General features: G+C 44.5%; 1 protein-coding gene across 1 annotated transcript; it reads left to right on the plus strand.

Annotated features, from left to right (window-relative positions):
- Window positions 1–41,744: 41,744 nt before the first annotated feature.
- LOC145392667 (uncharacterized) lies at window positions 41,745–105,827 on the plus strand. Its single transcript, XM_080266981.1, has 5 exons — window positions 41,745–42,381; window positions 42,460–42,748; window positions 42,848–44,668; window positions 44,879–44,975; window positions 105,603–105,827. The coding sequence occupies exons 1-5, from the start codon at window positions 41,745–41,747 to the stop codon at window positions 105,825–105,827; spliced, it is 3,069 nt and encodes a 1,022-aa protein (XP_080123107.1).
- The last annotated feature ends 16,742 nt before the right edge of the window (window positions 105,828–122,569 follow it).

Consider the following 122,569-nt stretch of genomic DNA (forward strand, 5'->3'; position numbering starts at 1 on the left):
TGATCCGTTTAGAGCTGGCCATCGTCACTTCCTGACTTGTTATTTTTAATATTTTCTTTCTTCTCTTGATTTTCTTCAGCCAGTGGGAGGGGTACATGAAGACGATATTTAACCTTCACTGTTAAAAATCTTTCCAGTGGAAAGAAGAGTGAAATATCATACATCTCTACACACCTCTCTTTTACTACTGTAACAACATTTTGTTTATTCTTGCCACCCCTAAATTACTTTTCTTCAGCTTAATAGAGTCTTCCTCTTCTTCCACCAGGCGGTATTGAATAATTATTCAGTGCGACAGTCCTTTTCAGATGTGAATTATTCGTTTCGAAACAGCGAGAATTAAATGAGGAGTACGTTAGCATATTAAATTAAAGGTGTTAGCGCCTTCATTCCTATCGTGTGTATGTTCTTGTTATCTTCCGACGATTTTATTCACCATAAGATAAACTTTTCGAAACAAGACTTTCCCTTCAATTCCCCCGATAATATTCACTTAGTTTTAGCAAGAGTAACTGAAAAAGTACGCCATCACACTAAAGGGGTTTAACTGAATACCGGTACATGATAAAATTATCCGCCTCCTTATAGAAAGATACATGTAATCTCAAAATGTGGGCTTAATATGCTGCAGTCGGATTTGCTATCACTAGACGATTTTGTCCAGTTTCCTAAAGATTTTTTAGAACTGAAGGAGTCTTTAGTAGCCCCCAGTATCTCCTTCACTACTAGGGCTGTGATCGTTGCAAAAGTAACACAAAAAAATTGTCACCAGACTTAAGGGATTAAATTGGACTCTGTGAAATAGCCTGCCTCTATATTATATAAATCTGAGGGGAAAAAGTCACTACGTAACAGTGGCACGTGAGAGCATGACCGTGCCGTGCCTGTGATTTTAGCCTCTGCCGTACGGTAAGCAAGAATTATACGGAATGTTCATGGAAGTTTGGAATTGACTGCGCGTTATATCAAAGCAGAAACGACCAAAATTCCGAAGAACTTATAGTGTAATCTGTACACGGGTGCTGCTTGCGAAACACGAGAGTAATGTGGGAAATGGCGGGGCTGAGATACGGGTGACACTAACACTGAAGTTCGCGTGCCGGGTGTGTGGAGAGCTGGGGGTGTGATTAAGAAGGTAATGTTAGAACGGGTTGGATTAGGACGGAGTTTGGAGACCAGTACGATTATGTAAATTTAGATTTATTATTTTTCTCTCCTATTCTTTCTGTGCGTGATGCTAAAGTGGCAGCAGATGAGAGGTGGGGTAGGCGGCTGACAGAGAATTTTCAACAGAATAAGAAAATGTTTTGGAAGGAGGTGAAAAGGGTGCGAAAGGGAGAGTCTGGGAAGGAAGAACGAGTAAAAGCAGAGGATGGAAGGATGTTAATTGAGATGGATGCAGTAAGGAAGAGATGGGCAGAGTATTTTGAAAGATTGTTAAATGTAGAGGAGGAAAGGGTGGCTGAGATTGTGGCGGATGGAAGGGTGCAAGGAATAAATGTGTTGGGAGAGTTGAATAATTCTTTAATCACGATGGAGGAAGTGGAGAAGGCAGTAAAGGAGATGTAAACAGGGAAAGCTGCAGGTATGGATGGGTGTGCTGTGGAATGCCTGAAGGGTGGTGGAGTGACTATTGTTGACTGGTTAGTAAGATTGTTGAATGTGTGCTTTGAGAAAGGTATGGTGCCAATTGACTGGGCAAGTGATTGTGTGGTCCCGTTGTATAAAGGCAAGGGTGATAAGTATGAATGTACTAGCTTTAGGGGTATAAGTCTGTTGAGTGTTGTAGGTAAGGTGTATGGTAGAGTGTTAATTATGAGAGTTAGAGAGGGTGCAGAGGGAGTGATTGGTGATGAGCAGTGTGGCTTTAGGAGAGGGAGGGGATGCATTGATCAGGTGTTTGCTGTGAGACAAGTGTGTGAAAAGTACTTAGCGAAAGGCAAGGATGTGTTTTGGGCATTTATGGATTTAGAGCAAGCGTATGATAGAATTGATAGGGAGGCTTTGTGGACTGTTTTAAGATTGTATGGACTTGATGGTAGGTTACTAAAAGGGGTGAAAAGTTTTTATGTAAATAGTAGAGCGTGTGTAAGAGTGGGAAATGCTGTGAGTGATTGGTTTCCTGTGAGAGTGGGGCTGCGGCAGGGATGTGTGATGTCACCTTGGTTGTTTAATATTTACATGGATGGTGTTGTGAGGGAGGTGAATGCAAGAGTTTTAGGTGGTCTGAGTCTGGTAAATGTTGATGGTGGAGAGTGGAATCTGAAGCAGCTGCTGTTTGCAGATGATACTGCACTGGTGACTGATTCAGAGGAGAGATTGAGACAGTTGGTAGAGGAGTTTGGAAGGGTGTGCGAAAGGAGGAAATTGAAAGTAAATGAGAATAAGAGTAAAGTGATGAAGTGTACGAGGTTGATAGATGGTAGGGGGATGAATATAGTTTTGAATGGTGAGTTGCTTGAGGAGGTAGATTGTTTTAAATATCTAGGGTCACATGTTGCTGTGGATGGAAGAATAGATGCAGAAGTGAAGTTTAGAATAAATGAAGTAGGAAAGGTGCTGGGAGGAATGAAAAAAGTGTTTAAATGTCGTTCGCTTAGAATGGATGTAAAGAGAAGGCTGTATGAGGGTGTTGTGGTACCGACTGCATTATATGGGGCTGAAACATGGAATATGGGTGTAGCAGAGAGGAAAAGTTTGAATGTAATGGAGATGAGGTGTCTGAGGAGTATGTGTGGAGTGACGCGTATGGATCGGGTGCGAAATGATGAAGTGCGAAGGAGAACTGGAGTTGTTCGGGAGATGGCTGGTAGAGTTGAGCAGAGGGTGTTGCGATGGTTTGGGCATATGGAGAGAATGGATAATGAGCTATTGGTGAAAAAGATAACTAGATCTGATGTGAGAGGTGTAAGGCTGAGAGGAAGACCACGAATAGGATGGATGGACAGTGTGAAGAGAGCGCTGGATACGAGAGGGATGTCTGCTGAGCAAGGAAGAGTAGCTGTGCGTGACAGAAACAAATGGAGAGAAATTGTGAATGAATAAGTGATGACGCAGCCCTGAGGGGATATTCTCCTGCATTTGGTCTGATCAGCTAGTCAGGTCAGGTGCGGGTAAGGGGATGGGTCTGTTATGATGTGGCAGGGGTAAACCAGTTCTGCTGTCGGGCCCTGCTGTGGATGTCACTGATTGCATTGCGCAGTTGACCCTTGTGCGGTGTGGTGCGGTGAGGATCTGTCCGTTCTCCCCTTTGGGGCTAAGATGCGAATGAATGTGTTTGAATGGATGAGTAAATGGAGAGTGTGTCGTCCTGTCTCGGCTACCTCCCTTTCCTTGGGGGAAGCAGCCTAGGTATATAGATAGATAGATATTCTTTCTTCTTAGTTCAGACACAACACCTTGAGAGGATGAGACTAGTGATTGATGCATCTAACTCTTTCTATACGAAAAGTTTATCCTAATCTAAATCGAATCATAGTTATCATAAAGCAAAAGTATACAAAATATATTATTCCATTCAAGTGATAATGAAAGTCAAAGCAGGATTGTGTGTTGTAACAGAAAGAATAGATTGAAGTCGTTACACTATACGTAGAGTTAGATTAGGTTAGGTTGCAGTGTTGCAAGCCAGAGGCCCGATTAAGCTGGCAAAGGTTGAGTCGCGTGCTGTGACGGACTGAAGGAACAGTTAGAAATAATGTTTGCATTTTAAATTTTAGGTAGTCAGTGTGGTCACCCAGCATCCACACACTCGACGGAGCGTTATATGCTAATGACTGACGCACAGTGACAAGCCAAATTATTTTCTGCTGTCCAGGAAATAATTTAATTTTCATGGTGGTAACCAGATAAACTAGAATTATGGTAGAAAAGAAATAAAAATATTGCCCAGAAAACCCTGTGTACTTAGCTGGAGGAAAAGGGAGAGGGTGGTGCGGTAAGGGATCCCCATCATTAATTTTTCCCCTGGCAAACAGCCAAGAAGTTCGGATTTGGGTCCTGTGCTTACCTAGGTCTCGGGATAAATAGTCAGGTCTGTATTTCTGTGGAATGTGAGAGGAGTGAATGATAAATACACATGAACTGAAGTAGTGAATGTATTCAAAGATGCGAGGTATGATGTGATGGAGCTATGTGAGACTAGATTAAATGAAGTGATATGGACGGGTGGAAGGGTATGAAGTGCGCAAGGTCACGTAGTGCATGGATGGGAGTTGTAGAGGGGGAGTTGCTCTGCTGAGGAAACATGTCAGATCGGAATCAAACAATATGCGTTAATCAGTTGGTAGCTGGACTGGCTGTGTTGCAGGTGTATGTGAGCCCATCTGTAAAGAAGTGTATAATGCAATACACTTCCCCCTCCTCACCCCCCTCACCCTGTGTGCTGATGGGTATTCTGGAAGTCCGTTTGTGGGAATGAATGTCCAGATCGTTTCACTGGGTGTAGCCTACTACTGATACTGCAATTCTCACACTTTTGTAAAATACTTTCCCTTTTCATGGCTTTTAAAACCACCTCCCCCATCATTCGGTGGGATAAAGGTCAGGGTGACGATGATATAATATAATCTAGTTTAAGTTGAAATTAAACTGAAGTAGGTTAGGCTAGGTAACGTTACGTTAGGCTAGGTTACATTGCATTAGGCTAGGTGAGGTTAGTTAGGTTTGGCTTGTCTGCATGAAGTTATGCAAGGACAGATTAAGTTTGATCCGTGTATTGAACTGGTGGCGTTATTAAGATGATCAAGGCCTAGTCCCGTGCTGCGAAAGACGGGGGAAACAGATCGTTTAGTTGCATGAGAAGTTCTGTCTATCTATCTATAGTCCGACGCCCTAATCCCGCAAAGGGTGGCCGCAGACAAAACGCCTCCAAGTCGCTCTGTCACCCACCATTTGACTACCCTCCCCCCGACTCCCCCCTCCCCTCCCTCATATACCTCAACTTCATCCCTCCACCTCATCCTCGGTCTACCCCTCCCTTTCTCTCCCTCCACCTCACCCACATACACCCTCTTAGTCAGTCTTTCATTCTCCATTCTCTCCACATGTCCAAACCACCTCAGTGTATTTCTCCTAATCGTCTCAACCACATCCACATCCACCCCACAACGTTCCTTCACTTCTTCATTCGTCAACCTGTCCCTCCACGTCACTCCACATGCTCCTCTCAGGTAGCTCATTTCCACTGCTCTCATTCTTGACTTGTTCCCCTCTTGCAAGGTCCACGCCTCGCTTCAATACGTCAGGGTAGGGATCACAATACTATCATGCAGTGACTTCTTAACTTCCATACTCACCTCCCTATTTCTCATCACTGCTTTCAGTGAACCAACAACCTTCCTTCCCTGTTGTACCCTTTCACGCACTTCATCCCCCAAAGTTCCATCCTTACTCATCACACTACCCAAGTACTTGAATGCACTCACATTCTCAATATCCTCACCATCCAACCTCACTGTACATTCTGTGACTTCATTCCTCTCAAACATCATAACTTTACTTTTGTTTACATTAACTTTCAGCTTCCTCCTCCTACACACTGTCCCAAATTCATTCACCAAACCTTGCAACGCCCATTCATCTTCACTCAACAATACTGTATCATCAGCGAACAGCAACACCGGAATCTTCCACATCTCACCCTCATTCAATAGAGCCACCCCCACGTCCACTGCCCTACCTTGCACCTCTTTTACAACCCCATCCATGTATATATTAAACAGCCATGGAGACATCACACAACCCTGTTTCAGTCCCACATTGAGATCAAAGAACTCACTCAGCTCACCATCCACTCTCACCGTAGCCCTAGCTCCTTCGTACATACTCTTCACAGCACTCAACAATTTCCACTCCACTCCATATATCCTTAATACCTTCCACATACCTTGCCTATCTATTCTGTCATAAGCTTTCTCCAAGTCCATGAAGGCAGCATACACTTTCTTTCCCTTCTCTAGATATTTCTCCACTAAACATCTGAGAACAAATATCTGATCTACACACCTTTTTCCCTTCCTAAATCCCCCTTGTACTTCTCCAACTAGTTCCTCTGTCATATGCCTAACCCTATCAATGAGTATTTTACCATATATTTTACCAGTCACACTAAGAAGGCAAATACCCCTATTGTTACCACATACTTCTCTCTCCCCTCTTCCTCTGTATAAAGGAACAATTATACCTGATTTCCAGTCCTCTGGAACCATTCCCTCTTCCCAAGCCAATCTACACAACTTCCATATCTCGACTCCACAACAATCTTACCCCCATACCTCAGCATTTCACCACACACTCCATCAATTCCTGGGGCCTTTCCCAACTTGATCATCTTCATATATATATATATATATATATATATATATATATATATATATATATATATATATATATATATATATATATATATATATATATATATATATATATATATATATATATATATATATATATATATATATATATATATATATATATATATATATATATAGAGAGAGAGAGAGAGAGCGAGAGAGAGAGAGAGAGAGATGAATGTGTGTGTGTGTGTGTGTGTGTGTGTGTATGATAGAAAGCGTTAGGAGAAATACATTGAGGTGGTTTGGCCCAGTGGAGAGGATGGAGAGTGAAACATTGGCGAGGAGAGTGTATGTGGGAGAGGTGGAGGGGGGGAGAGGGAAGGGGAGGCCAAGGATGAGATGGAGGGATGGAGTGGAGAGGTATAAGAGAGAGGGGAGGAGGTGAGCTTGGAGAAAGGCAGTGAAATGGCGCGGAACAGGGCGACATGGAGGCGATTTGTTTGTGGCCACCCTTTACGGGATTAAGGAGTCTTGCAATATATATATATATATATATATATATATATATATATATATATATATATATATACATATATATCTATATATACACACACACATACACACACACACACACAAACACACACACACACACAAACGAGTATATGCTGTGGTTGTACTGTTTCATTCGGTCTAGGAGACACCCTCTCTTGGTGAAGTTAATGGAGGTCAGGTCATATCATTAATTCTGATTAGAAAAGTATCGATAGTTTTCAATAAATCGTCGGGTAGAAGCAAGAATAAATAAATAAAAAAAAACGATTTCACCGTGTGGAAGGGCCAGTGTTTGGTCGCAAACTGTAATGGACCCGAATAGTATACGGAAATAATTGCCTTACAATTTTCTTTTATATTCACTGATAATCGGCATATTAAGCACCCCAGCAAGGGTACGCCATATTTATTCATAAAGAGTCTCAGAGTAGCGAAGGAGTTCATGATTATTATATCTGCCCTTTCCAATTAAAAAAAAAAAAAAGAAAAAAAAAAGAAAGGCGTTTGACCATTGAATATCATTATCATCATCATCATCATCCGGACCTCCTTTCCCACCCTAGTTCAGGGTGAGAAGTAGCAACGTCCAGACAGCCTAAGTTGTCCAGTGCAGTGGGCCACGGAATCCTGGCTCCATCAGATTGGAAAAAAAAAAAAAAAAAAAAAAAAGTGCGTTCTGTAGCTTCACATATACCTATCTGATAGAGTCAATCCGAACGCTGTCACGTTAAAAAGTTGTGCCAGATGCCTCTTCATGCGCTTCTCCGCACAAAATTCATCCAGCCACCTCGGTCTCTTGTCAGTCCCTTAGTCTCACCAACTTCCATATCTCTCTTCCTCACACACTTATCCACCATATCCCTCCACCTTCTTCTTGCCCTACCTCGCCTCCTCCCTCCTTCAAATTCGCTCGGATATACCTTTTTCACCACCCCGTTGTCATCCATTCTCTCCACATGACCATACCATCTCAGTATAAAGGTGTACACAGACTTACTCCGCATCTTTCACGAATCACATTATTCCGTATCTTATCCACTCTCTGTACTCCAAATACATTCCTCAGCAGTCCCATCTCCACTGCTGTTATTCTTGACTTTTCATCTTCATGCCACACCATAGTCTCATATCAATCAAAAGGTTGGTACTAACACTCCTTCATGTAAGCCTCGCACAGCTGCAACACCGAAGCCTCTAATTATTTAGTATTTCCCTATTTTTATGTCAAAACATTTCATCATATTTCTTAAAAAGCCTAAGAATTTGATTACTGACATTGATTCAAATACAGGATGAAATCCACTACACACAAAAAAGTACGCGTAAGCATGCATGCCGGCTAAATACTGTCACATATTCCTCATAACCCGGAGAGAGTAGCATTTGCATAACCACACACACACACACACACACACACACACACACACACACACACACACAGAAGAGGGGGGGTAGGAGGGAGGGTGCTGCTAGTCTCTCTCGTTGTGAGGGCAGGGGGTTAGAAGAACGGGGAGAGGCGGAAGAGGAAATGAGGGGAGAAGAGGGGAGAACAAAGGATAAAGGAAGCGAAGGGAAGGCAAGAGAGAAGCAAGAGATGAGGGGTCGCTTTAGTGTTTATGATTTATGCATGCGGGATTTTTTTTTTTTTAAGAAGTGTAGTAGATGCGATGTAGGAGAGAGAGAGAGAGAGAGAGAGAGAGAGAGAGAGAGAGAGAGAGAGAGAGAGAGAGGCTGATGATATAAAGCCATGAAGTACTGTGATCATGGCGGCCGATGACCGCCTGTGTGCATGCTTAAGACCACTGAAGACATTTTCGTTATTTTAAGATAACACGGTATATATGACAGAACCAAGGACGTATTTATAAATGATCCTGAACAATTTTAATGTTAAATCAATCTCTGTAACAAGTAAGTATTCTTATCATTTTTCTTTCGTATTTTATAATCTTAATATTCACTCTAGTTTGATTGTGAAGTGCATGGTGGTTGAATCAGAAAAGACACATGCTTAAACTAGCTATATTACACAAAACATTATCCTAGTAGAGCTTGCTGGTATTACCAAAATCAGAAGAGGAAAGTTATTGTCATGGAACGAACAGGGGCATTGGTAATGCATTTATTTAACCCATGCAGCTGCGAAATGCCTACGATGCATTTTATTTCGGTTTAAACGGTTTTACTTTGTTCAGGTGAGTCCTCGGTCAGGAAAAACGAAAAATTTTTGCCATTAATGCTTTGTCTGAGAATCCGTCAGGGTCCACACTAAAAGCATGTGGCGCGGGAGAATGGGAGCAGGAGTTTTTCATCACTTTAGTTTAACCCATACAAGTGACTTCACTGGACTCAGGCGGCTGCAGACGAGAGTTTCTATGGGTACTACGATGCAGAACCCCCATCCACACCCTCCCTCGCCGGTAAGCATTTGTTTTGGACGCGGCTGTCTTTGCGGAGGTATGCGGTCTCTGTATACATTTATTCTCTCCGACAAGGAGAGTATGTTTCAATTCTGTTTGTTTGTTTGACTGTTAGCAGGATCACTCAAAAACTAATAGAAAGATTTGGACTAAATTGGATGGGTAGATAAGCCATGTCCCAGGGAACAATCGATTAACTTTTGGGACCGATGTTTGTTAGTTTTTTTGTCTGTTAACAAGATTATTCAAAAACTAAAAGACAGATTTGGCCCAAATTTGATGGGCAGATAGCCCATGTCCCAGGGAATAATCGATTAAGTTTCGGGACCGATCCGGATAGCATTATAGAATCTGAATCCGGAAAACACTTATTGTGAAGCCCTAATCAGTGATGAAAAAACCTAACCCATTATGAAGAGTGGTTTGGAAAGTACGTTGCCCTTGTCGTAGGGATGGGTCCACTGAGTGCCCCTCTAGTTATGAGTGAGTTTGAGGGTAAGAAGACGTGGAGAGCCAACGACAAAGTAGATGGATAACGTAAATTAATGTGTAAAATTGCAAAGTATGGAATTAAGGGAAGTAAAGAACAGACGGAGGATAAAAATGGATAAATAAAGTATGTAGCTACTGGGATGTAGATGACAAGGGTTTTATTTCTTTCTTTTTTTTGTATTTAAGTTAGTCGTCAACGGAATGATCCCATAACACAGGTATTATGAAGCCATAAGGTGGAGCCGAGAATTTTCAGGATTGGTGAGTTAATGAATCTGCAGCCCATTCTGTTGGGTGCTCAGTTTAATTGTGCTTCAACACTTTTATCGTCCTTTTTCTGCTTGTTGGACCTTTCCAACCTCTCCATTTGGAAAGAAACAGGAGGGAGAAGAAGAGAGGGGTGAAGAGAGGGGTATCAGGAGGAAGGGATGAAGACGAATAATAAGGTGGATGAAGAAATTCGGAAAGAGGATGTGCAGACAGGGAGAGAAGAGATGGAGTAGGTTGGTGGAGAGGAAAGAAGAGAGGCTCAGAATAGTGAGAGATGTTAAGGAAACGAAGGAAGGAAGAATTAGAAGTTTGGAATGAGGAGGAAGGGAAGAGAAGGTTGCAGTGAGGAAGAAATGGGAGAGAGGCCTGGAGGGAGGCTGGAAGGGAGAAGGGGACTCGAAGGAAAAAAAACAAAACAGGATAGAAGAAAGACTCAGACAAAGCGACAGCAGTCAGGGGAAAGTGAAGGGGACTGCAGGGAATAAATAAAGCTTGGAGAGAAGAAGGAAGACAGGAGGGAAGAAAGGAAGATATTGGGGAGAAAAAAGGAAAAAGAGAGAAGAGACTCAGAAGAAGGGAGGAGAGGATTAAAGTAAGTGAGACTGAGGGTCGATGGGGAGGGGGGGGATTGCAAGACGTAAGCAAAGGGTGGAGGGAGGAAGGAAGAAGTGGAGAAAGGAAGAAAAGACTAGGAAGGAGAGAAACAGGAGGGAGGAAGAGGTTTAGAGGAAGGGAGGGATAGAAGTAGGGAGAGGAGGGAGGGAGGGAGATGAGGATACAAAGGAAGGAGGAAGGGGAAAAAACAGACGGTGTGGGGGATTTCAAGGAAAGAAGGAAAGGAAAAGAAGAAGAAAGAAAAGACCCGGGTGGAAGAGAGATGGGATGCAGGGAAGTGAGGCTGAGAAAGACTGAGAGTGGATGGAGGGTGTGTGGGATTGCAAGAACTATGTAAAAGGGAGGAGGGAGGGAGATAGAGAGGAAACTGAAGAGAGAGAGAGGGAGGGAAGAAGGGACGTAGAGGGAGACAGGAAAGGCTCAGAGGGAATGAAAGCGGGTGGAGGTGGCGATAGGACTGCATGGACTAAGTAAAGGGAGAGAGGGAGGGAGGCGGGTGGTTACAAGAGGGACTTATCGCCACCTGCCAGGCCGCCAGCTGGGGTACGGCCAGGGATTACAACCTTGGGGGAACCTAATAGCACGGCAGGGTGTGGCACGGAGGAAGGCAAGAAGAGGAGAGGGAATGGAATAAGGAGTGGGTGAAGGGATGTGGAGGTAGGGAGGAAGGGGTAGGGAGAAACTGAGAATGGGAAATGGAAGACTTGGGAAGTTAGAACAAGTCTGAAGTAACCGAGACGGAGGAAGGAATGAGGTGAATGAGGGAAGGAAAGAGGAGAGATTCGGTGGAAGGAAGAGAAACCAGGAGAAGGAAGAGAAGATGGAGAAATGGAAGAGAAAGAGAAGGGAGGGGAGGAATTGAGGGAAGAGAGGGAAGAGGTTTGGAGAGAGGAGGCCCGGAGAGTTACAAAAAAAAAAGAAGGGTTTGTAGCTGGAGTGAATGAAGGAATGTGAGTGGGATAGGAGGAAAGGTTAATAGAGAGGGGGGAAAGAAGGAGAAACTTATAGAGAGAGAGTGAGAAAGAAAGGAGCAGAGCTTTGAAGAGAGAGAGAGAGAGAGAGAGAGAGAGAGAGAGAGAGAACTACTGTAGAAAGCGAGGTAGAGTGGTGCTGGGGAGTGAGGAGGAGGAGGGAAAAGGTAGGGAGTGACAGCGATGAGAAAGGAGGGACAGTAAGAACAGTAAGATGGAAGGTATAATTAGCATCCATGCCTTGGACACCAAAAGGCTCTTGTTCAGATTAGGACCTGGAGTTTAGGAGTGCCATTGAGCTCTGGCTGAATATCACGTCGAGAAGAACAATCTGATCAAAAAGCTGCTGAATAGTTTGTTGGTTTTTGCAATTTTTCCTTTCACCAATCTGCCTATCACGATTTCGTAGCTTTCTCTGGCGAGAACAACGTGGATACACACTACCGATACGAACACCAAAATCAAGTTTTTAAAAAATTGTGTTTAAAAATTTCTTCTCTCCCTGCACCTCTCATTTTCCTTATTGCCTTTGTCTTTAACTGACCTCTATTCCTCAGTTCCCCTCCTGACCTTGACACTACAATCTTCCCATCTTCTTCATATTTTGTAATTTTTTCCTTGTGCTTCCCTTACCATTTTTCCATTTTACCTCCTGTCTTCCTCTTAGTAAGAAGAGTCTTTCCCTTACCACACATCAGAGCTTACTTGACTGGCTGCCACAGAAATGTCCACAAGATCTCTTATCACAGTTCATCTTGACTGCCTCCTGCCCATCCAAGCTGCCTTCCTTCATGTAGCCCCCACGTCAACTTCTGTCCTGTTGTCTGGGACGCATTATCATTGATTTATGCAACTTCCAAGCACCTCTTTTCCAGTTTCTTAATGCATATAGTGCTTTTCCGATCTGTCGAAGTCTGCATTATTTATACAAGTGATGCTCGTGTTAAATAGACATAAAAAAAGAAGTAAAGTGTAACTTGCAAAATAAACCGCTCAAGAAAAGATGCTAGAAAACCCCATATCCCGACGACAGTACGGTTTATGTCCTTTTCTCGTCATTCTGCACATACTTTGATACATGCATTTTTCTTTACTATGTTTCACCTTATTTTCCTAAACATATTCCCTCAAGAGATTTGACAAAGATGGATAGCCTGTCCGTGTCTCGATTGATTTCAGAAGCATTTTTTCCTTGGCTTCTCTCCAGGATAACTGATTTTCACTTTATTTCCCAGCCCCCGTAATATCATAATCTGTTACTTTATGTCTCAAGAGAAAATATCCAATTTTTCTTTTATCAAACACCCAAAGGGCGGGCCTTCCACATACCCCCCTTCAACAGACTTATCCATCACTCTACAGCTGCCACCTCCCCCATCACCCCTCCCCTCCCTTTCCTATCCCCTCTCATATCCATTCATCCTTCCATTCTCCGCTCACCCCTCCTCTCTCATTTCAATTATCCCCTCTCCTGTCACACCTCCCCTCTCCCCTCAGCCCTCTCCTCGTCATTTACCTCATCCTTCTCCTCTCACCCCCGCTCCCCTCACCTCCCCTTTCCCCTAACCTCTTCCATCTTCCCTTCTCTCTTCCTTCCCAGCTGTCCATTAGCCACATTGCGGGCTCTTCTGCCATTCAACGTGTATTATTTCTTGCATTTGTTATACTGTAAATCTGCTTTCCGCTTGCCCTGTCATCTACCAGTGCAATTATAGGTCTGCATATCATATCTGTTATTGCAAGGAGTATTCGAGGGGAAGAATGGCACGACAAAAATTGAATGTCTGTTCTAATGACCCTCGTGCAGTTGAAAGACGTTGACCATCATCATCATCACCATCATCATCATCATCATCATCATCATCATAATCATCATCACCATCATCATAATCATCATCATCATCATCATCATCATCATCATCATCATCATCTACTTCTTCTTCACCACTACCTCCTCCTCCACCTTCTTCGTATTTGGTTGGTTACTATAGTCGGTTTTAGTGTCATGGCGATGTCCCATTATCCCATGTAGATACCTGACTGATAGAAATGTGGGGAATGTAATGCCAGAGTTCTTCCTTATTTCAGTTATGTATCATAAAATTCATTCTTTTGAGTCACTGTGAACACCGAATCACTGTCTAGAATAAATCTACAATCCTCTGGTAGAAGAGAAATAAGATTCTGAAAATGGTGACATGCAAAGTGATACAACTAAATGTCACGTGTTAAGAGCTTCTACCTCTGAGTCCTCTCAAGGTTATACCACTCATAGCTCGGCCATCAGGTTGAGGGCATTGCATGGTTTCCCGTAATTAGAATAAATAAGCCGTGTACAGTAAATGCAGCTATCTAGGACTTCTTGTTTCAATAAATATCTTTACCCCTTCAATCTATGGCTACTTTCTCATATTATTATTGACACCATTAGACAACGTTATTTATCTTAGAAATTGCTCCAACTTAATCGGAGGGATATAGCCTTCTTTGAATTTTTACTCTTGTGGAGCTTTCCTAAGCTAAATAAAACTGAAAACAGGACAAATAAAGTACAAGACACTTCATCGGAATGAAAAAGATAACTTGAAACCTATTGTTATTAGGACTCCATATTATAATTACAAATCATAATAGATAGGTAGATAAATAGACAGATAGACAGCTCTATGCGAGCCTGGGAATGGGAAATGATCTTGCAAGTTACACTGAGGAAAAGCTGACGACAGATTACGAAGCAGCCAGTAAGGAGATGATGCAGTTAGTTGTCAGCAATTCACCGGTGAACAAAGCCTTGTTGACCATACACACACATACACACATACTCACACACAGGCTTCTAGAACTTTCCAATCACAAGGAACACACGTGATACGTCTCCTTTTTCACCAGAATTTAGGAAAGAGAAGTCAGAAGGAAGCTAGCCATAGAACAGACAGGTCACAGGGAGAAGGGCTTAGCAACTTGAGAGAGAGACAGAGAGAGCGAGACAGAGAGATAGCTAGCGGGACTCTACTTTATACTTCGCTCTGTGTGAGAGACTTATTAATATTTCCAAGACAAATAAAAATAGTCCCATATTATTCTTTACCTCTCCTGTCACTACATGACAAATGGGAAAGAAGATTATCTACTCACAAAGCTACTCAAGTATAACAACCGCTCGTCCACAAGTCTAATATATATAACTTCTCTACAAGTAACTACAAAGTCTTTTATGACATTTGGTAACTACAAAGGAGTTACTAAGTCCTTTTATGACATTTGGTAGCAGCGAACGTATACGAACCTCGTCTACGAAATAACATTGAATTCCTACAAAATATCAAGATTGAAAACAAGAATACCTCTCACAACCAACAACTCACAAATAGCTCCTGACAGTTCTCTCTAACCCCCCCCCCTCCGTCTCCCCGATCATCACGCTGATGCAGAGGTGAAGAGGTCACAGGACGCCTTGCAAGTAGTTTAACAATATATTGATACAAACAATCTTGCAACTTCTACGATGAACCAGCGAACTACAACCATCTACAATCAACTACAAGTAACAACTCTACGAGTCGTCTGTATAATATCAAGATTGAAAACAAGAATACCTCTCACAACCAACAACTCACAAATAGCTCCTGACAGTTCTCTCTAACCCCCCCCCCCTCCGTCTCCCTGATCATCACGCTGATGCAGAGGTGAAGAGGTCACAGGACGCCTTGCAAGTAGTTTAACAATATATTGATACAAACAATCTTGCAACTTCTACGATGAACCAGCGAACTACAACCATCTACAATCAACTACAAGTAACAACTCTACAAGTAGCGGCAGTCTTCATCCTACAACGAGTAAATCACAAGAGAAAAGGACCGAGAAAACATCGACAAAGAAAAACGGAACAAACAAACGAAGAGTGAGACACGACTCATAACTCATCCTACCCACTCGTCTTCACTCAAGTTACTCATCGCTACTCATTCACTCACCACAGCTACCAGTGTGGGAAGTCGACGTCATCATGCGTGCTTGCTGAAAAGACGCCACGTCGGTCAACACACCACCTGCACCACCACTCACACCATTCCCACCACGGTAAAAAAAAAAAAAATTAGTGAGTTACACAGTTACTTCATTTATACAATACACAGTGATAGACAACACATTTTGCACAAACATATAAAACGTGCTGTATAGTTACAGCTTAAATACACATACTTACTTCAGTTATCTGCATAACTCAAACACTAAATAATCACCAACAATAAATATTCTACACTGTATATATTCATTCATTTATTATAACATTTATTTACTACCAACGAGTGTTACCATTTATACCTACATAAAATACGTGTTTCATACATACAGCTATACATTATTATATCTACAAAGTGATCAAGAAAATATACCATCACAGTTACTCAGTGAGCGATTAAAAGAACTATATTAAACATTTATTCATTAAAGGTACCTAGTGGAAACAGATAAATTAAGTTACAAGGTAAACTAGAGAAAAAAAAAAAATGGCCAACACAAATGACGTCAGCAAGAGTGAACATCTTCAACACAATCATGAAGACAATGATTTCCACACAGTGCTGACACATATATTGGCCACGATAGGTACAAGTGAACAACAAGTCAGTGTATATAGTTAATACTGTATATAGTGTATATATATTTTTTATATAAAATAACAAAATATGGGACTATATAATATCATTTTCAGTAATATCAGTGCAATATAAACTAAACTTTAAAAAAGTATCCCAAGGAAATTAGCCAGTAATTATGCAACCATGAACAACATAGAAAAAGCGTACACAAGCGAAGAAAAACAAACTATAGAAAATCAATACATACAACAAAAAAAAAAGAAAGAAAGAAAGAAAAGAAAGAAAAAGTAAGAAAGAAAAACGAGAGAAATAGAGTAAGATCACATAACAAACAAATGAAAATAAGTGCAAGTGTTACTACATATGTCAAAATACCACATAAACTCCTTCTATAAGTGAAACAAAAAGCAGATTGTTGTCTCCACGAGCCAGTGGCATGTCACATCATCACTATCATCGACCGCAGCATGACTGGATTCATATGTCAGGACTGCAATTATTAAAATTATGTAACGACAAGCGATTGCATTGTTACACTTGCTACAATTATGTAACTACAAACGATATGTAACAATTATGTAACTCCATATTATAATTATGTAACGACAAACGATTGCATTATGTTACACTTATTACAATTATGTAACTACAAACGATATGTAACAATTATGTAACGACAAACGATTGCATTATGTTACACTTGCTACAATTATGTAACTACAAACAATATGTACCATTTATGTAACAGTTGCATTAACAAGATGTAACTTTTATGTAACTTTAACTACAGTTATGTAACTACAAACAATGTGTACCATTTATGTAACAGTTGCATTAACAAGATGTAACTTTTATGTAACTTTAACTACAATTATGTAACTACAAACGATATGTAACAATTATGTAACGACAAACGATTGCATTATGTTACACTTTGCCAATTAACAGTTGCATTAACAAGATGTAACTTTTATGTAACTTTAACTACAATTATAAGGCCAAGACACTTATGTAACAGTTGCATTAACAAAATGTAACTACAATTATAATGCCAACACAATTATGCATTACCACAATATTTTGTAACAATTCATAAAATGTTACAATTATGTATTACCACAATGTTAGTACAATATTATAAGTCATACAACTATAGCACAATTCTGTATTACCAGTATCATCATACAATTTAGGTGAAATATTAGACATTACTAAAGTGATAACTCAATACATAATGTATAACCTAGCAGTATTACCATTGCACAATTATATGCATATGTTATACATACACATCTCACAAAATGTATACAACTTGTTTAAAATGTAATATTACTGAATAATCACTATTTACTATAAATATTATATGTATATAATATTCATACAATTATGTTACTTTTACAGTATTATGTATTTCACTTAATTAGCTTATAAGTTCATTATAATGTGTATATAATATGTATTAATATGTTATGACTATTAACTGTCGATGGTACGCCATTTTCGCGTGACCGAGCATATATTAGGACTCCATATTATAATTACAAATCATAATAGATAGATAGATAAATAGATAGATAGACAGCTCTATGCGAGCCTGGGAATGGGAAATGATCTTGCAAGCTACACTGAGAAAGCTGACGACAGATTACGAAGCAGCCAGTAAGGAGATGATGCAGTTAGTTGTCAGCAATTCACCGGTGAACAAAGCCTTGTTGACCATACACACACATACACACATACTCACACACAGGCTTCTAGAACTTTCCAATCACAAGGAACACACGTGATACGTCTCCTTTTTCACCAGAATTTAGGAAAGAGAAGTCAGAAGGAAGCTAACCATAGAACAGACAGGTCACAGGGAGAAGGGCTTAGCAACTTGAGAGAGAGACAGAGAGAGCGAGACAGAGAGATAGCTAGCGGGACTCTACTTTATACTTCGCTCTGTGTGAGAGACTTATTAATATTTCCAAGACAAATAAAAATAGTCCCATACTATTCTTTACCTCTCCTGTCACTACATGACAAATGGGAAAGAAGATTATCTACTCACAAAGCTACTCAAGTATAACAACCGCTCGTCCACAAGTCTAATATATATAACTTCTCTACAAGTAACTACAAAGTCTTTTATGACATTTGGTAACTACAAAGGAGTTACTAAGTTTTTTTTATGACACTGTTTTATATATTCAAGGATTTTGGAAGTCCATTTTGCATTCTGTATGTTACTTATATTTTTGTCTGTAGCCCGAATTTCTCAGCATGTACGACGTAGACATACTCGAACGTTTGCCTTTTCCTTCCATTGCTTATTTGCTTCTCTATCTTTCTTTTCTATTTCATTTGCTTTTAGCGCTTCCCTTTCTCCCTGTCTTCTTTTTTTCTGTAATTCATCTGCCTCCGACACCTCCCTTTCTCTCTTCCACTTTTGCCGTCGTCTCAATATCAGTGTCGAATGCTTTACTGTCTTATATTGGACAGGGTAAGGGAATTATACGGAAACTATAGCTGCACAAAGGAAAATGAGGCACGCGTAGAAAAAAAAAAAAAAAATAGGTGAAGCGATATACTTTACATCCATGATATAAAACGACAGTAGGAATTTTTTTTTTCTCGAAATATGACAATTTACCTTCTGCTGTTGGCGACTGATGACTAAATATAACAATTGTCATGCAACATGGGTAACAGAAATTAGTGCAAGCGCACGCAGTTACACAGACACACAGACACAGACACACAGACACAGACACACACACACACACACACACTCACATACACACACACACACACACACACACACACACACACACACAAACACACACACACACACACACACACACACACACACACACACACACACACACACACACACACACACATACACACACACACACACACACACACACACACACCGTTTTATTTTTAATTTTGCAAGTTAAAAAGTACATACAAAATACCCAGCACAATACTGATGAACCAGCTGCCCTCCCAGATGTAGTACTTTGACCATAACGTGGTTTTATCTGGCGGAGTTAGATGACCCCCATTAGCTGACCACCAAGTGATTGTTGCATGTAATTTGAAGAGTTAAAGAGGTAGAAATCAGTTTTTTTGATTAGCGTCAAATCAGTCCTCCACTCTCACTGCGCTTGGTCATTAGTTGAGTTCTGTGGAGTTAGGGATCTTCATCAGGTTAGGAAAAACGAATGACACGTTCGTATACTCTTCTTCACTTGATATCTTACTCGTATTCCACCTACTAAATAGAAAAGAAATAATGTCTGTTCTAAGCAGAGCATCACAAACTGTGGGAAATTATTCATCGTGGATTAATGGAACTTAATGTGATCAAAGGTAAACCATCCCCACCAATCGCTCCCAGTAGTGATGTGGTGAGGTGCTACTTTGTTGCAACTACTGTTGTTGCCTACCATCATTAATCTGTTTTCAGTGATGAATTTAAGATTAATTTTGGTTCGTGATGATGGTTTCCGAGCTGGGAAATTCGATGCAACCAATGAACTAAGGTGTAAATCATCTCCAAGTGCGTTCAACGACACGCCTTAGAAGATAAAAGATCGTGGACGGGTGGATGTATGATAACGCAAGAGATGGACATGATTTATTCTTGAATAGGTGAGAAATTGGTAGCCTAATGGGAATAATGTCGGCACTCCATCATACTGCCAACGTACCGACACACTCTCGTTAATATCCACATCAGGGTGTGGAAAGTTGATGGAAAACGGGACTAGCACAAATGGCGATGTCAGGTTGAAAAGTTATCAGTACGGCGTTAGGAGAAATTTGCAACACTTGACCTCCCTGGTGGTGGTTTCAGTCTTAAAATATTTGGCTACATAGAACCAGTGTACCTTGTTCCATACAGGCCATATTAGTCTAACCCTACTTTTACCATCATACCTTTTCCCCTCTATGATTCCTGCTGATCTAATTTTCCGCATTATCCTTCCCTCCAGGGTGAACATCACACTTTAAATTCACTTTGTTATAGGCCTGTTTCCTCCTGTGATTCCCTGCTGATCTCGTTTACTCGATAACCCCCTCCCCCCCAACTCCGACAGGTGACCTCATTTCTTCTCTCGCTCTTCTTTAATGCATATCTCCCATTCTTCCTTATCCTCAGTAATTTATTCCATTTTCCTTCCGACATTCTCTTCTTTATCTCTCTTCTCAGTCCCCTTTATTTTCTACTGTTCTCTCTCTCTCTCTCTCTCTCTCTCTCTCTCTCTCTCTCTCTCTCTCTCTCTCTTCTTCTCCCCACGTTTTTCTCACGTCATTGTCTTCTCTTCTTTCTTAGTCTCCTCTCTGTGTCTTATATTTATCCTTTCTCCCATTCCCTTTTCCTAATCTCTCTCTCTCTCTCTCTCTCTCTCTCTCTCTCTCTCTCTCTCTCTTACCCCTTATTCTTCCTACACATTTTTCTCACAAGTCCTCATTCCCTTGCGTGTCTTCTTTCCCATTTCTCTTTTCCTCTCTTTCCTTTTAGATTCTCCTCTTCTTCTCTATTCCCTGATTCATCGCACACATTTTTTTATCCTCTCACAATGTCCCTCTCCCTTCCCAATCCGTTTTTCCTTTTTCTTCTCCTCTTATCTTTCCCTTTATCCATTCTCTCTTACTTCCCGTTTCTCATTCTTCCCTCTTTCCCTTTATACTCTTGGCCTACACACAGGTTTCTCTCTTCTTTATCCTTCCTTTTCCCACCCCAGACTCCTGTCCCTATATTATCTCTGCTCTCTTTCACCTTTCCACCCTTCACATTTTCCGCTCTCCCGTTCTCCCTTCCTACACCCATTTTCTCTGTCATTCCTGTGCCTTTTCATTCTCACAATCTCTGTATTCATTGTTAGTCATATTTCTCTTCCCATTTCTCTCCCCTTTCCTTTTTCCTCTCTCCCTTCTTTTATGATGTCTTCTTTCTTCTTCTCCATTCCCCCCTTCATAAATCATTCCTTATTTCCCTACCATGCACCCTTCCTTCCCCTCTCCATTATCCTCACTCCAGTTCATATCTTCATTTCATTTCCTCCCAGTCTTTCCTTTCCCCTCTCTTTCCATTTCCTTTCTGTTCTTCCTAGTTTTATTATTACTCCATGCCCAATTCCGTTCCCTGTATATATGCGCATCATTTCCTCTTTCTTCTCCCTGCACCCTTCCTTCCCCTCTCCCTCATCCCAATCTCCTTTGTCTCTCCATACCATTTCCTGCCGGACATCACCTTCTCCTTCACCCTCCTCCCCTCCTTCTACATACATATGATGATAAATATTCGGGGTAGTATTAGAAGAAAGATACCTTGGCTTCCTCCCCCTGTAATCCTTGTGATGGCTGGCGGTATAAGTTTATTGTTGAGCCGATGGGAAATTGACAGGAAATTGAAAGGTGATGGTAGCGAGCTAGAATAGTTTAGAAGACTGTGAGGAAAATGGCTGGCTGGAAGGAGCAGAGATGAAGGTAAGGAAATTGGGATCAAGGAACGTATGCTAGATTGCGTAAGAACCTTTGTAGCACCTTTTCGGTACCGATTTATTGTGCATACTAAACCTTAACATTTTCTTTTTTGTTAGTTACATCATTTTAATATTGTTATGGTTCACTTCATAAACATACATAAGGATATTGTGGCATAATGTGAAGAAGAAATCGCTAAGGAACATGTGCTATGAAATCCCCAGAGCTACTTAGAATGAGGTACCGGTACTCAGAAGAACAGCTGAATCATTGAGAACCCATTCAACTCGAGTACGAAATATTTAGCTTATTTCTGCTATTACCAGACGATTTTATTCAGAGAGCAACTCTATCAATGTAAGGATTATAGAATGCTGTATCTTACATTAGGTCGGTGGAGATGTCCACCATGTCGCTCATTCAATGAAAAGTGCTGTCCTCGGGTCCCTATATCGAGGGACAAACCAAAAAATTTCCTAGAACCCCCCAAACCGTTTAGTGCGTTCGGTAGTAATCACATATCGTAGCTGAATGATGCATTGTGGCCTAATGGGTTAAGACGTTCCAACCAAATGGAACCAGTAAGAACTTACATCTGAGGGAAGGATGGGATATATTGCTTAAATAAAGCCACGCAGTGGAGAGTGAGGCTGATCATTCTCTTTCTAAATGCCGAAGAAGAGCAGCCTAATCCCGGGATCCTACGCTCCTCAGGGAGCAAAAAAGGACTGGATAACATGGGTAGATGTGTCTTAAACCTCCTGTTTGAAATATCCTCCTAACCTTAAACCCTTTGAAGGCAAAAAGGGTAATATAAATGGTACATCGTCGCCATGAAGTAGTTAGAGGATACTTTGATGGGAAAGTAAAAAGCGAGCACACAAGGAAAAGGTATTTGGGAGGAGGTGTTTGGAATGAGGTAGGCATTGGTTGTGGTATCGTATCTGTGAGAACTTAAAATACATCACTTTCATGACGTATTTTTCATTTTAACTCTGCTGCCATTAGACGATTATATTGAATTCAGGAGGACCTCTCAAGCAAATGTGGTTCAAGAAGGTTATTGACAAACAGTTTCAATTCAGAAAGTCTCTCCTAAGCTGAATAACGTTTGGAGTTAGCCAGGAAATGTTATAAAGACGACCTTTGGCTGAAGAGGTAAAGAAAGTAGAAGGCTTCCCCCTACAGAACACGCTACATACTTTTTCCTCCAGCCAGAGTCACAAGAAAATTAATGATCACCATTAAGGGTAGAGGAATGTCAAAGGAAATTATAAATCGATAAATTAATCAAATATTTTCGCTGAGCAACAGTGAAAAAAATTGAAGGAAATGATATGTAAGCATTAGTAGGAAGCTTTCCTGTCAACCAAACTGCCATTAATTGCACCTTATTATTCCGAAACCTTTGCATAATATTTAACTACTTCTAAGACATTATTTTGTTCTTGCTACAGTACATCCTCCTGGTTTTATTTAACTTACGAAAGACCTCAAAGTCTGAATGGATTAATGAAGAAAATATTTAACTCCCCCACTCCGAAAACCAATACTGAGGTGGACAAAATCGTATGGAGGAAGCAAAACTAGATCATAAAAGTCTTTTCGGAGAGCGAGCATGTCTTTTTCACGGTGGTGAAAAAACTGGCATCTCATATAACTGTACGAGTATGTTGAGCAGCAACTATTGTTAGCTGCTGATTTGAGGCAGGGTTATATAACTGCTCAAGCCACGTTGTTAATCAGCACAGTATCGTAACCAGGCATATCGAAGAACAGTTTGTTCCACATCTTTATAACTTTAAAAAGAAATGCTTTGTTTCATTTGACTACAAAAGTAGGCCAGTATTTCTGCGGTTACAAATTCTAGGGCACCCTGAACTGTCCAGTGTAAATGATTTTTCATCCTCTTTTTTTTTTTTTTTTTTTTTTTTTTTGTCATAGACTCGTTCATATCCTCTGAAAATTTTGTACACATAAATTAGTTTAAGTTATGTTTAAGATATACATATATATATTTATATATGTATATTTATATGTATTGTGGTTGTAGCAGGAAGAGTATTGTACCGTGAAAGGAAACTATGGAGTGAAAAACTGTTTACAGTATGTTTTTTTACTGTATAGACATGCTCGGGATAATTCTCGGATTTTTTTGCTCACTTTGTCTTTTCCTCTGGATACTGCCACAGCGCATCTATAGGTGGGTAAGAGGGTAAAAATGATGGTGATGATAATGATGATGATGATGACAGAAAGGAAAGGCATTCGTCTTGCCTCAGTGAATAATTGTTTGTTGAAAGCTGTATACGAAAACATCGCAAGTTTTTTTTTTTTTCTTGTTCTGGTATGTCACACCACTGACATCCTTTGTATGACTGAGGGTGTTTCCATGAACGTGTGTGTGTGTGTGTGTGTGTGTGTGTGTGTGTGTGTGTGTGTGTGTGTGTGTGTGTGTGTGTGTTATGTGAGGGAAGGGGGGATGGGGAAAGGAAAAGTAAGGATTGTGAAGGGGAGAGGGGAGTTAGTGTAAGGACAAAATCAGGTGCTGGTAGTGGTGGTGGAGGATGCATTAGACAGCCGTCAGAGTTTGGTTCCCAAGGGTGCCGAGTCTTGTAGTGCCTTCTGTCAACAGTAGAAGCCAAGGCGACTATATTTTGTTGTACTGTATGTACAACAACAACAACAAAACTGCCGTATTTTCCTGATGCATTTGTTCATCTGAAGTCTGTACTACCTTAGGCTAGGTTCCGCCATATTGTTTGACTTTTTCAAATTCTTTGTTCCTCAGAGATCCAGCCACAGTTCAGTGGTGTAAAACTTGTGGATCACTCTTAGAGAAAGAAAATCCTTTCACGTTGGTTGATGGGGGGACTAGACGTGGCTTCAGTTGTCCTTACCATGGGAGGATTTGAGGGAAGTATTAACACTCAGGCTTCGGTGTTTCCCTCTCAACAAAATAAACTTGCCAGGGGTTACCAAAAACTTGACGGTTTGATGGAACCATGATAGGGTTAATGGTAACAAACTCACAAGTGCTCCGATTGGCATGTAAGATAATTTAACCATCAGGAGTTAACAAGAATATAACATAAAGATCAAAGCGACCATGCGACAGCTAAGATCCCTGATCGGAACACTTAACATTTTCTACCATTTTTTGATTAAAAGTCAGTGCATCCTTCGTACAGCTGGTCTGTTGTTTTCTCTATTCTTTAGATTTATGCCTCATTTTAAGATCCACTGTGCATGATCCTCTCGATTTCTGCAATTTTTGTTTAGAGATCATGGCCATGATTTTGTCGATGTAAATATACCATTAAACTCTTTTTTTCCTGTGAAATTTCGTTAATAATTCCCTTTATTTTATTACCTTTTACCGATACATTTGTCATTCTTTACTTCTTTTTTTTTTTAATTCGAGTCTACTGCTTTCAGTCTGAGGTCCTTTACCACTACACCTGTCTTTCTACACCGTTTATTCCTTAGAGATTTAGCCTAATCTTAGGATCGTCGACAGATAAATATGTTTTTTTTGGACGTTTCGTTCTTCATAATTAGTGCTACGTTCCAAACCTCTTCGTGCCAGCTGACCTGTCGTTCTATGCCTTCATTGCACGGTCATTTTGCCTCATTTTAAGGTAGACGGTCGATAATGAAAGCACTGTATGAAAAACTTACTATTGACACCACCAACATAGTGTGTTGCTAATCAGTGAATCTCCAATTAATGGTCTGCTTCGGGGACCTGGTTCAAATATCCCTCTGTCAAGGGTAGAGCCAATTCCTGGGTTCCTGGGCGTGAGAGAAACGAGCCCTGGAGTCCGGCCGAAGACTGGCACTAATAGAGTAACTGTTTATCTCCTCGCCATGAAGAAGACGCTTTAAAGCTCCCCAGCGGGAATCAAAGACTGAGCCAGACACACTGCGGTTGGCGATACCAGCACTGTTGTCATTGATGCATAGGCACTCACATCTGTAATAACACCATCGAGTCTTCAGTACACGGTGGACTGCAGGGACTGGACAATAATGTTGCTAAGGAGAAGCTCCTTGACCCAATGTTTACACATAAGATAGGCCTCGGAATCAAAGAGGTGATCCTGCTCACCTGGGGCTTAACTGGAAAGGAGTCATGGACAGTGGTTGTTCGAAGTAGGCGCCACAAGAGGGAGGAGCACACTACTCCTGCTCTATAGCACTCTGAAAGTAGACGGAGGGAACCTGATGAAGACATAAAGGGTATAATAGTAGCTTTCTTCCTTCAAGTGAGGTGGCGAATTTTGTAGTCTCAAGAGATAAACTTGTTCACAGTCAGGCAAGGTTTTCCTTCACTGCAGACTGTTCAGTGCTTTGCGGTAGGGTGGTTCTAGAATGTCATAGAAAAAGATAAGAAGCTACACAGCAATCCTCCAAAAGGGTGTATCTCATTCACGGTACTCACATCAGTCAAGAATGTAATGCTCCTAGTTAACTAACACTCCCTCGTTCTCTCTCCTCGACAAAAATCTAAAAGCAAACTACGATACCCCAGGGTGAGGATAAAAAACATTTTAGAATCACTGTACAGTAAAGGAAGAAAGTCAGAGATAACGCGTCCAAAGATTGTTCACGAACGCTGGGGAAATCAGAGTGCCGGATAATGATGTTAAATTCAGGACCTCACATCTCCATCAGGGGTGCAAGCAATAAGCAGTCCTCCTGGAACGGACCACACTACATTATTTGCTTCTCGGTGTTTGCTTGTATTGTAGCCTAGCACTGCTGTTTCTAGAAATTGTAACAGCTTTTTCTGCAGATAATAATTTCCCAGAAGTAAGGACAAATTGGCGATTCGCTGTATATGCGTAAATTAGGTAGGATGAATTAAAATTTCCTTTTTTTTTTTTTTTAACCTTTGTTCCACGGAAATTGCTACCTTCATTCACCGCTCCTTGTTTTCCCTGTTCCTCGGAGATTCTGCCTTATTCTAAGATCCCATATTAAGAATTTCCTGGAAATTCCCACAATCAAGGCTTCTCATTATTGATTAACCTCTCTCTTCTTCAAAGTATTTCTTTCATTATTACCAACTTGTTCTAACCATTATTTTGCGCTTCAGTAATTCAGGACACACTCGACACCCATTCCGTCCCTGGAGTTTTCTTCGTCTTCCTAGTGTACATAATTCAAATAATCACCTTGTGCCTCTCGTCCTTCGGAGTACCAAGTTGTTGATTTACGAACGTGCGATCAATACCCTACCACAAATAAGATTTTTTTTTATTTTTTTTTTTTTTATTGCAGGATGGACGAAGTAAGAGGAAAGTAGAATCTTTCCACAGCTCTTACTTTTGATGGAAGGACAAAGAAAGAAGAGGTAAAACTCGCCATGACTCTTTTTCTTCCTATCGAAACATATCTTGCTTATGATCAGTACCCTGTGGTAAGAAAGATTTGTTTTTGTAGGAAGAGCAAGGATAGAAGAGTGCAGTACCAATATCTATTCTTCCTCCAGCAGCTTACGAGAGGAAGAATTCTCTCTCGTTGTTAAGCCCTGTCCACACGAGCAGGCAGTGCCCGACGGGCAAACATTGTTACCAAATCACGTTCCAATTCACACGTTTAGAGGGTGAGTGGCGAGCATGAGAGTTGATGACATCTTAAGCAGGGAAACCACGAGCAAACCATCGAAATGCCCCTGCCATACATCGACTGGACAAGCACTACCTCACCACAGCTCGGTCTGCCGTGTAAACCACAACACAGGTGTGCCCGGTTGTAGCCAATGGTCACCGGGGACTGCGCGATCTGGAAACACTGCTAAAAAAGCGAGGGATATCCACTCGGCGGGCTGTGTCCGTCGGGCACTGCCCGCTCGTGTGGACGGGGCTTTAGGTGAAGTACAGTCAAGATCTCACACACTAGGTCCTTCACCTCCCCTTTCTCCTGCTCGTTGTTAAATAATTAATCGACGTCGCCGGCCATGCTCCAATAAAATGTCGTTCGACGCTGGCGGCCATTTAGGGGAAAGGGCAATGGAAGTGTACATGTAAATGACTGAGTGTGGGAGGGAGACAATGTATTCCTGGTTGTGATAGAAATGGAGGCGAACGGGAGCGGAATAGGAATAGGGGGATAAATGGCTAAGTGTGTGAATGAACGAGGGATAGAAAAATGGGAGAAATGGAGTTCCCCCGAGCTAAGCCCTGTATTGGACCATATAGCCCCGCTAGGGTTACAGGAGCGAGCTACCACTCCCGGCTCGGCAGCCCGGGCGAGGCTCGGACTCGCAATCCCCCGATTACGAGTCCGGCGCGCTACCACTGTGCTACCGCGCCCCCGAACGAGGGATAGAGAGAAAATAGATTGGCTATGAGGGACAGAAAGCAGAATGAAGATGTAAGTGACTGTGTGAGTGAATGAAACAGCAAATGGAGAAGACATTTGTATTAGGGTGTAAGGGAAATGGGTGTCTGCGGGATGGGGGGAGAGGAGTGAAGGGTAAATGACTCAGCGAGTGGGTGAATGAATGAGGCGGGGGCACAATGTGTGCCAGGGTGTGATGGGAAATTAAGGGGGGTGGGGGGGTCCGGGAAGACAGGAAGATGGATTAAGTTATAATTGATTAATTGTTAGAGTGAGTGAGTTAGTGAGGAAGGGAGGATCCGGAGGGAGAGTAACTGCATTTGAGTGTGAGCGCCAAAGAATTATCTACTGGTTGAGTGTGTGAGTAGAGTGGGAAGAGTGAGTAAAGAAAATATGAGGATAGATCCCAGATAATGATTTCCTCTCTCATGCGGAGAACAATTCTAGCTTTTTATTTCAGCAAAAGAACAAAAACAAAGCGATCTTTTTCAGTTGCAAGTAAACATAGGAGGCTGAGTGTGTTGATACTAATATGATCAAATCCATTCATGGTCAGACGATTTTATTCATCTTAGAGTGAGCCATACTAGCATGAGAGTGCCAACCAATGAGTGTAACATTAACAGTCACAGAGTATTCACTTCTGTCTCCCATAATCCTTTCACTATGATGACGTCTATTTTATTCTATTCGCTTGCTACTTCCTTTCGATTCTGATCAGGGTAGTAATTGAGTAAAAAAAATCATATCAGCAATCCCGCAAAACAAGGAAGTAGTAATAATCAAGTAGCTAGTTCAGTTCCTTCGCGTCTATATTCTCTCAGGTATTGTGGTCAGGTTAATGTAGTGATTTTTTCCCAGCACAGAAAAGGAAAAATATGATATTTAAGGTGGCAAATCAGATGAAGAGGGATAATCGGGATATTGTAGGTGAGCAGTGTGTAAAGAATGAAAGAAGGGTAGTGGTGAACAGTAAGGATATTAAAGATGCATGGAGAGAGCATTATAGCCGGTTATTCAATGAGGAGTTTGACTGGGACAGGGAAGGTTTGAAGCAAGCAGATCCAGTGTTTGGCTCTTGGCATTTGATTGATGCTGCTACTGTGAGTGAGGTAATAGGCAGGATGAATGTGGGGAAGGCAGCAGGTGTGTCTGGGTTGACTGCCGAAATGTTGAAGGCCTCAGGAGATATAGGGGTAAGGTTAGTCACTGTCACGGGGTTTTTAAGATTATGCAATATTAAGGAATAATATTCAATAATACTTGATACTTTAAAATGTTACTTGAGAACAGGGACAAAGAATTGACTTGTGAAAATCAAGCAATGATTACTTTATGCCGGCTTACTCCGCCGATTCTCTAAGGTCGAGAATTTATAAAATTTCTCAACAGTACACAGCAGAGACTAATCACTCACACTTGCTGTTTATTAGTACTGTTGGCCTCTGAAGAAAGTGACTCCACCCCTGTCAATCAATAACTAATGCTATTAATGATAAACAGGTTCTTGCTGGTGCAATTAACTCCTGGTTGCACAGCGGATTTTAAGCTTAATACAAAGGACTGGCCTAAGTACCAGTTGTGAATAATGCAAAGCGTTTATGCAAACTAGGAGCTATAAGTGAAATAAGCTTAATGGAGAAATAAAACACGAGTTTACATTACATTAAGCTCAAAGAAAAGAACTGAAAATTTATTGATAACAATGAAACAAATTTACATTACATGTTTCAAAATGAATTCAAAATAAGAACACACTCACACACTCACTCAAAAGCTAAACTCTTAAACCTAGGAAAACGAAAAGAAATACTGGTCAAAGAGTGGACTAAGTGGATGACTGGGCATTGTTGCTGAGGAAGGACGCTGCACACGCTGAGCCTCTCGCCAAATCACGTTAGGTGGGAATTCAGGAACTGGACAACGGCGGCGGCGGGAACTGGGCGTCAGCTGAGGAAGGACACTGCCACACATGCTGCTAACCTGCTTCCACGGCGCTCAAATCTTGACTGAGTTCAGATCGTGAGAGAGAGGCAAGTGTCAAGCCGCATTTGCTAACGGCTACAATGAGCGAAACACGCCCATAACAAATAATTCAGTGGAGGTGCTAATGTCGCGCATAAAGACAATCACTTATGAAACAGTGAAAAATTGTTCTGAAAACACTCCCGATTGGGTGAATACATGGTAGTTGACTGAGTGATAAATACTGGGATTCCACTAGAATTCGCGGTTTCCCGCCAAAGTTTAATGTCACGAGTTTAATTAAATATATGATCGCACCAACTCGTGACATTACGCCCCATCAAAAATGAATTTTTTTCTCAGGAAAAAAAAAAAATCAATATACATATATATAAATCCTAACTCAGTCACACAAGATTCACACTGTGGTGTGTGTGTGCTATCTTGCTACAGGAGAAAGTCACAGTCACCAGTGAGCGAAAAACCCTCATATTTACATTAATAGAAGCAAGTTTGAGGGAAAAACTCCGTGACGATGGCGAAAAATCCTGTGCTCAGGTCAAACTGAGCGAAAAGTTCGCTACATTTACATTAACAACTAATTGTTATGTAGCGTGATGTATGTGATACACGGTGTAGGTGTGACAGTTGTAGTGTAACTGTACCTACGTGTAAAATTACATAATGCAAGTCAATAGTAAATAATGACAATGAGGCAGAAGAGAAGGGGCGGCAGCATGCGACAGGGATGACCAGCTGATCTGCACGGCAATGCTGCACCCACCAGCTGCACCTGCAAAAGCAATCAAGGTGGAGCATCAAAAGTGTCATTTCTCTCTCTCTGCCTAGCAATCAGTATTTATGTTACAAAAAGTACACTATTTACATTATTAACCAGGAAATGTAGTCAAGGCGTCTCTGGAGGACATCAAACGCTGACCCAGTTTACTGATTAAACCCTATACCTAGTTAGCGAAAAGACTGGGTGTTTGTGCAGGACATCAAATGCTGCAATTCGCTAAATTAACGAGGGAACGTGGTCATGAGCGAAAAGACTGGGCGTCTGTGTAGGACATCAAACACTGCGATTCACTAGGGACCCAGTTTACTGGTTAAACCCTTTACTTACTATTAATGACAGGAAACTGAGAATCGCTAAGCAATCTCTGGCAGGTCACATTTTAACACCCACTATGGGTGTGAACACTCATGTGGATATTGTGCATTCTCTGGGAATCCTCAGAGAGGCCCACAGCTCGAGACGTTCCACAAGGTAATTCATTCACAGCCTCGGACTGTCTCTTTGCAGTTCTCAAACTTCCCCCTTAACTTACGGTACATATGTATGTACAGGCCTTGGACATACTGTGTCCTGTGGGGCCAACAGGTGAGACGTCAGGTCTGCACCCACTTTACCACTGCCCTGTCTCTCAACTGACTCAGAGATTACGGGCGTGGTTTCAAACGGCACAGGAAGGACATGTCCCTGATTAGTGGCACGTGGACACACATTGCAGGAACACACAAAACTATCTATTTCTCGTCCCATCCCTGGCCAGAAAAAGTCAGCTCGGATACGGCCCTGGGTTTTCCTTTTGCCCATGTGACCCGAAGCTGAACAATGACCCCATTCTAACACTGCTTGGCGGTACTTTGCGGGGACGACGAACTGCAGTCGAATCTCTCCCTGGGGTGTTCGTGACTCACGGTACAGCCGTCCATGTTTGTGAAGGAACTTGGCTTGACCTCCCCGTAAATACTTTATCACTCTACCCTTTTGTTTCTTCCGCACGGCAGCAAGTGTTGGGTCAGAGTGTTGCTCTTGGCTACACATCAGATCTTGCAGCGATTCAATGGTCACCGGGATGAAACAATTTGGAGCCTCAGCCATGGCTCGTGTTACTGCAGCCGAAGTCTGAGTAGCGTCATCTTCAGTGCAACTATGCTTGGCACCTAGAATATTGCCTATGATAAGGTCAAACAAAGGTTCTGGCATGACAACTGCAACTGTTGTACCAGTGTAAAATGGAGATGCCACCTGGATACGTGCCTCAGGGAACAATCTCACTGATCCATCAATAAGGTTAGCTTGGATCTGTCGACCTGTATACTCCTCAGGCCAAACTAGACTCTGCCTGACAGAGCAACCTGAGGAACCATTGTCTCTCAGGACCTTCACAGGAATGGCTCCCACAAACCCTGGCTGAACAAGGAAGGCACTGTCACCTGTGGGAGGGCCTGTGGAGGAAGCAGCTAGCCACTGATTAGGCTGCTGAATAAATGATGCGGCAAACATGGTGCCCTGAAAATTTGATACCTGAGAGGTAGTGCTCACCATCTGAGGAGTTGGAGCATTGACCACCTGTGGAGGAGGGTTCACTGTAGCTGGGGAACTAGTGAACTGTGAAGAACCTGTACTGGTGGGGTTGGCACCACTATACGCTAGTTGTGGCATAAGGGCTGCATTTGCATCCTGCCTCCGATACACTAAAGTTGATTGTCCTGACTGAAGGTTATGTGGTTTGTCCTTGCCCTCCTGCTGTTTGAAATACCGGTACTGCTGCTGGTTAGGGTTCTGCTTATCGTACTGCTTCCACTCAGGTTTCTGAGTGTTTTCCCCTGGTCCTTCTTCTGCGGTTTTGGACCTTGGCCATTATTCTGAAATCGGCCTTGCTGCTGGGGTTCAGTCTGAGACGGTTTCCCAGATTTATCAGCTTTCCTGTTCCAGGTATGCTGCTTGCGAGTTTGATACCCGTATGCAGTGAAGAATGCATCAGCCTTTTTCACCATTTGGCTGACATCTCTTACCTGGCAGATCTTAAGCTGAGCCATAAGTTCAGTAGGCCACGACTTTTCTAGCTGCGTGCACAGCATAAGGTCAATTATCCCCTCACGCATGGAAGGAGTTTCATCTTTCTCCATCCACTCATCTAAGTAAGCAGTAAGCCGGTCAAGAAACTGAACGGCAGTCTCTTTTTCCTGTAAACGCGCCCTCATGAACTGACTCTTGGCATCATCAACTGTGAGACCGTATGCTTTGACAAGTGCGGCCTTCATCATCTCATACGTGAGATTGTCTCCACAAATTCTGTGGAGAATATCGAGGCCAGGGCCCTCAAACAGGCTAAGAAACTGAAGCCGCTTAGCTGCCTCATACAGCTGGTATAGTTGAGCCATATCTTCAAAACAAGCGATGTATGGCTCGATTCGCTCACCTTCCTTGTATGGAGGAAGCTTGATGTGTGGGGTTGCCATAATATGTGCAGGGATAGCGCTCGTGGAGCTTGGGCCAGCAGCACCAGATGTGTCTGAAGCCAAGGAATCTCGCTTGAGCTGCAACATTTCAAATGTTCTCGTTGTTCACGCTCGTATTCACGTTCTCTCTCACATTGTTCTAACTCGTGTTGACGTTCTCTCTCACGTTGTTCTAACTTGTGTTGACGTTCTCTCTCACATTGTTCTAACTCGTGTTGACGTTCTCTCTCACATTGTTCTAACTCGTGTTGACGTTCTCTCTCACGTTGTTCTAACTTGTGTTGACGTTCTCTCTCACATTGTTCTAACTCGTGTTGACGTTCTCTCTCACATTGTTCTAACTCGAGTTCGCGTTGTTTTTGCTCATGTTTGTGCTGTTCTCGCTCGTGTCGCGCTGTTCTCGCTCGTATTTGCGCTGTTCTCACTCGTGTTCGCATTGGATTCTACGCTCTTCACGAGCATCACTCTTGCATTGCTGCTCGTGACTAAGCCGAGAGAGGACATAATCCTTTACTTCTGTGGGGTCTGTAAGCCCCATATCTTTGGCTTCCTGTACATAGACATTGGTAGTCATGATGCTAACTCAATCTAAATGGACTAGAAACTCAGTACCGACTGCAATTTGCAGAGAAAGATGCCAATAATCGACAATAAAGAATATAGGCACAGGTTAGTGGTGACCAGTTTTATCAAATTAAACTGGTAAAAAAAAAGAAAATTAAACAAACAACTGACTGTGAAAACTATTACGTAAATTAATAGAAAGGAATTAATAATCACCAGTAAGATAGTGCCTATAGACTTTAATGATAAATACCCAAGTATGTGTGAGTGAGTATTATCTCGTGAATAGCTTTAGAGCTAGGAGTTAATATCCGGGAATGAGGTCGCCAAATGTCACAGGGTTTTTAAGATTATGCAATATTAAGGAATAATATTCAATAATACTTGATACTTTAAAATGTTACTTGAGAACAGGGACAAAGAACTGACTTGTGAAAATCAAGCAATGATTGCTTTATGCCGGCTTACTTCGCCGATTCTCTAAGGACGAGAATTTATAAACTTTCTCAACAGTACACAGCAGAGACTAATCACTCACACGTGCTGTTTATTAGTACTGTTGGCCTCTGGAGAAAGTGACTCCACCCCTGACAATCAATAACTAATGCTATTAATGATAAACAGGTTCTTGCTGGTGCAATTAACTCCTGGTTGCACAACGGATTTTAAGCTTAATACAAAGGACTGGCCTAAGTACCAGTTGTGAATAATGCAAAGCGTTTATGCAAACTAGGAGCTATAAGTGAAATAAGCTTAATGGAGAAATAAAACACGAGTTTACATTACATTAAGCTCAAAGAAAAGAACTGAAAATTTATTGATTACAATGAAACAAATTTACATTACATGTTCCAAAATGAATTCAAAATAAGGAGAACACACTCACTCACTCACTCAAAAGCTAAACTCTTAAACCTAGGAAAACGAAAAGAAATACTGGTCAGAGAGTGGACTAAGCGGATGACTGGGCGTCGTTGCTGAGGAAGAACGCTTCAGATGCTAAGCCTCTTACCAAATCACGTTAGGTGGGAATTCAGGAACTGGACAATGGCGGTGGCGGGAACTGGGCGTCGGCTGAGGAAGGACACTGCCACACACGCTGCTAACCTGCTTCCACAGCTCTCAAATCTTGACTGAGTTCAAATGGTGAGAGAGAGGCAAGTGTCGAGCTGCACTTGCTAACGGCTAGAATGAGCAAAACACGCCCATAACAAATCATTCAGCGGAGGTGCTAATGTCGCACACAAAGATGATCACTTATGAAACAGTGAAAAATGGTTCTGAAAACACTCCCGATCGGGTGAATACGTGGCAGTTGACTGAGTGATACATACTGGGATTCCACTAGAATTCGCGGTTTCCCACCAAAGTTTAATGTCACGAGTTTATTTAAATATATGATCGCACCATCTCGTGACAGTCACTGACTTGATAAATATGATTATTTATGAGTGTGTTGTCCCAGATGAGTGGCTGAAGAGTGTATTTGTAAATGTGTATAAAGGGAAGGGTGATGCCCTGGAAAGAGGAAATTATAGAGGTGTAAAGCTTTTAGATCAGATAATGAAGGTAATGGAGAGAGTTTTAGAAGGTATGATTAGAGAATGAGCGAATATTGATGAGATGCAGTTTGGGTTTATGCCAGGAAGGGGGACCACTGATGCCATATTCATTGTTCAACAGCTTCAGGAAAAATATATTGGGAAGAAAAGGGATCTGTATTTTGTTTTCGTTGATTTGGAAAAGGACTTTGACAGAGTCCCTAGAGAGGTGGTGAAGTGGGCAATGAGAAAGCTTGGGTTGGAGGAGTGGCTGGTTAGGGTGGTTATGACTATGTATGTGGGTGCTCTCATCAGGTAAGAGTGAATGGCGATTTGAGTGATGAGTTTTCCGTGAACGTTGGTGTGCATCAAGGGTCAGTTTTGAGTCCCATATCATGGTACTTGAAGCCCTCTCACGTGACTTCAGAAACGGACTTCCGTGGGAGATGTTGTATGCTGATGATGTAGTGTTGACTGCAGAGAACGAAAGGGAGGCGGAGGAAAGGTTTAGGAAGTGGAGAGATGGTATGGGGCACAAGGGCTTAAGAGTAAATGCAGATAAAACAAAAGTGATGGTATCTATACTCAGTTTTTTTTATTGAGGCGAAGGTGCACTTGATAGGTTGGTGACGCTTGTCTGAATGCAACATGTCTGAATAACATTTACTAACTCAAATTTCCCCATCAGGTATATGTTGTCAATTAATTAAAAAGAGATTATGAAGTAACGTTGCATTCAACCAATCATCACCAATCTGTCAAGTGCATCTTCGCCTCGATAAAAAGAACTGGGTATAGAGTTGGTGGCGGTACTGTCAGAGACGAGGGAGAGTGGCCGTGTGCTGTTTGCCACAAGGGCGTGGGAAGTAATTCCTGAATAAGTATGTTTGTTCTACACAGAATAATTCCAGCAGTTAAAAGATGAAATGAAATAACATAAGTGCAATGGAAACCAGCATCTTGTGTCGTCTTCTGATTGAAAATCTGTATCCAACCTCTTTTTTTTTTTTTTTTCTTTTATCTGAACTGATAGATGCACCATTTACTTGACTTGTTGCCTCTGTTCGGCTTGTTGTTATTAGGATTTAAGGTAAATGCTATTTAAACCTTTTCATTATAGTGTCTTCTTTAGCATCTTATTGCAGCTAACAACAGACAGTTGTATTCAGCTGACAGTGAATCACAAGACCAGAGATTATATACTGTCCATTGACTCTCATGGCAGGTAGTTCAGCTTGATATCCTCTGGTAATGATCTATATTTTCCAGCACACTCATTATATAGAGAATGAAAGCATCATAAAACAAATAATCAAAACAGAAGTGAGCATGGAAGTGAAAAAGTTACTACATCACAGTACTGTGATACCAACTCTAACGTATGGAAGTGAAGCTTGGACGTTGTTGGAAGGACACAAGTCAAGAGTGAGAGAAGTGGAAATGAGTTATTAGAAAGGAGCCTGTGGAGTCACATGGAGAGACAGACTGACAAATGAGGATGTGAAGGAGCGTTGTGGTGTGGATATGGATGTGATAGGAAGCGTTAGGAGAAACACACTGAGGTGGTTATGCCATGTGGAGAGGATGGAGAGTGAGAGACTGACGAGGAGAGTGTATGTGAGTGAGGTGGAGGGGGAGAGAGGGAGGGGGAGGCCAAGGATGAGATGGAGGGATGGAGTGGAGAGGTATATGAGAAAGGGGTGTGTGAATTGGGAGCGGGCCAATGAAGTGGTGGGGGCAGGGCGACTTGGAGGCGATTTGTTTGTGGCCCCCCAGAATGGGATTAAGGCGTCTGGCAATAGATAGGTAGATAGACAGATAGAACATTAAGGCAAACGATCCCAATGCAAAAGTCAAGTTAATCATCTACTACAAAAGTAAGAAGACCAGCCAACTACATCTAAGGAACAGCTCATTTCAGAAGGAGAACGCCCTTGAGCGTTCACATGTTGTATATATGTACACCTGTAAAGGAGGGAACTGCGCAGCCCTCCATTCCACCTATATAGGCATGACAGTGAAACTATATTCGATTTTTCCAGCGATGATCCACTTTCGTGAATGTGGCACCTGCGCACCCCTGCCTCGTGATTGGTTGGTTTCAGTTTCATACCTGAAGTATCATAGTTACAAAAATCAGTTGTACCTTATATTCCAATTCTCATAAATGCCGTTTTGCATTGTCAATGTACTATACAAACAGACATGAAACGAGTACGTATCTGTGCTTCACCCAAACGGACAATGAATTTGAGGAAGTTGAATTTTAATTGAAATATTTAATGTAAAACGTACAGGGTTGTTACATCTCTAATAAATAAATAAATATATATATATATATATATATATATATATATATATATATATATATATATATATATATATATATATATATATATATATATTATACTTACTGATATATATATACTTACAGATAATATGGGTGAAGGCATCGAAGCAATGGAGTAGGTGTGATCCATAATTAAGTCTCATCTTGCGAGGCGAGACAACTTGTTTTTCCCGTCTGGCCGTCTCTCGTGTCCTCCCCCCCCCCCCACTCCTCTGTAGCGACTGTTCCATTCGCTTTCCCACTTCCGCCACTTTGCCACTGACAAAACCGCTAATTACTTAGAATGGTACTATTGTTTAATGTAACAAGTGCCTAAGTATTAAGATACCTTTTATTTGTACTTATCCAGCCAAATGCGCTTATTTTTTATTTATTTTTTTTATTTATTTTTTTTTTTTAAATATAGGGAGGTGCAACAACTCCGTACCTTTTACAGCAATAAATATTTCAATTAAAATTCACCTTCCTCAAATTCATTGTCCGTTTGAGTGAAGCACAGATTCACACTCATTTCATGTCTGTTTGTATAGTACAATGACATTGCAAAACAGCATATATGAGAATTGGACTATAAGGTACAATTGTTTTTTGTAAATATGATATTTCAGGTATGAGGTTTAAACCAACCATTCACGCGGCAGGAGTGTACAGGTGCCACATTCACGATAGTGGATCATCAGCTAGAAAAAAATCGAGTTGAATCATCCCCCTGACCAGCCACAAATATACAAGAGTCCCTAGGAACCACGTGTGACAGGAGCACCGTGTCAACATCACCAAGGAGGACCTGGAAAGGAACAATGAAATTTTGGCTAGTTGTAACGACAGCCCCCGGCTCCCTATACTTGAGGCATAGTTTAACCCTTCAGTAGATGTCCACGCCCAAGATTTACAAGCATTACCAAGCATGAGGAGATCTGCAGCAAGCCAGAACACAGGCCCAAGTAATTACGTCAGCAGCCACCGAAACCCAACAGCCAATCAAAGTGCAGCAACATAATTAAGCCTCATCTCCGATTCGCCACCCAGGTATATATAACGATCCTCACCAACTGCTGCATTCTGCTGCCTGCCTCCACACTGACAACATCTCCTGCTCCTGTCTTGCTTCAACAAGGGTAACAGCTCTCCGGTTCGCCGTTGATCGAGCTGCTCTGCCCTTCTTGTCTCTCGACAGTGCTTTGAGGTGTTGTTGCTGTCGTTGCTTGCCGCCTTCATCCTGACCACGCCTTGGTCTCCAGCCACTGTTTGTGTACCGGGGTGCTCACGCTTGTGCGCACTCGCCCTTCAGTGGTTTCTTTTGCCTCTTACTGTATTTCCTTTCTGGCTCTTAGTGTTCCCCTGGTACGTGGTACGAAGCCGAACCCCGCGGTTTCCAGGCGCAGGCCTGGTACACAAGGGGGCCCCGTAGTCGGGGTGGTTATAGGAAGCTGCAGGGGTGAGCCAAAACTTTGTTTAGGGCTAGGGTTAGGCAAGACCTTCGGGGCTGTGGTAAGGGCTGCCGTGTCCTCCGCTAGCGGAGGGGCAGATTCCTGCCACAGTAGGTAGGCTTCTTCCTGTGTTTCTGTGTGCCTGTTCTGTGTGTTTGTGTGAGTGTTAGTGTGGGTGTTTGTGCCTGTGTGTGATGACAGGCAAGTCGAGGTCTAGGCCCCCAGGGCCTTCGAGGATTCCTATGCCATCTAGGATCCAACTGCCTGTTTCATCTGCTCGCGTCCCCTATGCTGGAGGTAGGGTTGAGACGGTTCCTGGGGTCTTGAGTGGGAGCATGGCTGCGGCCACCCATCCAGCTGCTGTCTCGGCCCAGGGTGTCTTGACATCGGTCACCCATCCAGCTGCTGCTAGAGGCCAGAATTCTTTCGCTACTGGAAGAAAAAGGGAGCGTCGTGGATCAGGGGATAGCTCGACTGTGTCTGCTGGCGGTTGTGCTGATCCGGAACATCCAGCTTCTAGCTCCTCTGCTTCCTCTACAGCACCACGGAAGATAGCTCGCCGTCATGAGGGGATGGATGACATTGTGCCTGCTTCAAACCCTGACACTGCTACTTTTCAGGTTGATGCTGTTTCAACCGCTGCTGCTACTCCTGCTGTTAAACATGGCTCTGCCGATGATGAAGGATTTACCCTTGTGTCTCGCAGAGCTAAGCGCGCAACCCTGACCAAGCCTGCGGCCCAGGGTTTTTCTCTGACTGCTCCAAAGCAACCTCCTCCACCTCGCCCTTCAGTGTCTGTGGCAGCCCCTCCTCCACCCCGCTCCTCCTTTCCAGCTTTCAGGGTTCCACTGCAATCGGGTTACGACACCAGCTACGATGCAGTGGCGGCCCTGGAGAGCCAGTTGCCGGGTCTTGCAGCGAGGAATCGCTTTGGCAGGGACGAAAGTTGTGTCCTCATTCCTTCCACGGAAGAGGCTTACCAGCAGCTCAAGGCCGTAGCAGAGGACGAGGCGGCAACAGTGAAGGTGACAGAGCTCACACGTGGTGGACAGGTGACGAAGGCTGTAGTGATGGGATACCCTCGTCGGTTCCCATTAGACATCCTTCGCAGGCACGACCTAGTAGAGGAGGCCACCAGGTGCCAGCACCAGAGGACGCGGGAGGAAACCTTGCAGGTGTGTGTCACCCTCCGCGGCCCCCTTGTCCCCTCTCTCGATCTTGGGAACTGGGGAGTGTACTGGCTGCGCCCGTACACTCCAGAGCCACTGAGGTGCTACCGCTGCCAGAGGTTCGGACACCATCGTGCAAGCTGCAGCAGGCCTGCAGTGTGCGGGATCTGCAGCGGCTCCCACGACACGGAGCAGTGCTTGGCAAAATTCCGAGCAAAGGAGCCGGTCACCTCCCGCTGTCCCAACTGTGCAGGAGCACACCACGCCTGGCATCCCAGTTGCCCAGCGAGGGTGAAGAGGGTGAACCAGGGCAGAGAAAGGCAGGTCTCTTGGGTGCAGGAACAGCAGTCCTTGGTCTCAACGCCGGCCCCCCCAGGCACTTTTGTTTGGGGCCAACAACGCCGCCCCCAGGCACAGACTCCTCCTGTATTAGATACGACTGCTTTTCCTCCCCTGCCAACTCCTGCACAGACTATCGAGACAGTGGCGGAAGTTCACAGGCCCATGGCCTCAACGGATCCATCACCCCTGCTGCCCCCTCCTTCCCAAGAGGATCCAGTGCTCGCGCCGGTTCCGCAAACCCCTCCTCCGCAGGCACATCAATCTCAAGCAGCCCCACTCTTCACACTGGACGAGCTGCGCACCCTGGGGACGCAATTGGCTCTGGCCATTGCAGAAACCGTGGCTCAGACTCTGGGGGTCCAGCTAAACACAGATCCTATAGTGGCAGTAGTGGACCGTACACTAAATCAAGCAATCGAGGCGAAACGACAGCTCGTTGTTCCTCCTGCCTCAGCCAAGCGGCCTCGATCACCGAGGAAGCCCAAGTCGTCCCTCAGAGGGGCTGCTTCAAAGGTAGCCAAGATCAAGGCTCGGCCATCCCGCACCCTAGCGGCTGGCTCTCCTCATCTTCCATCGGCCCCCTTGGTGCCTCCTTTGATGCCCGTGGGTCAGGAATCAGAGGAGGTTCGCCTCTGTCTGTCTCCGGGCCCCGGGACGGTACCTACCTCAGGGTCCTCCAATGGAACTGCGCAGGAGCAATGAGTAAGCTTCCCCTCCTGCAAGAGGCGGCCAACAGGGATCAACCACACGTTATTCTCCTGCAGGAAACCTTGTTGACTGAGAGCTCCCGGTTTCGTTTGGCGGGATACACCTCCTATCTCCTCCCTCGTGAACGTGGTGTAGCTCAGGGTTGTGCCGTTTTGGTTAGAGACCACATCGGTTCTGCAGTCTGTGAGCCTCCCTACTGTGGGACTGGTGTTGAGGTCCAGGGCGTGATCCTACAATTAGCGGGGTCACCCCTCACTGTGTTTAATGTATATCGTGGCCGAGATGCCTCTCTGGAGTTGGGGGACTTGTTCTCCCAGGCTACGAGGGGGCCTGTGTTCATTGGAGGCGACTTCAATGCACACCACGATATGTTTTCCTCGCCTCTCAAGACCAACGAGGCTGGTCGGCACATCTCTGTAGTTCTGGAGGAGATGGGAGGTGTCTCCCTGCTGAATGATATCGGTGAGGCTACTCATATTAGAGGAGGTCGACTAGACCTCACCTTTGTTTCCACCCCTCTCGCAGGCTCGGCAATGTGGTCACTCCATCCCCACCTCATGAGTGACCACTATGCTGTTGTGGTTGATTTACCTTTGGCTCCCCTTCCTCCACCCGGGTCGCCTCCTCAGAGGTGGGATATTAGCAGGGCGGACTGGGCAGCCTTTGACAGGGCTCTCACTCTTGCCTTCTCATCTGCCCCTGCATCAGACCTCGAGGGTCGGGCGGAGCAAGTTGCTGATGCTTTTAGGCAAGCAGCATCTCTTGCTATCCCGATACAGCAGCGCTTTGCGGGGTGCTACCGGGATGGCTGGTTCTATTGTGACAGGGTCAGGGAGTTGAATCGGAGGCTGAATGCAGCTCGCAGACAGTACCGGCGGCGCCGCACTTCGCCGTGCCGCCGGTGCCTGTCTGCCGTGTCTCGCCATGTCCTCGCGGAGAAGCGCCGCCTTAGGGAGGAGGCGTGGATTAGGTGGTGTCGTACCCTTGATTCTCACTCCACACTCCGTGAGATGTGGAGGAGAATCAGGTCCATCTCCGATCCACGTCCCTCCCGTCCACCTTCACACCCTGATCCTGTCGCAGAGGCCAGCCGCCTGGCTCAGCACTTTGCAGACCGCTCTGCCTCCTGCAATCTCCCGCGGTCCATCTTGGCCATGCAGGAGCAGCTGTCCGCCTCTCGTGTTGAGGCTATTCAGGCGGCCTGTGACCGTCCTGATCCAGCTGATTGCCCCATCACTAGTGGGGAGCTGCTGGCAGCTTTGCAACATAGAGCGGACACTGCTCCAGGCCTTGATGGGCTGACTTATTCCATCCTGTCACATGCGAGTGATTGTGGTAAAGAGCGGCTTCTTGCTCTGCTCAACCTCTCGTGGTCTGAGGGGCGTCTGCCGAGGTCGTGGAAGACTGCTGTCATCCACCCCATCCCGAAGCCTAACAATCCTGGTGCCATGCGCCCCATCTCGCTGCTCAGCTGTATTGCCAAGACGGCTGAGCGGGTTGTGCGGGCGCGTCTGGCATGGAGGTTAGGTCCGCTTCACCAGAGGATATTTGCCTATCATCCAGGCAGAAGTGCCTCTCACTGCCTTGCATCTCTCCTCGGTGAACTTCGGGGTGGAGTGGGGATGGCGGTCTTCCTTGACCTAGAGAAAGCTTTTGAGTTGGCGAGCCCCAAAGTCATCCTTCAGGCTCTTGCAGACAAGGGAGTGGGTGGCAAGCTCTTGTCATGGCTTGCGGACTTTTTTCATGAGCGTGCTGCGGGGGTCCGCTTCCAGGGGCAGCTCTCCTTTCACACCCACCTAAACGGCACCCCCCAGGGAAGTGTCTTGAGCCCTCTCCTTTTCAATATCCTCATGGAGGGGCTACTTACTGAGGACTATGGGCGCGGCGTTACCCTCCTGTGCTATGCCGATGATTTGGCCCTCGTCATAGCCAGGAGGGATTGTTACACACAGGCAAACATTGCACTTGCACGGCTATATCGTAAATGTGCGGAGCTGGGCCTAAAAATAAACTTCGGTAAAACCAAATGCATGCCCTTTGGCCTTAGGCCTCCCTGCTTTCCTCTTCTGCTTGGTGGCCACCAGCTGTCTCTCGTGGCAGTGCACACGTATCTTGGAGTGCGACTGGACAGCAACCTCACTTTCGAGAGCCACGTCAGGTACTTGCGCGAGCGGGCAAAGACACGTCTGTCTGCTCTTCGCTCCCTCTCAAAGAAGAGTTTGGGGGCCTCTTTTTATGTGCTGCGTACGTTCTACGTCCACGCTATAAGGTCTTTGGTGGACTATAGTGCCATCTGCCTGACGGGTCTTGCCCCAAGTGTTTCTCAGTCTCTGGAGGTCGTGCAGAATGAGGCTCTGCGCATCATTCTGCATGCACCTCCTTGGACCAGACTGGTGAATCTGCGAGTGGAGGGCGGTTTCCCATCGTTGAAAAGCCGAATTATGCTCCGGGCTGTAGCAACCTCTCTGCAACTTGTGCACCGCAGGCCACATCTCCCAGTCTCTTATCTTCTGAAGCGGCTTCTGTCACGCCCTCCTGACCCGGCCCCCGGGCGGGACTGGGCCCGTGCCACGGTTGCTATGCTACATAGTATTGGTGCTGCTGACGATATATGCCAGGTCCCTGACTCGCCCTTCAATGGGTTCGAGGAACCACCACCTTGGGAGCCTCCCCTTTTCCGGTGTGTTTACCCAGCAGGTGGAAAGCCTCGAAATACCATCCCAGCACTCCTCCGTCAGGATAGTCTCCGCCGGGTAGCTGCTCTGGGGTCTGCGGGGACAGCAGTTTATTATACTGATGGCTCAGTGGCAGCTGATGGCACTGCTGGAGCGGCCTTTGTTTTTGGCGACATGGTGGAGTCTTGGCGGGTGTCCCAGGGGGCGTCTCCCTTCCAGGCAGAGCTCGCTGCTATTCTGGGAGCTTTACGGCATGCAAACAACCGCCGATATTGCCGTGTGGTTATTCATACAGACTCGCTCTCATCTATTGTGCGCCTTCGCTCCTTCTCCCTCAAAGACAACATCTTTTTGTTATCCTCCATATACACCGTAGCTTCTCTCCTCGTCCGTGGGGGAGCCACGATCATCCTTCACTGGCTTCCAGGTCATGTTGGCATCTTGGGGAATGAGATGGCAGATGAGGCTGCGCGCTCTGCCTGTACTCTTCCTGCTGTCACGTTCCCACTCTGCAAAAGCCAGGCTCAAATCATTAGATCTTTCGCTGTGACTATTGGACATCAATCAGTGGAAGAACATAGGCTATGTGTGGCTGAAGGCTCACGCTCTGCCACTTGGTATGCCAGTGCCACTTCTTATTCGCCTTTGCAGCCCCCTATGGGCTTACCAAATCGTCTGCTAGTGAGGCTGCGGCGTTTACGTTTGGGATACTTATGCTATAAACAGATAAAGGGAGTGGCCCCAGACCCTTGTGAACACTGCTTAGAGAGGTCGGAGGAGCCTCTACTGCACTATCTATTGAATTGCCCTGTGACTTCTGCTCTCAGGTCTCTCCCTCGTGGGGCATACGTCCCATCAGAAGATGAGGTGAGGGATGCCGCTGGCATAGTTGCCCGTGCTCCTATTTCTCTATTACTTCGGGTAGTAAGTCGCTACCCTCCGCCACGATAATGTAGATGCGCGTGCATAGCGCAACTGTGACGGGCTCACATGTTTGCCCGTGTCCCAGTACGTCCTGGGACGAATATCCCAACAACAACAACACAACTGCTGCTAAATGAAAAGAAAAAAAAAAAGGCGGTAACTGAATATGTGAGAGGGTAAGAGAAAAGAGCGAGTAAAAGAAGTAATTCATTCTTCCTTCAAGTGGAGTCTAATGAATTAGGGAGTGAATCGATGACAGAAAAAAAATTTCTATGTCTGAATCGCGTGACCCACGACTGTGTCTCACCTCACACAGCCCTGTTTCATTTCCTTCCTTATTCTTCTGCCTCTTCTTTATCTTTCTTCTTACAAAAGCGCTGTATTTCATGTCCCCTTATTTATTCAGCCATCTCACCATCCACTCATTTTTTCTTGTCCATTTAATGCATACTGCCCTGTTCTGTTTCTTACAATCCTTATTTATTCTGTTGTTTCTTCCTTCCCCGTCTCTTTCTTGAATCTGAATCATACTTTATACTTTTTTCATGTTCCATTATCTATATGCCGTAATTCACTTCTTCGTTCGCTTACTTCCGATACTTGTTATGTCCGAGCCGTACGTCATACTACCCAGTTCCATTTCCTGTGCCTCTCTCTCTCTCTCTCTCTCTCTCATGGTTAGTTTAACTGCTAGAAAATGACAATAGATGTATCTTTAGATAATTTAGTTGTGTGGACGGAACGGCGTGTGAGAGCTTGACTGAGGGACAGCATGAGTGAAGTGGAAGAGGAAGGGGGAGAGTGGGGCAAGGATGAAGAGATGTGAGATGGCGAGTGTTGGGCCAGGCAGCGAAGGACAAGATGATATGATGATTTGTTACTCCCCCTCTCCCGCCCGTCGAGATTAAGGCGTCTGACTTTAGATGTACTGAAAACATATACGGTAAATATAAAACGAAAGAATATTAACCCCCACATGATAATGACGTCTTTATGTAGTCTATATTTGTATTTAGCTAAGGAGTTGATGAAAACTATTTCCGATATCCCTAATTCGAAATGTCTGTCTTAAAATAAATAAATTCGTCAGTACTTTAGGTCCTCCATGAGTTGTATACAATAATTTGGTGGTACCTTGATTAACCACTTCAATAAGATGACGGAGTGGTAGGTGGTGGCGACCATTATCCACGCACTTGATGTAGTGGTACTGTACTTACTTCTCTTTCTGTGTCTGCCGTATTCTCTTCCTATTTCTTCCAACATTCCTGTCAACTATTTTTTTTTTTTCATTTCGGGTAGTTCTATATTGAATGACAAGCCAAATGGTTTTCTGTAAACCAAGAAATTATTTGCAAGTCAGGGTTGGCCCACATAACCAAATAATTGCGTGATGATAGGCGTACTTGGTGCCTCTATTAACTGGATAAAGAAACGGCAATACGGCATCTATCCGGGAACTAAACCTCCTTACTCTTTCCTGCGCTTCGCTGTGGCGTGAGGTTGTCTGCCATAAGGAAACATCGGTTCACTGCACGGAACGTCCCTGCAAGGGCAGTTGCTTGCCTGCGACTGATTGGTCTGCGTCGCCAGACGTACCGGAGTTATTCAACAGCAACTACAATGACGTGTTACATATTTTAGTCTCGCTATTACCGGACAACTATATGCAGCCTAGAGGATACTTTTCTTACTGGAGGGGTTAGAGCACCTTTCATTAACTTCACCAATACGGATTGTCGTTAGTTAGCTGGACAAACTCGTCTGAAATTAGCCAAAACAAAGTAAAAAAAAAAAAAAATGTCACCACCGAATTGAAGAGTAAGAATGACAAGTACGCCATTGTGCTGGAGGGGTTAGCTCAATCTATCAGCATTCTCTCGCAGCTCAACCCAATTTCTCCAGGCATTTATTAGGGACACTCACAGGCTCCCAGGACGCATTCTCAACTAAAAATAACCGTGTGGCGTTCACTGGAATAAAATACTAGCGTTCCCTCGGCCATGATAGCGTTGATGGTGACAGTATTAACACTCCCATCCTCCTGTGATCCACTCTAGCGTAACTAAATCCCTTTGTGGTAACAACATGAAATTCGGGAGAAGCTGTGATCATGACAGGGATACCTCTTTCAATACGGTGGCATTTTACACTTCCATTTGCGAAGCGAGGGTGGGTGCTATGTTTTAAAGTGTGTGTGTGTGTGTGTGTGTGTGTGTGTGTGTGTGTGTGTGTGTGTGTGTGTGTGTGTGTTTCTTTTTATTAATCTTTTCATGATCGGGGAAACCATAGAGTATTATTAGTGTTTACGACATGCAATTCTGATGCTGGCAATGGATAATATAGCGTAAATGTTAATAACGTCATAACTGATTCATAATATATACAAAACTGTTATTTTTTCTGAGGTAACGCCAAACGATATTATCCAGTTAAAGGTGAATCAGTGGAGCCTGAATGTGCAAATGAGGTGAGATGAAACCAGCGCTGGTTTAGATGCATCCATTGACCCTACCGTGAAGTCCAATCCCCTCGTAACTAATTTCCAACTTACATTAGGCATTTAAATGCATATTCTCCACACACACACACACACACACACACACACGCACGGACATATACACAAAGCTCCTAGAGCGCGAAATAAGTTTTATCTAATTGAAGTTCCTCCTAACGATTTTGGAAGATTATTCGTAGTGGAGACGCTCTAAGTAGCTTTTTTCTAACCTTTTCCCTGCGAAAATACTTCCTCAAATGTCAGTAAAATCTTCGAGAGAGAGAAAGAATAAAGATAACAGAACATTACTAAATTAAACGTAAAAATACTTAACAACTGCTTATTATTTTCCATAATATATATAATAACACATGCATATCTTTATTCTATGCTCGTACACAATCCTGTTACACACACACACACACACACACACACACACACACACACACACACACACACACACTGTCACGAATCAAATTCGCGACATTTCCCTTTTGTGAGAAGCCACAAACTGTTAGTGGAAAACTCACTGTTTATCGTTCAGTTAACCGCTCATTCGGACGGAAGCTTTGTCAAATCAATTTTTCATTGTCATACGTGATCGTCTTTGTGTGAGACATTAGCGCTTCCGCTGAGCGATTTGTTTTGGTCGTGTTTCGCTCACTCGACCATTAAAAAATGAGGCCTAGTGCTCCGCTTTTGTTTCCCACGACTTATTCAGTCCAGGTTTTGCTGTGACGGAGAGAGGTCCTGTGCTCCAGCAGTGTGAGAGGTCGCTAGTATCCAGACTCCACTAAACCACAGTCTCCAAGCTCCCACCCTTGGTGATACACAGCATACATTGACTAGTATTTGCTTTTTGTATTTTCCTAGTTTTAAGAGCTTAGTTAAGGTGTTTTTCCTAGGCGTAAGAATTTAGCTCTTGTGTGAGTGAGTGAGTGCGATCTCATTAATTTGATTTGAAATGTAACGTTAAATTTATTTTGTAATCAATAAATTTAACAGTTCTTTTTCTTGAGCTTAATGTAAGTAAAGTCGTGTTTTATTCTCCATAATTAAGTTTATTTCCCATATAGCTCCTAGCTTGCATAAACGTTTGCTATTCATAACTGGTATTTAGGCCAGTCTTGTTGTATTAAGCTTAAAATCCGTTGTGCCACCTAGGAGTTAAGCACCAGCAAGAACCTGATACTATTATTAGTATTAGTTATTTATGTACGAGTGGATGGAGTGGTTGGTCAGTGGGGTGTGCCAGCTGAAGTAGATGGGAATGGTAGTGCTTTGGTGGACATCTGTGCTGGTAAGGGGTTGGCAATAGCCAACACCTACTTTCGTCATAAGATGATCCACCGGTATACATGGAGAGTAATGAGGAGGATGGATGGTGAACTTGTTGAACGAAAGGCAATGATAGACTGCGTGTGTGTGGATGAGCGAATGAGAAGACAAGTGTTGGATGCAAGAGTGTGGAGAGGGTGGGGGAATGGAGTCTCGGACCATCACTTAGTGATGGCCAAGGTAGAGCTGCAAAGAAAGTGGTTGAGGAGGGGAAGGGGAAGACAGGAGGAAGCAGCTCCTGTGAGAAGAGTGGAGAAATTGCAAGATAGTGAGAAAAGGACAGAGTATAAGAGCATAGTGGAAGAAAGATTGGGAAGGTATGAGCTAGAGCAGATGGAAGGGGTGGAAGACGTATGTAAGATATTCACGGAAGAGGTAAGCGCAGCGTGTGAGGCGGTTTGTGGAGTGAGGAGGAGATGCAAGGGTGTGCAAGGGACAGCATGGTGGAATGATGAGGTGAAGCGAGCTGTGGAACAAAAGAAGAAGGCATATGGTGAATGGTTGGCGAGTAGAGGTAGGGGAGAAGATGAGAGAGAGAAGAGAGAGGTATATGTGAGCAGGAGAAGGGAGGTTAAGAGACTGGTGAAGGAGAGTAAGAAGAAAGTGGATGAAGAAAGTGGATGGGAGGAATCTGAGTGTGAAATGGAGGGAGAGTAAGAAATTGTTTTGGAAGGAGATAAAGAAAGTAAGGCAGTGTGAAAGGGGAAATAGTAGGGGAGTGAAGGATAGGAATAATAGATTGTTGGTGGAGAAGAGAGAGAAAGTGAGGAGATGGAAGGAGCACTTTGAGGATTTGTTGAATGTAGAGAGTGAGAGCAGTGTGAGTATAAGTGGTTGGGGAATGGCTGGGAGAAGAAGAGATGAGAGGAGGGAGGAAGAGATCAGTAGGTCGGAAGTAGTGGAAGCGATGAAGAAGATTAAGCTGGGAAAGGCCCCAGGAATTGATGGAGTGTGTGGTGAAATGCTTAGGTATGGGGGGTGAGATTGTTGTGGAGTGGATATGGAAGTTGTGTAGATTGGCTTGGGAAGAGGGAAGGGTTCCAGAGGACTGGAAATCAGGTATAATTGTTCCTCTGTACAAAGGAAAAGGGGAGAGAGAAGTATGTGGTAACCATAGGGGTATTTGCCTTCTTAGTGTGACTGGTAAAATATATGGTAGAATACTCATTGATAGGGTTAGGCATATGACAGAGGAGCTAGTTGGAGAAGAACAAGGGGGATTTAGGAAGGGAAAAGGGTGTGTAGACCAGATATTTGTTCTAAGATGTTTAGTGGAGAAGTATCTAGAGAAGGGAAGGAAAGTGTATGCTGCCTTCATGGACTTGGAGAAAGCTTATGACAGAATAGATAGGCAAGGTATGTGGAAGGTATTAAGAATATATGGAGTGGAGGGGAAATTGTTGAGTGCTGTGAAGAGTATGTATGAGGGAACTAGGGCTACGGTGCGAGTGGATGGTGAGCTGAGTGAGTTCTTTGATCTCAATGTGGGACTGAAACAGGGGTGTGTAATGTCTCCATGGCTGTTTAATATATATATGGATGGGGTTGTAAAGGAGGTTCAAGGTAGGGCAGTGGATGTGGGGGTGGCCCTAATGAATGAGGGTGAGATTTGGAAGCTTCCGGTGTTGCTGTTTGCTGATGATACAGTATTGTTGAGTGAAGATGAATGGGAGTTGCAAGGTTTGGTGAATGAATTTGGGACAGTGTGTAGGAGGAGGAAGCTGAAAGTTAATGTAAACTAAAGTAAAGTTATGGTGTTTGAGAGGAATGAAGTCACTGAGTGTGCAGTGAGGTTGGATGGTGAGGATATGGAGAATGTGAGTGCATTCAAGTACTTGGGTAGTGTGATGAGTAAGGATGGAACTTTGGGTGGATGAAGTAAATGAAAGGGTACAGCAGGGAAGGAAGGTTGTTGGTACACTGAAAGCAGTGATGAGAAATAGGGAGGTGAGTATGGAAGTTAAGAAGTCACTGCATGATGGTATTGTGATCCCTACCCTGACGTATGGAAGCGAGGCGTGGACCTTGCAAGAAGGGAACAAGTCAAGAGTGAGAGCAGTGGAAATGAGTTACTTGAGAGGAGCATGTGGAGTGACGTGGAGGGACAGGTTGACGAATGAAGAAGTGAAGGAACGTTGTGGGGTAGATGTGGATGTAGTTGAAAAGATTAGGAGAAATACACTGAGGTGGTTTGGACATGTGGAGAGGATGGAGAATGAAAGACTGACTAAGAAGGTGTATGTAGGTGAGGTGGAGGGAGGGAGAGGGAGGGGTAGACCGAGGATGAGGTGGAGGGGGAGGCGGTGGCTCAACCGGTAGAGAGGTGGCGTGCGGTCCTAACGGGCCCAGGTTCAAATCCCGGCTGGGGCAGGGAACAGTTTAAGGATTTGAATTTCAATAAATCAGGCTTTACTGATCTACCAGAAGACCCGCCGACATGTCGTAAAAATACCCCCGCTAATACCAATGCACCAGTCCTGTATGAGACAGCCCTAGCATGTATTCAATATGGACGGTGGGTGTTAGCGCCGAAGTGGTGACATGTAGAGATGTATGGTATGTAGGAGGACTGCTGGGCCTTGATAGCAGGCTGTGAGGCCTATGCCCAGAGTCGGACACATAAAAAAAAAAAAAAAAAAAAAAAAAAAATATGAGGGAGGGGGGGTGAGCTGGGGGGAGGGGAGTCAAATGGTGGGTGACAGAGTGACTTGGAGGCGTTTTGTCTGCGGCCACCCTTTGCGGGATTAGGGCGTCGGGCTATAGATAGATAGATAGATAGTTATTTATTGTCAGGGGTGAAGTAACTTTCTCCAGAGGCTAACAATACTAAGAAACAGCAATTGAGAAATTAGTCTCTGCTGTGTACTGTTGAGGAAGTTTATAAATTCTCGTTCTTAGAGAATCGTGCGAAGAAGTCAGAGTAAAGTAATCGTTGCTTGATTTAGTAAGATGATCATTGTCCCTGCTCTTCAATATTATTGAATATTATTATCAATTAAAAAATATTTAGCATTTATTTAAAAAACCCCGTGATATTTTTAAAAAAACCGTGACAATTGGCGACCTCATTCCAGGATATTAACTCCTAGCTCTAAAGCTATTCACGAGATAGTACTCACTTGTTCATATTTAGGAATTTATCATTAAAGTTTATAGGCACAAGTTTAGTGGTGTTTACCGTTAATTTAGCAAGTGAATTTTTGCTTCATTAATCCATAGAGTACTTAACTCTATTTAGTACTTTATTTTTGGTAACACCAGACGATTTTATTCGCTCCTGGGTAGCCGCCGTACCCATTGTGTTAATTATTGAGTCTTCCCAGTCATTTGCATTTTTGCTTTATTTTTGCCAGTTAACTAGATAAGACTGGTCACCACTAGCTTGTGTCTGTATTCTTTATTTGTGTTATTAGCATTCGTTTGCGAAGCAGTCAGTACTCAGTTTCGGTTTGCTTAGTAAGCGTCATAGCTACCACTTTATTTTTACAGGAAGCCAAAGAAATGGGTCTTTCGGACCCAACCGAAATTAAAGAGTATATACTCTCACGGCATAAACAGGAGCAGCAGTGCGAGAATGATGCCCGTGAAGAGCGTAAGATTCAGCGCTAATACGAGCGAGAACAGCGCGAACACGAGCAGAAACAGCGCGAACTCGACTTAGAACACGTGCGGGAACAATGTGTATATGAACGTGCCGAACGTGAGGCACGAGAAAAACATGAACTTGAAGTGCTGAAGCTCAAGCGAGATTCCTTGGCTTCAGACACATCTGGTGCAGTTGGTCAAAGCTCCACGAGCGTTCTCCCGGCACATGTCCTGGCGACCCCACGCATCAAGCTTCCTTCATACAAGGAAAGCGAGCGAATCGAGCCGTACATAGCTCGTTTTGAGGACATGGTAGACATGTATCAACTGGATGAGGCAGCTAAGCGGATCCAATTTCTTAGTTTATTTGAAGGCCCTGCCCTCGATATTCTCCACAGAATTCGTGGAGACAATCTCACATATGAGATGATGAAAGCTGCACTCATTAAGGCGTATGGGCTCACAGTAGACGACGCCAAAGTTCAGTTCATGCGAGCTCGTCTCCAAGACAAGGAGACAGCTGTTCAGTTCCTTGATCGTCTCACTGCTTACTTAAATGAGTGGATGGAGAAAGATGAAACTCCTTCCACGCGTGAGGGGATAATTGACCTTATGCTGCGTACACAGCTAGAGAGGTCGTGGCCTGCTGAGCTCATAGCACAGCTTAAGATCTGCCAGGTGAAAGATGCCAGCCAAATGGCAGAAAAGGCTGACGTATTCTTTACTGAATACGGGTATCAAACTCGTAAACAAAACACCTGGAACAGAAAACCTGATAAGTCTGGGAAGCCGTCTCAGACTGAATTCCAGCAACAAGGCCATTCTCAGAATAATGGCCAAGGTCCAAAACCGCAGTGGAAGGACCAGGGGCAAAACACTCAGAAACCTGAGTGGAAGAGGTACAAGTACCCTAACCAGCAGCAGTATCAGCCACGCAACTGACCGTCGGGACAAACTTTTTCACCACCAGCTCAAAAGAGGCAGGAAACGAACGCAGCCTTCATTCCTCAGCAGCAGCACGGTGGTCACGTCCCTATCAGTATGGGTACTCCCCCACAGTTCACTAGTCCCACAGTGACAGTGAACCCCCCTCCACAGATGGCCAATGTTCCATCTTCCCATGCAGTGAGTACAACCCCTCAAGTATATAGTTCTCAAGGAACAATGTTTGCCGCATCAATTCAGCAGCCTCATGAGTGGCTAGCTGCTTCCTCCACAGGCCCCCCCAAAGGTGAAAGTACCTTCCTTGTTCAGCCAGGGTTTGTAGGAGGCATTCCTGTGAAGGTCCTGAGAGATAATGGTTCCTCAGGTTGCTCTGTCAAGCAGAGTCTAGTTCGGCCTGAGCAGTATACAGGTCGACAGATCCGTGCAAGCCTTATTGATGGATCAGTGAGATTGTTCCCTGAGGCATGTATCCAGGTGGCATCTCCATTTTATACTGGTACGACACTCGCAGTTGTCATGCCAGAACCTTTATTCGACCTAATTGTAGGCAACATTCATGGAGTCAAGGATAGTTGCTCCGATGATGACGCTACTCAGACTTCGGCTGCTGCAGTAACACGAGCCATGGCTGAGGCTCCAGACTGTGTCACCCCAGTGATCATTGAATCGCTGCAAGATCTGATGTGTAGCCAACTTGTTGTACAAGAACAACATTCTGACCCGACACTTGCTGTTGTGCAGAACAAACAAAAGGGTTGAGTGATTAAGTATTCAGGGGGAGGTCGAGCCAAGTTCCTTCACAAACAAGGACGGCTCTACCGTGAGTCACGAACACCCGAGGGCGAGGTTCGACTGCAGTTTGTTGTCCCCGCCAAGTACCACCAAGCAGTGTTAGAATGGGGTCATTGTTCAGCCTCAGGAGGTCACATGGGCAAAAGGAAGACCCAGGGCCGTATCCAGGCTGACTTTTTCTGGCCAGGGATGGGACGAGACATAGATAGTTTTGTCCGTTCCTGCAGTGTGTGTCAAAGTAACACCACTAATCAGGGACATGTCCTTCCTGTGCCGTTTGTAACCACACCTGTAATCTCTGAGTCAGTTGAGAGACAGGGTAGTGGTGAAGTGGGTGCAGACCTGATGTCTCGCCCATTGGCCCCACAGGACACAGTATGTCCAGGGCCTTTACGTACATATTATGTACTGTAGGTTAAGGGGGAAGTTCGAGGGAGAACTCCGCAGAGGTGACTCGAGGCTATGGAAGACCCAAGTTTGCACAAGGATTCTCAGCTCCCCGATGCTAATATAAGTACCGTAGGTTAAGGGGGAAGTTCGAGAGAGAACTCTGCAGAGGCGACTCGAGGCTATGGAAGACCAGAGTTTGCACAAGGATTCTCAGCTCCCCGATACTAATATAAGCACTGTAGGTTAAGGGGGAAGTTTGAGAGAGAACTCCGCAGAGGCGACTCGAGGCTATAGAAGACCAGAGTTTGCACAAGGATTCTCAGCTCCCCGATATTAATATAAGTACTGTAGGTTAAGGCACAGGTTGAGGACCCGTGTGCAGTTCGAGGCAATGGAAGACCCGAGTTTGCGCAGGGATTCTCAACTTGCCGACACTAATCGTGTGCTATAATTAATGGCGACCTCGAATGTGCGAAGCTTAGGCTGTCACTTGTATTTTTCAGCCAGAGCGTACTTTTCATAGCATGTACTGATTGCTAGGCAGAGAGAGTAATTGTAACTTAATAAGAATTTTGTCTCATTGACACTTTTGATGCTCCACCTTAATTGGTTTTGCAGGTACAGCAATGGGTGTAGCAGTTTTGCTGTGCGGGCCAGCTGATCGTCTGCCGCACACTGCTGCCTCTTCTCCTCTGCCTTCGTCGTCGCCATATTATTATTTACTGTGTCATTTTACACGTAGGTACAGTTACACTACAACTGTCACACCTACACCGTGTATTACATACACCACGCTACACAACAATTAGTTGTCAGTGTAAATGTAGCGACTTTTCGCTCAGTTTGACCTGAGTACAGGATTTTCACCGTCGTCACGGAGTTTTTCCCTCAAGCTTGCTTCTATTAACGTAAATACGAGGTTTTTTCACTCACTGGCGACTGCGACTTTCTCCTGTAGCAGGATAGCACACACACACCACAGTGTGAATCTTGTGTGAATGACTTAGGATGTGTACATATATATATATATATATATATATATATATATCCACAAATTTTTTCCCATAAGGAAAAAATTTAATTTTGTAGGGGCGTAATGTCATGAATTAAATTCACGACATTTCCCTTTTGTGAGAAGCCACGAACTATTAGTGGAAAACTCACTGTTTATCGTTCAGTTAACCGCTCATTTGGACGGAAGCTTTGTCAAATCAATTTTTCATTGTCATACGTGATCGTCTTTGTGTGAGACATTAGCGCTTCCGCTGAGCAATTTGTTTTGGGCGCGTTTCGCTCACTCGACCGTTAAAAAATGCGACCTAGTGCTCTGCTTTTGTTTCCCACGACTTATTCAGTCCAGTTTTTGCTGTAACGGAGAGAGGTCCTGTGCTCCAGCAGTGTGAGAGGTCGCTAGTACCCAGACTCCACTAAACCACAGTCTCCAAGCTCCCACCCTTGGTGATACACAGCATTCATTGACTAGTATTTCCTTTTTGTATTTTCCTAGTTTTAAGAGCTTATTTAAGGTGTTTTTCCTAGGTGTAAGAATTAAGCTCTTGTGTGAGTGAGTGCGTGCGATCTCATTAATTTGATTTGAAATATAACGTTAAATTTATTTTGTAATCAATAAATTTAACAGTTCTTTTTCTTGAGCTTAATGTAAGTAAAGTCGTGTTTTATTCTCCATAATTAAGTTTATTTCCCATATAGCTTCTAGCTTGCATAAACGTTTGCTATTCATAACTGGTATTTAGGCCAGTCTTGTTGTATTAAGCTTAAAATCCGTTGTGCCACCTAGGAGTTAAGCACCAGGGGTGAAGTAACTTTCTCCAGAGGCTAACAGTACTAAGAAACAGCAATTGAGAAATTAGTCTCTGCTGTGTACTGTTGAGGAAGTTTATAAATTCTCGTTCTTAGAAATCGTGCGAAGAAGTCAGCATAAAGTAATCGTTGCTTGATTTAGTAAGGCGATCATTGTCCCAGCTCTTCAATATTATTGAATATTATTATCAGTTAAATAATATTTAGCATTTATTTTAAAAACCCCGTGATATTTTAAAAAACCCCGTGACACACACGCACACACACACACACACACACACACACACTTTCCATTCCTTCCTAAATTCTTATTAAACCACCAATTTCTTTCCTGCCTCCCAACACCGGCATCCCAAGTGCCCATAAAAACCACTCCCACTCTTTAGATCATTTCATTTCCCTCCCACGCCAACAAACCCAGCCACACAAAGAAGCTTATACACTCGGGTTTCTAATGAGTGTAAACCCTTCTCTTGGCCGGTTCATTGCCTTTGTGTGTGGGTACTTCAGAGTCTATTGCGTTTTGTGAGCCAGACTGGAGGATGAATGATGGCGAAACTGGAAGGCTGTGTGGTTGTATGAGGGTGTGTAAATGCAAACAAGAGAGCGAAGAGGCTGAAGTTAATGGATGGATGATGGATGGATGAATCGATGGATGAATGGATGACTGGATCGACGGGTGTGGGGATGGATGCGTGTTGGATGAATGGGTGGAGGGATGGCTGTTCGAGCATTTCCCCTTTGTTGAACAATATCAGCTGTTGATAAAAACCATGAAATGAATAATATACCATATGCCTGACGTAGTTAAAGGAAAGAATAAGGAGAAGGATTAAAAAGCAAAGTCAGCACTAAATTGTGGGAACTACATCACCCACCATTCTATTGTGCTCATAACTTACGTCCCTAAATACTGGTCACATAATTCACCCCTGACTTTCCCTTCCAGATACCCTACATTACCAGACAATCAAGCACCGCGCACCCCTTTCCTTGTCACCGAAAGCTGAAAATTAATTAACAACCATCACAACACCTTACCCGCCTTCTGTAGCTGTCTCATTGTCCCCACCAGTATCTGTTTAACTGCATACTATTAGACAACAGATTCTGTAAGAGGCAACCCATAAAACATACCATCCTTTAACTCAGACCACCCGGTTGAAGGTGGTGACGACCGTCATCTTCCCATTTGATGTGGTACTGCCATCTTCTTCCTTTGATGACTCAACTGGGTGACAAGCCTAATGCTTTCCTCTAACCAAGGAAACCATTTATAACGCCGGGTATTAACCATACCACGAAATTACAGGGTGATATGGTATCTTGTTAACTGGGTGGTGAGACGCAGACGCGGCGTCCATCCCAGAATTAAGTTTCTACACTCTTATCCGCGTCTCGCAGTGGTAAGGGGCTGCCTGGTGCAAGGGAACATCAAATCACCGCAAGGAACTGCCGTGTAGGGGCGATTGCTTGCCTACGGTTGATGGGTCTGTTCTGTCAGACAAACTAGACTTACTCTACTACAACCACTACCTTACTACATGAGGCATGCATACATCACACGTTTCCTTATCTTATGTAAGTTCTACATTGCTCAGTAGGCACATATCATCTTAATGTCTCCCCGCACCTCACTGTAGAAAGGTGCTGTCTATCAAAGAAAAGCATCAGTCCACTCCACTAGAGGGGCGTGCAGGGGCTGTTGCTTGCCTGTTGTTGGTGGGTCTGCTTAACCAGGCAGATCGTGATTTATCAAAAACAGCAACAATGAAACAGTCATGTACCACACGCCCATTCTCTCGTCTCTCGCAAAAGTTTGAATTAGCCAAGAAGTACTAGAGTATTCCACGCTCCTCAAGACTAACTCCAACACTCTCACGACAGTCAGGCTACTTATCATTTTTTTCTTTATTTTTATTCTGCTTCCCCGAGGACTGACATGAACTTGCATATTTATTTATTTATTTATTTATTAATTATTGAGAGAGAGAGAGAGAGAGAGAGAGAGAGAGAGAGAGAGAGAGAGAGAGAGAGATTCTAACAGGCCACAGTTTCAACCCCTCGCCCTAGGAAGCACAATTTTTTTTTTTTTTTTTTTTTTGCCTCGGGTTAAGATGACGATGAAGTAAAAATCTCTGCTCGGACAGAACCCTCTACACCATCCCTCAGCACATTCTCAGTGTCAGCATTTGGGACTTACACAGTGACTTCGTGTTTAAGCCGCAGTCCTACAATGATCATAACTGAATATATCATCATCATCGTCATGCAGAGATATTGCACTGCAGAATGAAGGTCTCTGCTACCATTCTCCACTAAAGAAATATTGTTAGTTGTTAACCTATTATATCCAGTTTCAACAGGCCTTCCCTGTCCTTCTTGTTCCCTGTCCGCCACTTCCTCTCGCTTTATCTATGGGCTCCTATTTAGTTACCCCTGATTGTTCACCTATCATCTTCTCTACGAAAGGCGTCTTCTCCTCACATTACATCATTTTTTTCCACTCCACAGGATAGTCAAAACTGGATCATTTTCCAAGCTAATAATGATAATGATAATGATGATGATGATGATAAGGAAGCTGTTCTAACTGAAACGTTGAGTAGCTGCCATTCAAGAAAATCATTTTATGGCTATCTCTGATATCGTTACGTAAACCTTTACAAGGCCAACTATTACATTATTGATTCTGCGCTTTCTGTGAGCATCTAGGTTTCATATACACTACTCCTGGAAAGTGAGGCTAAGTAGTTTCTATCTATATCACCTCCCCCCAAGTCATATCTAACTTTATAATATTCATTCCTCTCAAAACATTCCTAACTTTAAGTTCTAGGAATATTGATCTCCTCCATATACCTGGTCCGTTAGTAAGAACAGGACGGACAGAATACACATACACACACACACACACACACACACACACATACCTGTGTGTATATATATATATATATATATATATATATATATAAATATTGTTACGGAACAGAGAAAGATAATGTACACTTTACGTGGGAATACTAAAAATCACTACTGTCCCGTAAAGTTCCAGGTTCAAAACAAAAGAGTTAGGTAAAATTACAAGTTAAAGTTTAATGCTCAAACTAACAACAAAACATTCAGGACTCATAAGGATAATGTAATGGCAAAAAACAGGTTAAATATATGGTTAACTGCAATAGCCTCTATTAACACGAAATTAGCAAGAGAAAATTTATCTAAGTCAGCCCTGATAAAATGAGAATACGCTGGGTAATGCTCAGTTAATGCAAGATAAATTATTACAGATACAAACTATTATTAACAATTGGCTGACATAAAACCTTGCATTAATCACAAAAACCTTACTAGGACTAAGAATTAACACCTTATGCTGCACAGTACGAGAAAAAATGCAATAACACTTATACTCAAATTACACAGCTGCTAGATGGTTGGAGACTTCCTGAGCACTCACAATAATAACAACTATACAGGGGGGGACAGAGATGTGAACAAAATGAGGAGTAGATCTAAGTGGCAATGATGCAGAGACTGAGCTCATTATATAGGGGCCGGCAGAGCTTGATACAACTTGTAAGAAGGATGCGCAAATGAAGCCAGAGGGGACAAAGAGTTGACACTCCTGCTCTGAACAACAGAAAGAACGACTTACTCTACTATAAGGGAGGACGGGGGGAGTGAGGTAGAACACGCTCGTGATCAAACATGCAGCATACTGTACGTTAGAATTACACAAAGGATGATGAAATCATAGGCTATGTAACACCTCCCCACAAAGAAAAAAGAAATTTACAAAGGAAATGTCTTATTACTCAAAAACAATCTGTCTAAAGTCTAGATAAGCAATCTGCAATAACATTTTCTTTCCCCTTGACATGTTGTGTGTCTAATGAATACTCCTGAAGAAGTAGACTCCATCTTGTCAATCTCGGATTTTTATCTTTCAACTTACTAAGGAATTTCAGTGGGTTATGATCGGTATAAATGACTATGGGGTCAAAACCAGAACACAAATAAAATGAAAAATGCTGTAAACCCAAAATCAAGGCCAAAAGCTCTTTCTCAATAGTTGAGTAGTTCTTTTGAGGTGGAGTGAACTTCTTACTGTAATAAGATACAGGGTGTTCAATACCCTGATCATCCTCTTGCAGCAAAACAGCCCCAGCTCCTGTATCACTTGCATCAACAGCCATCTTAAAAGGCTTAGCAAAATTTGGAGTAGCGAGCACTGGCTGACTTAATAGGATAGCTTTAAGTTCGTTGAAAGAGGATTCACAGTTATCGGTCCTGACAAATTTAACTCCCTTTTTCAGTAGGTCTGTAAGTGGTGATACAAGAATTGAAAAGTTAAGAACAAATCTCCTGTAATAACCTACCATTCCCAAAAATCTTTGTAGCTCTTTCCTACTTTTAGGTCTGGGAAGATCACTTATAACCTGAACCTTAGCTCCTGGTGGTGCAACATGTCCATCACCAATTACGTACCCAAGGTACTGAACTTTAGCTTGAGCAAACTCACACTTTGTTAAATTAGCTACAAGATTAGCCTGAACCAAACGCTTAAGAAATTTACTGACATGGCATAGGTGATCTTTCCAGTTGACACTGAAGACTAATACATCATCAATATAAACAACACACCCTGCCAAACCCTCTGTTACAACATTCATGAGCTTCTGAAATGTGGCTGGTGCATTCATCATACCATATGGCATTACAGAACATGCAAAAGTATTTCCTAGTGTTACAAAACATGAAATCTCCCTAGCACGTTCAGTCATAGGTACTTACCAGTATCCCTTTAACAAATCAAACTTACTTATGTACCTAGCCTTTCCGATCTTGTCTACGAGGGAGAGGGTAAGTGTCTGTTTTGGTTATCTGATTAACACGTCTGTAGTCGATGCAAAGCCGCTGTGACCCACCTGGCTTAGGGACTAGAGTGACAGGAGAACTCCACTCGCTCTGACATGGCTCAATCATCTTGTGGTCCAACAGGTAGCTAAGCTCCTTCTGGATGAGAGGAACTTTCACTGGGTTCACACGGTAAGGAGGCAGTTTAATTGGCTTTGTGTCTCCAACATCAACATCATGCATCAACACAGTGGTTCTTCCTGGAGTGGCACGGAACACTTGCGGGTACTCCTGCAGTAATACCGAAAACTCCTGCCTTTCCTCGGGAGGTAGATGAGAAAGCTTAGTCTGGAGATCATTCATGATATCAGGATTCTTCCCCAAACTATCACTCAGGCTCATACTGCATGGGAGAGCTTCACTTGCAGACTCGGGTGGAACAGCTACAGTGCAGACTGGGTTATTTTCGTCCCGCCTGTGATATAACTTTAGCATCTTGATATGACATAGTTGCTTGTTCTTTCTACGATCTGGTGTGGCGATGACATAGTTGACATCACTGAGTTTCTTCTCCACAAAATAAGGACCACTAAACTTGGCTTGAAGAGGTTGCCCATGAACCGGTAGCAGAATCAAAACCTGATCTCCTGGCTGAAAGTGGCGTAACCTGGACTTTTTATCATACCAAGTCTTCATCTTCTCCTGAGCAGCTCCTAAATTCTCTCTCGCCAGCTGTAAAGCAGTGGACAGCCGTTCTTTGAACTTCATCACATACTCCAGCAGGTTGACGTCATCTTCCTCCGACAGCCAGCATTCCTTGAGTAGCTTAAGGGGTCCTCTTACTTCATGGCCAAACAGTAGTTCAAAAGGTGAGAAGCCCAGTGATTCATTTGGAGATTCTCTTGCGGCAAACACAACGAATGGAAGACCTTTATCCCAGTCTTTCTGATGTTCCAAACAGTATTTCTTGAGCATCGATATGAGTGTTTGATGATATCTCTCCAACGCTTCTTGAGTCTGGGGATGGTAAGCTGAAGACATGATCTGGGTGATGCCCAACTCTTTCAGAGACTGCTTGAAAACATTTGACATGAAATTACTTCCCCGGTCTGACTGTACCTCCTTGGGCAGACCAAACTTTGTGAAGAACCCTAGCATTTCCTTAACCACGTTCTTTGCTGAGATATTTCTAAGTGGAATGGCTTCAGGATAATGAGTAGCCATATCAATCAGGGTCAACACATAAGAAAATCCTGAAGAAGTCTTAGGAAGAGGGCCCACAATATCCACCAACACACGGGTGAATGGCACCTCAAAAGGAGGAATGGGAACTAGAGGTGCAACCTTTTCGGTCTGATTACACAACTTGACAGGTGTGACAAGACTTACAATACCAGGAAACATCCCTGAAGATACCTGGCCAGTAGAAGTGTTTCAAAATGCGTGCCACAGTCTTCCTCACTCCAAGGTGTCCTGCCAAACTGGAATCATGAGCCACTCTAATGATATCCTGCCTACAAACACGAGGGATGACAACTTGATGTACAACCTCCCATTCACAGTCGGCTGATGCTGTTGGGGGTCTCCACTTCCTCATAAGTACTCCTGACTTTATATAATAACAAGTAGAAGCACCAGCTGACTCTTCCTCACTGCAAGCAGAGTTAGCTAGACCTTTCAACTCAGGGTCAGCAACCTGCAACTCAACCAACTCTTGACGAGACAAATTATCAACACTACGGGGTACTGCCTCATCTGGTGAGTGGTCCAAATTAGCAAGAAAAGTGTCAGCTAGGGTAACATCATCATCATCATTATCCTCTAAATCACCAGTAACTTTAGACTTAGCCCTAGTGACAGCACATGCAGGGAACACATCAGGGACATCACAATCCCTGGCTGCAGCCACTGGCTCACCAGACAAATGAGGAGCTGGACACGCTTGACTTCCACCAATATCATTTCCAAGTAAGAAAGTTGCACCTGACATTGGGAGTGTCTCAACCAACCCAACCATAACGGAACCATTAACAAAACCAGACTCTAAATTCACTCTGCACAGAGGGACAGAGAAGTAATTATTCCCTACACCTTGTAAGATTACAGTTTCATCAGAGGAATTAACATTAGAGCCTAGAACACTGGTCAGCATAAGGGATTGGCAAGCACCTGTATCACGATATATTTTAACTAATTTCCTGTCACTACTGTCCAGAGGACTGACAAAACCATCAGACAGGAAATTAGCACATAAACTCTTGAGAGTGTCACCCACGTTACTGCTCAAAAGAGGAGCTTCATCATGAGGATTTAATTTACCCCTCAAAGCAGGTTCAGTTAACTCAGTCAAAGAATTCTGGGAACTCTCAAGGGTGGACACTAGACCAATTGACTGAATATTTAAAGACTCCTTTTTGTTCACATCACGCTGTCTCCTGAAACATTTCTCCGTAGTATGACCAAGCTTACTTCAATAAGCACATTTACTTTTCTGAAATCTAGAGGTGAAGCTGGTATTTACTTCCTGAGAAACATCATCTTTATTCTCTTTCCTGTTACCTGTACTCTGAGTAGAGGCAACGTACTTACTCTCAGCTTTCCCTTTTTCTTTAGAATATCTCTTGTGAGTGAGAACATATTCATCAGCTAAAACTGCAGCATCAGACAAATTATCTATTCTTCTCTCATCAAGATATAGGCTTACATCTTTACTAATACACCTTTTGAAGTCCTCCAGCAAAATCATCTGCTTAAATTTACCAAAATCAGAATCCACATTCTTAGAATTTAACCACTGCTCTAACAGATCTTCTTTGATTTTTGCATACTCAATATGGGATTGCTTATCTTGCTTGTAAGTTGTCCTAAATTTTACTCTATAGGCTTCAGGAACAAGCTCATAGGCCTTAAGAATCAAGCTCTTAACGACATCATAATTATCAGATTGATCCTGAGGCAAAGATGCATAAGTTACTTGAGCTTTACCGGTGAGAACAGTTTGAAGGAGTACTGGCCAATACTTTTTGGGCCAATTAAAACCTGTAGCTACCCTCTCAAACAACTGAAAATACTTTGTTAAATCAGATTCATTAAAAGGAGGGACAAGTTTAACATTTTTAGCCACATCAAAATCATTAGAGCTAGATGATCCAGTTCCACATTGTTTCATGCGATACTCATGGTCTGCCTGAATCCTAGCAAGTTCAACTTGTGCCTGAAACTCAGCCTCCTTAGCACGAGCCTGAAACTCAGCCTCCTTAGCACGAGCCTGAAACTCAGCCTCCTTAGCATTTGCCTGATATTCAGCCTCCTTAACACGAGCCTCCTGCAGGGTAGCTGTAACTTAGCTAATTCAATCTGCGTTTGCTCATTTCGAGGAGTTACATTAAACAAGCTTACATTAATCATGTCAACAATTTGATCTTTAGAATGATGAGAGCGAACAGCAATTCCCAATTGTTGAGCAACAAGCTTAAGTTCATTCTTTGTTCTGTTTTCTACATCACACACTGTTTGCACATTTGACGAAAAATCTTTGGCTTCATCAAGCGTAGTAATAGTAGACATTGTGAATAAATCACAGTCACAAAATATCTAGCAATATCCTTATGATATTATCCTGAACATCCTGTTAAGAGGTCGCCAAATTTATGTTACGGAACAGAGAAAGATAATGTACACTTTCAGTGAGAATACTAAAAATCACTACTGTCCCGTAAAGTTCCAGGTTCAAAACAAAAGAGTTAGGTAAAATTACAAGTTAAAGTTTAATACTCAAACGAACAACAAAACATTCAGGACTCATAAGGATAATGTAATGGCAAAAAACAGGTTAAATATATGGTTAACTGCAATAGCCTCTATTAACACGAAATTAGCAAGGTAAATTTATCTAAGTCAGCCCTGATAAAATGAGAATACACTGGGTAATGCTCAGTTAATGCAAGTTAAACTATTACAGATACAAACTATTATTAACAATTGGCTGACATAAAACCTTACATTAATCACAAAAATTCTTACTAGGCCTAAGAATTGACACCTTATGCTACACAGTACAAGAAAAAATGCAATAACACTTATACTCAAATTACGCAGCTGCTAGATGGTTGGAGACTTCCTGAGCACTCACAATAATAACAACGGTACAGGGGGGGACAGAGATGTGAACAAAATGAGGAGTAGATCTAAGTGGCAATGATGCAGAGACTGAGCTCATTATATAGGGGCCGGCAGAGCTTGATACAACTTGTAAGAAGGACGCGCAAATGAAGGCAGAGGGGACAAAGAGTTGACACTCCTGCTCTGAACAACAGAAAGAACGACTTGCTCTACTATAAGGGAGGACGGGGGGAGTGAGGTAGAACACGCTCGTGATCAAACATGCAGCATACTGTACGTTAGAATTACGCAAAGGATGATGAAATCATAGGCTATGTAACTATATATCTATCTATCTATCTATATATATATATATATATATATATATATATATATATATATATACAAGACACATGTTTACTGTACGGAAGCAAGTCAGCATTTAAGAACCTTGACATTAAAAACTGACATAAACTTATGAAGCAGAACTGCATGTCTGCCAGCCTAACAAACCAAAATGTTTGTGATAAATATTTAAAAAACAACTTTTATCGGCCGTTTTTTGGTCAGGCTTGACAAAGGGTGGATGTAGTGTATTAAATTTAATTATTTAATGGATGATTGCAGTCTTGAACCATGGTACTGTTTTATAAATACAGCCTCTGTAGTCTAAAATGCGTTTATGCGACGTACTCATCTGCCCTGAAGATCTAACACTTTACGCAAAGCTGGCTGCATCGCTTAGGGAACCTGCTGGAATTAGATGGAGTAGGCTTAAACTGGAGAGATTCAACTCATCTTAGCTATTCATCAGTAAAAAATATTTAACCATTGCTCGAATCTTCTCAGATTCGCTTAAAACTAAATTAAACTCTTTTTCGTTATTAACCTCAATTTTGTCAGTCTCATTCTAAAAATATTAGAGTATTTGATGTGGCTGGACTCACTCGAATTAACACTAAATGGCCTATGTCGAAGCGTTTTGGCCTCCACTATTGACATGCAAAATTCCGGAATGACAGATCAGCTCTTAAGTATATTGTTGAAACAAGTAATCCTCAAATTTTTCGTTCCTCCATACCGTATGCATTGGAACTAATACATTATGGTAACACAATTAAGGTTACACTGACCAATCGCAAGACGTGCAGCCATCATCAGTACCTAGTCAATGTTCGAGTGACCATTCTTCCTACACTGAAAGCTTTCAGGGACAGAACCCTAATACATTACTGCTATACAGTAATGCTTAAGGTGGAAAATGTCGAATTGATGAATGCGCTTTTGAAACTTTTTAATGTAGCTTGGGATAATTGTGGAATTCCAGAAGAGTGGAAAAATGGAGTGATAATAAAAATACCAAAAAAGGGAGACGTAAGTGTGTGTGGCAATTGGAGGGGGATAACTTTGACACCTGTAGTTGCAAAAGTCTTTTCTAAAATCTTGTTGAACAAAATAGAGCCAGTAATTGACAAATTTTTAAGAAGAATAAGCGGGATTTAGAACGGGTCGAGGTTGTAATGATCAGATTTTTATTGTAAGGCATCTAATGCAACAAACTAATGAGATGAAAATGCCACTTAGTATGTGTTTAGTGGATTTTGAAAAGTCGTTTGATAGTGTTTCACGTGGAGCTATGTTGAAAATTATGAGATTCTATGGTATACCAGAAAAGTTTGTAAATATTATTAGAAGCCTGCATGAAGGTACTTTTTGTAAGGTAATGGTGGGTGGTTCTTTGAGTGATCCATTTGAGGTTAGGTCAGTAGTGATTCAAGTAGGAGTTCTTTCGCCATTGCTGTTTGTTTTGGTTATGGATTATGTTATGAGAAAGGTTGTAAGGAGAACAGGTGCAGGAATTAACTGGAAAAACTATAAGAAGCTGATGGATTTGGATTATGCTGATGATATTGTACTGATTTGCGAAAGTATTTACGAGATGCAGAGGGTGCTTGATTGTCTGGTGGAGGAAGGAGAAAAAGTGGGATTGGTAATAAATTGTGGAAAGACTGAAATTATTAATATGAACGTGGAGAACCAAATCGATTGCGTAATTGGGAATAATGTGGTGAAGAATGTAGAAAACTTTAAATATCTGGGAACGATTGTATCATCTAATGGATCATTAAACAATGAAATTGAGGATAGGATTAGACAGGTTTGGCGAGCTTGGAATGTTGAAATCTGTATGGAATAATAATATGCTTTCGGTACATACTAAAGTGAAAATTTACAAGTCCATGGTTAGACCAATTTTAATTTATGGGCATGAGTCATGGTACAGTACAATTGCAACAGATCAGAAAGTATTAGGATTTGAGAATAAAATACTGAGAAGGATTCTTAGGGTAAAGTGGCAAGACAGAGTTACAAATGAAAGAGTAATGGATATTACGAGAGTGGAACCAGTTAATGAATATGTGACACTGTCTCGCTGGAAGTGGCTGGGGCACATATACAGAAAAGAAGGCAGTTTAATACAGGATGTGCCAGAGTGGACTGCTAGAGGAAGAAGAGGTAGAGGTAGGCCAAGGGAAACCTGGTTGAGGACAATGAAAAAAAGAAGCAGGAGAGGAGTGTTGGTGGGACCTGAAGGAGATGGCAAGAGACAAATATTGGTGGAGAGAGTTCATCGAGGCCCTATGCATCCCGTGGGGTGCCACAGGAAATGATTGATACAAGTGCTCGTGGGCCTTTCAGGCCCTCTTGCACTTGCTCCTGCGGAGGGCTCTCGCGCTGCGCGCTCACTTTCTCGTGCTTCACACTCGTTTCCTCACGCTTTGCGCGGGCATTGCGATAATTTCAGGTAATCCGAGTCACGTTTATGTGCTGTTCTAGTCTAACGTTGTCACTATCGGCCATCAAGGTGACATCGAAGGGCCCATGATGGTCCGTTTATGTGCTGTTCTAGTGTAACGTTGTCACTTGGATTTTTTTGCAGCTAACCAATTGATCGTGTTATTTGCAGCTTCGGGAATGGAACCCAAGTTGTCCGCACGCAAGTCCGAGAATTAAACACTCAGCCACGGCAACCAACCGGGAGCCGGAAGAAGCATTTTTGGTCAAAATTTGATCGCTCATTAAATATAGTAAAAGTTTTTCAATCGTGATGGGACCAAGTTTTTTCACATCAGCGAATTTTTTGCGATTTTTTGTGCCAATTTTGGTGCGATTTGAATGTGTGGTTTCGGCTGCCCCCCCCCCCACACACACACGGCTGCTACTATAGTATAATATATATATATATATATATATATATATACACGTGTGGATGGTGAACTGAGTGAATTTTTCTCTTTGAAGGTTGGGTAGAAACAGGGACGTGTCATGTCTCCATGGTTGTTCAATCTGTACATGGATGGGGTAATAAAAGAGGTACAAGGTAGGGTAGTGGATGTTGGAGCGGCCCTGGTGAGAGAGGGTAGTGTTTGGAAACTCCCTGTACTGTTGTTTGCAGATGATACTGTGTTGTTGAGTGAAGACGAAGGAGAGCTGCAAGGCTTGGTGGATGAGTTTGGGAGACTGTGTAAGAAACGGAATCTAAAGATGAATGAAGGGAAGAGTAAAGTGATGGTCTTTAAGAGAGGTGAAGTCAGGGAATGTATAGCGAGGCTGGATGGTGAGGAATTGGAAAAGGTGAGTACGTTTAAGTACTTGGGTAGTGTGACGAGTAAGGATGGAGGTTTGGAGGGTGAAGTGCTTGAAAGGGTGCAGCAGGGAAGGAAGGTTGCTGGTTCCTTGAAAGCAGTGATAAGAAGCAGGGAAGTGAGCATGGAAGTGAAAAGGTTATTACATGAGTGTTGTGATACCGACTCTAACGTATGGAAGTGAAGCTTGGACGTTGCTGGAAGGACACAAGTCAAGAGTGAGAGCAATGGTAATGAGTTATTTAAGAGAAGCCTGTGGAGTCACATGGAGAGACAGGCTGACAAATGGGGATATAAAGAAGCGTTGTGGTGCGGATGTGGTTGTGATAGGAAGCTTTAGGATGAATACACTGAGGTGGTTTGGCCATGTGGAGGGGATGGAGGGTGAAAGACTGACGAAGAGAGTGTATGTGAGTGAGGTGGAGGAGGGAAGAGGGAGGAGGAGGCCGAGGATGAGATGGAGGGATGAGGTGGAGAGGTATATGGGAGAGGGGGGTGTGAGTTGGGCGTGGGGCAGTGAAATGGCGGGGGACAGGGCGACATGGAGGAGATTTGTTTTGTGGCCACCCCGAACGAGATTGAGGCGTCTGGCAATATATATGCAGATATATATATATATATATATATATATATATATATATATATATATATATATACAGTAGGTTCGCACAGTGTGCGTCATCACAGTGCGCGATTCGCATTGTGCGCGAGTGACCAAAAATCATAACCAAAAACCCTTGAATGCGCGAGTTTACCGCACAGAACGCGAGGCAGAGGCAAGAAGTGGCTCAAAAATGCCATTTTCTACTAGTGCGCGACCACCCCTCACATAGCACGTCATGTGTCGTCATGTTGATGCACAGAAATTCCCGGGCATTCTACTGTTGAGGATGAAGAGGATGCAATGTCAGAAGTGTCAGCACTGGACTTTGAAGGGTTTATGGCCGAAGTGAGTGACTTTGATGCTCCTGGGGAAGATGCTCAAGAGGAGTCTGTGGAGGGAAGTGTTGGTGCGGTGGGAGGTGTGGCTCCGTAAGTGTTGCCGCACCTCGGAACCCCTGTTATCTAAGGTCATCAGGCCTGTTGTCTACTGTTGTTAAGGTGACTACCCATATATTTGTTATTGTAGCTATAGCTTTAGTACAATGTCTGAAAAATATGACCTTTATTATGTCTCTAATGGCCAAAAAATGTCCAGGTATGAGGGGGTACAGCCCATATGTAATTATTCCCATAAGATTATGTATTCCCAGTACGCGAGGTCGTGGACCGCCCAATCTCTCGCGCACTGTGCGAGCCTATTGTGTATATATATATATATATATATATATATATATATATATATATATATATATGAGTGTGTGTGTGTGTGTGTGTGTGTGCATTAGTGTGTGAATGCTGTACTGTTTGAATGGTATGCTGTGTGAATGCAGTACTGTATAAATGCAGCAGAGTGTGAATGTTATCTGTATACATTGTAGTAAGTACGTATTTAATTCAGTACTGTGAGAATGCATAATTTTGTTAACACTTTGAATGCAGCAGATTAGTAATGAATGTAATATGGTGTGAAAACAATACTGACTGACTGTAGCAGTGAGAGAATGAATGCAGTACCATGTGAAACACAGTCCAGCTGAATTGCAATAGGCAAGTACTGACTTCATTACTGTAGGCATGAATGCAGAACTATATGAAGAAATGCAAATTTGTGTGAATGCAGTACTGTGTGAACGCTGTGCAGCATTGTGTTACTGCAGCATCAGCATCATGTGAATGACGTACTGTGTATATGAGTGCGGTAATGTGAATGAAGTCCTGGGTGAATGCAGTATCGTATAATACGATGTTGTTGAATTGCAGCAACAACAGACACGTGCTGTATACCGTACTGTATGCATTACTGTACGAATACAGTACTGTGTAAACATACATCTAGTGAGACAAGAGGGCGAATGGAAAGTGCTTGCCAGTAAATGGGAGTTGTGTGTTGGGCAAGCAAGTCCCGGCTATATAACACTCGGATTACCGGTCTTATTTCCAGCTCACATCAGCCAGAACGACCAGCTTGGTCGTAGAGCCGCAGAGTCTGGAGTAGCTTCGCCTCCATCAAGACCACTGAAACGTATCCTTCACCGTTAAGATTCTTAGGCTCCTAATCTCGCTTTAAACTTAATAAATTAATCTGCAAGAAAATGGGAGAGTTGCTCCGACTGTGAGAAGGTAAATTCTTTTTTGTACGAGGCGTTCTTTATATTCCACGTTTCCAACTTATGAAGCGGTAGGAATGAGTTACACTAAGCTATTTACAGAAATGAACATGACACGGATTACACACGGTTTTTTTAACCAGTTATTCAGCGGAATGGTTCAGTCTCATACGTATTATTAAACGCAGTTCTGTGTCCATCATTTCGTCTGTGATGGAATGAAAATGTACAAGGGCATGACTGGTGAGGTGATAGTTACTTTTACTGGTTATCAGTTGATAGTTCTCTTAGTTTTGTAATTCGCTTTCCTGTTTCTAGATCCCTCTCGTCCATGAAAGTAGGAGAGAAGTATAAGATGATGATCATGATGACGCAGCTCCTAAGCGATTTGATTTGGTTAAGCGGAGATCCGAATGGTCAGTGATAAAAACACCCTACAGGGAATTCTCCTAAATCGAACAGAGTGACCTAGTAATAGCAAGAATAAAGTGAAACTACATCTTATTGTACTGAACGGGCTAATCTCTGACGATGATGTCTTGTTAACTATTTCGTTTATTATCTAGCAAACAGTTATAATCGCCTCTAATCGTGATGGAGTTAGAAATGCTGTCAGTTAATCATCTCTTTACTATGCCGACTTTTGTACTGTATATCTTCCACTAGAGATTATTTTATTCAGTATAAGAAAGATCCCTTGAAGCAAAGTGCTTGATATCACAGTAAACATAACAGTATGTGCTGTAACTTTATACCAGAGAGAGAGAGAGAGAGAGAGAGAGAGAGAGAGAATGGTTGACTAACTGAGTGCCTGAAGACCTCACAAGCTGACTGACTGATTAAGTGACTGACTAACCTGACAGACGGGCTGATTAACAGGCAGATAGACTGACAGACAGACTGAAAGAATGAATGACTAACATGAAATGGATGAATGAATGACGGCCTTACAATCTGACCCTGACTGATGAAGTAAGTGTCTGAATGAAAACCGACTAACTGAAAGACTGACTGACTGACAACTGATCAGCTACTTGTTTGCCTGATTGACTGACTGGTTGACCAACTGATGGCTTTCTTGACTGTCTAGGTAACTGGTTGACAGACTGGTTGACTGACTGACTTACAGCCTGACTGGCTGACTAACTGATGGATTTCTTGTCCAGCTGACTAATTAATTACCTGCCTGACTGAATGATTGACTGAAGGCTTGTCTATCTGACTAACTATTTGACTGACTGACTGACTGATTCTTGGCCTGACGGCTGGACCTATTGGCTGCCTGCCTGCCTGACTGATTGGCGGCAGGACTTACGTCTTGATAGACTGACTGAGTAATTGTCAAACAGCATGACTGACACCTGACTGATCGACTGAGTGATTGATAGGTGAGTGACTGACTATGCGTATTTGTTGACGAAAAAGTATACATGGATTAATGCAGGTGCACACTCTAATTTACTATGCATGAAGAGGCAAGTGTGATTATTCTGAATTGTAGAATAATGCAGATCCTTGTCAACCGAATAAAAAAAAAATCTATCAGCACTGAAAGGTGTTGGTGATAGGGCGTACCACAAAGGGTTCTTGGTGAGCGAGGTAGATATCTGAATGAGGTGGCTGAGAGAGTGAGATGGTTGAATGAGGAGGCTGGGTAAGGTGCCTGAGTGATATGGTATGGCTAGATAAAATGGCTGAGTAAGTAGGCTGGGTGTGTTAATTAGTGAGTGAAGTGGTTGATTTGGTTAAGGGGATGAGCGAGGGAGGTGGCTGTGTGACTTAATGCAATGGTTGGGTGGATGATGTAGCTGAGAGAGAGAGAGAGAGAGAGAGAGAGAGAGAGAGAGAGAGAGAGAGAGAGAGAGAGAGGTGGGTGGGTGGGCTAATGTTGTGGTTTGGTGAATGAAGTGGTTGACTGAGAAAGATGGTTGAGTCAGTGAAGTGGCTGGGTGAGTAAAATGGCTGAGAGGGTGATTTGGCCGAATGAGTAAGTGAAGTAGCTGAGTGAGTGAGATACCTGGGTGAGTGAGTGAGGTGGCTGGTTGTGTGAAATGCCTGGGTGCGTGTATGCTTTGGTATATTATTTGAGGTAAACAAGAGAGGGGTACACACAGTTGACATCCAGTCTGTCTGATCATGAATAGACGCTGGATAAGCCTATCAAACTGTGGAACTGCCAGCACAATAGAAGGCTAAAAATGTATAAAAGTTAACTGATTGAACACAACAATGGTGAAATGATAAGCTGCTGAATATACGTGCAAAAGTGATATGGGGGTGACCATATATATAGTGTCCTACATTTTTCGCCCCCTTCCCTCTCAGCTGGGTGATTCTAGTGAGTTGCGGTACAGCACAGTCAGTCATATCTTTGTCAGCCCTGCATTATTTTGTGATTCCCTCAAGTGTTTTTCATACATTATAATTGTCTCCTCTTTTTCAAATATTTGTTGCATGGCTGATGAGTAACTTATGAGACATCCAAAATATCTGTGCTCTTCATATAAGCAGACTAGACCGTTTCCTTAACACACACACACACACATCTCTCTCTCTCTCTCTCTCTCTCTCTCTCTCTCGCTATATATATATATATATATATATATATATATATATGTATATGTATATATATATATAGATATATATATATATATATATATATATATGTATATATATATATATATATATATATATATATATAGATATATATATATATATATATATATATTCATTCATTCATTCATTGCCAGACGCCATGTATCCCAAACGGGGTGGCCAACGGCTTAGAGTTAATTGTTTTACAGGGAGGGGCACTAATCCTCCACCAACCCCACTTGACATGTAGGGATGCCAACAGCATCTGGTGTTCCCAGATATATATATATATATATGTGTGTGTGTTTTATATCTATCTATCTATCTATCTATCTGTTCAATCTATCTATCTATCTATCTCTTCTATCTATCTATCTATCTGTCTATTTTGTCTATCTATCTATCTATCTATCTATCTATCTCTATATATATATGTTTTAAATATATATAGTATATATATATGTTTTATATCTATCTATCTATCTATCTATATATATAAATATATATATATATATATATATATATATATATATATATATATATATATATATATATATATATATATATATATATATATATATATACATATATATATATACACGAAACAGCACAGCATAGCGCAGCAAAACATTAACAAGCATCACAATACATCCCTTTTCTGTCCAACTCTCTAATGCAAGAGTTAACCGTTACTCCCAGTCTTTCATTCATGCAACAGGTCAGCTCTGGAACTGTCTCCCTCTGTCTGTATTTCCTCCTGCCTATGATCTCCAGTCTTTCAAACGCAGTGTGTCCAGGCATCTCAAAATGATCGGATCTTGAATTTGGCTCTCTATTGTATTTTGTTTTTCTCTTGGAGGGAACTGTTAATGCGGGCTCATGGCCTTTGGTTCCTTCTTCCTCGCATAAAAAAAAAAAAAAAAAAAATACACAAAAATCAAGCACACAACACAACTGTGCAGACATACAGCACTGCATAAACGCAGAACAGCACAAACGTGGAACAGAACATACGAAGTACACATCTCAACAGAAATATACACACATCACAATCACAACACCCAGCACCCACCTCCTTCTTCTTCCATGTGTTTCCAGTGACTGGGTTCTTTTGTATCCATCTAAACCCCTACCCATCCTGTCTCTACCTCCATTCTCCTCCTCCTCCTCCTCCACCCCATCTCCTCCTCCTCCTCCTCCTCCTCCTCCTCCTCCGTCGTTCCTCCTTTCCTTCTTTATTTCCTTCGTGTTTTGGAAGACAGGGATCATCTATGTCTGGCCCACCTCCTCCTTCAAAGCTCACTTACCTCCGTCGATCTGAAATCTGGGAGAAGGTCTATCCGACATAAGAATACACGAAACGGGCTGAGTCAGGGTGAACACGTCACTTGTGTTGCCCGAGATTTTTTTTTTTATGCGAGAAAGAAGGAACCAAAGGCTGCGGGCCCGCAATTATTGTTCCTTCCAAGAGAAAAACAAAATACAAGAGAGAGCCAAATTCAAGATCCGATCATTTCGAAATGCCTGAACACACTGCGTTTGAAAGACTGGAGATCATAGGAAGCAGGAAATACAGATAGAGGGAGACAGTTCCAGAGTTGACCTGTTGCATAAATGAAGGACTGGGAGTAACGGTTAACTCTTGCATTAGAGAGTTGGACAGAAAAGGGATGAGAGTTTGCTGCTAGACGGGTGCTACGTGCCCGTCGTAGAGGTGGAGGAATGCATGAAGACAGTTCAGAGGAGCAGTGACCATTGAAGTAGCGATAGAAAAGAGATAAAGTTGCAGCAGTGCGACGAAGAGACAGAGGTTGAAGGGAGTCAGTAAGAGGAGGAGAGTTAATGAGACGAAAAGCCTTTACTTCCACCCTATTGAGAAGAGCTGTATATGGGAAACCTCCCCACACATGAGAGTTTTACTCTAAACAGGGGCGGATAAAACCCCCGTATAGAGTCAACAATTGTGCAGGGGTAAAGAAGGTACGGAGTCAGCTTAGCACACCTAATCTCATGGGAGCAGATTTTACAAGAGATGTAATATGATCTTTCCAAGATAAGTCCCGAGTAAATGAAACCCCAAGCATGTTCAAGGATGACGCAGGATTAAGCTGAATATTATTAAACGTTAGTGGGTATACCTGTGGAAGATTTTGTCGGGTTGATAGGTGTAAAAAGTGAGTCTTTGATGCATTAAAAACAATAAGATTATTTTTACCCCAGTCAGAGATACGAGCCAAGTCAGACATTAGGTGTGCCATAGCCTCATCCCTTGTTCGTTGAAGCAACTGCTGAGATGGACGTTGCGGGAACCGAATGGAAATGTGAAGGGTGGCGTCATCAGCATATGAGTGGATAGGGTTAGATATACAGCTTAGAAGGTCATTGATGAATAAAAGGAAGAGAGTTGGTGATAGGACAGAGCCCTGAGGAACACCACTGTTGATAGAACGAGGAGAAGAACGATGGCCGTCTACAACAGCGGCTACAGAACGACCAGAAAGGAAGCTAGAGATGAAGGCACAGATAGAGAGACAGAAACCGGAAGAGGACAGTTTGGAAATTAAAGATTTATGCCAGACTCGATCGAAAGCCTTTGAGATTGCAAGTGCAATGGCAAAGCTTTCGTCAAAGTCCCGAAAGGGTCCCTGACAGAACCCATACTGACGATCAGAAAGAAGCTAGTGATAAGAAAGATGCCTTAAAATTTTTCGACTAAGAATTAACTCGAAAACTTTTGAGATACAGGATGTTAAAGCAATTGAACGATAGTTAGAGGGTTGGGAATGGTCACCCTTCTTTGGGACTGGCTGAATGAAAGCAAACTTCCAGCAAGAAGGAAAGGTGCAAGTTGACAGACAAAGGCGAAAGAATTTGCTTAGGCAAGGTGTAAGCACAGAAGTACAGTTCTTGAGGACAACAGGAGGGACTCCATCAGGCCCATATGCCTTATTAGTACTGGGGCCAGTGATGGCCGAAAATACATCAGCTGTAGAAATTTTGTCGCCATGAGGAAGTCAGAGGGGGGAAGTGATGGAGGAACAGCACCGGAATCGTCTAACGTGGAATTGGAGGAGAAAGTCTGAGCGAAGACATCTGCTTTATCAGTAGAAGAAATAGCTACAATACCATCAGAGTAGAAAAGAGGAGGGTAAGATGATGACGTAAAGTTGTTAGGAAGGTTTTTGGCAAGGTGCCAGAAAAAGCAGGAAGAATTCGAGTTGGAGAGTTGAGAGCATTTAGTTCGGATGAAATTATTTTTAGTAGAGCGAAGAACAGACTTAGCACGATTCCGGGCAGATACGTAAAAAGATGTGATTCAGGGGTGGGTTGGCTCCGGTACCTTTTATAGGCCCTCTCCTTGTTGCGGACAGCATTAGAACAAGCGTGATTAAACCAAGGCTTTCTTGCATTAGCCAAAGAAAATGAGAAAGGATTGTATGCTTCCATGCCCGAGAGAATAACCTCCGTAATGGGCAAGGCACACTCAGATGGCTCCCGGCCATGGAAGCAATAATTATTCCAGGGAAAATCAAAAAATTATTGCCTGAGGGCCTCCCAATCCGCAGGTCCAAAGTGCCACATGAAGCCAAAAAAAGGAGTTTTAAAAAAAGTTGCAATCGATTTCTCTTTTACGGAGAGGAAGGCATTTTCTGGGTCTCTTTTGGTTAAATTTCTTTACCCACAAATCATTTTATATTTGCTAGTGCTGAATTATTTTTGCTTCTCGTCTCGGGGACACAGAAAGTTTCATGTAACTTTTGTATTCATGTTTTTATTTGTAAATCGAATTGCTTTCTACCAAGCGAGAATAAGGAGAAAAATTTAAATAAGCCCTGGATTCTGTATGTCTTTTTGTAGGTATGGTTCTGTGTGTGAACATTTATTTGGATGGAGTTAGTGTGTGTGTGTGTGTGTGTGTGTGTGTGTGTGTTTGTGTGTGCTCGCAGACATGAGTACCTGTGTGCCAGTGGGCACTTGGGCAGGCACATTGCATTCAAAGTTTCTTAGAGGTTACGTGTCGGCAGTACACCATATGCTTTCTTTAAGTACTCGTATATACAAGCGCGCAGTCTGCAACAGTGAACTTCAACCAGTAGGAAAATCATTGAAAGACTCCCAGCATCATATTTCGCTACTGAAATGTTAATGATACGGCAAACATAGAATGTATATATAGTTGCATGAGACCTTAAGGGTGGGGACAAAGATGAGAGAGAGAGAGAGAGAGAGAGAGAGAGAGAGAGAGAGAGAGAGAGAGAGAGAGAGAGAGAGAGAGAGAGAGAGATGGATGGTGATGATAATGATGATAACAATGATGAGAAACAGAAGGAGGAGGAGGCGAAGAAGAAAATGAAGAAGAAGAAGAGGAAGAAGAAGTCGAAGGAGGAGGAGGAGGAGGAGGAGGAGGGGGAAGAGGAGTATGGAATAAGGGAATGAGAAGCAAATGTGGAGGAAAATGAAGAAGGAATATGGAGAGGAAAATAATGATAGAAAGGAAGAAGGAAAGGGAAAGAGGGTATCAAATAAATAAAGAGGGAAAAATAGAGATGGGAAAGAGGAAGGAAAAAGAGACAGATGACAGTGATGTAAAAGAGGGAAAGGGAAAGATAAAATAACTGATAAAAAAAGAAGCAATAGCAAATCAGAAAAACTCATACCTCCAATAATACCAATAGACAGAAGCAAACATTGTCATCTAACGTCTAGGACAAAGGAACATACATTCATACATCAAAGGACACCAGTTGCAAACCTCGAAACTTACTATATATTATCCAACACACACACACACACACACACACACACACACACACACACGCAATTTTAGCCTAGGTGAATAATGCACAAACAGACGTCTGCATCCCACCAAACCCTCCCTGCGACACATAAAATAAAGCACGCAGAAAGCAGGCTAAAGAAATGTAGTATGTCTGTTACTTTCACCGGTACTTTGCCAGTAATGCACACCAAGGACCTGTCGACAGCCCAAACCGTTACCCGGACAGGACCGGAGGAAAATTCTCATCTTAGTGATTTTTTGAAGCCACCTAAGGCGATTAAAACACCACTTTTTCCCAGCAAAACAGTGTCTGCCAAACTGGGTACGATTAATGGCTCCTGTAAGAAGGGAATGGTTAGTATGCCTTGCTACGAATGTATTACCATATTACCGTAATTTTATTTCATTACACGCTAATTATAACTCAATATTCAATAATTATTTAACTCTTAATATCCCCGTTCTCATTCTCTCATGGTCTTCGGGGCACGACAAGAGCGAGAGAGAGAGAGAGAGAGAGAGAGAGACAGACAGACAGACAGACAGACAGACAGAGACAGACAGACAGACAGACAGACAGACAGACAGAGACAGAGACAGAAACAGGGAGACAGAGACAGCGACAGAGAGAGAGCAGAGTTTTTCCTTTTTCGTTTTTCCTCTCCCTTATCTATTTCTGGCAAGCCATATCAGCAACTCTTATCAGTGGACGCTAATGACGCCCTTTATTTCCGCTCTAATTAAAGATATTTCGAACTTTTACTTACTTACTTACCTTCTGCGAAATTATCTTTGGTTTTCAGATAGCGACCAGAAAAATAATTATTACCCCGGCCAAGTGATGGATTGCGGGAGAATGTTACTGGCATGAGAGAGAGAGAGAGAGAGAGAGAGAGAGGCGGTTTTAAGTTGATGGTGCAGTGACGGTAATAATGATGTGGTGATTTGATGATATGTTGCAATGGTAATATCTTGATATGGTGATAGTGATATGGTGATAATGTGACATACTGACTGTGACATGGTGGTGTTCACCCTGGTGAAAAAGTGATTGCGGTATAGTTGCCATACTGACACTATCATATGGAGATGGTGATAGTAATGGAGTTTGGGAGGATGCTTATGGTGAAACGGTGATATAGTGATGGTGATATGATTGGTAATGATGATGATGGTGATAGTGACATGGTGATAGCAATGTGGATACAGAATTGTGATGACAGTGATACGGTGATACGGCGATTTTGATATGATTGATAAAGGTGATGATGGAAATGATGGTGCTAGTAATGGTGATGGTGGTGGTGATTGTATGATGATGAGTATGGGTTGATGATGGTAATGGTCATGGTGTTGGTATGATTGTGAAAGTGATGGTAGTGGTGGTCATGATGATAAAGATATTAGGGTGATGATATGGTGATTGTGGTGGCGCTGGTGTTAGTATGATAATGCTGCTGCTGCTGCTGATGATGATGATGATCATGAGAGTAGGGGTAAAGGTGATAATGATGGTGATGGTGGTGATTTGGTGATGATGAGGTAATGAGACGACAAAGATGAGGAGCAGGAAGAGAGAGGAAAGTGGAAAACAGAAGAGAGTGGAGGGGCGACATGAAGCGATGGGGATTAATAATATATGAAAAAGTGACGGAAGACAAAAGGAAGAAGAGAGGAGAGGAGGGGAACTGTAGAAGGAGAGAGAGGGAGGAGGAAAAAGAAGAATAAAATTAAAAATAGAAGAGGGAGATAAGAGACAGCAGTAAGGGCGGAGAAGGAAGAAACAGGAAAAGTAGACAAGAAAAAGGACAGTGATGAAGGAGACAAGGAAACAGGGGTAGGGAGAGGGGTGTGAAGTAGGATACGAAAGAAAAAGTTGGAAGAGAGGTATGAATGAAGAGAAGGGTGAGGAAAGAAGAAAATGAGAGACTTCAAGAAGTATGGGAGACTAAGAAGAAGAAGAGAAGATGAGGAGAAAGAGAGAGGAGAATAACAAACATGTAAATGTAAACAAGAAGCCAGGATGACAAAAGAGGCAGAAAATGAAAAAAAAAAAACAACAACAACAGAGAGACACGATGGAGGAAAATAAAAATAAAAAATTGGATAAGCAAAGATGAAAACGAAGTGTTGATTCAGTAAATAAAAAGCACAATAGAGAGAGGCGGCGGAGGAGAAATGAGTGAAAATTACCACACGGAGAAGGAATAGAGACAAGGAGGAAGAGAGACGAACAAGAAAGAGAATGGTTAATATGTAAACGAAGGATAATGAAAACAGCAGAAGAAGAAAACAAGACTAAGAAGAAAAGAGACAAAAAAAAAAATAGACAGGTGAGAAAGAAAGAGTAGGAAAAGCAAGACAAACGAAAAAAATACAGATATATTAGTGAGTGGTAGGATTCGAGATTCCTTCATATTGCTAAAGAAATCAGTAACAAATAAATTATTCTGATGGTGGGCGTATTGAATACAATTGTCTGGTGGTGATCTGAATCAATTGAAGACAAAGAAAGGGTACTCAGTCTGATGTATATTAATTGATATTTAGGACTAATAAGAGGAATTACTGAAATGAAATGTGTGTACCGTACTAATCCCATGACGCCTTATTGTCTGGTGGCAGAGGTAGTAGGAACTCCTTCGTTTAGGTCGAGTCCCAAAGGTGCCCGGAGGTTTGTCTGTCATGCAAAACGGTACCAGGGACGTTGGTCATTATCCCAACCTTAAATGTTCTGGACTATGGTAATCTAGCCTTGGGTCCGTGGTATACTCGTAAACTTGCAATTACAATTACCGTGTTACCGTAGTAATACCATCAGTACAATGAGCATTTTTTTTGCTCTATTTCTACCATCTTCAGACTGTCACCCAGCTAAGCAGAGATGTTTCGAACTGGAGGACTCAGTTAATCCCACCATCAACTGAGATCGTTCCGTGTTAAGTTCGTTTCACGGTCGGAAACTTAGGAATTTAAAAATGCGTCTTCGCAGTGAAACAGGATTACGAAGTTACCAAAAGCATCTAAGATTCCGAATTGTCAGTAAGAATAACGACAGACTGAGCGTATAAATAATAAAAGAGGTGATCATGGAATAAATTAGTGAGCATTAGCTGGAGGAAGATGATCGGTAAAAGTCTGGGAATATTGTTGCAAACTTTACTAGTAGAACCGTCCAAGAGAACGCGGTAAGTCAGTCCTAAAAAAGTAATATATATATATATATATATATATATATATATATATATATATATATATATATATATATATATAAATATATATATATATATATATATATATATATATATATATATATATATATATATATATATATATATAGAGTGCGTTTCGCACGCTGGTGAGTGCGGGGTCGCCTCCAGCCAGAGTTGTAAAAACTTTAGGAAACGTTCACCAAGCCACTTGATACTGTGGCGGGCACAAGGGGTGCTGTGGTTGAACCAGTCTCGCATACTAATATGCTTACACCCAACCGGCTGAAGGCGGGCCGATTACACTTGGTTCACAGACTACACACACATCCAAAGCCACTACAATCACACTCACAAGCACTTCTAACCCTACATGCGGTCTCTACCAGACAGCGTAAGTCACTGGGTAGAGATACATTGACTGTAGGCTTCGGTAGGGATAGGCCGGTCCTGCAGTGGACCTCAATGGCTGATGATATATATATATATATATATATATATATATATATATATATATATATATATATATATATTGTTACGGAACAGAGAAAGATAATGTACACTTTAAGTGAGAATACTAAAAATCACTACTGTCCCGTAAAGTTCCAGGTTCAAAACAAAGAGTTAGGTAAAATTACAAGTTAAAGTTTAATGCTCAAACTAACAACAAAACATTCAGGACTCATAAGGATAATGTAATGGCAAAAACAGGTTAAATATATGGTTAACTGCAATAGCCTCTATTAACACGAAATTAGCAAGAGTAAATTTATCTAAGTCAGCCCTGATAAAATGAAAATACACTGGGTAATGCTCAGTTAATGCAAGATAAATTATTACAGATACAAACTATTATTAATAATTGCTGACAATAAGAATCTTTATATAAATCACAAAAAAACCTCACCAGGCCTAAGAATTAACCTTATGCTACACAGTACAAGAACAAAATGCAACAACAGTTATACTCAAATTACACACAGCTGCTAGATGGTTGGAGACTTCCTGAGCACTCACAACAATAACTGTACAGGGGAGGGCAGAGATGTGAACAAAATGAGGAGTAGATCTAAGTGGCAATAATGCAGAGACTGAGCTCATTATATAGGGGCCAGCAGAGCTTGATACAACTTGTAAGAAGGACGCGCAAATGAAGCCATGGGGACAAAGAGTTGACAATCCCGCTCTGAACAACAGAAAGGACGACTTACTCTACTATAACGGTAGAAGGCGGGGGACTGAGGCAGAACACGCTCGTGATCAAACATGCAGCATACTGTGCGTTAAAATTACACAAAGGATGATGAAATCATAGGCTATGTAACAATATATATATATATATATATATATATATATATATATATATATATATATATATATATATGCTCGACTCTGGGCATAGGCTTCATAGCCTGCTCCCAAGGCCCAGTAGTCCTCCTACATATCCATATGCCTCTACATGTCACCACTTTGGTGCTAACATCCACCGTCCATACTGAATACATGCTAGGGCTGTTTCATACAGGACTGGTGTACTGCTATTAGCGGGGGTGTTTTTACATGTCGGCGGGTCTTTTGGTAGACTGGTAGTCTGCTTTACATGAAATTCATATCCTTAAACTGTTCCCTGCCCTAGCCAGGATTTGAACCTGGGTCCGGTTGGACAGCAGGCCACCTCTCTAGCGATTGGACCACCGCCTCCCCATATATATATATATATATATATATATATATATATATATATATATATATATATATATATATATATATATATATATTCAGTATATATATAACGTCCGGAAAAACTGGAAACGAGGGAAAACTCCAAATTCTCTCCCCTACTGAAGAGAACAAATATTTATTGGGTCGATTTGTGTTCCATCATCCCGACCGGAAGACCATACAGGACAAAATTTGGAAGATAAACCTTGAGAATCCGGGAAGCTACTACAAGAACGACCGTGTTAATGGAGACGGGTGAGGCAAGAGGGCAGGATCGCCAGCCTTTCGGAAACAGATGGATAGCCATTGAATGCTGGGTCGGACAATTTTGGGGTACTTTTGGCCTGTGTACATGACAGTGGAAATTTAGGCTTGTTATTGATGTTTCTGGAAAGGGACGAGGTGAGTGGAGAACGAGGAAAAGTGGAGTAGAAGGGAGGTGTGCATTACAGTGTGGGATGAAAAGCAGAAGCAAGAAGTAGAAAGTGCAGCACGAATAGGAGGCGTCGATGACAGGAGAAACAACGTTAAACACAATGACAAAAAGATGGAGTAAGCAGTGCAGACTCAGAAGAGAAGGTTAAGGTGGTAATAAACGCTGAAGTGTCGGTGTTCGTGACTGTGAGATGGTGTCAGGATTTCGGGGTCTTGAATGGTGAGTGAATGAGAGTGTGGCTCATTTAACTGGGGAGACTTTTGATCAGTCTCTCCTTCAATCACATTTTTTCTTGCTCTTTGGACTCTGCCTCCCTCCATCATTATGTGAGAAAAGATGTCTAGATGATAATGATGATGGTGATGATGATGATGATGATGGTCGATTTTACATCTGTGTGAATGAATATTAAACTACTGTAGCTTAGGATATGTCATTTGCAAATTTGTGTAGCAACATTTGTAGCTAATATTACAAGGTACTTATGTTGATGTCCCCCCCCCCTCTTTGTTTAATTATTGTTTAGCCTATTACATAATGATTTTTTTGTCGCATCCAGACATCTAGTCCTATTTCACCTAATTAAATATTGCAGGGTGCTGAGAGCATGTGGAAACATTCTCTCACAAAACTGGTATTAATTAAGAATGCATTTACACAATCCAAGTTTTCTAGACCTCATGTAAGTATATTTGGCAATTGCTTCCATTAGAGTGAAGCATGGATCGGGTTGCCACGTTTCCCACATAGACTCCTCGTACATTTGGTCATTATTTTAAAGCGTCTTCCCTCTCGCACCCTTCACCATCTCATTACTTCTCCCCACCGCCACGTATTTTTCACATCCTACCTCTCCTCTTAATCTCTCTATTCCCTCCCACAGATATGTTCTCTCTCTCTCTCTCTCTCTCTCTCTCTCTCTCTCTCTCTCTCTCTCTCTCTCTCTCTAAATACGATGGTTTAACCTCAGATGGAATAGGATAGTAGGGTTGTCATACTTTTTTCACCTTTATAAATTTTTCTGGCATAATACTAGGCTTATTTAACCATGACAGGGTTATCGGCAAAAGTAGTAACTCTCTGAATAAACGGATCTTGAATTTGGCTCTCTTTTATATTGTTTTTGTTTTTCTTGGAAGGGACGGTTTGCGGGCTCCTGGCCTTTGGTTCCTTCTTTCTTGCATTAAAAAAAAAAAAACTTCTTTCAGCTAATAAAAATCGCCTGACGTTAGCTGGAATGGAATACCTGAAATTCCCCTATTTTGAAAGTGTTATCAGTGATAGTATTTACTCTCTCAGCCTTTGCTGATTCAGTGTTAGGTAAATAAAGCCATCTGGCATGAGCTGCAGTGGAATACTAGAATTGTGCCTACTATGAGATGAATAACAGTATTAGTATTGTCTCTCCCAAGCTACTATGACGCTCCCACAGCTGAATATTATCGTTCGCATTAGCTGGAATGGAAGATTGTAGTTGCCTTGGTCATAAGAGGTTTAACGGCGACGCTACTAACAGCAACAACATTTACTTTCTCAGGCTCCTGTGATTCTCTTTTGCTGAATATATTTTGAACGTTACATTTGCCGGAATATAAAACATACCTGAGTCTCCCCTTATTCTCTAGTTACTATGATTTAGTTCTGAGTTACGCAGACGACTACTGTATTTTTGTTTCGCTCCCCTCCTGTCTCTCTCTCTCTCTCTCTCTCTCTCTCCTGTGTGAAGAGAGGGAGGCTAGGTAAAAATGATATTACATGGGGGGAGTTAAGCTACTCGTGTTTGGCCAAATAAACGGTACAGGAACACTCCATCATTTCTCATATTCCAAATTTCTTTTTCTCATTTGTTTCCTTTCACAAAACAGAGAAGACATTGATGTTGAGTTACTGAATGCAGTTACCCCTTTACTGCTGTGCCGTATTAGATCAGCGCTTTATTTCAGCCTCGGGACAATTTACTTATAAAATGATCTCTTGTACAAAAGAGATTACTGAAGCCTACATCTAACCATCTCAGTTTTGAATAAGTCTCTCTGAACTGAAGAAAGTAGATTGCTGGCAGCAGGAAAAAAATAACCAGAACGTCACTAGGCTCGTGCTGAGAACACTGATATCATTATGGAAACAGAAATTTCCTTAACTCCCGCATTGTTTGTGAGAAGCCTTGTACTGGAACATTCACATCACATAAAATTACTTATTTTTTTTTACTATGTTCTTCTTAGTTTTTACATGGCTTAATATTGCCGTCTTCTGATTTTATTAATTTAGTGGGCTAAGAGAAATGAGCTGCAAAAGGAGATGGGAACTTCCGCCAAGTTCAGTAATGCAGTTAAGGCTAGATGCACTGCAAGTAGCATTGCTATAGCTTTGTCCAAATATCGGTTGGATCGCCATCTTTCAGTTTATGGCCTATTGTACTGTAAACACTGTAGTTACTTTATAGGCACACCCCTTGCCACCATAGACAATTTACCCTCTTATGATCAGGACTGGTATTTTCTTTCCGTTAGTGATAGGCAGTTTTATTCAGCTGTGAGTGACCATAGGAACCTGAATGTGTTAATGCTGTTACAATTAACCACGGTGTGTTCGGACCAGTTCCTTTTTTTTTTTTTTTTAGCTAATGCCAGATGATTACATCAACCCAACAGTGGGTAATGGAGCCAGAGAATATCATGATCCCTCTTCTCAGTTACCGTAATAAGTTAGCACTGAGTATATGCACTGATCATGTTAGCTGTACCATGATAAACACCTTTTAACCCGTACCGTGCTAATAACGTATATCTATGTCCCCTTTAAGTTTTGGTGCAGATCCGGATAAAGTTGCGGATCCTGTTTTTTTTTTTTTCTTTCACTTTCTTTAACATTGCGAGGTAGGACGTGTTTCGTCATTTTCGTAAATTTTTCAGGGAGTATTGCAGTTTGATATTGGATTAGACTTGTTTGAATTAAAAGGAACTGCATGTTGGGCCTTGCCGGAGGTATGCGCTCTACTGAGTACCATTAGAGTTGCTATTGCTAATATTACTATTGCTGTTGTTATTATTGCTATTTATATTGCCGCTATTATTATTGTTCATTCGCTAATTTCATGTTCTTTCAGATAAGATTTGACCAGAATAGCTTAAGAAGAGAGGACAAGACAATACAGGACAGATTACGAAGACAGAAGATGGGACAGAAGTAAACAGCACCTGCAGTACCAGACCACTCATCACCACTACCACCCCAACACCACCGCGCCATCACCATCGCCTCCACCCCCAATAATCGCCATCACCACCGCCTCCACCTCCAGTAATCGCCATCACCACCACCTCCACCCCTAGTAATCGCTATCACTACCGCCTCCACCCCCAGTAATCGCCTTCACCATCGCCCCATTACTACCACCACCATCCAACTACATCACTAATCATCAACAACACTTTATTACCACTACCATTACCCCCACTAAACTCCATCACCACCCCCTGATTCTCACCACAACCACAACTAATCTCCATCACCACCAACCCATTACCACAACTACCATCACCACCACCACCACCCCCATCATCATTATTATCAGTATTATTATTACTATTTCTGTCTCTCTCCTACTTCAGTGAATTAATGTTACTGTTGTAATGATAAACTGATAAAGAAGCAGAACGTTTACACTTCCCAAATTTGTGGGGGATGGTTGGTAGTTCCCATAAGTTGTCCGAAGAGCCTGTATTAATTTGATTTTATTTTTTCAGAATGTTTTTTTTTTTTCATGAGCTGACGATGACAACAGACAAGAGGATAAAGGACAAGACAGGAGCACAGAAGACAGAAGCTGGGAAGAGCCACTATAGCCACAACAACCCCCACCCCAACCGTCACAACACCCCCACCCCCGACACCACCACTCAGAAGTAAGGGTATTAGTCTCCACCTATGTAGTAGGTGGAGACTATTGTTTTCACTGGTATTATTATTATTCCCGCCTCATAGTCTCTCAACGATTCCAGGAGAACCGGAGACTGTGCAAGGAATATGAAGGGGTCCAGGTTGTGTGTCCTGGCATGGGCCATTGCTGAGAAGAAAATCGAATCTCTCTAATGGGGTCAGGGTCATTGTAAGAAAAAGTAGCTGGAGACTATAATCGCGGCGTGCGACTCTGAGGTTGTTGTTATTGTGTACTGGCAACCTACCATTAAAAAGTGCGTGTGATTTCGTGCATAATGAGAAGCATGTGATTCGTGTATAGTATGTTCGTGATAACATCATTCGTGTATAATATATTCGTGCATAATACTATGATTCGTGTATAATATGATACGAAATCTGACGCACTTTTGAATGGTAGGCTGCCAGGGTACGATAATGACAACCTCAGAGTCGTGCACTGCGACTACTGTATAGTGACAGTCCGAAGAGTAGACGAAACTTGGCGGACAGATTACTAAGAGTTTATTTCATTTTATTATGTCAACACCTACTACATGATGTGGAGACTTGTTTTGTGTTATTATTAATCTCCACCTGCGTAGTAGGTGGAGACTGTTGTTTTCGCTCCTATTATTTTTTCGCCTCAGACTCTCGCAGCTATTCCAGGAGAACTGGAGACTGCAAGGAATCTGAAGGGCCTAGGTTGTGTGCCCTGGCTTAGACCACTGCTAACAGAAAATAATCCAGATCTTAAACATGGGGTCAAGGTCATTGTATGAAACAGTAGAAGGCACATGCGTTCTTCGACAGCTTTGCCTCCCTTGTTGATGTTACGCCTCCCTTGTTGATGTTACACAAGACGTTACCTTAGGGTTGTCAGATCTTGTTTATATTATACATACCATACAACATGGCATATCTTCCTTACTGTGGCTACACAATAAGAATGCGTAACTAATTACTATTATTCTTGTCTCAGAGTCTCGCAACAATTCTAGGAGAACCACAGACTGCACAAGGAATCTAAAGGGTTCACTTTGTGTGTCCTGGCATGGACCATTGATCATAGAAAAAAAAAAATCTCACAGTGGTGTCAAGGTCACTTTGAAGCAGTAGGTGTAGCTTAGTGACTGTCCATTGGACATTTATAAAGTTACAGGTATTATTACTCTCGCCTCAGAATCTCGCAATGATTAACTGGAGACTCCGCAAGAAACCTGGAGGGGCCAGGTTTTGTGTCCTGGCGTGGACCATTGTTAATGGAAAAAAAAATCCAAATCTCCCCAGTGGGGTCAAGGTCACTAAGAAACAATAGGTGGAGCAGAGTGACTGTCCATAGGACAGTGACTGTTCTAGTTACTGTTATTCGTGCCTCTGAGTCTCTCAACGATTCCTGGAGATCCAGAGACTCTGCAGGGAATCTGAAGGGTCCAGCTTGTGTGTCCCGACATGGGTCATTGCTAATAGAAAAAAATCTAAATATCCCTAATCGGTTCTAGATCACTAAGAAAGTACGTGAAGCCTATTGATTTTCCCTAGAACAGTGACAGTTCTAGTTACTATCATTCACGCCTCAGAGTCTCGCAATGATTCCAGAAGAATCGGAGGCTGCACAAGGAAACTGATGGGCCCAGGTTGTGTGCCCTGACAGGGGCCATTGCTGATAGAAAAAAAATCCAAGTCTCCCCAGTGGGGTCAAGGTCATTGTAAGAAACAGTAGCAGACACATGCGTGCTTTGATGCCTGTCTCCCTTGTTGATGTTACATAAGAAGTTACCTTAGGGTCTTCTGATCTTGTTTATATTATACATACCTTACTGCATGGCAAACACACACACCGCAACTCAGCCAGGAGACAGGGCGTGTGTGCTGGGCATTCCCCAGGCCCTGTCTTCCCCCCTTACCTTACTCAAGACGACCACCACCAACCGGGCTACAGCAAGGCCCGGTCTCCTCAAATGAGGAGAGAATCAACAACAAAACAACATGGCAAAGCTTCCTTATTATGGCTACACAAGAAAAATACCTAACTAATAATTATTATTCTGGCTTTGGAGACTCGTGATGATTCCAGGAGAAATGGAGACTATGCAAGGGATCTGAAGGGCCCAGGTTGTGTGTCCTGGCCTGGACCATTGTTGCGAGTAAAAAAAAAAATCTAAATCTCCCCATGGGGTCAAGGCACTGAGCTCTATAATATGGAGGGATTTTCTCATGGATAGAGCCGCATAGTTTGTGTGCCTGCTGCCAGGGGCCCAGGGCAGCATTGATGATATTTATTCACCACACATGATGCCTGCACATTTTGAAATGAGCCAATGAAACAGGAATATATAGCGCCAAGGTCCACTGCACAGCTAAAATCTAGTGCCTTGGCCCACCACGCAGCTTATGGAAACAACAGCAAAACCAAGACACCCCACCCAACCCTGATCCTACCCCACTGAACCTTATTCAACCCCACTCTTACCGCACTAACCCCCATCGAACCCAACTCCTACCCCACTACAATCCATTCAACCCAGTTCCTACTTCACAGCCCCCCACACAACCCTACTCCTACCTCGCTGCACCCCAAGCAACCCTGACCCTACTCCATTGTAACCTACATATCCCAGCTCCCATTTCCCCAAACCCAGCCCCACTCCTACCCCACTGCATCCCACTCAGTCCCGTTCCAACTCCATCCCACCCAACCACGCTCCGACCCCACTGCACCCCACCCAAACGGGTCATACCCGACTGCTCCTCACCCAACCTTGACTTTACCTCAATGCATCCCACCCAATTCAGCTCCTACCTAAGTGCACCCCACTCAACCCCACTACTACCCTATTGCACCTGATTCAGCCCAGCTCCTACCACACTGTACCCCGCCCAACCGCTCTTGCTCCGCCGTACCACCCCCAAGCCGGTTAATACCCCACTGGCACCCGATCAACCCCACTCCTACCCCACTGTACCTCATTAAATCCCACTCCCACCCCACTGCATCCCACCCATTCACTATACTATCTTACTGCACCCCATCCAGTCCACTCCTATTCCATTGCACCCCACCCAACCCCACTGCTGCCCCACAGCATCCCACCCAACCCCACTCATACCCCACTACATTCCACACAACCCATATCCTATCACGCTGCACCCCAACCAACCCCGATCCAACTCAACTGCACCCTACCCAACCCTACTCCTACCTCACTACACCCCATCCAACCCTGCTCCTACTCCACTACACCCCATCCAACCCTGCTCCTACCCCACTACACCCCACCCAACCCTACTCCTACCTCATTGCATCCCACTCTGATCCTACCCCACTGCAACCCACCTAACCCTGCTCCTACCCCAGTGCACCCCAACCAACCCCACTCCCACCCCATTACACTCCACTCAAACCAGATACTACCCTACCACACCCCACTCAACCCCGATCCTAGTCCACTACATCCCACCGAACCCTGATCCTTCACATCTGCATCCTACCCAATCCTGTTCCTATTCCACTGCACCCCACCTAACCCCAATCCCTTGGCATCCCACCCAACCCCAACCCTACCCCACTGCAAACCATCCAAACCTACTGCTACCCGCACTGCACCCAACCGAACCCCATTACTACCTCACTGCACCCCACCGAACCTTGCTACTATCTCGCTACACCCAACCTAATCCCGCTACTATCCCCCAGCACCCCATCCAACATCTCTACTCCCCCACAGCACTCCACCCAACCCCAATCCTTCACCACTGCATGCCACCCCATCCTACTACTCTGCTGCACCCCAAACAACCCTGCCCCCATTGCACCCAACCCCCCCCCTCCCACTGCATCCCACCCAATCCCGCCCCCACTGAACTCCACCCAGCCTCACTTCTACTCCACTGCATCCCACCCATCCCCACTCCTACACAAGTGCACCCCATACCCCACTGTCCCTACACAACCCAACTCCTACCCCACTGCACCACACTCAACCCAACTCCTACTCCACTGCACCCTACTCAACCCCACTCCTGGCCAATGAATCCCTCCTAATCCCATTCCAACCTCACCGCACCCCACTCAACCTAGTTTTTCCCCCACTGTAAACTACCCCACGCCTCTCATTGCACACTGCACCCTACCAAGCCATGATCATACCTCACTGTTCACCACCCAGCACTGGTCCTACTTCAATGTGTCCCACCCAACCCCGATCCTACCCCACTGCACCACAACCAATCGCGCTCCTACTCCACTGCACCTCACCGAACCCTGCTCCTACCTCACTGCACCCTGCTCCTACCTCACTGCAGCCCGCGCCGACCCTACCACACAGTACCCCACCCAACCTGGAAGCAACCCTCCTGCACCCCTCTTAATGTCGTTTCCACTGCACCCCATCCAACATGGAAGCAACCCCCCTCCACCTTTCCTAACCACGCTCCATTACACCTTCCCCTCCCAATAACGGCCATATTCCTCAGCACACCACCCAAGCACAATATTAATGCATAGCACCCCATCCAACCCCGATCCTGTACCCACTGCATCCCATTCATCCTCACTCTCACCCTACTGCACCCAACTTGACCTCGATACTATCGCACTGCAACCCACCCAATCCCCATCTGAAGCAACTGTAACTCATTCAACCCCACTCCTACCCCACAACGGCCAACCCTGACTGACTCTTACAACGCTACAATCCGGTCAACCCAACTCCTAGCTCACTGCACCCCACACAACCCTAATCCCACCCCGCAGCATCCCACGCAATTCAAATCCTACTCCACTGTAACCCACCCAACCCTCCTCCCATTGCACCTCTCCCAGCCCCACTCATACCCCACTGCCCCCACCCCCTCCCTTTCCCACTCCACCCCACTGCTCCCACCCCCTCCCTTTCCCACTCCACCCCACTGCCCCCACCCCCTCCCTTTCCCACTCCACCCCACTCAACCTCGCTCCTACCCCACTGCACTCCACCAAAAACGGGTCGTACCCTATTGCACCACACCCAACCCTGATTCTAACTCAATGCAACCCCACCCAATACTGCTCCTACCCCACTGCATCCCCACTCAAACCCACTACTACCCAGCTGCACTTGATTCAGCCCAGATCCTACCTAACTGCGCCCCACACAAACGCCGCCCCTACCACACTGCACCCTACCCAATCCCACTCCTACCCCACTGCAATCCACTCAACACCACTCCCACCCAATTCCACCCTATTCGCGCCACATCCTACCCCACTGATCCCCACCCAACCCCGCTCCTATCCTTTTGTACCTCACCCAACCCCATTCATACCTCACTGCACCAAATTCAATCCTACTCCTACCCCACTGTACCCCATCCAACCGTGATTCTACCTCAATGCACCCCACCCAACCCTGCTCCAATTCCACTGCACCCCACCCAACCCTGCTCCTATTTCACTGCACCCTACCCAACCCCACTCCAACTTCATTGCATCATACCCAACCTCGCTCCCACTGCATCCAACCCAACCCCGACCCTACCCCATTGCACCCCACCCAACTCCGATTCTACCCCACTGCACTCCACCCAACCCTGACCCTCCTCCAGCGCACCCTACCCACCCTGATCCTAGCCCAATGCACCTCACTCAACCCGATCCTACCTAACTCCACCCAACCCAACCTAGATCCCATCCCACTACATTCCATCCATCCCTGATCCTGTCCCACTACATCCCACTCAACCCAGATCCTACCCCACTGTACCCCACCCAATGCCTACAGTACCCCACTGCATTTCACCCAACCAAGATCCTATCCCACATCGCCCAACCCAATCCAGATCCTATCCCACATCACCCAACCCAACCCAGATCCTATCCCACATCACCCAACCCAACCCAGATCCTATCCCACATCGCCCAACCCAACCCAGATCCTACCCCACTGCACGCCACTCAACACCACCATCACCCCACTTCACTTCGTTAAACCCTGATGGTGCCCCACTGCAGCACCTCACCCAACCTCACTCCTTCCCCATTGCACCCAACTCAACCCAAGTCATACCCCACTACATTCCCCTCAACCCAGGTCCTATCACGCTGCACCACAATCAACCCCGATCCTACTCCACTGCACCCTAACCATCCCCTCTCCTACCCCACTGCATCCCACCCAACTCTTCTCCTACCCCACTGCACCCAGCTCAACCCCACTTCCACCCCAGTGTAATCCACTCAACTCAGATCATACTCCACTAGACCCCACCGGACCAGGATCCTCACAACCCTACACCACCTAACCCCATTCCTACTCCACTTCACCCCACCTAGTCCCGATCTCTCACAACTGCATCCCACCCATCCCCAACCCTACTCAACCGCAACCTATCCAAGCCCACTCCTACAAACTCTGCACTCAACCGAACCCAGCTCAGCCCTCACTGCACACCACCGAAAGTTACTCCTACCTCACTGCACCCTACCTAACCCCTCTCCTACCCCACTTCACCCCACCCAACCCTACTCATATTCTGCAACACCCCACACAACACCGCTCCCACTGCATCCCACCCAGTCCCGTTCCCAAGACACACCAACCAACCGTGCTCCCATTGCACCCCACCCAGCCCCGATCCTACTCCACTGCACTCCACCCAACCTCGCTCCTACCTCATGCACCCCACCCAATCCCATTTCTACCCCACTGCATCCGACCCATCCCCACTCCTACCCAAATTGCACTCCATTTAACTAAGATCCTACCCCACTATTCCCACACAAGCCAACTACTACCCCACTGCATTTAACCCAACCCTGCTCCTACCCCACTGCATCCCACCCAACCCAACTCCTACTCCACTGCAACCTATGAACCCAACTCCTACACCACTGAACCCCTCCAAACCCCCCCCCCAACCCAGCTGCACCTCACTCAATCCAGTTTTTCCTCCACTGTAAACTACCCAACTTCACTCCAACTCCACTTCAACCCACCCAGCCTCAATGATACCTCACTGCTCACCACCCAACACCGATTCTACTACGTTATATTTCACCCAACCCTGATTATACCCCAACGCACACCAACCAGCCGCGTTCCTACTCCACTGCACCTCACCGAATCCCGCTCCTACCTCACTGCACCCTACGAAAAATCCTACCTCACAGCACCCCACACAACCTCCAAGCAACCCCCCTGCACCCCTCCTAACATCGCTTCCATTGCACCCCACCCAATGTCAGCCCTTGCGCACCACTCAAGCACACCATTGTTCCACTGCACTTCACCCAACCCCAATCCTAGACCCACTGCACCCCATTCAACCCAATACATACCCTACAGAACCCCACCCAACCTCGATACTACCGCACTGCACCCTACCCATTCCCGATCATACTCCACTGTACCTCATTCAACCTTACTCCTTCCCCACAACGCCCTACCCAACCCGACTCCTATCCTGCCACGGTCCACTTAACCCAGTTCCTACCTCACTGCACCCCACACAAACCTACTCCTACCCCGTTGCACCCCATGCAACCCCCACCTTACTCCATTGTAACCCTCCCAGCCTCGCTCCTATTACACCCCACCCAGCCCAGTTCCTACCACACTGCACCCCACCCCATCTCATTCCCACTCCACTCCACTCCACTCCACTCCACCCAACCTCGCTCCTACCCCACTGCACCCCACTCAAAACGGCTCATACCCAACTGCAACTAACACATTCCTGATTCAACATCAGTGCACATCACCGAATCCCACTCTTACTGCACTCAACTTCATTACTACTCAGTAGCACCTTATTTAGCCCAGATCCTACTCCAATGTACCACACCCAAATACAATTCCTAACCCACTGCACCTTACCCAGTCCCGCACCTACCCTGCTCCAACCCACCCAACACCACTCCTACCCAATTGTACCCCATTAACCACAGATCCAACCCCCCTTAATCCCATCCAACCCCCTTAACCCTTGTAAGGTAATCTTGATTTTGTTACTATATTAGGTAACGTGGGGTCTGACAGACCCCACGGGAAAAAAAAAAAAAAATTCCGTTTCAGATATTTCAAAATGCTTCAGTACACAAATAATTCAACCCCTTATCTGTAAATAGGGCCAGAAAAAATAAAGTTTAATAAAAAAATATATATATATATATACTTTTAAAGTTTATACAAAAATGGTTAAATTTTAGGTGTAAAAATTTTAAAATTAAATCTTGCAAAACTGAAAAGTAATATCATGATTCCTTGGGTGGTCTGCAGTAGACCGATGTTGGGACCTTCTGTATACAAAAGGAGAAAGACAGCAAATTGAAAAAAAAAAAATCACGAGGGCTCAACTGAGGTTACATTAAAGGTAATCTGGGGTCTAACAGACCCCAGTGGCTCTATAGAGCAAAATCAGAGCCAGGTACAGCTATGACCCCATCATCACCATGAAGAGCATCACTAGGGAGGAAGGTAATGAGATGGACAGATCTGTAGACCTTATGCTCATATTTTTTTTAATTAAATTTCTGGGACTGGGGTCTCTGAGACGCCACATTACCTATCTAGGGTTAATACCCCACTGCACCCCATTCAACTTCACTCCCTCACCGAACCCCCCTCATCCTCGAGACTACCTTACTGCATCCAACCCAATCCCTCTCCTATTCCACTGCATCCCACCCAACCCCACTCTATTCCACTGCACACCACCCAATGCCACTCCTACTTCATTGAATCATACCCAGTCCTGCTCCCACTACACCCTGCCCAATCCTGACCCTACCCCACTGCACCCTACCGACCTTTGATTCTACCCCACTGCACTCCATCCAACCCTGATCGTCCCACAACGCATCCCACCCACCCTGGTCCTGCCCCAGTGAACCTCACTCAACCCCGATCGTACCTCACATCACTCCACCCAACCTCGAGCCTACCCCATTGTATTCCATCCAACCTTGATCCAATCCCACTGCTCCTCACCCAACCCTGATTATAGCACACTGCACCCCTCCCAGTGCCACTGCTACGCCACTGCACCCCACCCAACACCGCCATTATCCCACTGCACTTCACCCAACCCAGATCTTACCCCACTGCACCGAATCCATCCCAGATCCTACGCCATTACACCCCACCCATCCCCGCCATTAGTTCACTTCACGCCATCCAACCGTGATCTTACTCAACTGAACCCCACCCAACCCCGCTCCTTCCCCACTGAACCCCACCCCACCCCACTCATACCCCACTGCATTCCACTCAAACCACGTCCTATCATGCTGCACCCCAACCAACGTCTATCCTACTTCACTGCACCCTACCCAACCTCACTCGTACCCCACTGTACCCCACACTGATACAACCCCTATGCACTACACCCAACCCCACTCAACCCCACTAATAAACCACTACAATCCACTCAACCCAGATCCTACCTCATCGCACCCCACACAACCCCGATCCTATTCCACAACATCCCATCGGACCCTGATCCTTCACAACTGCATCCCATCCAACCCCTATCCTACTCCATTGCACCCCACCTAGCCCTAATCCCTCACAACTGAATTCCACCCTACCCCAACCCCACCCCACTGCAACCCATCTCCTACCCCCACTGCCTCCAACCGAACCCTGCTCCTTCCCCACTGCACCATACCAAACTTTTCACCTATCTCATTGCGCTCCACCCAACCCCCCTCTTTCCCCACAGCACTCCACTCAACCCCAATCCTACCCGATGCACCTCACTCAACTCTTCTCCTACCCCTCTGCACCCTACTCAAACCCGCTCCCACTGCACCCAACCCAATCCCAATCTCATCCAACTTCAACCCACCCATCCTCCTACCAAATTGCACCCCATTTAAGTAAGATCCTACCCCACTGTCCCCACACAACCCGACTACTACCCCACTTCACCAAATAAAACCCTGCTCCTACCCCACTGCATCCCACCCAAACCCATTCCTACTCCACAGCACCCTACGCAAGCCAACTTCTACACCACTGAACCCCTCCAAACCCCGCTCCACCCATCATCCAACCACGTTCCTTCCCCAGTGCACCCCACCAACCCCAGATCCTACCTGATTGAACCCTACACACCCCCAATCCTACCCCACTACTCCTCAACCAACCCGTTCCTACCCCACTTCACCCCATTCATTCCAACCCATCCCCCACTGTACCCCACCTAACCTCGATACTACCCCACTGCACCCCACCCAACCCCGTTCCTACTCCATGGCACCACACCCAACCCCAATCATACCTCACTGCACCCCACCCAACCCCAATCATACCTCACTGCACCCCACCTAACCCCGCTCCCACTGCACTTCATCCAACCATGATACTACCCCACTGCATCCCCCCCTCTAAAACTGATCCAACCTCACTGCACTCCACCCAACCCTAATCCTCCCCCAGCACACCTCACCCACCCGATCCTGCTCCATTGCACTTCATTCAGCCTGATCCTACTGTACCTCACTTCACACCACCCAGCCGTGCCCATACCCCACGCCATTCCACCCAACCCCCTATCCTACCCCACTGCATCTCTCCCAACCCACATCCAACCTCTCTGCACCCCAAGCAATGAAGCTGTTACCCCACTGCACCCCACCGAACTGCCACTAATCCACTGAATACCACACAGCCCAGGTCCTATCCCACTGCACCCCACCCAACCCTGATCTAACCCCATTGCATCCCAATCAACACCGCCATTATCCCACCGCACCCAACCCAACCTTGCTTCATCCCATGACAGCCCACCAAATCCCGTTCATACCCTCACAACATTCCACACAACACTATTGGTACCCAACTGAACCCCATCATTTCTTTTTTTTTCAGAATTTCCTCCACCTGTAGTGGAGGCAGGGCCATACATTAGCCCGGTCAATGGGGGTGAGCTTTTTCTTGGTCAGGGGGATAATCGGGGGATTGCGAGTTCGAGCCTCGCCCGGGCTGCCGTGCTGGGAGTGGTAGCTCGCTCCTGTAACCCTAGCAGGGCTATATAGTCCAATACAGGGCTTAGCTCCGGGGAACTCCATTTCTCCCATTGGTCAGGGGGATGACAGGGCCTGGGGGGTCCTGAGGGGCCTCCCAGCACACGCGCCCCATCTTCCGCTGTTTTTTTGTGTGTGTGTGTGGAACACAATCAAACAACACCATTATCATCCCACTGCACCTCACTCAACCACGCCTCTTCCCCAGTGCACCCCTCCCACCCTAGATCCTACCTGAACGCATTGCACCTCCGATCCTACTCCATTGCACCTTACCTAACCCCGATCCTACCCCAGTGCATCCATCCAACAGCGATCCTATCCCACTGTATCCCACTTAACTCCCCTAATATCACACTGCCTCCACCGAACCACGATCATACCCCCGCAGCAACCCACGCGACGCCGATTCCACCCCACTTCACTCCACCCCATCACGATCCTATCCCACTGCACCACATCCAACCTAGAGAATACCCCACTGTACCCCACCCAACCCAGCTCCCACTCCACTGCACTTCAGCAGACCTCACTCCTACCTCACAGTATCTCAAGCCGATCCTACCCCACTGCACCCCACCCAACCAGGAAGCAACCCCTGCTGCATCCCTCCTAATCTCACACTCACTGCAGCCAACCCAAAGTCAGCCCTACTCCTTTGCGCACCACCCAAACACACCATTATTCTACTGTACCCTGCCCAACCCCGAACCTATACCCATTGCACCTCATTCAACCCCACTCCTTCCCCAATGCACCCCACCCAACCTCGACTCTACCACATTGCACCCCACCCAACCCCTATCCTATCCCATTGTACCTCATTCAACCCCACTCCTTCCCCATTATGCCCCACCCAACCAGGAAGCAACACCCCTGAACCCCTTCTAACCTTGATTCCACTGCGCTGCACTCAGTGTCGACCTTACTCCTTTGCGCACCACCCAAGCACACCATTTTTCCACTGCACCCTGCCCAACCCCGATCCTATACCAATTGCACCCCTCTCAACCCCACTCCTACCGCACTGCATCCCAAACCTCAATACTACAGCACTGCACCCAACCCAGTCCCAATCCTACCCCACTGTACCTCATTCAACCTTACTCTTACCCAAATACGCTGCACTCAGCCCCACTTCTACCCCTCTACAGTCCATTCAACCCAGCTCCTACTTAACTGCACCCCACACAACCCAACTCCAACCCCGCTGCACCCCATGCAACCCCGATCCTACCGCATTGTAACTCACCCAACCTCACTTCCATTGCACCCTACCAAGCTCCACTACTATCCCACTGAACCACCCCCAATCCCGTTCCCACTACATCTCACCCAACCCCGCTCCTATTCCACTGCACCTCACTCAAAACGGCTACCCCACTGCACCCTACCTAACCCTGTTTCTATCTCGAAACATCCAGTCGAAATTACCAAGCCATGTATTGAAAACATTGACACATTTATATTCAGCTTAGAAATGAAGCTTGTCATAAAATCACTCTTGGGTTAATTTATTGTTCACCTGGTCAGCCACTCAACATCGATAATGAAATCTACAATCAAACTGCCGAAATATCTTTTATGCAAAGCACTGTAATATTTGGTGACATTAATTTACCAGTTCCAAAATGGGGAGAAGCCCTATCCTCACACACAGGGTTAGACCTGTATACAAACTTGCAGGAAAGTTCTTTTTATCAATGTGTAAATTATCCAACATGTGGATTTAACATCCTAGATCTTGTCTTAGCTACATCAGAAAATGTAGTGAGTAACGTTATTGTAGGAGAATAATTTAGTACGAGTGATCATCGCATAGTTACATTTAACATTAAATTCAGTGAAGACAGTGTCAGGGCCAGTGGCGAGAAAGTGCCCGACTTTAAGAGAGCAAATTTTAAGAAATTAAAGGCAACTGTAGGTGCAGGTTACTGGCATCCCATTGTCGAAACTTTAGATATCAATGATGCGTGGAATTTTTTTTTTACAGAAACTCTCAACAGTGCCGTCAGATTATGTATACCAATGCACAACAGAAGGCCCGCCAAAAATTCTAAATCCAAATGGTGGAACTCTGACATTAAACACTATCTAGAAGCAAAAAATCTTTCATATACGAATTATAATATCACAAAGAGTCAAAGTGATAAAAATGAATAAGATGCCCTTCGACGAAAAGCCAAAAAAATAATTACATGCAGTAAGAAAAACCTTGAGGCACATATTGTAAGTGTCAGTAAATCGAATACTAAAGAATTGTTCGGCTACATAAGAAGCAAAAAGGTAATAACTCCAACACTTGGTCTCTTAAGAACAGATAACGGAGAGCACATTGATGATGAAACTATGATGGCGAAAATTTTTAATACTTTCTTCACGTCAGTATTTACAACAGAAAACATACATACAGTTCCTACTGTTCCCCCATTCCTATAGAAGAGGGCAACATAATCACTGACATTACAGTTAACGACCGCGACATACTGCTTGCAATACATAAATTAAAAGAGAATAAAACACCAGGACCAGACAAAATATCTCCACTTGTATTGAAGGATCTACAGAATGAATTATCAAAGCCTTTATCTGAACATGTTAACTTATCACTTAAGAGCAGTAACGTGCCACATGAATGGAAGCTTGCTAATGTAACCCCAGTATTCAAAAAGGGCAACAGAGCCCAACCAGAAAACTACCACCCAATCAGTTTAACATCGGTGGATTGCAAATTGCTTGAAACTATTATCAAAGACAAGTTTGTGAAACACTTAGAAACAAACAATCTCATAAAAGATTCGCAATACGGTTTTCGTAAAAATCGTTCTTGCCTCACGAATCTGCTGGACTTCTTCAATGATATACTGGACATTTATGACGAGACTACATCTGTTGAAATGGTCTATCTCGATTTTCAAAAGACTTTTGACAAAGTTCCACACAAAAGACTCCCTCAGAAGGTAAAGGCACATGGTTTCAGTGGCAGTGTTCTCGGGTGGGTAGAAGATTGGCTCACTGGACAAAAGTAGAGTCAGACTGAGTAAACGTTACAAGTGGAGTGACACAGGGTTCAGTGTTAGGTCCTATTCTTTTCTTAATATATGAAAATGATATTGACGAAAGATTGTGTTGTAAAGTTTCAAAATTTGCTGATGATACTAAAATAGGTAACAGAGCAGATACAGCACTGCAAAGGCATTCAATTCAAAGAGATCTTGATCAACTGTTTAACTGGGCCCAAGTCTGGTAAATGGATTTCAATATTAATAAATGCAAAGTGCTAAACATTGGCAGTAAAAATGTAAGAGCAAGTTATAGCATGAATAATGTCCAACTTGATAGGGTAAGCCATGAAAAAGACTTGAGTTATAATAACAAACGATTTGAAACCAAGCAAACAATGTACAGAAGCCGTGAAAAAAGCCAATAAATTGATTGGATTCATAGGCAGAGCATTTGAATATAAATCTGATAATGTCATCCTCACTTTGTATAATTCCTTAGTATGCCAGCACTTGGAGTATTGTGTTCAGTTTTGGTCACCGTATTATAAAAAAAAGTATATGGAAAAGCTTGAAAAAGTGCAGCAAGGGATGGCAAAGATGATACCTAGATTGAGAAATAAACCATACGGGGAACGTTTAGAAACCCTGAATCTCTTTACCCCAACTAAACGAAGGATACGAGGAGATTTGATTATAGGATTAAAAATATTCAAATGACATGATAACATGGCTGTCGATAAATACTTCACAGTTAATCACTCAAATTATACTAGAGGCAATGGTCGTAAAATAATTGGCAAATGATTCCGGTCGCCTGAAGGTAAGCATTTCTTCCTCAATCGAGTTGTAAATATATGGAATAAATTGCCCTCCAGTGTAGTAAATTGTAATACAGTACTAACCTTTAAAGGTCGCCTGGATAAGTATTTGTCGTCTAACCCCCAGCTTAAAATGTTTACTCCTGAATAAAATACTTGTGTTTGTATAATGTTTTATTTTATTTTATTTTATTTTTTAAAACCTGGATCAATTTATTAAATGCAAATATAGCATATTCACAGACTAGGATAAGCACAGATAGCCCTGAGTTAATGGCCACTACTCATACTTTCGACCTGTGATGGGCTGTGGATCAACGAGGGTCCCTGTTAGTTAAGTGGCCACTGTCTGGATTTTTGTAATATACCAGGGGTCACTGCTTCAGGAGGTGACTTGTGTGCTTGTTCCGCATGAGAAAGTTCCTAGTTTTAGTGGAATGAACAGAGCTGGGGCCTGCTCGACTGCTGCCTACCTTAATAGCGCCAGGCAAGGCTGCCGCACCACCCGTGAACATCCACACTGTGCACTGTGCAATTTCCATGCTGTGTCCGCAGACGCCCCGTCAACTCAACGTACCCGTACATAGTGGCATGCATTATTTATTTATTTTTTCAATTATTCATTGTACTTTACTACTTTCTCTTTCAGGTTATTCATACTGGTAGCTTATAGATAATGTATTATAGAATGTAGCTTTTCCTTCTAGGTCTTTCCTATGAAATTTCCATGTCAGTTTCTCCATGCTGCATGATGGTTTTTCTCACTTTTTTCTTGTCAGTTTTAACTGGAGGGTTTGGGGGCAGGGGGAGCCTTCTTACTTTACTATCCTTATCCTCCAGCATGTAGAGTTAGCTCTCGTAGTCATACTCTACTGTATAAAAAACAGCCTCAAAAGGACCATAAGGTTTGTTGCTGTTTGCTTTCCTTTGTACTCCTACCCCACTGCACCCCACTCAACACCACTACTACCCTGTTGCTCCTGATTCATCTAAGATCCAACACCACTCTGTCCCACATTAACGCCGTTCCTGCTCCACTGCACCGTACCCAATCTCTACCCCACTGCAACCTATGCAACACCATTCCTACCCAATTGCATCCCATTTACCCAAGATCCTACCCAACTGGACCCCACCTAACCCTGATCTACCCCCACTGCATCCTGCCCAACACTGCTCCAACCCCACTGCACCCCACCAACCACAGTCCTACCCCACTGTAACCCCCTCTGCCCAGATCCTACTCCACTGCACTCCACTTGACACCGATACCACCCCACTGAACCCAACCCAATCCCACTCCTACCCCAGTGCACAGCACACCACCGCGATCCTACCTCACTGTACCCCATCCAAGCTCGATAATACCCTATTGTACCCCACCCAACCCTGATCTACCCCCACTGCATCTTGCCCAACACTGCTCCAACCCCACTGCACCCCACCCAACCACAGTCCTACCCCACTGCAACCCCCTCTGCTCAGATCCTACTCCACTGCACTCCACCCGACACCGATACTACCCCACTGAACCCAACCCGACCCCACTCCTACCCCAGTGCACAGCACACCACCACGATCCTACCTCACTGTACCCCATCCAACCTCGATAATACCCTACTGCGCCCCACTCAACCCATCTCCTACTGCACTCCATCTAACTCCTCTCCTACCTCACTGAGCCCTGCAGCGATCATACTCCACTGCACCCCACCCAACCAGGATGGAACCCAGCTACACCCCACCTAACCCTGCTCCCTCTGAAACCCACCCGGCCCTATCCCAATCCTGCTCCTCTGCACACCACCCAAGCACACCTTCACTGCACCCCACCCAACCCTGATCCTAACTAAGGGCACACTATTCAATCCCACTTCTGCCCCTACTGCACTCCACCTAATCCCGATCCTTCCCGACTGAATCTCATTCAACCCCACTCAGACCCTTCTGCAACTCGCCCAACCCCAATCCTACCCAACTGCACCCTACCCCACCCCATTTCTTCCCCACTGCACCTCACCCAACCTCACTTCTACCTCACCACAATCCACTCAACCCATTTCCTACCTCACTGCACCCCACACAAACCAGGACATACCCCGCTTCACCCCACCCAACTGCAATCTTGCGCCACTGCATGCCCCATTTGTAAATCTCGGCATCCCACCCAACCCCGTTCCCACTGCATCCCACCCAACCCCGTTCCCACTGCATCCCACCCAACCCCGATCCCACTGCATCCCACCCAACCCCTCTCCTATCTCACTGCACCCCTCTCCTATCTCACTGCACCCCACCCAACCCTGATCCTACCCCACTGCACACCACCCAGCACCGCCATTACCCCACTGTACCTCGTCCAACCACACTCCTACCCAAATGCAACCCATTCAACACAGATCCTACCTCACTGTACCCCACCCAACCCCATTCTTATCCCACTCTACCCCATTCTTATCCCACTCTACCCCATTCAACCCCATTCAACCCCATTCAACCCCATACCTACCCCACTGTAACCCACCCAATATCGATACTACCCCGCTGTATCCCACCCAACCCCTCTCCTATTCCACTCCACTCATACCTAACCGCACCCCTCCTAACCCCGCTCCCCCTGCACCCCACCAAACTCGATACTACCCCTTTGCACCCCACCAAACTCGATACTACCCCTTTGCACCCCACCCAACACCGATCCTACCTTACTGCACTTCACCCAACTCCAATCCTCCCCCAGCGCACCCCACCCACCCCAATTCTACCCCAATGCACCTCACTCAGCAAGATTCTACTTCACTCAACAAGATTCTTCCTCACTCAACAAGATTCTACCTCACTTCACACCACCCAACCGCATCCCTACCCCACTCCATTCCACTCAACCCCGATCCTACACAACTGCACCTCACTAAACCCAGATCCAACTTCTCTGCACTCCACCCAGTGCCTCTGCTACCTCACTGCACCTCACCCAACTCTGGCACTAACCCACTGGATCTCATCCAACCGCGATCCTATCCCACTTCACCCACTCAACCTTGATCTGACCCCACTGCACCCCATCCAATGCCGCCACGAGCCCATAGAACTCCACACAACCCCTCTCCACCCCACTGCAGCCCACCAAATCCCGTTAGAACCTTTACTACACCCCACACAACATTGCTGATACTGTTAAAGCTTGTCAATGCCCCCTTTACGCCAGTCGTAGATGAAGGCAAAGTCTGGAACGTGTTTCTGATCATCGTCTTGAATCTTTGTACAGCAGCACCTGACAACACCCGTGTCCAACCCCAGACCCTTACAGACATCTACTGCTCGCCGGCTCTCATCCGGCTAGGGCGGTGGTGCGATCAGAAAGGCATGAATCACTCAAGGTAGACACAATACGCGCTCATCATAGACATAACAGGGCGGGGGCGCCCTACTTGGATTCTACTTACAACTACTCACAACTACTTACATACTATACTTACACACTACATAATATTTACAAATGGTTACAAACAATTTTCCCCCTCATCAAAAAGTGTGTCTCCTGACACAGTGGTGATGCATTAAGTCATAATATGGCAAGAATGCAAGTGGTCTGAGTATACAGTCAACCGGGACTACATGGAAGTATAATAGTAAATGAGACATTACTACATAATTCAAGAAGGTGGATGTAAGAAGGGATTATTATATTTACAGTACATGGCCATGTTGGAAAGATACTTATAGAGGTTTGGTCAATTTACAACTGGATGTTTTAGTCCATACATACATATATGTAGTACTAATAATCACAAAATGAGTGTTTCTGAGAACTATTAGTTTCCAGGTCTCTTGGTTGTCGCACTAACCTTGTTGCTACACGGATCTCATGTAACCTTTTGTCCATTTGCTTGACACAACAGTACAGGATACATACAGTTGCAATAAAACCAAGAAACCATAAGACCACTGGAGGAAATACAAAGACTGGATGTACCCAGGAGCAGTTAAAAGCTGAAGAGAACTGGTTCATAATGAAATCAGACTGGTTTAGAAAGTTCAACATACGTAGGTTCTCTGATGTGATGGAGAGATTGTCTGTTGGGAGATGGAAGGTAGTATTAATAGGTTTGAAGATGTCGTATTTGTGGGAGCGAAGTGCGAAGTGATAATGTGTAGCATGGGCTATTACAGACTCAGAATTTACTGTACAGTAATCAGGGGCCTTATATAAACCAATTGCGGTTAGTGAACGGACAGGGGTCCCTGGACAAATAAGACTGACAGGAGTTGAGACACTAAAGAAGAAATAGCGGATGTGATTTAGACGAGCATGGTGTACCTGGCTTTTGGGGGCAGGAAGAAAGGTACAGACAGGTTGTACTGAGAAGTTACGGACTAAGGCAGATTCGCAAGGAGCAACGCTGCCAGGAAAAATTGTTAGGAGGTACGCAGCACAAACTCAAGAGTTGGGTGTGAGAAAGGCACATCTGCCGAGGTCACTTGAGGAGAGGAAGGCAATATAGAGATGATCATGGGAGAGAAGAAAGTACTCTGAGGAGACAGAGGCTTGTACCAGGGAGTTATTGTACCAGAAGGGAAAAGGAATGATGTGAAAGAGATCGAGTATGATGGAAGAACGAAGAGGAATATGAACAATTATACCTTTAGTAAGGAATGTGGCCTCTAGTATTGGGTAGTAGTGTTCTAAAGAGGAAAATGGAATCATAGGAGACAAGCCGAAGGTTGAGTGAGCCCATTCCAAGGTAGAATGAAGGTCAGAGAGAGAGACTAAATCTAGGGTGACACGACTATCAACAGCATTGACTAAAATACGACTTAGGCTAGAAGCTTGGGAGACAAGAGAGTCCAGAGAAACCTGCAAATTATCTACATGTAATTTTACATACATCAACTCTGATATAATATTTACCTTTGATACTTCACGCTTAAGAATAAATGTAAAATTATTTAAGTTATTTGTAACATCATTTAAATGGTGTGTCACCTTTTGTAGCATAGAATGTTGAACACTTAACACTTTTTCTTGTGACTGTAGAGCATTTGCTGATTGAATAAGTCTTCTTTAAATCCAGAAAGGTCACGGGTAGTCGCTATACCAAATAATCCGCTCAGAATTTCTCCTCCAAGGTCAAAAAGTCCACGTTTCACTCGTGAGCGACCCACAGGCGTTTGGTGAGGGAAGGAATCTTGAAGATGGTTGAGCTGATAACGAATATAATCTAACTTCCAGCAGATGGGTAGGTAGAGTGGGTACAAAAATGTGTCTGTGGGATGTCGATTTTTAATATCTGACAGGAATACCTGCAGGTCGTCTAGCTGATGTGCAAAGTCAGGCAGGGCGATGGCCACGGCGGCCAGCAGCTCTAGGTCGTAGCGCAAGGAGACTACATCTTTCACCACCATTACCTCGCCTCCTGCGCCAACCAAGGCCCCGGGCCGTACGGCACCATCGTCCTCACCCGATCCAGACCCAACCAGAGTCAGCACTGCCAGCACGTAGACCCACTGCATCTTTCCTATAAAATGAGTGGATGTCAGAGGTGATGTTAATACAGATGGTAACGACAGTGTGAGATGATAACGTTATGCAAGAGACTTAGTGGCAAAACGCAATTTGGCACGATAATTATTAACAGTAGGGAAATTTTGAATAGTAGTGTCAGGAGGAGGATTTAGAGAAGAGGAAGAAGGTTGAGTAGGAGTTTGTTGTGGAGATGTGGTCTCTCTTAGTGGCTCCTCGAAGACTATGCATTTTGATGCACGTTTGAGATGATCTGCATGCACCCATGTCGTCTCTGCCTTGTGCAGATATCTTAATTCGAATTTATTACCTTTACGAGATATGACACGGAAGGGACCCAAGAATTTACTGTTTAGTTTTGATTCTCTGTCATGATCTAGGTCGAAAACTAGTCACCTACTTGGATGGTAACATCTGTGGCAGCGGTATGTTGGTTACATACCATCTCATTTGTAAGGGCCAGATTATCCTGGACATATTAATGAATTTTCTGGAAGATGGACAGGTTGACATGCACGTAGTTATTGTAGTCGTAAATCGGATCAGGTTTGGATTGGAACAGTGAATAAGGTAGTCTTTTGTCAAAGCCATATATGATGAAGAATGGTGTTTCTCCAATTGACTTATTCATGGATGAATTAATTGAAGCAGATACCTGCGGAATCCACTCGTCCCAGGTGGAAGTCTGATCTCCCACTATGTGACGCAGACTCTCCAATATCTTCCTATTCTGGCGCTCTACTAAGCCATTCGAGGCTGGATGATGGGCCACTATATTGAATTTCTTAATTCCGTATTGAAGACAAATTTCTTCCAGTACTGAATTATTGAACTCTGACCCGTTATCAGTTAAAATTACTTCTGGTGTTGTGAAAGAGCAAATTACTGAATTAATAAAGGCATGTGCTATTGCGTTAGCAGATTTTTCACGCAATGGAACTAAGATAACAAATCTAGAGAAATGATCGACTACCACTAATAAATAAATGAAGCCCGATTCTGTACGAGGCAGCTTCAGAAGATCAAGAGAGACAGTTTGCCAAGGTTTTGATGGTACTGGGTACTGCAATATAGGAGTAGGTTGACAGATTGCCCCCTTGTGACGGGTACATGATAAACATGCATCGCAGTGCGGTTCTGTATCCTTTTGCATAGTGGGCCAATAATATGACAGACGTGCTTGCCGTAAGCTTCTGCCTTTGCCAGGGTGTGATGCATGAGGGGTGTCGTGGATTAAATGAAGGGTAGCAGGAATTAAGTCTGTTGGAATGACTAGTTGCTTAACTTCGCGATGAGGTACATTGTTACCTTCCAGTACTGAGTCTTTATAGAGTAATTCATTGTTGAGGAAGAAATCAGATACAGGAACTGGTAACTTGGGCAGAGAAGAATCATCGCCTGACTCTAGAAAATATATGACCTGTGACCATATGGGGTCCACACGCTGGAACCTATGTAGTGTGTCATAATTTAATGCCAAATTTACATCACAACTGGTTGAGACTGTGGCTACATGCCGTGAGAGGGCATCGGCTACGACATTGGATTTCCCAGGAACATATTCAAATGTCGGATTATAGTCAGTCAGTCAGTGACTACCCAACGTGCAAGTCGACCGGCAAGGTTACGTCCCCGAAACAAGTCACATAAGGGAAGATGGTCTGTTTGGATGTGAACAGGATATCCGTAGATGATGCCACGGAAATGTTTTAGAGACCAGACCACGGCAAGGGCTTCCCAGTGAGTTACACTGTAACTCTTTTCTGCGGAGTTTATCACACGGCTAGCATAGGCAATGACACGTTTCTTCCCTTCGGAGTCATTTTGCATGAGAACGGCACCTAGGCCTACTCCGGAAGCATCAGTACACAAAAGAAATGGTTTTGAATAATCAGGGAATGCCAAAACTGGGGATTGTGCTAGAGCATTTTTCAGTGTTGTGAAAGCGGTTGCCTGTTCATCAGCCCACACAAAAGACTCATCCTTCTTTAGCAATTTTGTTGACAGTGCAGCTATCTGGGCTTACCCTTTAATAAATCTTCTATAATACCCACTGAGACTGAGGAAACTGCGTACAGCGTCGGTGTTGGTTGGAGTTGGGAAATTTGTCACGGCTCTGACCTTCTAATCTGATGTATGAATTCCATGAGCGTCAACAACATGTCCTAGGAATTGGAGTTTCTTACGTAATAAGTCACATTTTGATAGTTTGATCTTAAGTCCAGCTTGTTTGAGTCTAGTTAACACTTCGGCCAATTGTTCTAAGTGTTCTTCCACCGAGTGATTAGCGATTATGACATCATCTAGATAAGCAAAAACTGAGTGACCTATCATGCCGGCGAAAACTGTATGAATTAGTCGCATGAATGCTGATGGCGCATTTCTCAAACAGAATGGAAGTCTACGGAATTGATAATGTCCAGATGGAGTACTGAAGGCAGCGATAGGGCGAGGTAATTCCTCCATTTCCACTTGCCAGTAGCCACTTAAAAGATCTAGGGAGGAAAAAACACAATTGTTTTCACCTAAAGATTCCAGCAAATTAGTGAGTACAGGAATTGGAAATCTGTCCGGGACAATCAGTGCATTCACGCTTCTGTAATCTATTACTGGTCGTAACTCACCACCTTTCTTTGGAACCAGAAATAGTGGGCTGTTCCACGGGCTATCAGAGTGTTCAATGACCTCATTATCCAACATATCCTGAATAAGACGATCAGCTTGTTGACGTTGGCTATGTGGTAAACGGTAGGCAGGTATATATACTGGCTGAGCTCCGGGCTGTAATGTAATGTTATACTTTATGAAATCGGTCTTCCCCATATTCTCACCGTGTAGGACTACGACTTCACGATAGTCTCACAAGAGATTAATTAATTGATTTCTGTGTTCGGGAAAATCACACTGTTTCACATGAGCTTTAAGATTAGATGGGATATCGGTGGACTGAGCAACTGAGCACACATCAGCAACAGGGCGTGGGATATCCTGGCACACACGTACGGCCGCTGGGTATACCAAGAAATCACCAATCTGTGTTCCCGTTCGTAACTTGAACGCGGCATTGGTAGTGTTGGCAAGGTACAAGTAGCGTAACCCATCCTCTAGGACTGTACACAACGCCGACTCATAAGCTAAGCCATTCATACAATACCCTACTTAACACCATCAAACAACGCCATTATCACACCACTGCACCTCACCCAACCACGTTTCTTCACCACTGCACCCCACCCACCCTGGATCCTGTTTAACTGAACCCCACAGACACCCCAATCCTACGCCACTTCTCCCTATCCAACCCTGTCACTACCCCGCTCCATTCCACTCAACCCCACCCCTACCCACTGCACTCCACCCAACACAGATCCTACCTCACTGCACTCCACCCAACCCAGATCCTCCCCCAGCACACCCCACCCACCCGATCATGCTCAACTGCACCTCATTCAACCTGATCCTACCTCGCTTTACACCATGCAACCGCGACCCTACGCCACTCTATTCCACCCAACCCCGATCCTACCCCAGTGCACCTCACCAAACCCAGATGCAACTTCTTTGCACCCCACCCAATGCCACTGTTACCCCACTGCACTCCACCTAACTCTGCCACTAATCCACTGAATCCCACACAACCCAGATCCTATCCCCCTGCACCCCACCCAATGCCGCCATTACCCCACCCAACCCCACTCCACCCCACCCAACCCCACTCCACCCCATTGCAGCCCACCAAATCCCGTTCATACCCTTACTACACCCCACACAACACTACTGGTACCCTACTGAATACCATCAAACAACGCCATTATCACCCCATTGCACCTCACCCAACCACGCTCCTTCACCACTGCACCCCACCAACCCCGATCCTACCCCACTGCACACACCCAACAACGATCCTATCCCACTGTACCCCACCCAACTCCGCTCGTACCCCTCTTTCCCCGCCGAACCATGATCATACCCCAGTGTAACCAACACGTCTCCGATTCCACCCCACTGCATTTCACCCCACCCCGATTCTATCCCACTGCACCGCACCCAACCTCGATAATACCCCACTGTTCCCCAATTAACCCCGCTCCTACCCCACTGCACCCCACCCAACAAAGAAACAACCCCCCTGCATTCCACCTAACCTCACTTCCATTGCATCCACCCAATGCCAATCCTACTCCTCTGCGCACAACTCACCGCATCGCACCCAAACCAGATCCTATACCCACAGCACCATATTCAACCCCACTCTTATCCCACTGCACCCCACCCAATCTCGATACTACCGCACTGCACCCCACCTAACCCCAATCCTACCCCACTGTACCTTTTTCAATCCCACTCCTACCCCATTATGCCCAGCCCAACCCCAATCCTATCCCTCTAGAGTCCACTCAGCCCAGTTCCTACCTCACTGCACCCCACAAAACCCTTCTCCTACCCCGGAACACCCCACGGAACCCCGATCCTTCACTATAACCCACCCAACCTCGCTCCCATTGCACCCCACCCAGCTCCACTCCTACCTCACTGAACCCCTCCGAATCCCATTTCCACTCCACCCCATCCAACCCCGCTGGTACCCAACCGCACCCCATCAAAAACAGCTCATACCCCACTACACCCTACCCAACCCTGATTCATCCTCAATTCAACCCACCCAATCTTGCTCTTACCCCATTGCTCCCCATTCAACTCTACTTACCCAATTGCACCTGATTCAGCCCAGATCCTACCCAGCTGTACCCCACCCAAACGCAGATCCTACCCCCCTGCACGCTACCCAATCCCGGTCCTACCCCACTGCAACCCACCAAAATCCACTCCTACTCAATTGCACCCTATTTACCCAAGATTCTACCCCACTGTACCCAACCCAACCCCGCTCCTACCCAGCTAAACCCCACCCAAGCCCGTGAATACCCCACTGCACCCCAATCAATTCCACTCCTACCAGATTGCACCTCCTCCATGTTCGATACTACCTTATTGCACCCCTCCATGTTCGATGCTACCTTATTACACCCCTTCAAACCCCGCTCCTATTCCACTGTACCCCACCCAATCCCACTCCTACCTCATTACATCACACCCAACCCCGCTCCCACTGCACCCTATCTAACCCCAACCCTACCCCACTGCACCCCACTGATCCCCGAAACTACCCCATTACACTCCACCCAACCCCAATCCTCCGCCAGTGAACCCCACCCACCCTGATCCTACCCCAATGCACCTCACTCAACCCCGATCCTACCTCGTTCCACACCACCCAATCTCGATTCTATCCATCCCTATCCTATCCCACTGCACCCCACCCAGTCAAGACCCTGCCCCACTCCACAACACCCAATGGCGCTTCTACCCCACTACACTCCACCCAAAACCACCATTATACCACTGCATTTCACTATACCCAGATCCTATGCCACTGCACCCAGCGCAACCTAGATCCTACCCTACTGCACCCCAACCAACACCGCCATTACCCCACTTCACCCCACCCAGTCCTGGTCCTACCCCAGTGCACCCCACCCAACCCCACTCATTCCCCACTACATTCCACTCAACCCAAATCCTATCACGCTGCACTCCAACCAACCTCGATCCTATTCAACTTCACCCTACGCAACCCAACTCCTACCTCATTGCACCCCATGCTGATGCTATCCCACTGCACCCAACCCTACCCCTCTCCTATCCCACTTCACCCCACCCAACCCCTCTCCTACCCCACATCACCCCACCCAACCCCTCTCCTACCCCACTTCACCCCACCCAGCCCCACTCCTACCCCACTACAATCCACTCAACCCAGATCCTTCTCCATCGCATCCCACACATCTCCGATCCTACCCCCCTACACCCTATCGGATCCTGACCCTTCACAATTCCATCCCATCCATCCCCGATCCTACTCCAGTGCACCCCGCCTGGCCCCGATCCCTCACCCTGCATCCCATCCAACCCCAACCCTAACTCATTGCAACCCACAGAAACCCACTCCCAGCCCCACGGCATTCGACTGAACCCCGCTCGTCCTCACTCAACCTTCTGAACGTTGCTCCTATCTCACTTCACCCCACCCAACTCCTCTCCTACCCCACAGCATTCCGTCCAACCCCAATCCTACCCCACTGAACCCCACCCAACTCTACCCATACCCCGCTGCACCCCACACAACCCCCTTCCTACCCCACTGAACCCCACCCAACCCCTCTCCAACCCCACAGCATTCTGTCCAACCCCAATCCTACCCTACTGCACCCCACCCAACCCTACCCATACCCCACTGCACCCAACACAATCCCGCTCCCACTGCACTCCACCCAACCTCACTCCTACCCCAATACACCCTACCCAACTCAACTCCTACACCACTGAACCTTCCAAACACCACTCCAACCCCACTGCACCCTACTCCAACCCCACTGCACCCCACTCAACCCAGCATTTCCCCCACTGTCAACTACCCAACCCTGCTCCTACCCTACTTCACCTTACCCAGCCTCTGATCATACCTCACTGCTGACACAACAACACCGATCTTACTACACTGCATCCCAACCAACCTCGCTCCTATTACACTGCGCCTCACCGAGCCCTGCTCCTACCTCACTGCACTCCACGTCAATGCGACCCCACAGCATCTTGCAACCTGGAAGCAACCTCCCTGCACCCCTCCTAACCTTGTTTCATCTGCACCCCACCCAATGTCGGCCCTAACATTCAACCCAATACCTACCCCACAGAACCCAGCCCAACCTGGATGCTACTGCACTGCCCCTCACCTAACCCCGATCCTACTCTACTGTACTCATTCAACCTTATTCCTACCCCACAACGCCCCACCCAACCCCACCCCTTTCCCTCTATAGTCCACTCACCCAATTCCAACCTTATTCCTCGCAGCACAACCCTACTCCTACCTCGCAGCACCCCACGCAACACCGATCCTTCTCTAATTTAACCCACCCAACCTCGCTCCCATTGCTCCACAACCAACCCCACTTCTACTCCACTGCACCCCTCCCATTCCCGTTCCGACTCCACTCCACCCAACCTCTCTCCTAACCGACTGCACCCAACATAACCCTGATTCTACCTCAATGCACCCCACCCAATACCTCTCCTACCCCACTACACCCCACTCAACCCCACTACTATCCAACTGCACCTGATTCACCTCAGATCCCACCCCACTGTAACCAACTCAACCCCTCTCCTACCCCACTGTACCCCACCCAAACCCGTTAATACCCCACTGCTCCTCATTCAACCCCACTCCTACACCAGTGACTCCTCCCCCCCTTTCTCGATACTACCTTATTGCACGCCACCCAGCTCCACTCCTGTTCCATAGCACTCAACCAAAACCCGCTCCAATTCCATTGCATACCACCGAACCCCACTCCTACCTCACAGAATCATACTCAACCCCAATCCCACTGCACCCCACCCAACCCCGACCCTACCCCACTGCACTCCACCCAACCCTGATCATCTCCCAACGCACCCCACCCCCCCTGATCTTAGGCAATGCACCTCACTCAACCCCGATCCTACCTCACTTCACCTCAACCATCTTCGATCCTACCCCACTGCATTCCATCCAATCCCGTTCCTCTTCCACTGCACCCCACCCAACCCACAACCCAGATCCTACTTCACTGCACCCCACCCAGTGCCACTGCTACGCTACTGCACCCCACCCAACACCTCCATTACTCCACCGCATTTCACCCAACCCAGATCCTATCCCACTGCACGGAACCCAACCCAGATCCTACCACACTGCATTCCACCCAACTTCAACATTACCCCACTTTACCCCACCCAACCCTGATCCTACCCCACAGCGTCCCACTCATCCCTGTTCCTACCCCATGGCATCCCACCCAACCCCTCTCCTACCCCACTGCACCCCACCCCACCTCACTCATACCTCACAACATTCCACTCAACCCAGATCCTATCATTCTGCACCCAAGCCAGCCCCGAACCTACTTCATTGCATCCTACCCAATCTCACCCTACCCCACTGCACCCCACCCAACCCTGCACCTACCCCACTGCATATCAGGCCGATCCTACCCCACTGCGCCCCACCCAACCCCACTCCGCCCCACCCAACCCCACTCCTTCCTCACTGCACCCCATTCAACCCCACTCCCAAACCACTACAATCCACTCAACCTAGATCCTACCCCACCGTACCCCACCCAACCCCGACCCTACTCCATTGCACGCCACCTAACCCCGATCCCTCACAACTGCATCTCGCCCAACCCCAACTGTACCCCGTTGCAACCCACCCAGACTCACTCCTCCCCCCACTACACCCAACCGAACCCCGCTCCTATCTCACTGCACCCCACTGAATCTAGTTCCTACCTCACTGCACCCCACCCAACCCCTCTTCTTCCCGACAGCATTCCAGCAAACTCAATCCTACCCCACTGCACCCTAACCAAGCCTGATCCTGCCCCGCTGCACCCCAACCAACCCCGTTCCAACTGAACCCCACTAAACCCTGTTCCCACTGCATCTCACACAGCCCCGATCTTACTCCACCGTACTCCACCCAACTCCACTCCTACCACATTGCACCCCACCCAATTCCAATCCTACCCCAATGCAACCCACCCATCCCCACTCCTACCCAATTGCATCCCATTCGACTTAGATCCTACCCCACTGTCCCCACACAACCCCACTGTCCCCACACAACCCCACTCCTACCCAACTGCACTCCACTCAACCCCACTCCTTCCCCACTGCGCCCCACCCAACGTCACTCCTCTTCCTCCACTGCTCCCTACCCAACCCTACCCCTACACTACTGTACCCATCCAAACCCCGTTCCAAGCCCATTGCACCTCACGAAACCCAGTCTCCCTCACTGTGAACTACCCAACCCCGTTCCTACCCCCCTGCACTCCACCCAACTCCGATCCTACTCCAATGTATCCCATCCAACCCTGATCCTACTCCACTGCATCCCAACAAACCCGGCTCCTACCCCACAGCACTCGACACAACCTAAATCCTACCCCACTGCACCCCACTCAACCCTACCCCTACCTCGCTGCACCCCATCCAACCCCGTTCCTACCCCACTGCACCCACCCAACCAAATTCCTACTCCACTGCACCCGACAGAATCTTCCACGGGAGTATCCGTTAATGTATAATAATATCAAGCTCAATCCTGAATCACCTTTAAACATACTTGGGGTTTCATTCTCTCGAGATTTATCGTGGAAAGATCATATTACATCTCTTGTAAAATCTGCTTCCAAGAGATTAGGTGTGCTAAACCGACTCTGTACCTTCTTTACCCCTGTGTAGAGTACAACTCTCATGTGTGGGGAGGTTCCCCACATACAGCCCTTGTAAGCAAGGTGGAGTCAAAGGCTTTTTGTCTCATTAACTCTCCTTCTCTTACAATCTTCCTTCAACCTCTGTCTCTGCACCACACTGTTGCATCTTTATCTCTCTTCTATCGATAGTTCAATGGTCACTGCTCCTCTGAACTGTCTTCTTGCATCCCTTCACTACTACGACGGGTGCGTAGCATCCATCTAGCAGCAAACTCTCATCCCTTTTCTGTCCAACTTTCTAATGCAAGAGTTAACCGTTACTCCCAGTCCTTCATGTATGCAACAGGTCAACTCTGCAACTGTCTCCCTCTGTCTGTATTTCCTGCTTCCTCTGATCTCCAGTCTTTCAAACTCAGTGTGTCCAGGCATCTCGAAATGAACAGATCTTGAATCTGGCTCTCTGTCGTGATGTTTTTGTTTTGTCTTGGAGGGAACGGCTTAAAGGCTCCTGGGCATTGGTTCTTTCTTCCTTGCATGAAAAAAAAAAAAAAATCAACCCAGATCTTACACCACTACAATCCACACAACCCCTCTCCTACTTCTCTGCCCCCCATCCAGCCCCACTCCTACCCTATTACACTGCACCTAACGCCATTCCTATCCCACTCCTAGGCTGAATGAAATCGTCTCATGACTGCAAGAATAAAATCGTTAATATTTCCCACGTCCTGAAGCTGCTACTAGAAACTATGTTCAATACTTAGACGACACCCAAGAAAAATTGTCTCGTTTTGCAACGTAGTAAAATAATAAATAATAAAAATTCCATGCTTCTTCAAAGGACTAGGTTAGGTCCTGCTGCCGAGTGTAAAATTAACAAACATAATGAAAGAATAGATATTTATATTTATCTAAAAACACCCAGTCCCTTTCGTCAACAAATGGTTTGATACACGGAAGAAGGAGAGGAAAGAAAAAGATTCACGATTTCAGTTATAAACATTTTAAACGGGTAGCTGATATCGGAAAAGATGTTTATTAATTTTTTACTCTCGGGCATAAAACCCTGGCGGAGGACGGCCAGGAGCAGTAATATCGCCGGGGTGAGACTTTACACTCACTGGTCTTGGTCAAAATTTTTGAATTTTTTGAAGCATCACCGAGGAGACCTCGGGGGAAGAAAGTGTTTAGTAACTGCAATCATTCTTGTTGGCAAATTTATGAACTGTGGTCTATTTGGCCACTTACTACTCCCAGAATGTTAAGTTAGTTTTGTCCGGTTAGGGTGCCAGTTTAGACTGGTGTGTTAGATTGCAAAATTAAGCTAGACTGTTAGGTTAAGTTTAGTTAGGTAAGGATACATCAAGATATCTTTGATTTGTGCTGTTAGATATGGTTAGGAAGTTAAGGAAGTGTCCAGCAGGCTACAAGACTTAATGGTTCCTGATATCTATTTTCCTGAGTGTTCTTTACTTGGGCACTTTTCTTTTCCCCAAGATTAGTTTAAATTTGACTATGTTGTTCAGTCTGTTCTTCATGTAACAATAAAGAACTTATAGCTAATAAGTAGAGATTTTTTTCTTCATTCCGAAGACAAATGGATAGAGAAAGCCAAATTCGTTAGCTCAAAATGCCTGGACGCAGTGCGTTTTAAAGACAGAGGTTAACAGAATTTGAAAGATACAGACAATAGAAATCAATTCTCGAGCTGGCCAGCTGTATACATGAAAGATTGAAAGTACCATATGGCTTTTGTATTTGAGCGACGGATAGAAAAGAGGTGAGTTTAACAAGTATTGCATGCCCACTGTAATATGGGCAAAAATACAGTGACCAGAAGAGCAACAACGAGAGAGAGGGGGGAGATTGGAAGACGGGAAAACGCCCAGATTGAATGGACCTACAAGTCGAGGAACCTGATAACGCAAAAAAAAATATATATATATATAAAGAAGTAAATGAAAGTATTAGCAAATATTAAAGCATAAACAAGCATAAGAGAAATAAAAAGCAGGATATATAATCATAATTCACTGATACAAAGCCGCCACCAATACAGACGTAGACACAGACAAAGGTAAAGAAAATGCATGATAATACGAGCAGAGTAGAAACACGGGAAAGCAAAATTACCATGAAGAAGAAAATACCAATAATCCGAACGAAATGAATGGTAGTCACACACAAAAATAACCCTGTAATTGTCCTACGGACAGCACAGGTCTCCACTTACTCTTTCTTAATGACCTTGACTCCATTGTGGAAATTTGGATTTTTTTTTTTCCTATTAATAATAGCCCACGCCAGGAGACATAACCTGGGCCCTAAATATTCCTTGCGCAGTCTCCGTTCCTCCTGTCTTCATCGCGAGACTCTGAAGGCAAAATAACATTCAGTAGTTACACATTCTTATCGTATAGCCACAATAAGCAACTTTCATGATGTACGGTATGTGTAATATAAATAAGATCTGAAGACTGTAAGGTAACTTCTTATGTAACATCAACAAGGAAGACAAAGATGTCGAAAAACTCATGTGTCTGCTACTGTTTCGAAAAATGACCTTGACCCTACTGGGGAGATTTGGATTTTTTCTTTTTTTTCTATCATCAATGGCCCATGCTAGGACACACAACCGGGGGCCTTCAGATTCCTTGCGCAGTCTCGGGTTCTCCTGGAATCGCTGTGAGACTCAGAGGCATAATAATTATAATAATAATGATAATGATTCCAGCGGAAGCAATAATCTCCACCTGGACTAAAAAAAAAAAAAAAAAAGGATGACAGGAGGTACTGAATGACGCAAAATTTGGCAGTCTACGGAATCGTGTTATCCTATTCCACGTATTTGAATGAGTAGATGAGTGACTCCATCAATCCACTGAAAAACCTAAATAAAAAAAAAAAAATGTTTTTTGTATGTGCTCAAGGTACAAGTGTACTATGAAGCGAACTGGTGAAGAAATGACGGAATAGCAGCCCCATTTGACAAGTGTCTGGAAGAAGAAGAAAGAAAGAAAAAAAAAAAAGAGGCGGAAGGAATCTGAGCATATTCAGGATGGTCTCCAGAACCCGATGGAGACCATTAGAACAGGGAAAATGATAGTATAAACAACCGGAAGAGGAATCATATTAAACGAAAAAAAAAAAGATGCACACAAACAGACGCAAACCCAGATACGGATACAGTCAAAGACAGAAGCAATCTAGTCATGACCATCAGACACAGTAACAGAGAATTATTGAATATGCGCAGCTATTTGACAGTGGAGGGGGGGGCGATTAAAACAGACAATTAATGTAGGAATCACGTAAGGAAACGAGACATTGAGAGACACAGACACAAACGCTGACACAGAGACAATAAAGGCACAAACATCAGACACAGAAGCAGAGAATTAAAAAATAGAAATGTCATCGAAACCTGACAAAGAACAATGTTCTCAGAAACAAAGGGTAAATTGAAGTCATATATACAGTAACCATTGGCGGAATAGCATAACGGAATATGTGAAGTGTACACGCAAAGGCACAGATACAGACACATACACAAACAAAAGACAGCAAACGAAAGTCACTGACATAGACACTATAATGAATGAATACAGACTTAGTAAAAACTTGTCAAAGCAGATTCCCCCCCAAAAAAAAAATAAATAAATAAATAAATAAATAAATAAAAATAATGGAGGAAATGGAAAACGTAAACAAAAAGAAGAGGATTCAAATAAACAGTGAAATGAGACAGCGGCCAGGACATAGCCGCTGCCTTGGCCAGGAAATAAGGGGCTGGTGGGGCTGGCGAGAGGGGAAATGACAGAGCCGTTACCAGAGGACAGGAAGGGAGAGGGACGATGAGGTCTGGGAGGAGACAAGAGAGGGAGATTTTTTTGTTTTCGTAGTAGGGATGTATGGAGAAGGGGAGAGATTTGAGGGGAATAAGAACTGATGATAGGGAGTAGAAGGGGAGGAGGGTGAAGTCTAAGAGAGAGAAAGAGTATGAAATTTGGGAGAGTTTTTCTTTTTTGGGGGGGAGAAGGGGTCTTATTATAGGGGTCTGTGGGGATGTGAAAAAGAGTAGATAATTGAATGGATTAAGGTCTTATAATTAGTGGAAGGGTAGACGAATGAAATCTCAATGTGTGTGTGTGTGTGTGTGTGTGTGTGTGTGTGTGTGTGTGTGTGTGTGTGTGTGTGTGTGTGTGTGTGTGTGTGTGTGTGTGTGTGTGTGTGTGTGTGTGTGTGTGTGTGTGTGTGTGTGTGTGTGTGTGTGTGTGTGTGTGTGTGTGTGTGTGTGTGTGTGTGTGTGTGTGTGTGTGTGTGTGTGTGTGTGTGTGTGTGTGTGTGTGTGTGTGTGTGTGTGTGTGTGTGTGTGTGTGTGTGTGTGTGTGTGTGTGTGTGTGTGTGTGTGTGTGTGTGTGTGTGTGTGTGTGTGTGTGTGTGTGTGTGTGTGTGTGTGTGTGTGTGTGTGTGTGTGTGTGTGTGTGTGTGTGTGTGTGTGTGTGTGTGTGTGTGTGTGTGTGTGTGTGTGTGTGTGTGTGTGTGTGTGTGTGTGTGTGTGTGTGTGTGTGTGTGTGTGTGTGTGTGTGTGTGTGTGTGTGTGTGTGTGTGTGTGTGTGTGTGTGTGTGTGTGTGTGTGTGTGTGTGTGTGTGTGTGTGTGTGTGTGTGTGTGTGTGTGTGTGTGTGTGTGTGTGTGTGTGTGTGTGTGTGTGTGTGTGTGTGTGTGTGTGTGTGTGTGTGTGTGTGTGTGTGTGTGTGTGTGTGTGTGTGTGTGTGTGTGTGTGTGTGTGTGTGTGTGTGTGTGTGTGTGTGTGTGTGTGTGTGTGTGTGTGTGTGTGTGTGTGTGTGTGTGTGTGTGTGTGTGTGTGTGTGTGTGTGTGTGTGTGTGTGTGTGTGTGTGTGTGTGTGTGTGTGTGTGTGTGTGTGTGTGTGTGTGTGTGTGTGTGTGTGTGTGTGTGTGGAGAGAGAGAGAGAGAGAGAGAGTGCAAGGTTTTAGTGTATGCTGTGCAGGAGCTAACACATACGATTATGAGACGTTGACTGTATTCGACTGAGAAAGTGAC

Source organism: Coenobita brevimanus, chromosome 23 (genome assembly GCF_032717465.1).
Source record: "Coenobita brevimanus isolate Jiangsu-jjx chromosome 23, ASM3271746v2, whole genome shotgun sequence".
Taxonomy (NCBI): Eukaryota; Metazoa; Arthropoda; class Malacostraca; order Decapoda; family Coenobitidae; genus Coenobita; species Coenobita brevimanus.

Excerpts from the sequence above, each read along its gene's own strand:
- LOC145392667 (XM_080266981.1), top strand. The coding sequence starts at position 41,745 with ATGTTTTCCTCGCCTCTCAAGACCAACGAGGCTGGTCGGCACATCTCT. Across the intron at positions 42,382-42,459 it reads TGATTCTCACTCCACACTCC|AGGCCAGCCGCCTGGCTCAG; the intron begins GTGAGATGTGGA and ends ATCCTGTCGCAG. Across the intron at positions 44,976-105,602 it reads TTTCTCTATTACTTCGGGTA|TGCCTCTGCTACCTCACTGC; the intron begins GTAAGTCGCTAC and ends CACTCCACCCAG.